Source organism: Amblyomma maculatum, unplaced genomic scaffold (genome assembly GCF_055883805.1).
Source record: "Amblyomma maculatum isolate TAMU_Amacu unplaced genomic scaffold, ASM5588380v1 scaffold_19, whole genome shotgun sequence".
Lineage (NCBI taxonomy): Eukaryota > Metazoa > Arthropoda > Arachnida > Ixodida > Ixodidae > Amblyomma > Amblyomma maculatum.
The window spans coordinates 4,314,958-4,456,917 of NW_028146744.1; the positions used below are offsets into that span (position 1 = coordinate 4,314,958).

Below are 141,960 nucleotides of genomic sequence, written 5' to 3' on the forward strand. Positions count from 1 at the left end.
CAGAAAATGTCCATAACACCAGCTCTTCGAATTGCGATCCTAGAAAAGCTGCAGTCAATGTGCTACGCAAGTACAAATGAACAGTACTCGCAACTGCTGCAGAGCATTCAAGATATGGAATGTCCTCTAGTGATGGCTTACATAATGAAAAACTGGCACCCAATCAGACACGAGTGGGTGTCAGGTATGCAAGGGTCACTAACCTTAGGTAACAGAACAAACAATAGGGTTGAATCTATCAACCAGAAAGTAATGCAAGTTATTTCAAGGTACGAAAGTCTGCCTCGGCTTTTCAGTGATCTGATGGCGCTGTTAACCAGCTTTCGTGTTGAAAGGGACCAGCGTGCTGTAGAGTCTTTGTTGAAAGCACCTGCAATTATGAATTTAACAGAAGACGAGAGCAAGTTTGCACAGCTTCTCACACCATATTGCTTTAAGAGGGTACGTGAACAGCTGAGGGCATCTGAGAACATGAACAATGTTTCCCCTTCAGTGACTGCAAGTACTGACCATTGCACATGCCCCACATATAGCGCTCTTGGAATGCCCTGTAAACATATATTCTACACACGAAGATTGGAAGGCCTACCAGCATTTTCAGTGTCTGGTATTGCTGAACGCTGGACAAAAGCGTACTATGCCAAGACCTCCAGAGTTGCAGCTTCGTCTGAAGATTCACCTGGGACTACAGCTGTCTTTGGCTTCAAAAGCAGTACAAGACCGCAAATTTTGTCCGAGGTTCAAAAATACAGGAAAAGCAGTGAAGCACTGCAGCAATTGGCATCACGCATTGCTGAGCAGCCAATGTCCAGGTTTGAAGCTCTGATGTCAGCTGTAAAGGAGTTCATTACTGCTGTGGAAAATGGGTCAGCAGTTGTTATTGTCGAATGCCCAGAGCAAGAAGATGCATCAAAATCAGTTCCCACTACATGTACCCAACGGGACACACCTGCTGCAGCTCCTTCGTTTGCTGGTAAGCCATTTGCATGCGTCCTCACCGCCTCATTAGGGGTTCCACATAGTTATACATCTGCGCGCTTTCCTCCAGATGGACAACAAGAGCAGCCATCCCAATACGGCATGCCTGTTGCAGGTCCTTCACCTGCAGGTAAGCCGTTTGCATGCATACTCTTCTTATTATGGGTTCCACACAGTTATACATGTGCCCATTTCCCTTCAGATGGACACCAACAGCAACCATCCCAGTACAACACGTCTGCTGCAGATCTATCACCTGCAGGTAAGCCGTTTGCACGCTTGGCAGTAGCGACGAGAGCGTTGGAAACGTCCTAATCTACTTCTGCATTCATCGCAGGGCACACCTGCGCAGCCGTACTAGGCGCCAACACTGTTTCATCTGGAAGCCGCCATCGTGAAAACGCGGATTACGCTGGTCACCACCCGGTTCAAGGAGGCGTCGTTGTCGGCTGCGTTGTGACCTGCTACGTTTGCTTCCACGTGACCTCAGCCACTATAAAAGGAACACCTTCATCGACGTTCGCGGCACTTGGCAGTAGCGACGAGAGCGTTGGAAACGTCCTAATCTACTTCTGCATTCATCGCAGGTTAGTGAAAACAACACATTGATCTTAAGCATTATTGTTGGCCCCTCGTCGCTGCTGCCAAGCGTTTTCATTTCAGTTCATTTTATTTGCTTTCAAGTGAAAGGGGTTTTAAGGGAAAGTGCTTTGTGAACTTGTGCTGTTCTCCGTCTGTTTGCTGAGGCCTATCGAGTGTTTTGCAGAGAGACATATTTTCAAAAATGACTGGGAAAGAGGCGGTAAAAGTGAAAGATGAGTTTAAAGCTGATATCGCAAAGCTACGAGAAGAAATTAAAGCTGAAATCAAAACATTTCGTGAATCGATGGAGCGAGAAATGCGTAATGAAATTAGAGAACTGAAGAGTGAAAAACAAGGCTTAATTAAAAGCATCGAGTTCGCACATGACTCTACCAGAGAGCTTGAGGAAAAGCTAAATGCAGAGATCGCTAAAAACAAGAACCTTGCTGAAGAAAATGAGACCCTTCAGTCATTGCACACGAGTCTGGAAGGTAAAATGCTTGACTTGGAGAAGCGACTTACTCTTTCTGAGCAATACTCGAGAAGAGCCAACCTAGAAATTCAAGGAGTCAACAAAAATGACAGCGAGTCTGTGTTTGACATAGTCTCAAAAATAGGAACTGCAATTAGTGAGCCTATTGAAGAACGGGATATTGAAGCCTGTCATAGAGTGCCGACACGTAAGGCAGACAAGTCGAATATTGTGGTTAAGTTCTGGTCTCAAGCCAAACGCGACAAGGTACTTCAGAAAGCCAAAAAAATGAGGCTGACAAACACTGATGTTGGGATAGAAACTTCGGACCCTATATACGTAAACGAACACCTCTGCCCAGCACAAAAGAAACTGCTTGCATACGCTGTTAAAAAAAAAGTATGAGTATCATTGGAAGTCTGTCTGGTCGCAAAATGGAGAAATTTTCATGAGGCAATCTGATGGCTCGGCGGTTATGCCGATAACCAGCGAGAAAGACCTTATCAAGATCTTCTCGTCGGAAAGCAGTCGTGCTGAGTTAGAAACAGGCGATATTCATAGCTCACCTAGCAATTGAAATGGGGCGTCTTTCTGCTTGGTAATCCGTAACAATTAAAAACAAAATGGCCTATCACGAACTTGCACTACCACAACAGGTGAAACTAAAGGACCGAAGGTGTGAAACTGCCCTGCACTTTAATGCCCGCTCAGTAGGAAACAAGGAAGAAGAAATCACGTTCTTGTTAAGACAGTTCACTTTTTAATTTACGGTTTTGATGCTCACTGAAACATGGTATCAATCTGGCTGCAAGATGTTGGAATTACCCGGTTACGAAACCTTCTTCCTTAACAGACCAAATAAACGAGGCGGCGGTGTCGCTATCTATACTCTCGCGTGCAAAAGATGCCACATTCTGCCTAATCTTAGTGAGGTTACAGAAGATTATGAAGTTTTAACACTGCAAAATCGAAACCAAGTGATCTCTGTTGTATATCGCCCCCCAAATGGCAACATGAAGGCTTTTACAGATTATTTTGACCAGATTCTAGAATATGCGTCACTGAACAAATGCTCGCTTTTGTGCAGTGGTGATTTTAATATCAATATGCTTGACCAGAATGCTACTGTACGTGATTTTAACATGAAACTTATGTCCTGCGGTTTTGTAAACTTAATAGAAACACCAACACGTGTCACGTGCACTAGTGCGACTGCACTTGGTTTATTAATTACGGATATTGAAACCAGTGTACTCTCTTGCGGTACAATTGCTTCTGATGTAAGTGATCACTGTCCGGTATTTGTCGTTTTTAGGAATGAGCCTGTTAAGCGAAACATTGTGAAACAGTCCATACGTGTGCAACGCATCAACGATAGCTCATTGGAAGCTTTTAAGCACGATATTATGAACTTTGACTGGTCTTGTGTGTTGCAGAAAACGAGCGTCAATGATGCGTACGACCTATTTTTTCACCATTTCCTTCGTTTTTATTCGAAGCACTTTCCGCTGGAAGTACACACCCCTCCCAAAAAGATAAGAAAACCATGGGTTACAAAAAAATTGTTCAAAATGATAAAGGACAAAAATCGTCGGTATCAAATGTTCCTTCGAACACGCACAGAAGATGCGCTGCTTTCTTTCAAAAAGTTAAGGAACCGATTGAACGCGGAGCTACGGAAAGCTAAAAATATCTATTATCAGCGGCTCTTTTCTAACGTCAGTTCAAGTAGACCTGATATTACCTGGAAAGCTTTAAATGATGTCCTTGGTCGCCGTGTAACTAACCATGCTACGAAAACGATGCTTGTCAGTGGAAACGAAGTAAGTGGAAGAGCACTCGCACAACACTTCAACAAACATTTTCTTAATAGTGTTACTTCATCTCAAGATCCGACAGGCACCCTTATCGCCGGTTATCATAGTCAGGTTAGCGAAACTATATTCTTCGAGCCAACTGATGCAAGTGAAGTTTACAACGTGTATATGGGAATTAGTAATAGCAAAGCCTTAGATATAAACGCCATGCAGATGACACCGTTGAAATATGTCATATCTATAATTTGTCCCCTGCTTTCTCATATCTATAATCTGGCACTTGAATCCGGGGTTTTTCCCAACGGAATGAAAACTGCAAAAGTGTCAGTAATTTATAAAGGGGGCGACCGAAACTTACCAGGAAACTATAGGCCGATTTCGGTGCTCCCCGTGTTTTCTAAGGGACTGGAAAAGGTTATCTCTTCAAGAATAACGAAGTTTTTTGATAAACATAAGGTAATATCTGAGTCGCAGTTTGGTTTCAGAACAGGCAAATCAACAGAAACAGCCTTATTAGCAATAAAAGAAATTATCTTGAACAATATTAATGAGAACTTGTATACGGTGGGCCTTTTCCTTGATTTTAGTAAGGCATTTGACTGCTTAAATCATGCGATCCTTGCTTATAAACTTCAAATGTACGGAATCCGTGGTAAACCACTCAGACTGCTTGAAGATTATCTCCAAAACAGAAGCCAGTCAGTATCTGTAGATAATGAACTTTCATCCCCTTTACCTATTAGCTGTGGTGTCCCGCAAGGGAGCGTACTTGGACCCCTTTTGTTTAATACCTATATAAATGACATTGTAACTATAGATCCTTCTATTCATTTTGTAATTTACGCCGATGATAGCACATTACTTCTTTCAGGCCATAATCTCAATGATGTAATAGCGAAAGGTATAACGACCTACTGGATAGATTATCTAGGTGGTCAGTGATGAATAAATTAAAGATAAATCCTACAAAATCGAAGGCTGTAATATTTCGCGCAAGAAATAAGCCGACAACACCAAACTGTGTACTGAAGTTTGAAAACCAACAAATAGAAATTGTAGAAGAACATAAATCCCTTGGTGTATATTTTTCATCTCATTTAAACTGGAATGCTCACGTTGAACATATCTGCAAAAAACTCTCTTCTGCCTGTGGGGCCCTCTCGCGATGTCGTGCAACTCTACCTATGAAGTGTAAACTACAAGTTTATTACGCATTATTTTTTTCTCACCTTAACTACTGTAGTTTAGTGTGGGCCACAATGACCAAGACAAACATAAATAAGCTTCTCGTATTGCAAAAGAAAATTGTTAGAATAATAGCTAATGTTGATTATGCGACCACCTCCAAATATGCATTCCAAGCTCATAGTATTATCCGTGTTGATCAATTGTATAATTATAGGTTACTACAAATCATGTATTTTTCGAAGGCATCCGTTGCCGAATATTATTCTTCCTTAGCATCTTTGGAGACGCATCGTGCTAACATGCACACAAGAAGTACTAATGCATGGAATGTACCACGTTTTCGCACTGATTATAAATTACAAATGCTGTCTTACAACCTGCTTCATGTTTTAAACACTTATCAAAGTACAATAGGATACACAAAAGCCGAGCTGCGGAAATATTTTGTTGAAATGTGATTTTATGCTTCTGTTTGTAGATTGCTGAATGTTTGCCCACTTTACATTTTTCCCTTAAAAACTGCGCATTTCAACTGTTTTTCTCTTTGTGCCATTTACTTTAAAGCTTATTGTGAATTTCCGTGTGTGTTTTGTTATTTGAATGTGACTACTGTATATATGACAGATTTGGAGATTTCCTTCACCACTCGTCTGCTGCTGCTTGTAAGGGTTTCCTGGACACTGTCAAGCTGCGAAGGCAGCTTTTATCTGGGAAACCCTCCAGTTGAACCTGGAAATAAACTTATTATTGTATTGTATTGTATTATCCTCATTTCCTCGTTAGAGGTTCCACACAGTTCGTGTGTCCCTTTTTCTCCAGGTGCGCTTGAAGCTGTTAATCTGCCCACCAGAATAAAACATCGTGGTCGACGAAAAGGGAGAGGCCAGACAGTTGTTGGCCTTCCAAAGAAGAGAAAATGTCTAAGACCGACACCATTTTTAATGAAGGCACCCCTTGAACGTGCCATGATGATGCTGCAGTGGTTTGTTGAAGTCGATGTAGCAGAAAAAGCTATCAATGGGGGACACAGGATTGGTGAAGCGGAAATTGAAGTCGCCCCTGAGAAAGTCCCTTCAGCAGTTCTGAATGACAGAGTTCAAATAGATGGAATCCGCAACTATTTCACTGATGATGGTTGGGCAGCACTTACTGCAACAGTTGCTCATAAGCGTAACCTTGGCTTATGGACATGTAGTGCGTGTCAGCAAAAGGTTGACGACAACGCCATTGGGTGTGACGCATGCTTGCATTGGCTTCACTTTAAATGTGCATCTGTCACATCTGCGCCAAGAAGTAAGGTGTGGTTTTGTCGAAATTGTTATACATGAATTTTTTGTCTCAAAATATGCAATGTTTCCTGTTGATATTTTGTCGAATGCTTAGTGTATAAACTGGGAAATGCCAGCTTTGTTCTCTTCATACATGCATGCACAGAGAATTGTATATTGAATTGTATACCCCTCGGCCCTCGTCTCATCTTTAAATAAATTGGTGTAAATGATTTTTTCTCCTTTCGACTCGGCATGACTTGAAGCCTTCATTTGCCAAGCATATGAAGTGTACCGTTGAAACATTCTATCAAGGTAAGATACAGATATGCATTAACATGAATTAAATATAAAAGGTTTTAATCTGCCGGCCGCTACCAAGTGTTAAAAATTTATGCAATTGAAACAAATAAATTTGTGCAGTGATGCATATATTGCTTCAATTGCGCAGCACCAAGTTTCTAACTGCCTTAATCTTTCACGAGAGGTGGACGCTGCACCTACCTCTACGCTATCGCCATTATGTTACCTAATACTGGAATATGCGACGGTACCTATGCATTTCTTACTAATGTCATGTAACGTCACGTGAGTGTATAGGAAAAAGTCCCAGGACGGTTAAGCCTGTGTAACGCGAGATTCAGCAATAGCTGTAAGGAATATATGTGTAAAATATATATCTAAAGCGTTCGGGATTTATACTCCTGTCACACGGGCACTTTCAATCCTCATTGAGTAAATGCTCATCGAACTCAATGCAAATCGGAGGTTGTCACACGGCCACTTTCAAGCGCAATTGAGTCCAATCGTGCTTGGCCCGATGCCGATTCCCCAAGCGCGCTTGAGGTTTCAAGTAGACTCGGAAAGCGGGCTTTAGCACTCTCGCTCTCACTGAGCTATAAAAATGAACACAAGTTACTGTAATAAAAACAAATTTTATCGTATCAATTGCTAAAAATGCATGCTAACAGATATTTAGGGCCCTGTGCTAACTTGTGCACAGTGCCCTATATAGTGCCGGGCCCCGTCACTGCAGCGGCCTTGTTAAAGTGACGAGCCCCGTCACTGTAGTCAGTACCTAAACGGACGGCAATTCAAGGAAACTGCCTGTTGACATCCCGCACTCATTTTGGAATGCTATGGCACCATTCGCATCAATAAGATCATTCACCGACGACAAAATCTCTTCCTGGGGTATCGTGTAGTACAAATCTTTTATCGAAGTGTCTAAAGGTACGTCCGACGTATCCATTCGATTCTCGTAAAGATACGGCGGACGTCGATATACAGGCTCATGGCTATATGCACGTCGAACGCGGCCACATTCCGCTTGCTACGCGTGAATGGATATCAGCTATCCGCGACTCTCGATGAGGTGTTACGAAGAGTGCATCCGTTCTAACTTAGATCACGGTCTTCACTCAGGATTGTGTACGGCAAGCATCGCTGTCACGCACATAGCTGCAGGCGATGCTACGTACTGCACCAGCTCCATCATCTGGCATCGAGATACGCACATTCACGAGCAGCTTTCGCTTCGCACTAAACTATCACCTCGATCTGCCCGTAATGCGAGCGAGCTATTCCTAGCATTTTGGCTGTCTTAGGTCCTGCATCGACCTCCGAAGATCTAGCGCCGGCACAACACACACACACTTCGCCGTGCGGAACATTCGGCAGTCCAAAGTATGTATGTGAAATGGCATTATGCTCGTTCCTCTTAGCAGACCGAGGAAAAAGGATGCTTCTAGCTAAATTATTCGTTTAAATTCTGCCTCACAGCCGTGGCAGAAGACATGCCAAATCTACTAGAGGCCTGCGCTGCTACTGCGGCGAGCTGCACATCGACTCGTCGAGGCGAAGACCTACTGCAGCGCACCGCAAGAGTGCACAACCGGAAAGCCGGAAGCGCGAATGATCCGAATTCCCTGTGAACAGCAATGTTCTTTGGTATTTAGGGGAAGACTAGACTAAAGTGCTTAGCCTGCATCTTTTTCTTGTCGTTGAATTTTGCGTACATGTAGTTTAAACCCCCGCATGCTCGAGGTTAGCCTGACCCGACTGAACGGCCGCGCAGCTTTGAAACGATCGGGATCGATATGCATGCATCGCCGGACTTAGGTACGCGGTAGAAAATGTGCACTGCACATTTCGTTGCCGAAGCTGACTCTTGGAATTTTGCAGAGTGCGCCATGCAAGTGATCGTTGCTACAACCACGCATCCATGTTCCTAAGGCTGGCCTACCCCGAGGCGCATTAATGTTCAACCGTGGGCGTATCAATGATCGAAGAGACGACAGATTTTCACAATATTGGGCGCGAAATCGATAGCTACCAGTGCTCAGTGTTAGAGAAATTCTGCCTTGATCATGCGCAATTCAGTGTTTCGGGTGTGGTCAGTAGCTATAAGTTTGAACAGTTCGCCTGTCAAGTCGGCGGCGCCAGCGATGGACCGGCGGAGCGATTTTACACGCTACACCGCTGTCTTGCTAGAAAGCCTACCTAGGCGGCGTTTGACATTCAGCTGCTTTTTGTGGGCCCCGTAATTGAAAGCAACGCCTTCAGAAATGCATTAAATGTTCAAAAATGTATTCTCTTCAACAGTTTCACTCAAGGCTGTCAAAGCAGGCGGACGTTGATAAAACAGTTGAGCACTCCAGTCTTTAAAAATCTGTAGAATCGCATTCAGTTTGTAAAAGTATCGGAATAGGTCACTTTCCGATCGCTGGGACATAGACCCTCATGACAGCGCTTTCACGTGAATAAGGACCACACCAGACCGAAAGCTTGTCTCATATAACATAGCTAACTAAGGTATACCTTACAGCATTGTGTTGATTTTTATGGTGCATAAGCGACTAATGCTGCCATGCACCAAGAACAAGGTTTAATGTATTTATTTTGTGTGTAATGACTAAAATGTTTTTTAGGATGTAGCTTGTTTAGGAACATTTTAGGAAACCAAAAATGCAGGAAATTTGCACGTCTCTCCTAGGATCATGCTGGGATGGAAAAGGATCTGTTGCAAAATTGTACAAAATGTTTCCTCTTATTTTCTCGACTCTGGCGCACGTGTAAGATACGGTTTATTGTTAGTTCATCTCCACATTCCTTGCATAATCGTTTGTCCTCTTTCGTAAGTATGAAGCTGTGTGTGAGGTGTGGTTATGTGTTTTGTGAAGATGACCTAAAATGGCCCCCATGTTGTGTTTTTGATTACTGCATGATTTCCATTCCTTAATGACAGGTTTGACAAGTATAGTTTGTAGTTTATTTCAATGTTTCAAAAATCCTGCCATTTCACTTTCACTTTTCTTTGTACAAGCTTCTTGGTATCTTCATGCAGCATATTCACCCTCTGTAATTTAGCATTGTGTCAAGGTAACCTGGTTATTTCTTTTCATCACCTTTTAATCCTTGGAAGTCATAGAAATAAATGAGATCCACAATCATGAGCTATCTAGGGTATGCATATGTCCATCGCTCAGTGGAATGGTGTCAGTACGCTGTTAGAACGGGTCTTGTGGTAACAACAACCATTGTCTGAGGTGGTCCTTTAATGGGCATTGAAATGCTATGTAACTACAGGTACTGATAAAACTCTTGATCATGTTATGTGATGATGCGATCCTTGCATGCATACGGGTATACATTTCAGAATCTGCAGTGCACCACTTGACCATTTGCCACCAGTTTGTGTGAAAATGTATTTTTCATGCATGTTAACCAGTATTTAACAGATGACCCCTGTGCACAAGCCAAAAGTGCCACGAGCCAAACCTCACGAGGCCGCACGACATGGCAGGAGCCATTGTGAACAATTTTGTTTACATCAGGCAAAGCGCAGTGCCAGCAAAAGCCTTGAGAACTGGCCAATGTGCTGTATTGTAGTTCATATTTTTTATGCTTCCACAAACTCTTCATAAGGACTGTTGAAAGCTTTGAACATGCACAAGACAACTGCAATTACATCGGCCACAGCGACAAAGAATAAAGTAAATACGAACCAGCTAGAATGTTAGACTGAGCGTTCACATGCAAATATGGGCGTAGAAATGCCATTTGAGAAGTAAGCATGCTAATAGTCAAAGGACAACTCGAACACACAGAAGAGAACTGAAGTTACAAAAACAAACAAGCAGTCATAATTGAGGCCTTCAACAACTACGCTGTAAAAGAGAAATTTTGCAGAGGGACAGTTCAGTTCAGTCGTGTCCGACTCTTCGTGACCCTATGGACCATGTCACGCCACGCTTTCCGGTCTCTCACTATCTTCCTAACATCACATAACTTCATCTGCAGTGCCTCGAGGATGCCATCTAACCATCGAGTTCACTGCCTACCCCTTCTCCCGCGACCCTCAACCTTTCCCAACATCAAATCTTTCTCCAGCGACTCCTCTCTTCTCATCAGATGACCAAAGTAGCTGAGCTTTAACTTTAGCTTCATGGATCACTGCCTTGTCGTGGCGGAGGGGCTTGCGAAACTCGATGAAGTCGTGAGCTCTGCTGTGTAGGGCCACCCAAGATATACAGGTCACGGCAGAGAGTTCTGACAAAATGTGATTCACTGGTGCAGGTAATGGCAACCCACTCTAGTATTTCCTGCCAAGAAAACCCCATGGCAGAGGGACAAGTGCATAATTAATCCTGCCGCACAAATTAAATAAGCATACCCCTCGATTAATTATAGAAATCGCTTGTGTACAAAAAGTGGGAAACACTGAAGTCATCTTGCTTTGAGCAACTAATTTCAGATATTATAAATCTTGTTTTGAAAGCTGGTATTGATCTAAAGAGCATAAAGCAAAAAAAAAAAAAACCTGACATGCCAACATTTTCATTTTCCGATCATTAAGGCTTCAAAGCTGCTACTCGGTTTGTAAAAATCAATGTTTTTATCAGCTCACCTACGAGAGATGATAATGCAAGATCTGAAAGCGTGCACTGACCCATCATAGGTCCTCTTCCTCACAGGACACAACCTCCTCCTCTCACAGGATACAATAGACACTCATATATTAGGAATAGTTGCAGGCTGGGAAGAGGCTCTAGAAAATCTCAATCTGGGGAACTCCAATGCTGCCCAACTGTTGGCCTCTTCGAGTCCAATTCTTTCCACTTTAATTTGAGGTGTCTCCTCAGCCAAGGCATTTCGATGAAATGTGTTATATCAGAAAGCTTGTCGTAGAAGGATGTAAGCTTCGGAATACATACTTTAAGGCTTGAGAGGTCCCTCAGTAGAATAAAGAAATCTCTTCACTTCAAGAGGACCAGATAAGTTCTGCGGCTTCTGAAATCGCTTTTGATTTAATGCAGAGCTCGGCATAAAATCTACCAGTGCACTCAAGCATCGCCCCTTTTATTTTCTTCCTGCAATGAAAACCCTGAACCTCAGACACATTCCCCTACCATACTCTTTTTGAACTTCTGGCGCCTGTCTACTGATATTCTGAGCTCATTTAATTTTATGAATTTCTGCTCAATAGCCTTGCACACTGCGGCCACACATCATCTTTGAGAAAGAGCTTTAAATCATCTATCTTTGCCACTACTTTGTCAAGGTATAGGTGCTTTGTCTGCAAATGAAATTGTGCAGCATTTACTACTTCAGGTACTGCATGCTATAGGTGCAAGCAACATAGAAAAGCAATAGCACAGACTACTGTAGCCTCCTTGCAAATAAAAAAGGTACCAATGAGCAGTGGTGCCTTGCTAACAGAATACATTTAGTCTCAAAGTGGTCTTCAGCAGCGGAGTGATAGTGGGGGTCGTCAGGTTCGATTTCATGATGGACTGACTTGTGTCTCTCATTTTAACAATAACCTTCTCTCACAGCAACAAAAGAGAAAAAGCATTCTCTTGAGGAAAAGAACTTAAGGCCCACAGTATTGCAGCATGTGAATTGCCTTGCATATACTTCTCTAACTGCACTCTTTGCATTACCACCCTCTCTCTCTCTCTCTCCCCCCCCCCCATTCCCAGCCACACTTTCCTGAGCACTCCTCACACCCCTATGGATACAGCAAGGTTTCTAACCCCTCCTTTATACCAGAAAAATGCCTTTTTATATTCTGAAAAGCAATCCCACAATGTCTGGACAGCCCGAAATTCAGCAAATACTCGTTTTACTCATCTTTACACCTTAGTAATGTATAAGAAAGGGTTTTTTTTTTTCTTGCTGTTGACATATTAGTTGCATAAAAGGTGGCATATGCCCAGAACATTTTGTTAAAAATTGGCTATAGTGCATGCTACCTTTCTCTTTCATAAGTATTTTGCAAACTGAAATGGTGGACCACATTAGCTTATCCTTCATTGCATTATGCCATCATCGTGCAATTAAAAAAGTGTCCACTTAGATATATTCACAAGTGCTGTTTGATAAATAATTGTCTTTAAACTCTGAGGTTGTGTGAAAGAGATACTAAATGGAAGGAGAAATATTGTAGCACATATATAACTTTATATGTGTTTGTAAGTGTAAGGTATATCCAAATAAGAATGTAAAGAATTTCTGGACTGCAAGCAATCAATGTAACAAATGACAAACATTTACTCAAGGCAATGAAAGTTATTAAAGCATTTCAATGTTTTTATGAACAAAAATAAATGTAGTGTTTGAATATAACAAACAAATTTGTGATGGCAGTCAGCAGTCTGTTTCAGGCTACAGGTCCACTTAAAAATCACAACTGACACATATGACGGATGCAAAACTTGTTGCCGTGAAAGAAATGCAGAAGACGTAAGACGCTGTTTATTACATATTAGACATGCGAAGGCATGACAAGCTGAAATGGTCCATGCATTGCATTAGAACAAGCACTAAGTCATTAAAAGATGCATGCATCACATGGATCTCAATTTGACAGCAAACATATGCTGACACTTACAAAATATACAATGCCATTACTCTTCATGTGATATACGCTGCAATATTTCCAAGTTTTCTAAAGGCTACGCACAGTTCTGTACTACTTAAAAAGTGCACATCTTATAATGCTCCTATAGTTACCCATATATAACATGACCTCCTTAGTAACAATGTACAACATTTCTTCTTGTTAGCCTGAAATCCTGAGGCTGAATGTTCTGAAATCCGGTTGTATTAATTGCGACTTTATGATATGCTCCATCAACTTTATTTGAGGTATGAAGGCATTATGCTCCAAGTGCAAGATGGGGATTTGCTTTATTAAACTTAATCTAAAACAAGCCCTGATCAATGTGAAATGACTTACATAGTTTTATAATAATCATAGCCCAAATGAGAATAGGATATTCATTAGGCACCTAATTGTTTTTAACAACAGGGTAACCAATACAGTGAGAGGTCATCCTTTAATACTATAGCTTATTTAGTTTTTTTTTTTCTAATCAACATATCACTCCCAGCATCAAAATTCTGACGTAAAAAAAATTGTAGAGTCGAATGACCTAGTACGCATCTCTATTCCCTTTGTCCTCAAAGCTTTTTTTTTTTTGCCCCCTACAGTCATCGACTAGCTAGCTATTGCAGCTAGGATGTGCTTATAATAGCGCCGGCGCCGCGGTGTTGCCGGCCGGCATCATATGCATTCGCCGGCGCATTAGTTTGGAGTGAGGAAATTAGGCCCTTTTTAGCCAATAAGAGCGGTCACCGAGCGCATTTCTGGTTAAAACAATTCATAATGAACTATTTCGCTTAGAAAAAGACCGAATTATATCGGGACGCGTGGCAACGGGACGGACGACCGTTGCCGACAGCCTGCGCGCCTGAAAGACGTCGCACCGAGAAAGCTATTTTGCAAGGAAACGTTTTGCAAATATACGAAATGTGCAGAAGAGCGGAATCACCGCAATCATGGTGTGCAGTTGTCAATGGAAAATTCACCCGGCCGGCCTACGAACAGGTCGCACTGCGTTGGCGAACCTCGATTGTTTTTGTAGCCGAAAGGTCTCACACAGATCTAGATATAGGAAAAGCAATTAAACTGTGATTTCCCCGGCAATTCGTGTGGTGTGACAAGCTGGTTCGGAAACCTCTTCGCGGCTCGAAGCGTGCCGTCGCTGCCGTTTCCACGGTGTCCGCACCGCATGCAAGCTAGGCCTCGTGCCTCTCCGCCGACGGCCATCGGCTGGGCAGCTGCCGTTTGCTTGCGGCGCGCCGCCGACACCACCGCGCCATGCTGCCAGGTTATGATAGCCGGGTCGCGCCCGGGCGCTCTGAAAAGCACGGGGAATCCAGGGACAGTCTAGGGAAAACACGTGCGCCCTACATCCGGACATGACATCATAAAATATCACGTGACCCATGACGTTAATTATGACGTCATATATGACGTTACAAATTTTGGGCCAATCAGCGTTTCCAGCCAAGCTACCCCTAAACGCTTGTGTCTCAAACCGCTCAACTTGCCCTGCTCCTATTGGTCGGCGGCCATATTGAAATTTTGCATCATCACTGATCTCACCGGTGACTGCGGTTACGTCATCAACAAGACTAAAGTGGTGACGTTGCCCATGCGCTGAATAATGACTGAAATTGTGAGCGAAACGAGGTAACCCCAAAGCCAGTCAACTGAGTAGAGCGAAAATGGCGGCTGTGTTCCTTGCGTTGTAATAGCATTGCGCTGGCTGTGTGACAGTTGTGTCGGTGCGATCCACGGCGTAGGAGGGAGGACGAAGACGCCTTTGACGTACCGGACTAGTTGTTCCGACTCTGTTCAACACGGAAACCAGCAGAAAGTGGAGTGACTGTGCGGCGTTTGCCGACGAACATCGATGAACGGGGGCTCACGCAGCACACGGACGAGTGCGCAGCCACTGCGGCGTTCGTCTAGCGGTACTCCTGCGCGCCGAAAGGTGAACGAAGGCCTGCTAAACGCCTGCTACTTTTTCTTGGGTAAGCTGTAAAAAACCCGCGTCGGTAATCGAACGATATTGATTATATGCATTAATATGTGCAATCGACCAGTTGCTGCAAGCTGGCTTCTCTGCAACTCTTGTTTTCTAACCAAAAGGACTCGTTCCCCCTCGCAATGTTAACAAACGAACAGAGGAAAGATCTCTTTTCTTTCCAGCTGTTGTCTTCGAGATTACCCAGCGACACCCGAAGAGAGTTCAATACCTGTATATACCTCAAAATACAGGACGAACGGACTAGGGATTGTAGTGCCTGGCCCCGTACGCTCCCTCCCTACGACACGTTCGCTACTCGAAAGTGTGAGTACGCTGCAAAAAGCGCCTGCTTCTTTTCGTTTCAGCAAGAATTAGAAGAGTGTTGCGTGATAACGAGACCTTTTGGTTGGATTACGAGCCTCACAGAGAAGCTGACTTGTATTTCGGCGAGTGATCGATTGTCTGAATTCGCTGAAGCTGCATGCATAAGATGGACTAGTTGTGCATATGAATGCTTGTTAAAGTACAAATTTAGTGTCATGGCTGCAGCAACCAAATATTCAATGTTGAAATCTCATTACTGCCTAGGAAACCGTAGCGCTTGTGTTGTGCAGGTAATCGTAACACATTTTTGTTTATATCACTGTGAAGCTACAAAGCTATCCTTACAATAATGCTTGCTTGGACAGCCCTGTGACACGTTGCCAACATTCCTGTGAATGTTTACCACCTCACTGTAGTCTAGTTGGTATGGATCTTTGATTGTATACTAGAACATGCAAAAGGCGGACTTAAGTGGATGTCATTGTTTGGTTATGCAGGAGACAGTGACTACCCACTGGAGTCATGGCTGCTTACACCAATGCCAAGTCATCCCAGACCCAACTTGCTGTCCCTTCTCTGCTATCACCTTGCAGCCTGGCACAGTTGGCTGTGGTCACTAGCTGTGTGGTAAACATGCTTAAACCGAAAAGCGTAGCGTTACAGCAAGGTAATAAATATCCATGACTCTTATTGGAATCAGAAAATGGCACCAAATATTTTTTACTGCCACATATACTCAGTAGAAGCACTTATTTCTTGGCCACTGTATTTCACTCGAGTGTTTTTATTGAGAAAGAGACATCATACATACCAGCACACTTAGCTTGATGTACAATGACCATACAACATTGGCATGTATATTGCAGAATAATTATTGGGCTCAAAGAAGCCGCTCCCTTTCAACATATTGAAGCTACCTATACAAATAGGTACTATATGCATGGTGCAGTGTGCAAAACGCTTACATATCAGAGGTAAAAATGCCAGCTGGATGGTATACTACTAGAGATCTTGCTCGCAGTGCTAAATGCTGTAACAGCTGTTAGGAGAATGGTGTACAAATACTAGGCTGCAGTGCCCACAATGATTGCTGAATGATTACAAAATTCTATTGAAAATAAAATAAGCATCACACATACATTGTTAAGGCAATGTGTGAGCAGATGTTATGTACACTAATAATAAGCGTGTAAAACTGCAAGGGGACTGCTGAGCAGCTTGAAGACAGTAGAGGCAGCTAAAACATGAGCATTCAAAACTATTTTACACCATAAACATGGTAGAACGAGAGAAATAAGATGGCTACTCAATACAAAACAGCACTAAACACAGGTTGAGGAGGAACCTTGGTTTGCTAGCCAAAATCGAAATGTGGGCTCGGCTTACAAACTGAGGCTCCCCTCAACCCTTGTTCAGCGCTCTTTCATACACCATAAGCATGTGATAAGCACCCCTTTACATAATTGTCACCTACTTTTGACCTTGGAATTTATTTTGCAAGTCGTTTTCAACAAATAATCAGAAAAGGCATCTTTTGTGCAAACTGGCCTTTCAAATGAAATGGTTTGTACATAATGCACACAACATGGAAAGGTAATAGAATGAGGAATGTGTGTAAAATGAACATCTTTTTGAAACACTACACAGACTTCATGACGGCACTTCAAAAGTAGCATAATTCTTCGCCTTCAAGGTAATCTGCACACCTCACTGGTGGGCCCCTTGTTTATAATAAGACTAGGGAAATTAAGCAGATTCACCAGCTTGCCTCCGGCATCGCGCACCAAGCTTTCGTCATGATTTAAACTGATTTATTTATAGGAAGGGAAAGGCGCGGTAACTGTCTCACTTGGTTTCTGTGGACACCGCAACCGCGCCGTAAGGGAAGGAAGGTGGGAGTCAAAGTGGAAAGAGAGAAAGAGGAGCCGTAGTGAAGGGCTACAGAGTAATTTCGACCACCTGGGGATCTTTAACGTGCGCTGACATCGCATAGCACACGGACGCCTCCTCGTTTCGCCTCCATCGAAACGCAGCCGCCGAGGTCGGGTTCAAACCCGGCCACTCCGGCACAGTAGTCGGACGTCTTACCACTGCACCAGCCCGGCGGGGCAAGCTTTCGTCATGTGTTTGCCTTTCCCGTCAAAAGGGGGGGGGGGGGGCATACCGTTCGACATGAACAGACACTGACAACGTTCCAACAATGTGCCACTAAAAAACACAGCCTGCTGCGTGAAATACAACATACTACACATCCCTGTCCAGACCTGGCTGAACAAGCTCGTCCTCTCCTCGGTCACTATATCAAATTTCTGAATAAAGTATTTTCTTTCTCTGAACGCACCAAAGGAAGCATTAACATCACAGTTTGTGTACCTTATAGAGACTAAACAATCAACATCAAAACATCAACGGAATATCGGGAACGGAGCCCGATGTGGCCGAAGTCAACTGGCTGCGAAGCACAGCAGTGACTGTCACCGTGGCTTGCATGAGGAGTCTGTGGTGGAGGGTCGTGTGTCGGATCTCGTTTCCCGCACTGCAATTGCTAACTCTTGCACAGTAGCTGCCACCTGCCTTACTGCAAGTGCGAACGTTCCTCTGTCGGCAAACACAGTACTGTAGCCTTCATGATCTTCTTGTATTTTCTTTTAAACAAACAGAACAGCAGACCACATACCTCCCACTCATCGCTCTTGCCATCGATAGTAAGCACTGTTTGACAACGCTGACACTCTTCAGTAAGCTGATGACTTAGTCGATTTTCATGCCCAACGCTTTCACCACGCTGATCAGTGCAGGTTCGTAGCCTTCATTGTTTTCAATCGGATTTTTCCAGCTGCTCACGACATCCGCACAGGACCTCGATTTCAGGCGACGCACGGAAAATAGCAACTAGCCGAGGAATCAGCTGTTTTCTGGCAAGCCGCCATGTGCACTCTTTGACACCGTCAGCGTGCCCTCGCGGAGACAAAAAGTTACTGAAGAGCAAATTTAATTGCGAAGCCTAAAACGTATCTCCTTATGCTTCATGTTAGTTGCAAATACAGTTCCTCAGCAGAATAAATATTTATTAATTTTATTTACTGCGTATTAACTGCGCCGTTTTATAAAAACTTAGGAGACGGTACCTCGTCGGCCTCGGCTAGCGTTGCGACAAATGTGTAGCAGTAGGCGCGACCGCGGAACGGGGACCTCAGGGGCGGAGTCATGCTACGAGTCGCTGGCAATTGGTCGATTCCGTAATCCGTCACGATTGACGTCTTAAGGTCACGTGAAAGCCGCGTCAATTTGACGTCACGCTCTACAACTTGAGAGCGAAATTGAAAGCGTTACCTCTCCTCGGTTACGTCACGCGATGCGAGTGACGTCACGGTGGTGACGTTTCCGGTTTGCGCCGCAGACGCCGATGGGCAAAACAGTCGCCTGAATGCATGCGCTCGCATAGAGATTCGCTGCGCGAGCAACAATAATCTTCATTGCGGGCATTGTGACCTTTGCCTCGACCCTGAATCATAATGCCTACGAGCTGCTGTGCAGTGGGATGCACCAACCGCGCCAAGAAAGGCTCTGGTATACGATTTTTTCGTTTTCCACGGGACGAAAATCTGAAAGTGTGTGTGCGCGCACTGCGTCGAGATAAATGGAAGCCCACAGACCGGATCTACGGAACTTGTCCATGCTGATTTGTTCTAGAGTTCAGCTAGTTTATCATTCACTGGACTTATTACACTATCTGGTGATTTACATAAAACTGTTTGACTGCAGGTCGTTTTGTACCCATAGAAGTGAGGGCTTTGAGAAGGCAAGCCGTACCTCATTATTTACCTTCTTCGTTAACATTTTTTCATGTTTCCCCAAAAAGGGTGCTCAAATCAACCTCTGTTAAGCTCATATATATGCAGCTCATCTCAATGGTAAGTAGCAACTAGTAAGGTATGTTCTCAGAGAGTTTAAGCTAAAACTAAGGTAATAAAGATCAAGTAGTAAGAGGGAATAAAAAAATTGTTACGTACACTTTCACGGAACTGGTTGTTCCACTCACAAAGCTGTGAACTAGTGGACCGAATGAGTCCAGATGAAACGAGCATTTTCACTTTGAAGAGTAAATAAGCTACATGCGTGGCTAAACTAAAAGATACATGTTTATTACTGTTAAATGTCAAGCATTACAAGAGCGCGCACACTTTGAAACTTGTAGATTACCATTCGAGCTACTGCAGCAACTAAAGTGCCAGAACCTCTAGAAAACGTTCAGCGTGCACAGGGACGGTAGAAGGTAATAAACATTTTCATTGTAGCAAATTGGTAGCATAGTACGACTTACAAGTGTAAAGGCTAGACTTGCAAGCGTAAAGGCTAGATAGGCAGGTTCTGAAGTGCGCAGGCGGCACATGGGTTGTGAGGCACGTCGCATAGCACGGATCCGAGGCATTTTGGCCTAGCTTGCACGACACAAGAGCACGCTTTCAACTTTGGCCCCATCGATAAGTTGCCGCCGCTGCAACCGCGGCCGGGATCGAACCAGCGACGTCGAAAACCTTATAACACGATCAAAAAATACGAGATCCTATGCGCTGCGTATCGCAGGCTGATTTCACGCGTGAAGGATATATTCTGGCGGGACGATTTGCGTGTACTGCACTTCTAATCTGCCGCATCCATTCATATTCCTGCCTATCAAAGTAACCTGTTAAAACGCTATTGCTCGACGTCACACCGAACACAGCTTACCCGGCCATGCATGTGCAATGGGCTGCCTGTACGGTTCCGTCCTCGTCTAAAAGCAAGCTTCCTATAGCTCGTCGGTGGTCCTCTGCGACGGCGCCAGTTTAGCTTTTAAAAAGCGGAACTTTAAGCGAGCGTCAGCAATGAAAACTTGTCGCACATGCCCTTCCGCTGCAAGAACGTAAGCCTTCAACGAGCGATATGACTTAAGCTATCCGTGGTGTAGCTAGGGCCGGGCGTCTGAACAAGATACACGCATATGTCACCAAAACGAACATTCGACCACAATTTGGGGTCATTTTTGCAGTCCTTCAAAACGAAGGGGTCGGGGTATTGGTCCCCGTCAACTACTAACTTTTCAACATACTGCCGGCGAGCGATTTCAGGCAATAACGTCGCGTAATCAGGCAGCTCCATCGGTTTGGAATACACAGGAACGCATTGGAGGCTAGTCGAGACAAGGAATGGGCCTTGGTCGAGACCACGGCGTAAGAAATAATCGAGACACAAGCGCGCGCCGCTGCATTCAGTACGGCCGCGGCCGAGAAAAACGACGGATTTTGCCCATCGCCGCTGCATCGAAGAGCGCTGCAGTCGCCGCACGTGCGTTCCGTGACGTCACGTTGTTTACTCGAGGGAGAGGTCTATTCCCCCCAGTACCTGCGACGACCGTCGGTAACTTTCGATGCGGGAACTGACGTCTGCTCGTTGCCTTTTGAAGACGTCACATCCGCAACATTCGTGCTCTTTTTCGCGTTAATAACTAATAACGGCGTTCGTAAAAATAAAAGCAACAAAATAACAGTTATATTAAAAAAGTTGATATTTTAAGTCGTGATCAACAACACTACAAAAAAGAAACGACATGAAATCAACACAAGTTACCATTAAAACAAAAGTTTATTAGAGTTCTAAAAAATTACTTCAGCTCAAAGCTTTATTAATAAATTAGAGCGAACAATAAAAGATGACAGGGTGCTTTTGCGGGTGCCGAAGGATACCGAAGCAACCGAAGGGCCCCTCGTTGCGTGCTGTCCGCACTGTCCGATTCAAACGGCTCGGCCGGCCGGCCTGGTTCATCCGTCCACCCATGTTTCCCGTGCGCTCATGTTATATGTCTATGTTCTGTGCATAGCAATTGCCCTCTCTTTTCTTGTCCGTTCATTCGACAAATCAAGGCGGGAGTGTTGCCGCGGTTGTTTTTCGTTTGTGTTTCATTTCAGCGGACACTGCAAAGTTAACGCTGCGTTCGCAATGATCACTCTAGATTTAATAAGCGCCACACTATGTGTTCCCGTTCTTGTGTACTCCTCCAAAAGAATTCGGTGAGATTGTTTTTCGTTTGTGTTTCATTTCAGCGGACACTGCAAAGTTAACGCTGCGTTCGCAATGATCACTCTAGATTTAATAGGCGCCACACTATGTGTTCCCGTTCTTGTGTACTCCTACAAAAGAATTCGGTGAGATTGTTTTTCGTTTGTGTTTCATTTCAGCGGACACTGCAAAGTTAACGCTGCGTTCGCAATGATCACTCTAGATTTAATAGGCGCCACACTATGTGTTCCCGTTCTTGTGTACTCCTACAAAAGAATTCGGTGAGATTAGCTTTTTGCTCAAACCTCGATACTTGCCTCGCCTTATTATTTTATTATTTATGCGAGTGTTGCGGGCTCCGGCACGCCGCGAACTCCGCGTTTGGTTTGACCCACCACGTGCGGTGCCCGCGCGTCTTCGCGCTTTCAGAACGGGAGCGCCCGGTCGCATCACCTCACCACCTGGTGCTGTAAGGCGCTTACGAAGACTTGAATGCTTGCAATTAAAGCAGGCGCATGTGAGATGCCACGAGGTTGTGATTTTCTTCTACATGGAGTTTCTTCTACAACGCTTCCGGAGAGCTAGTGTTCGGTGTCTGCTATAGACCCCCTGACAGTCACGTATCATTCCCCGATTCCCTACGCCATGAATTAACGATTATGAGGAATGAGTACCCCAAAGCACCCATACTTCTGTTTGGTGATTTCAATGGACCATTTGCGGAAAAGCTCCTGCGCATGCGCGACAAAGGAGCAACTAGCGCCCTCTGTAGGCAATTTGGTTTTGGTTGGAAAACATGACACGCCAGCGCTGCCTGGCCGTGCATTCTGGCGCTGTTGAGCGGTGGATGATTTGAGTTTCTTGTCTCTTGTGTGTTTCTTGTGTGTGCCCGTGGCTCAGGAAAACTTATGCATTTAAAAAAAAAAAGTCGGACGTGAAAAAAGGCCGTCTGGATACTTCATGACTGGTCCCCGAGCGCGAGTCGTCTGCTAACGAAGTAGTGTGCTCTGTGTCCTCTAACGCTGCTGCTTTGTGGAGGCGCTTTTTGTTCTCTCCGTGTTTTTTTCTTCATCTTTTTTTCGGTGCCATATTCTATTCTTATGAGTTTTGTTTCCTTCTAAAGCCGCACCATTTATGGAAAAGGGGCCATCTCTGCCTTGAGACAAGGTAGTGTAGAGCTTCCCTTTGACACATAAGAACTATCAACTTGCCGAGTACGCCCGTGCAAGAAGAAGCATCCTAGTGCCCTCACAGAAACACTCAACAGCAGCCGTGCTACATGCTGACAGGTTTCGCTGAGCCTTCAATAAGGAGTAAAGAAACGCAGCATTGTTCACTATTGCATGCAGTCGAAAGACAGCCATTTGACTGGAACGCCTTCTATCTAAGCTAAGCATGCGCCATGCAACAGCGACACTTGAACGTATATATAACGAGAACCACGACGACATACAAGGCGCGAAAGACGAAACCGTTGATGGGGTCGGTCAGACCCATTGGGCCCTTTCCGAAGTAGCTGGGCGTTCTTGCTGTATTCGGCACTTGCTGCCAAATCAACACATATCGGTTTTATAAGAGTTCTTCCATCGACAGATTCGGTGGGAAATTAATTTATATACTTGTATGAACATCCACCGTAAATCCAACAATACAATAGCAAGGTGCGCTATACCTGAACAGCGGGAGCACGGCAGAGTGCAGTCTACGCAGGAAGCGGTCTGTCAGTAAGCGAAGCTCTCGCGTATGAGCGCGAGCGTGGTTGAGATAATACGAGTCGTTTAACAATCAGTAAAGCCTGGACTACATCAGAAGCTGAAGGGACGAAGTCAGCAGGAACTCTTACCCTACATCAGAAAACCCAGACAAACATTTGCGCGTGTTACAAAATAGTGCATCCCATGTCACTGTAACACTCGTCTGCGCATTAGCGCTCATGCAATACATGTTCATTTTGTGTACCAGCATTCTGCACAAGAGAGATACACATGTTTCTAACCAAAATATCTCACACCGCAACGCAATCGCAGTGAATTCAAACGATGTGGCCCGAATCAACAGCGAACCATGGCATTGTCGCATAAACACTGCGGTCTTCATGGATGCTGCTCACTCTCATCAAAACTTATTAGTGGTATGAAGATTCAAGTTCCTGACATGGCCTTCCTCCTTTAAGCATCGGCCAGGATGCGCCTGCAGGCGAACAGTTGAGGACGAAAACTGCACGTATTGCTCATACGTGGCCATTATTCTGGCTGCAACCCGAAAAGTCGGCGCTCTACATCGTTCTCCTTCTATGCCATCCTCTTTCTTCAGCATATGCACGTTTTCAGCAAAAGAGCAACACTAAAACAGCTATTTAAACGCACGTGAAGCGCAGAACGCTGCCTTGCGCATGCCAGTTCGAGAAGCCCTTTCCAACCAAAAGTGCCGGCGAAGCTTCCCATTTTGGACGACAGGTGGCGCTCGCTTTTCCGCAAATGGTGCAAGCGAGATATCTTGAACATGATTGAACAGGATTGAACATGAACAGGTGCAAGCGAGATATCTTGGAACACATAAGGGGTGATAAGAGAGTGTTGGTTGGAGCCTTCCCAGGGAGAACAATGAGGGATGTACTAAAAGAGAGTAAAAATAGGCTGTTGAAGGATTCCGCAGAGCGTAGTATGGTAATAGTAGCCGCGAGTCTAAACGATGTCCTAAATGGTGACGCTGCAGGAGTGGTGGAAAGTTTAGCTAAGGGAGTTGACGAGATCAGGGAGATAGCACAGCAGACGCAGATAGTTGTATGCACAGCACCAGAGGTGCTAGGATTGAACGGAAAGATGGAAAAGGACGTGGTGACAGTTAATCAGGACATAAGAAAGTTAAGCCTGGAGAAGCGGTTCGAAGTGGTTGAGGTAAACAGGGAGGTACATAAAGCAGGTTTTGGTAGGGCTTTTCAGCGAGATGGCATTCATTTTAACAGAAGGGTCGGAGCAGAGATCGGCTGGCGCTTGCCAGGCAGGGCTGTACTTTTTTAGGGGGTCCGCGAGGACTCCGTGCACAGAGGTAGTTAGAAGTGAAGCAGAAGAAAGTGTAATAATGGAGGCTGAGCCCCCAAAAATGGCAAAGAGTAGGTCGAGAAAGAAAAGTACAAAAAAGAAATTTAACACTAGGATCAGCTACATAAACATGCAAGGAGGTAGAAAAAGAGCGAAATGGCTAGAGATAGAACAGCAGTTGAAGGATGACAAAATAGGTGTGTACGCTCTTTGCGAGACTCATCTCAGGGATCTAGAAGATCCGCCGTTTATAGAAGGATACGTCTGGGAAGGGTGCAACAGAACGAGAACGGAAAGAAAGGGTGGAGGCGTAGGTATGTTGATACACCAGGGAACAAATTGGCAAAGAATTAAATCATCTTGTAAAGAACATATCTGGGTTTCAGGAAACATTGCCGGCATAAGGACATGGCTAGGGGTAGTTTATTTAGGAACAGGACATCAATGCAGGCAAGAAAATAGGGATCTTGTTGAATGTCTCAGTGACGATATAAGCCAGTTTGGAAACGGGGCCAATATTGTTCTGCTGGGGGACATGAACGGCCACATCGACGATCTGGATGGATACACGGATTGTAACGGGAAGCTAATGCTAGATTTCTGCGAGCGACACGATCTAGTTATAGTAAATAGAGAAACAAAATGTGAAGGCCAAATCAGGTGGGAATTCCGCAACAGGCAGACGACCATTGACTATTGTCTAATGTCGCAGGAAATTTATAGCAAGGTCACAAAAATGGAAATAGACGAAGAAGGGGAGTGTAGTCTGGGAAGTGATCATAAACGTATTAGTCTGCAGATGGGGCCCTTGATGAAAAGAGAAATGGAACTTAGACAAAACGTAAACGCAAAAATAAACGACGATCAAATAGCGCAGATAGCAGCAGACATAGAGGAAGCAATAGAGAAAAGCCCCATGGAAGACTGGTATTATGAACAGGTAGAACTACTCATAAGGAGTAAAATTAAGGAGGTTAAAGCAGCAAACCGCTGGAATGGAAAGAGGAAGCCACGGAGCTGGTGGAATAAGGAAATCAGGGAAGCTATTGAACAACGACGGGCTGCTTCAAGGGAACACCGAATGGCAAAGAAAGCACAGGCTTCTCAGGAGGAAATCGACCAAAAATGGGAATCATATCGACAAAAGAAACGTCAAGTGCAGGCCCTCGTCCAAAGTAAAATAAGACAATCCACCGATCGCTGGATGGCTGACATACACGATGCCTCTAGAGGCGGAGCAAGAAAATTCTGGAACCATATAAGCTGGCTAGGGAAGAAGAATCAAAGAAAGCAAGATCGTATTCAAGATAACGAGGGAAATTGTTTAAAGGGGGACAACGCAGTGAACTACATTACATCAGTTATAGCCGAGTCATTTAAGAACGACGATAGGGTAATCTCCGCAAATCAGGAAGCAATACAAGGTTGCAGAATACAAAGCACCTTAGAACTGACCAATCTAAACTGGAAAAAGGCAGAAAAAAATATTCCTAAAAACACATCTACAGGAATAGATGGAATTCCGATCAAGCTGATTAATGAACTCGGTCCAAAAAGTAAGGAAACGTTGTTAAAAGCTTTGGAAACAGTCATAGCGAATAAGCAAATTCCGGACAGCTGGCGGCAGAGTAAAATGAATTTGATTTATAAAGGGAAAGGAGAAAGGATGCACATAAAATCCTACAGGCCGATTACCATAACATCTGTTATGTACAGGTTAGCCATGCAGGCGGTGAAATTAAAGGTGGAAGCATGGGTTGAAAGTAACAAGATACTCGAGAACTTCAGAACGGCTTTAGAAATGGTAGGCGCTTAGATGATTGCCTGTTTGTGCTTACCCAATGCAACGAAATATCTAGAGTGGAAAATAGACCTTTGTATTTTGGCCTTCCTGGACATAAACGGGGCGTACTACAACGTAAGCAGGGAACTCCTGTGGAACATATTAAAAGAAGAAGGTAGCGGTTATGAGATAATAGAGTTCCTACAGGAAATATGCCGGGATAAGAAAGTAGAAATTACGTGGGAAGGGATAAGAAGTACGGAGGATGTCAAAGTATGCAAAGGATTAAGACAAGGCTGTCCTCTATCACCGGTGCTGTTCATGCTTTACATGATAAACCTGGAACGGAGGATACAAGACAGTAACCTAGGTTTTAACCTGTCATATAGATTAGGTGGAAAGGCGGTAGAGCAGCGCCTCCCCGGTTTGATGTATGCAGACGATATTGTGCTGCTAGCTGAGAGTATGGAAGAATTGCAAACTCTAGTTAAGTATTGCGGAGACGAAGGGGACGCTCTAGGCTTCAGTTTCAGTGCAGTTAAGTCGGGTCTGATGATTTTCAACGGCTCAACTGATCAGGGTCTTAAAATTCAAGGCCTTGAAATACCTAGAGTAGCAGAATATAAATATTTGGAGGTATGGATAAACGAAGGATTAGCATACATTGGAAAGCATGAGCAATCACTTAAGGCCAAAGGGCGAAGGAATGCCGGGATAATGAAGCATAAGGCATTGTGGGGATACGATAGGTATGAGGTATTCAGAGGTATTTGGAAAGGAATTATGGGCCCCGGACTTACTTTCGGAAATGCGGTTTTGTGCCTAAAATCAGAGGTACAGTCGACATTAGAAACAAATCAGAGATCCGTTGGATGATTAGCACTAGGTGCCCACGGCAAAACTACAAATGAGGCGGTACAGGGAGATATGGGCTGGGCATCTTTCGAAGTACGGGAAGCTCAGAGTAAAATATTATATGAGGAACGCCTGAGGAAATTGGACAGTAACAGATGGGCAGCTAAGGTATTTAAATACCTGTACCTAAAAAGCGTTGACTCACAATGGAGAAAAAGAACTAGGAAACTAACTAGTAAGTACGTTAGTAACAAGGACGGAGAAATAAAGAGCATTAAGCAACAGGTGAAAAACACAGAAGGTAAAAATTGGATAAATTCGATGGAAAAAAAACAGAGTGTGGAATTATACCGAAAGTGGAAAATGCAGATCAGGAAGGAAGATTTCTTTGATAACTCAAGAGGCAGTGCCCTACTTTTTGAAGTTAGATCAGGGTGCCTTAGAACACGCAGCTACAAAAAGAAGTTTAACAATGGAGATGACGCATGTGCCTTATGTTAAAACTCCAGTGAAACAATTGACCATATTATACTCAAATGCAATGGTATCCATCCGGAAGTTGATGCAGGCGCAATCACTGTTCCTGAAGCTCTGGGGTTTAGAGATAACAGTGGCCGGGTGAATAAACCGGCGGTGGAAACTAGCAAAAAACGGCTGGAAGATTGGTGGCTTAAAAGCAGAGAAGTGACATAATGTTAGTAATGTAGGAGCAAAATTTAATAAATAGAATGATGGTTTAGTTAGCAATTCTAAATCAATAATTAAGATATATGGAGAAAAATGAGCATGATAGCTACTGCTATCAACCCGTTTCAAAGGGGACGCTCCTATATTCCATCCATCCATCCATGGTCTATTACCCACAAATTAACTGGTCATTGCTCTCAACACTAAGTTCGACGCCTGGAAACGAACAGAAACTTTTTCTAGAACTAACCCTTGACTTTAACTTTCAGCAAGTGATAAGTCCAACGAGAGGAGACAACATCCTAGATCCCTTGCTCGCAAGTCACCCGGACGACGTAAAATCCATTACTGTCCTTCCTGGATTAAGCGACCACAACCTTGTTCACATCTCTATGATGCTACCTTTAAAGAAGAAATCACCAACCAGCAAACTGATAAAAGACTACAAAAGGGCAGATTTTGATGCTATGAACAATGATCTTGAAAAATTTTTCAACAACTTTCGTTGCACTTATCTAAATCGCACACCTAACTCGAACTGGAATTTGTACAAAGACACCCTAATACATTTGGAAAGTAAGCACGTGCCAACACTACTTATTAAATCAGATACCAAGAATCAATGGTTTAACAAACGCCTCAAGTCTCTCCTTGGCAAAAAGAAGCGCCTGTATCGAACAGCAAAACTTCAAAATAGTCACTTAGCATGGGAAAAATATCGCTTGTGCGCCCAACAGTATACCACAGAACTGACAAGTACTAAAGATAAGTTTTACTCTCAAGATTTACTATCAATCCTTCATTCTAACCCCAACAAATTCTGGCGCATGCTATCTAATAAACCACAAGATCGCCATGTACAACTCCTAGATGCTGATGGAGAACCAATCAAAAGCGATGACTGTGCGACCGCGCTCAACAATTACTTTACGTCAGTTTTTTCCGCTGCTAACGTTACTGCTAATGAACACATTCCAGAAATCTCACTCTCAGAAATGCCTAAAATCGAAATTAACCCTGATGGTGTATCAAAGCTTATTGCCTCACTGAAAATATCTACATCTGCCGGCTGCGATAAAATTAACAGCAAGCTACTAAAAAATACCATTTCATTGTCTAGCCAGGTACTGCATCTAATTTTTACGCAATCCTTAGATACCGGGGTTGTCCCTGACGATTGGAAAAAAGCTCAAATTACACCCATATTTAAAGCGGATGACCGCACGTGCCCTAACAACTATCGTCCCATTTCCCTCACTAGTATACCGTCTAAACTACTCGAGCACATTACTTTTTCCAATCTTATGACCCACCTAGAATCAATGAACTTTTTCTATCCGAATCAACACGGCTTCCGGAAGCAGCTGTCATGTGAGACCCAGCTTGCCGAATTCACCCACGACATTCTACAATACTTAGATAACCTTGTCCAGATCGACGCTATCTTTCTCGACTTTTCAAAAGCATTTGATCGTGTTTCCCATAATCTTCTTCCTTTTAAGTTCTCATCGCTCGGCATTCCACAAACCTTGCTCTCCTGGCTAGAGCAGTTCCTTAAAGGACGTAAGCAGTTCACCTGTGTTAATAACTGTCGCTCAGCTTTTTCCGACGTAACATCCGGCGTACCTCAAGGTGCAGGCTTATCACCTCTTTTATTCCTCATCTACATCAATGACCTACCGATCAACATAAAATCAACGCTACGTTAATTCGCAGATGACTGCGTAATTTACAGCCCCATCCACGGCGCTAGCGCCATTGCCGCTCTTCAACAGGATCTAACCACTATCTCAGCGTGGTGTGACAAATGGCACATGCCTCTTAATCTAAATAAATGCCAATACATATCATGCTCTTACAAAAACACAGTTATTAATAGCACTTACAACATAAAATCGGTCGCCGTCACGAGAACATCATCTTATAAATACCTAGGAGTACACATCACATCATCGCTGTCATGGACAACACACATTCAGACCATCTGTTCCAAAGCATCACGCACACTTGGTTTTCTCCGGCGCAATCTAAAATCTGCATCACCTGAAGTAAAAAAGTTGGCATACATAACATTCGTACGTCCTAAATTGGAGTACGCGTCATCTGTCTGGCATCCATCACAATCGTATCTCATCTCAGACCTTGAAGCCATTCAAAATCGCGCCGCCCGTTTTATTACATCGCAGTACTCAAGAAATACCAGCGTAACATTACTAAAACGATCCCTCGGCCTTCAAACACTAGCAACTCGCCGTGTTATTTCCCGGCTATGCCTCTTTCACTCTTTCTTTTATCGCTCACCAAGACATTTGTTGCTGCAGCCACCCCCACGTACGTCATCCCGCCTAAACCGCAGTAATCCAATCGCACGCATTAAAACCCGCACCTCCGCAATGAGCAGTTCATTTTTTCCCGACGCCATAGTGCTCTGGAATGGCCTTCCCGACAACGTAATTACATGCTCCGATCACCGCCTTTTCCGTGAGAAACTGGCTAATCACTTCTCAAACATATTCATACAGCGACACCGAAGTGCCAACTGTTCCTTGTTATCTTTTTGTATGTTTATTTCTTGCTTTTAGTTTGTATATTTTACACTTTTTTGGTACCCCGTGTATTTTTCCCCCTTTCATTCTTTTGTGTTCTCTGCTACTAGCCTCCAACCTGTATGTACGCCCCCCCTTAGGTAATGCCTTCGGGCCTTTAAGGGACAAATAAATGAAATATGTAGTAGGCAGCGAGGAGAGTTTGTCCGCGTCTGTCGACTTGTGTCTGCAACTGTTGTCGATGGGAAAACAACTTTCATCGTAGCAGCACCCTCTCAATACTTAATGGTTCACTTGCAGCATCTGAAGCCGCGGTGTGCTATCAGCTACATTATATTTGATTGTTTACATCGATTACTAACAAGGTCACCGCGGTGTTCACTTCTGCGCTAGTCCACATCAGTTCACAGCTCTTTACGTGACCAAAGCTGCTGTTAATGCACTGCGATGAAATTGAAAATTGGTTTTGCGGAATGCTGTGGAGGAAAGAAAAGGGCGGACCAACCGTCTCCACGGCGGGCATCCGAACTCAGCCGTGAAAAAAAGTGGTGGGAGTGAAAGACTTGAGACAGGCGTCTTTACATTTCGCCGCCATCGAAACGAGGCGGGATTGAAAACGCGTTCTAGGGCTCAGCAGCCGCACGTGCTAACCACTGAGCCATCACGAAAGGCGGTGGAAAGGGAGACAAAACATTAATTTGCCGACCCTGGTCAGAAAAACTAAACGTTATTATTATTATTGACAACTGCGTTCGATGTGCAGTACTGTGATACTGTGCTCGTGGCTGTATGGCTTGAATATCTGTGTCTCCACTCACACACGGTTGTCTGTGGAACTCGGCAGCTAATGCCTTGTTTAACTGTGCACGCAGTTTGTGTGTTTATATCTGTTCTCGTGGAAATGACCTGGTAATAACTGTAGCAACACATTTTAATTAAGCCATCGTATACTGACTGCATTTTGCTAAATATTCCTTTCTTTTTTCTTTATTCTCAACTGTGCACATAGTTTGTGTGTTTATATCTGTTCTCGTGGAAATGTCCTGGTAATAACTGTAGCAACACATTTTAACTAAGCCATCATATACTGACTGCATTTTGCTAAATATTCCTTTATTTTTTTCTTTATTCTCTACACAGGCCGCTGTTTTCAGCCAAAGTGGAGTGTTGGTTCTGCGGAGCGCAGACAGTGGTCTCATATGGCAATATGAACTGCTGGGACTGCCCAAGCTGTGACCAGTACAATGGAATCAAGGCGGTATGATGAACTTGCTGACTGGCCACAGTCATTTTTGGTTGATCCTCGTTTACCCAAGCAATACATTTTCTGTGTACCACTACAGCTCGGGTGCTTCTGAGCACAGTGGCAGATGATGCAGCTGGCACAAATCTATTTCTTCATTATTTTAATGATTTTCAATAAAACCACTTGATGATTAAATGATGCCTTCTAGGCTGCAGCTTGCTATTGTGTGTTAAAGTTGTCTTTTGATTTCCTTTTACTTTCTCTTACTCTTAAAGCATTGCAGTTTACATTCTGAAGCTGCGCATTCACAGGGCTAAGGCAACTGCTACCCAAGGCCAACCCTTCAAAAGAGTAGGCAGATTCAGCACGTTCTTAAAAGCAGGGAGGCACGCTTTGCGGCGCGCGTGTCGCTGTAGAATTTTGCACAGACTATCTCCGGTACCTGATCGAAACACTGGGCTCTTTTTCTTAAAAGGGCCTTCCCTGGACAGTGGCCCTTTAAAAGCAGGGAGGCACGCATCAAGAAGAACAAGGGTTTGCGCATTCAGAGTCCAAATGACGCAACGATCACATCACAAAAATTATCACTTATCTGTCATAAACCGATTGGTTAGCCCTGCTATTGTTGGTTGATTCTGATCGATGGACCTGTTGACCAATAGGAGCGGGGACTGACTGATAGGTTTGCGACAGCTTTTATGATGTGATTGTGCATAATTCCACCCCTGTTTTCTAAACAAGTGTCAGTGACTCACACTCTATGAACTTGTTTCTCTGAGGCTGGGTCCTGAAAGCGACAATGCTTTTCCATCCTTGCCACAGGAATTAAACAATAAGCGAGTGTTAACTTATTAGCACACACCCAACTGTAGCCATGCGGCTTCCTGAAACTCCACAGAACAATTTTTCTGACTTTGGGCTTGAAAATGGGGCTGCCACTTGTCTGGGTCTCCGTTCTACTAGGTCAGGAGAGCTACTTCGTAAATGGCAAGAGTAGCCAAGTGAATATTATCCTATTTAATATGGTCTTCACCTTGCGGGGATGGCCTTATGCACATAATAAATAAATAGGCATGTGCTGGCATCAAAAGTTCTACTATACATAGTCGACCCTAGCACATGATTTTTGTGCAAAATTTGGATCTGGAAAAATAAACTGTAATGAAAAGAGAGAGTTTTGAAGATGTCATGATAACTATATATGCAGGCTACTGCATAATGACATCTACAGAAGTGCTACACTTTGTGGAAAATGTCTAAATTTTAGCAGTTAAAAATGTTTCTGAACTGAACCTCTTGTGTTTTTTTTTTCAGTGGAGGTACTAGAATAGGTCCACTTCATCGTTACAGTGCTGTCAGGAACTTTGCTCGACTAACTGAACACTGTGCAACAAGTTTAGTAACAGCATATAGTTGGAAATAAGCGCGTAGTTGATGTTCAGCATAACAATATTTGGAATCTCTTGTAGACTGATTTACTTCGGGACATTAAGACCTCATGAGTCATAAGCCTTCCAACATTAATTTGTAGTTGTAAAGTTTGTGATTTAGAAGCACTACGCTTGTTCAGCTGCCTGTATATTTTTCCTCGTGGAAAAAGAATGTGTGGAGCAATCATGCGCATTTTGTTTGTGCAGTATCATAAATGCATCAGTGATGAATGTCACAGCGGGATCTGATAATTTCGCTCAGCAGTGTGTTCTGTGCTGTCAACAGTCTGGGCAAATTACTTTGCAGCGATGTACTTTACTGAGCAATGCGGAGCTGTTGCTATATTTTTGTGTACCCTTTTGCGTACATGCATGTAGTTGTTGCTCCTTCTAATTTGGACGTCTCCAGTTGACTGCATTCTGCTGATCTAGTTTTGACTTTTGCTTCTTTCTTCAGGACGGCGACTACAACAAGCCGATTCCTGCACAGTTTGATGAGGCTCTCAACTTCACGACGACGACATGCTGTGAGCCAGACTCATCGCCTATAGCTCTTAAGCCCTAGTTTGACAGCCGCCTGTGTTCAGTCTGCAACTATCACCAACTCATCAAGGTCCGGCTTCTGGCAAACTTTACTCCTACAGAAGAGGTATGTGGTGCTGGGAATGTTCAGCGTTCTTTATTATTTTATTACGTTGAGTTTGGTTGCATTTGAATGAGGCAAGCCTTTTTTTATACTTTGTAGAGTATCAATAGATGCAGTCTACATCCCAACTCTTCAAAAAAAACTTTCGGAAGCTTTAGAAAGGCGTTTTGAGTAACATTACACAGTTTGTCACGTCCGCACTTTTAGTTAATTGTATGCAAACAAAGTTGTCGTACTTCAGCCTACTGGTGCCATCTGGTTTTTAAAACTGAAACAATTTTTGTTATAAAGAACCAACTTTTGTTTTTATGCCTGGGAAAGCCAAAATTATTGCCCGAAATAAAAAATAAAGGTAATTCAATGCTCGTGGATGTTGCTGTAGGTGAGATGAAGCCAAATGAGTGCCAGATGTGCTGTTTATGACCAATGAACATGCCAAAAAACCCAGTAACAACGACGAGTTGACTGTGAGTGAGACGGCCTCTTCGAAGCACTTGGACATGTTGAAAACATGATTTCAGCATATGCAATGGTCGTGAACGCTAAACTCTGGAAACAATGTATATAAGTCGAGCGTACGTTCAGGTTCGATTTGAAATAGCATTTTGCAAATGTGCACTTTAAAAAAGGTCATCCCATATGCTTTACGGGTACTTTATACTGGCGCTACATTCCACAGCCTCAAACCGTTGCCTCTGTAATCATGGTAGCTTTGGTACTGGTGCCAGGAACTACTGAGATAGAGTATAAGTAGCACCTTGACCCAGGGCTCTTCAGGTGCATAGTTGCCTTTCTTCGAGGTCATTTAGCACAATTTTTTTGTTGAATATATAACTAGAGACTGGACTTCTTGGTTTAAGCAAAAACACCCATAAAAGTATGTCGGTTTCAGTTTCTTTAAATTTGAGCTTAACCGAAAGAAGCCATTATTCTTGACATGTAAGGCATAGTTGGCTTGCTGTTGAGCACAAATTGCACTGGATCAAGGTTGAAAATTGACTAGTTTAATAGAGAAGTCAGGGACATGATGCCACTGTGTATTATTCGATAAGCAACCAGTTGTGCAATTTGAGATATTGCTTCGTTACCTCGGTAGACCGGGAAGCACCACCTCCCAGCCGCCTGCTATCTGAGCACTTTTTATTTCCTATCACCACCCGATTAGAGCAACTACTAGGTTAAGGATGATTAGTATCAGCTGATTTTAGAGCGCTGACATGGAACCATGCATGGGCATCATGAAAACTTCTGTTCTTATTACCACAGTGAATGAGTGGCAGTTCCATCACTTGCGTCACACCCTGTCACACCTATCACTGTGGCTCAGTGGTTAGAGCGCTCGCCTAATGAACTCAAGGATGCAGGATTAAAAAACCAAGGTGCCCGCTTACTGTGCAGTGTCAGTGCATGTTAAAGAACCCCATGTGGTCGAAATTTCTGGCGTCTTTCGTTTTGGTGCCTCGCGTTGTCTAAAGAGTTGCTTCAGGACGTTAAACCCTACAAACCAAGCCAAACCATCACTTCGGTCAACACTAAGGCTATGGAATATAAGAGGGTGCATTGTTCGGCAAGTCGGTCAGCCATGATAAATAAAAGGTTAGGGCACACATAGAGACAATGATGAGGAGGGAGCATAACATTGCCCCATGCTTTCATTTAATGCAGCGCAGGAACTCAAGAAACCAACACTAATATTTTAAACTACCATAGTTCATTAAAGTAAACTTCTACTTGCATTTTTATTCTGCCTACTTTCTTATTTATTGTGTTGCATTTTTCTCAATGATTAATTTCTTTCACAGGCACAGTTCAAAATGCTCTCATTTGGACATTAATTAGAAGTAAATAAATTGTTTGCGCTGACAAAAATGTTGAGACGCACTATAAGCAACCGTTGACCACAAAGATTGACATATAGATAATGAGAAAAGTAATTGACTCGTTGAAAATAATATTTGCAAAAAGAAGAAAGAAAGACTAAACATGTTCTGAAAAAGAACACTTAAAGATGGAGCCAGATTTTCCAAACAAAAACTGAAAAATCCTGCCCCTTGATATTACTCATTTGAACCAATCAATATAAATTATATATGCGCCAAAAGCATGCTGCCATGCTTAAAATTCAGCTTCCATAACTTACCATGTAAGCTGAAATACTGCTGCTGTATGCATTATGCTGTCCTTGAGTTTGGTGCAGATGCTGTATGTATATCATTGTATTTCTATTTTGACATGAAACATAAGTTGTTCATTCACTGTGGTGTTTGCATGTTTTTCTCAAGCTGTATATATTTTCACCACAGAGTTGGCACATACATTGACATATCTCAGTAGAAACTGTACAAGTTCATTTGACACTTTGACTTTCCCAAAAACCATCTGTTCTGTTAGATTCCTTCTTTATTTGCTTGCTTGCTTGCTGGCTCGGCTCAGCCTTCACAAACATTTTCGTAGTGCAGCTCAGTAGCAATGGTACCTCTTCACGAACAACCCCATTTCATTTTGAGGAAGCTTCAACGCATGGACGATCATCCTCGGAACGCTACGGTTCAGTGTACTTGAAGAGTGGAGGAAGCATGTGGATTCAAGAGAGAGAAATATGCGTGGTCGTTAGAACAGCGTGTGACGTGCTAAGCAGCGTCCGAAACAACACGGCTGACCTATGCACAGGCCCAATGTCAGTGGTGGGATGGCGTGAATTTAATCAAAACTATTTATGTGGCTATGCTGTATTTCGGCAGTGGAATACTTGTGATCATCATCATTCCTGCCGTAGCGTGCACGTCTGAGGTGTGTAGGTACCACTGTTTTATGCAATTCATGTCAGAGAACATCAGTTTGGCTAACCACTAGCTTCGCAGGTCATACCTGGATGCGACTCCTCATCTGAATTAACAGGCACAAGGCCTTCCATGTCCGAATTGACGAGCGTCTGACACCATATATTTACACGGACGTCAGCTGGGACTGCACTCCTATTTTGAAATTTCGAATTAATGGGGGTCAAATAATTTTAGTTTACTGTACCTTATGATAACATCACAATATTTCGTTGTTAGCTCAAGTTGTCCAGCCCAGTCTTTAATGCGACATCTGTCTTGATTAAAACAATGCAGAAAATGCCACTTGGTTGAAATTGACCTATAGCTCTGGTATTTTGTCCTGTGGCCTACAATTTTGTTTGGCATATGCACACCCACAGCACTTTACTTCATGGCATTTGATATTGCTTGAAACTGCACAAGCTAGACCATAATTAAAGCGCAGATGAGTGAACTTGGTGTAGAATATGAATTTTGGCTATAATGACGTTAAAGGTACAGTCAGCTGTCTGAGACAAGTAAACACATACAGTAAAACCTCATTGTTTCGAACTCATTGGGACTGCGCAAAATTTCAGGTCGAACACCGTGAAAAACAAAAGGGCGAGGCAAAAAATTTCATCACTAGAATGCGCTGCGCATCTGCACGTACCCTGCACTTCATCCCGCCTCTGCACCTTGTTTATAATTTCTCGAGGGGTGGCATTGTGGCGCGCTTGCAACTTCAAAAAAAAATGTGAATATGTTACGATGTTAGCAGAGATGAAAAGAGAAATGCCACTCCTTCCTACCTTCCACACTTGAGCGTGATCTGAGCGGCTTGCTGCAAATTTGCACGGTTGTGCAGTTTTTGATTTCACAGCACACACATGCCCCAAGATTATTATTGAAAGTTGCTCTTGCGCTGCTTATCACTTCTGAGGCAGCGACCACCAGCGTATAGAAGCCAGGCAAACAACGTGCAATTCGAACTTCTTTGCCAACTACACTTTGATGATTGGGCCCTTGTTCTGCCGGCATCGGGCATTGTCATAGGCACTTTTTATTGCCACTGGTTGAAAACACGAGGAGGATGAGGACACACTGCGCACCACTTCGTTGTATATTCTCATCCTACTCTTATGTGATTGGCCAGAACCAGTAGTGATGCCGTATTATGTTCAAATTTTGTAACTCTACTAGTAGACTGGCTACACTGCCTGGGGTTGACACATGCACTACATATTTCAGAACAACCGCAATGCAAAGGGTTATTTTCATTCAAAGAACCTTCAGGCACCTACATCTTTTTTTTTCTCTCTTCATTGCATTTTGTGTGGTGTAATTCTGCGTTCTCACCGTCTTTTAAAATGGTTTGCATGGGCAGCGTTCTAGTATGCTGACAGTGGCGCTGCCTTTGACAGTGCTGCTAATGGCAAACTATCTTTGCATTTATGTGTGGTAGGTGTCACCAGCCTTATGTTTTGGCAATTAATTGCGAAAGCAATACTACTACAACAGCCAAAGCGAGACCTTGGGTGGCCGCAGCTACGCCGTGAAGAGGCGTAGCTACGGTCTCCTCATAAAAAATCAGCCTGCCATGACATTTCAATTCACGTTACCCCTATGCTATGGGCAGGAGCTGCCAACTCGGGTCACTCTTTTCATATGAGAGGGTGATATCAGAATCAGCCTGCAAGAAGAGTTTGCATTCTCGTTACCCCTATGATACGCAGGCATTTCTGTACGGCTTGGTTGAAGCGTGACTTTATATGTGAGCTGGTAGCTTACGTTCTCGCGTCATACCAGGGATTAAGTGCCCACCAATAATGTAGCACCTTACACTGATGGGGCATGATAGGGGAATAACGTAGCAAGCAAAAGAAGCTTCCGTCGTTGCTCTTGCAATTCAACTAGGGTTTACCAGAGCTAAACCATAACTAACGTTCTCAGAAACTGTATTAGTTTTTAAACCTTTGTTCTCACCATCTGATGGATGCTGAGATCATGGAACTGTGGCCAAAGCCATTGTTGACCCTTAATGCCTACAAAGCACTAGTTTCATTATTCAAGGGCCTCATGCTTGTGTGTCAGAAGTTATCGTGCTCCTGACATCTCTGATTTCCTTTTACATCCCAAAATCCCATTCCCCTGGTACAGGGCAGCCATTTGGAACACCCTTCCCTCTTCCTCTTCCACACACTTTCAAGCAAACCTGCATGTCTCAATACCACGCTGATTATTGCCCCGGCGGCAGGCGGTCATTCTCATGTCTCTTTCAGTGTTCTGCGTTTATCAGCCCAGCTTTAGTTCGACAAGGACCTTTTGATTGTCGCAAAGAAAATACATGACTAACAAAATTCACATGACAGTTTATTTAAACATTGACACCTTTGCAAGGTGTGCTATCGCCTCTACAAGTATGGTAGTCAGTATACAAGCTTTTGATGTTGCTGGGCTACGGCTTAGCAGGAGAAGGAATTCAGATTACATGCTACTTGCTTGCTGTGTTGTGCAGAGCCAATTCGAGACTGAGGTGGAGCAGTATCGGGCGCATCTGGAAGAGGTGTATGCGCTGTCCCTGGCATGCGAGACTCAGGTGAAGCGAACACTGAACCTGCAAGACTCTCTGCTGCGGCCACAGCTGATGGGCCACACACTGCCAACCCGTTGGAGAGTGCTGGCACACTACTCCCTTGTAAGTTGATCTGATTAATTGCTACAGTGTTAGTAATGAATGCGTTGGAACTAGTTGCCCGCTCAGGAGATGGTGCTGGTTTCAGTATATGTCAAGCTGTGACATTACTTTCAATGGTTAGCTGGTGGCAAATTGGAGAGGGGATATCCTGCTCTCCACTTGTACGGCAGAGAAGAATGTGTACGTTGAGTACGTGTAAACCATGTACCGCTGTTGGCAGGTTGCACAGTGGAGAGAGGAAAATCTTCCTCTCCGCTTCTAGGGGAGAGGAGGTGAAACCAGAAGTTGCTGGCCACGGAAAGAACCGATGCAGTGGCTGTTGTGGACAGAGGAGGTCCTGACATGGGTGGAGGGATGTCACCCTGAGGGTGATTGCCATGCAGCAACTCATGGGTGATTACCGAGGAAGGTGGAGGGCCCCATCAGCCAATGCCAATCAGTTTTCATTGACAAATGCACTATACCAGCTATCTTGACTCTTCAAGCAATGAAAAGACTTAACCGCAACAAAATTTTTTTGTTCTGTGGAGGGAGTGTTTTTTTAGTAGGACATCAAGAGGGAGTACTAAAAATGAAACTTGGAATTCGTAATAGAAGCGATTATGTCAGGAATGGACTCTCAAAACGTTTTATTTTTTGTTTATTTTTACTACAAGCTACTACTTGCTCGCATGATGAAAACTGGTCTTTTTTTTAAGACGTTGGATGCAGTAGAGTATTTATGTAAAGTGGGCCTGCGCTTTTCAGTACTTGTTTGTGTGTGATTATGCTGTGCAGATTGGGTTTCTACATTGGGGGAGGGGACCACTTACGCATGTTGGTATTCATACGACTTCGCTACAAAACGGGAGATGTTGACAAAGGAGACTTGTTTATAAAATTGCTAACCTTGCCACAAACACTGCTCGAATACATGTCAGCACCTATGTTAGTGGTCTGTATCAAAGGTGTTGATAACAGCTTGTTCTTGGTCGGCAAAAGTTGATTGCTTGGATCTTTTTATGTTTGGCAGCAAAAAAAATGCATTTGTAACACTGAGGTAATTGAATTTCAAGGAAATTAGATTCATGCCACTCGAGTGATCATTGTTGAATGGCGATGGGGTTCAGCTTGTCGGTCACTGCAAAAAATTTATTGTCATTCTTACAGTTTGCTTGCGAAAAATTACCAGTAATGACGATAGTACTTGTATTTTGTTTTCCCCGTAAACTTAAAGGATGCTGTTTTCATTTGCAATGGTCTCTTTGTATTCAACACATGGTAAGCTGTCATCTGGCCAGATTCAGCCTGTCTTCACGGTGCAATTTTGTCTACTTAAATATAATAAGTGAGCAAATTTTCACAGTTAGTGTGCTGAGAAGTACGCTCATGGGATCACCCAAGCCGAGCACTGGAACTTTGCGTTGTAGAAGAATCGGGTTGTAGCCAGAATAATGGCCACGTATGAGCAATACGTGCAGTTTTCGTCCTCAACTGTTCGCCTGCAGCTGCATCCTGGCCGATGCTTCAAGGAGGAAGGCCATGTCAGGAACTTGAATCTTCATAACACTAATAAGTTTTGATGAGAGTGAGCAGCATCCATGAAGACCGCAGTGTTTATGCGACAATGCCATGGTTCGCTGTTGATTCGGGCCACATTGTTTGAATTCACTGCGATTGCGTTGCGGTGTGAGATATTTTGGTTAGAAACATGTGTATCTCTCTTGTGCAGAATGCTGGTACACAAAATGAACATGTATTGCATGAGCGCTAATGCGCAGACGAGTGTTACAGTGACATGGGATGCACTATTTTGTAACACGCGCAAATGTTTGTCTGGGTTTTCTGATGTAGGGTAAGAGTTCCTGCTGACTTCGTCCCTGCAGCTTCTGATGTAGTCCAGGCTTTACTGATTGTTAAACGACTCGTATTATCTCAACCACGCTCGCGCTCATACGCGAGAGCTTCGCTTACTGACAGACCGCTTCCTGCGTAGACAGCACTCTGCCGTGCTACCGCTGTTCAGGTATAGCGCACCTTGCTATTGTATTGTTGGATTTACGGTGGATGTTCATACAAGTATATAAATTCATTTCCCACCGAATCTGTCGATGGACGAACTCTTATAAAACCGATATGTGTTGATTTGGCAGCAAGTGCCAAATACAGCAAGAACGCCCAGCTACTTCGGAAAGGGCCCGATGGGTCCGACCGACCCCATCAACGGTTTCGTCTTTCGCGCCTTGTATGTCGTCGTGGTTCTCGTTATATATACATTCAAGTGTCGCTGTTGCATGGCGCATGCTTAGCTTAGATAGAAGGCGTTCCAGTCAAATGGCTGTCTTTCGACTGCATGCAACAGTGAACAATGCTGCGTTTCTTTACTCCTTATTGAAGGCTCAGCGAAACCTGTCAGCATGTAGCACGGCTGCTGTTGAGTGTTTCTGTGAGGGCACTAGGATGCTTCTTCTTGCACGGGCGTACTCTGCAAGTTGATAGTTCTGATGTGTCAAAGGGAAGCTCTACACTACCTTGTCTCAAGGCAGAGATGGCCCCTTTTCCATAAATGGTGCGGCTTTAGAAGGAAACAAAACTCATAAGAATAGAATATGGCACCGACAAAAAGATGAAAAAAAAAAACACGGGGAGAACAAAAGCGCCTCCACAAAGCAGCAGCGTTAGAGGACACAGAGCACACTACTTCGTTAGCAGACGACTCGCGCTCGGGGACCAGTCATGAAGTATCCAGACGGCCTTTTTTCACATGTCCGACTTTTTTTTTTAAATGCTAAGTTTTCCTGAGCCACGGGCACACACAAGAAACACACACGAGACAAGAAACTCAAATCATCCACCGCTCAACAGCGCCAGAATGCACGGCCAGGCAGCGCTGGCGTGTCATGTTTTCCAACCAAAACCAAATTGCCTACAAAGGGCGCTAGTTGCTCCTTTGTCGCGCATGCGCAGGAGCTTTTCCGCAAATGGTCCATTGAAATCACCAAAGAGAAATATGGGTGCTTTGGGGAACTCATTCCTCATAATCGTTAATTCATGGCGTAGGGAATCGGGGAATGATACGTGACTGTCACGGGGTCTATAGCAGACACCGAACACTAGCTCTCCGGAGGCGTTGTAGAAGAAAATCCATGTAGAAGAAAATCACAACCACAATCAAAATCACAACACCAATCAGACGTAGGTGTTTTGACGATTTCTGACTACAGTCTTCGCATATACTAATCTCGCAACGAAGCGCTGCTCTGGATGGAGACGCGTTGTCTGTATAGGCTAGCACAAGGCATGATGTGCAACTATCCTTAGAGAGCAGGCTAACATGGTATTCTTCGAAGGTAAGTACTTGTGTTTAAATACGTGAAAAGACAGCAAAGAAGAGCAGGGGAGCACAGGGGGCAAAAAAAATCATGAGCGCAATAAAATGGTGGCCTTGTTCAGAATGAACGCTGCAAAGCCAAAGCAGCCACAGCTGGTCAGGCTCTGGTCAGCTGCTGAACCTATGATGCTGATGGTGCTAGCGTGGCCGTTAATAGTGATGCTGACTATTAGGATACGGTTGCAGATTCCGCCATGCCAGCTGCAACCGTGCCAGTTCCACAAAAGCTATTCTTGCATTGGCAGAGGCAACTTTTGGAAGATACAGGGTGGTGGTAGTACAAATGGGAAGTCCAGAGAGAGAGAAAAAAAAATTGGAAGCCTCATGGGCAAATTGGGAGGGTTGGCAGGTGCAATATACTGTGCGATATTAGTGTACATCGAAGAATATCAAGTGATCGAAATTTCCAGAGCCCTCCACTAAAGCGTAAATTGTAGCCTAAGTCGCTTTGGGATGTTAAATCCTCTAAAACCTAAAACAATCATTTATACACGCAAATAATGATTTTTTATTATTTTGCAAAAATATTTGCTGTCCTATAAAGGGTTAATTGGAAAGAAACATGCAGACCAAACCAACTAAATGAAGTATTACAGATTGGCTATTGCTTATTCAACTCTTTTTGTCTTCGAGGACAGCTAGATCAATGCCAGTTTCCTTTTTCATTTTTGATGGCATGATCATCAAATTTACATCTTTGTTGTTAATCAGCATGGAGACCAATTAACTGGTGGTGTATTGCACAAGAATGGCTACATAGGAAAAATGCTGATGGTTCATCATGAATAAAATGGACAGAAACAAAGAACCAAATGCAGTGCCGACATTTCAGCGAAGTCCCTGCTTTGTTCCACTTTTACAGCCATCTTTCTATTAATAATATACGGGTAGAATTCCTTAATTTGAGGCATTACAAGTGTGCTGTCATAAGATATACTACTTTGAACACCTTTATTTAATCCTGATCTGCAGCTGTTAAGCATGCACTATGATTTCAGTGTATCTAATTAGAAATAGTAATCACACTCGCAGAAAGCAAGTTTAAGGGGACTAGCAACTGAGTGAAACGTGACACAAGATCATGATGCAAACGAGAAGATGAAAGGCAACAATTCCTTTGCATTGCCAGTGAAGTGTTTTGAGCTTGTGTCAGTAGATGGCACTACAGTGTTTTGCATTTATTGTTGTGAAGCAGTAACCACCGTTCACTTAACCCGTTGCCGGCAAAGTGTGCACTGCAATGCTGCAATGTTTTTGGCTGTTCGAAGTGCAACAAACACTGTGCTAAAGAAAAACTGTACTAATTACTGTCTGGCAGCCACTTCTACCAACGTGCAATGTTATTCCAGCCACAACACTGCGAATGCCCTTTGTAAAAACAGCAGCAGCAGCAGCAGCAGCAGCAGCAGCAGCAGCAGCAGCAGCAGCAGCAGCAGCAGCAGCAGCAGCAGCAGCAGCAGCAGCAGCAGCAGCAGCAGCAGCAGCAGCAGCAGCAGCCAACTCACTAGTGGTCCACGACCGTTCACTCTCTGGGGATATGTGCAGGTCGCTCATCCTGTCGGAAAGGTCTGTCAGACGTGCTGAGCGACGAGAGGACTTCGTCTGCCAGCTGTATGTGCTCCGCCTGTCTCAGAAGTCACTCTGGCCAATGTGCTGAGAACCCTCGTCCCAGCTGGGCAGGTATTCCGCTGAACTCAGGCTCACACCACTAGAGGCACAGGGGCTCGAAGATGACAGGCTGCCTGCACCCGAGCCAACCAGCTTCCTGGGGAAATCTGTATGCGTGTCACAATGACTGCTTCTGCAAGGCTTAGTACTGCGAGACACTTAAAAGAAAGTAGGAAGAGTGAATCCTGCTGGAAGCTAGGAGATCATAATCAAGAGCAAAAGTGACTTCCTGTTCCTGAATTCGTGATGGAAACTGAAAAAGGCAATGCACTCAAACCTCACTGCAATTAAATTCAATTTAAAGAAATCCTGGATGTAATGAATTATTTCAGTCTTCGCAACCTCATACTCACTGAACACCGTATAGTACTTTTAGCATCAAAGCGCAATGAAATTTCACTGCTGAAATGAATTGAACCATAGCCTAAATTGTAATACAAGTTCAAATTATTGAGCTGAGTGCATATATTTAAAGACGCATTGGAACGGGAAATGTGATGATAAAGATCCTAGTGGCCAGCGCGCAGCCTGCTTCCGCCATCTGTAATAATACAGGCAAGGCCGGAGAACGTGACTTCGAGTGAAACCACTACAAAGCTCTAGTGTTGGGGCAACCAGTCACCCACACCAGCCCGCACAGCTGATGTGGCTGCATCGATGGATGTATGTCGAACTCCCTGTGCTCAAAGCTAGTGTGCTATGTTTACCCAAAACCCCGTAAGAGGACAAGATGTCAGTTGCCATCGCCACACCCATGACCTTAGAGCTCACTATTGTGTCCTCAAAGCAAATAGCCTTGCCTCTCTACAATGAGCACAAGGAAACCAAAATGCACATTCTTGCACTTATGATAGAAAAGCGGCAAAGTGCACAGTAGGCTTGATTTTATTTTATTGCGTGCCAACTAAAAGACCCCTTCTCTCTCTCGCTAATATGAAAAAAGGGGCGGGAAAAAATATGTGCCCACAATGGGGCTGCGACAGCGGTGGACACGCCATCATATTAACAATATGCTTGGAGACCCACAGTTAATAGGGCAACAGTGAAGCAAAACCTAAATTCTGCAGGTGCATCATCATTACCTTAGAACAGAGGTGTTCAATGCAGTAGTGATGCTGATCCGGTTGATGAATTTACAGTGTGATCTCTATGAGTATGAGCAACACAGAATGCCATTGTCGATGGCAAAGAAATTGCAGAATAGCAGACCACTTTCACTATGCTTATAACCTCTTTAATTGCTATTGATCTGACCCGTCCTGTCTTAAATGTCCCACTACCTATGCAAATCTATCCCATTGCCTCTGCTACTGCCCAACTGCCTGGCTAGACTTGCTTGGTGCAGAAGAAAAACAGCATCGACTGGTCGCCCAAGTTGTCAACGTGTTCAACCTGTAATTTTTGGCTGAATGAAAGTCTCATTTTAGTACTACTATAGCCGCGCCACAGAAAAATTCTAAAATCTGGAAGTAGAACAATGCCGAGAGCTAACAAAAGTTTTGCAGACGCTTGCGGCATCCGCGATTGGCAATGACCACTTCGTGTGCACCGATCCTGGATGCCAAGTTGATACAGTGTGTCGGAAGATGGTGCCAGATGCTGAAGCGAAAGAGAGAGAGAGAAGAAAAGAAACTGGCAACAATGCTGGCAGCGGCCGACCGTGCGATAAGGCATAAGTGCATTTATGGAGCATTCTTAAGCTGAGTGGATTGTCACAATACCGGCAAATCGCAAAGCCCAAGTCTTGTGACGAAGCAGCAGATCTGAGACAAGTATTCGAAGTGGGTGCTCTCGTGAACAAGTAAAAATTAGCGCAGTTAACAATCTTGACAATTCTTTGAAAAGCGGGAGCACCGCTGTCTGGATAGGGGATCTAACCCAATGTATGCGTAGCAGTTTGATTCATGCACTGCGCGATCATGAAGTCACAGCTGCTATTGGATTTCATTACCATACCTAACGCACGATGCACCAATTTAGCAGCTGAATAGCGAGTCAAATGTCAATTTTTTGGTGCTAGTACCTGCATTCTACAACAACTACTGTTCGCATCCAAAGCAAATATGGATGTTTGCGGGTGATTTCTGATCATAAGTGGTTTAACGGTCAATTTTTTCAGTTTTCTCATTATCATGAGCTCACTGTAGCTCAGACAACATGACAGGCTACTGGCATATGCAGCAGCCCTTTTGTAGCAATAACTAATTTCTCTGAAACTCTCCACATAAAATGGTATGCATGAGAAGTAAAAAAAAAGGAAGTCACATTACTTGAAAAAAAATTCTTTCAACACATACAATCACACGTGACAAATAAATGTGAGCAAAATGTTGGTACATTGATTCACGGTGCTTTGCTATGCTAATGCAACAGCATTCTCTATGGCTTAGAGAAAGTAACTTGATTAATGGAACAAAGCCTTCTCTATTCCCAGCAGAAAAATAAGCAACAGAGCGCTCTGCTTACCTGAACGCACCGCCACGCAGCTGGATCTTGATGAGGAACAAAGTGTGAGCAACAGCTAAGACGAATGTGGCGGAAGCAAGGGCAAGCTGCGACCATGCCATGTAGAATGTGTTCAACCACCTTCCCTCTTCAAAATGGTGGGACGCCGCAAACTGCAGCCAAAGGAAGCATAGAACAAAAGCTCTAAGCCCAATCCTGCAAAGGAAAAAAAAAAGGAAAATAAGTGATGGCTACCAGTGAAGAGAGCAAATGTGGCTTCCTGTTGCTACATGCAAGTTTCTTCAACCAAAATAGGCAGAACACATTTTTAAAGAACATTTAAAAATACCACCATGCCTTCTAAAAAAATTTACAGGTAAGCATATTCAAATATCAGATAGTTCAGAGAATGCTGTCGTTAACTAGCAGATTGCCATTAGTGGTTGAGAGGTATGGAGCACAAGTCTTGTTTCAGCATTTTACAGGCGACTGCTCAGTGGTGCATGCAGAGCCTTAATTTGGTTTGGTTTGGTTTGGTTGGGTTTTTTGGCACATAGGCTACTATGGCCATCATGCGCCAAACACTAGGTTGCTAAGCTTCTTTATGAGTGAAAATGAAAAGTTTAGAAAATTACAGCTGATTTAGAATCCCTAACTCTTTAAGAAAACTAAAAACAGATGAAATTTCAACAAGCGGGTTGTTTCCTAATAGTAAACAGGGGAGGAATGGGATGCGTTCATTATAGAATGGAGTAAAATATTTTTTCCTTAACTGTTCAAGTTCTGTGCACGAGATCAAAATGTGGTTCACGGTGAGCTCACCTCCACATTCTTTGCATAATGGTTTTTGCTCTTTTCTCAGTAAGAAATTGTGTGTCAAGTGTGTATGTCCGATTCGAAGATGGCACAAAATCACCTCACTGAAGCGTTTGTTCTGTGTACATGATTTCCATTCTCCTACTATGGGTTTTACTGTGTGTAGTTTATTTTGCTCTTCGTTATTCCATTTTTTCTGCCATTTATCTATCAGGCTTCTTTTTACTAACTTAATACAATCCTTGTAGGGAATTGGTATTTTCTTTATTTTCTTAGTTCGAGCTTGTGCAGCACATGAGTCGGCTACTTCGTTACCATCTATCCCAACATGGCTAGGAACCCAGCAAAAGATCATGGTTTGGCCTTGCGTTGTTATTTTTTCTATGCCGTGAATGATGTTCCCTACTATAGGCTCAACTGCATTTTTGGAATGTAATGCCGTAAGCACACTTAAAGAATCGGTATAGATTATGCTCTTTTCACAGTTCTGTTGCATAATTTTATTTACAGCTACATAGACAGCGTAACATTCTGCAGTAAATATTGAGGCACTGTTAGGTAGCCTTACAACTTTTTCTCCGTTGCCTTGCACGACAGCACATCCAACATAATTTGCTGTTTTTGATCCATCTGTGAAAAATTCTGTGAAGTTCATATACTTCTCTCGTAGTGCTAGGTATTCCTGTAATATGTGTTCGTGTGCTGTTTGATTTTTTCGGAAGGCTGTCAGTGTGAGGTCACATGTAGAGGGAAGGCTGTACCAGGGCGGAAATGGATACTGTCTCTGGGCTACAGTTGGAAGTGCATCCAGTATTCCTAAATCTTGGCATATTTCTTCAAAGCGGAGTAGTAAAGGCCTGATAGCATGGGGTTTGTTTATGAACAGTGTTCTGGAAGGGCACTTTGTAACTAAGGGGAAACAGAGATGTTTTGGTAAAGATCTTATCCTGAGTATGTATTCACATGTAAGCATGCTCCTCCTGTCGGCAAGGGGTGGTTCATTTGTTTCTACATAGATGCTTTTAATGGGGGATGTTCTGTATGCACCACTAGAAAGACGTAAGCCGAGGTTATGTATTGGGTCTAATCGCTTTAGATATGATGACCTCGCGGAGCCATACACAATACAACCGTAATCTAAACTGGAGCGTACAAGAGAGCGGTAAATGTGTAAAAGGCATGTTCGATCGGATCCCCAGTGCTTCTTTGAGAGAACTTTGAGTATGTTGAGGGACTTAGAAGCTTTCTTCTTAAGGTTAGTTATGTGAGGCAGGAATGTTAGTTTTTTATTAAAAGTTATACTTAAAAATTTGTGTTTATTTTTTACTGGCAGTTCAGCTTCATTTAGGTATAAAGTTGGATCTGTCTGTAGGCCTCTCTTCAGTGAAAAAAGAACAGCTACTGTATTTTGAGGGGAGAATTTAAACCCATTCCTGTCTGCCCATGTAGCTAACTTATTCAATGTTATCTGTATTTGCCTCTCACAGGATGATATGTTGGATGATGTACAGGCAATTTGCAAATCATCAACGTAGAGTGAATACATAACAGACTCTGGGATTACTTTACTTATACTATTCATTTTTACAACAAACAATGTAGTACTTAAAATACATCCCTGTGGTACGCCATTCTCTTGGATAAATGTTTTTGACATAGTTGTGCCTAGGCGAACATTAAATGAGCGGTTAGAGAGGAAATCACGCAAGATGTTTAGCATTCTCCCACGGATGCCCAAGTCTGCAAGGTCACGCAATATTCCAAACCTCCATGTTGTGTCGTATGCCTTTTCAAGATCGAAGAAGACCGCTAGACAGTGCTGTCTGGGTATAAATGCTTCTCTGACGGTATTTTCCAGACGGACAAGATGGTCAGTTGTACAACATGCCTTCTTAAAACCACACTGATGAATATCGAGAAGCTCTTGGGATTCTAGGATAAACATTAATCTAATATTAAGAATACTCTCAAATGATTTTGCCAGACAGCTAGTTAATGATATTGGCCTATAACTGCTGGCCGAAGTTGGTGGTTTGCCATGCTTCAAAAATGGTACAACAAAGCTTTTTTCTACGCCTCCGGTATCTGTCCTACTACCCATATCTTGTTGAAAAACTTTAGAAGGGCTTCTACAGATGGCTCAGAGAGGTGGGACAACATTTCATAATGTATCTCGTCGGGGCCTGGGGCAGTATTTTTGCCAGTAGATAGAACTCTATGAATTTCTTGTATTGTGATTAAACTGTTAATCAGTTCATTGCTGCCACCGCTAGTTGGGAGTTTCTGTTTTTCAGCTGTGATTTTATATCTTAAGAATGATTCTGTGTAGTGGTTAGAGCTAGACACTCTGCAGAAATGCTCACCGAGTATATCTGCCTGCTCCTGCAAGCTAGTTTGCACACCTGGAGGGGTTAGGAGAGGGACTGTGTAGGGGGAGTAGGTACCATCTAGTTTGCGAACTTGTTCCCATACCTTTTTGGATGTGATGGAACTGTTTATAGATGAAACATAGTTTTTCCAAGATGTTTTCTCTGCGCTGCGACGAATATATCTTGCTTTTGCTCTTGCTTTCTTAAAGCTCATTAGGTTCTCGTGCGTTGGGTACCTGCGAAAGACACCCCAGGCTTTATTTTGTTGTTTTTTTGCTTCCTTACATTCCCGTGTGTACCACAGTTTATGATTTGGTTGTATTTTGCCCGAGGACTGGGGGATAGCAAGGTGAGCAGCAGCAAGGATACGGGTCGTGAAAAGCTCATTTAATTCATCTACACTGAGGCTGTCTGAAAAAATGTTTTCTAAATTGGCTTCTGATTTGAACAATGACCAGTCGGCTAGGTGGAGCTTCCAGCGACGTGGTTTAGAAGGGATGATTGATGGAGAAGATAAAAGCTCAATAACAACAGGTAGATGATCACTTCCATACGGGTTGTCTATCACGTCCCATTTAAAATAATTAAAAATCGATGGCGAGCAGAGGGATAGATCTAAACAGCTCATTTTTCCAGACCTTGGTGAGCAGTATGTTTGCTTTCCGGTGTTCAGCAAACATATGTTGTTACATAATATAAAATCTTCTAATATGCGGCCTCTAGTATCTGTTAATTCACTGCCCCAAAAAGATGAATGGGCATTAAAATCACCAACTACCAGATAAGGCTCTGGCAGCTGGTCTAAAAGCTCCTCTAAGTCATGGAGGTTTACTGGTGAATGAGGTTGAAGATATAAGCAGCATATCGTTATCGTTTTAAAAAGCAAAGTGGTAACAGCTACAGCTTCGTATTTAGTTTTGAGCTTGATTTGTCTGGTTGCAACACCACTCTGGATAACAATAGCGACACCTCCTGATAATCTACCAGACTGCTCCCGGTCACACCGAAAGACTTTATAATTTTTTAGAATGTTTTTATATTCAGGTCCTAGGTTTGTTTCTTGTAAACAGATGACGAATGGAGAGAACGTGTTTAAGAGATCTTTTACATCACTATAGTTGTTAATTAGACCTCGACAGTTCCAGTGAATGAGGAACGCCATATTGGGTGGATTTTGTTTAGAGTTAAAAATTTAGGTTTCGGGTCTCTCAGGGCCCGTTATTCGGGGTTTGTCCCTTTTTTTCTTTTCAAGGGAGTTGTGCCGGCGCAGAAGCGGCGGCGAACTAAGACTAGTGTCCATCGCTTCCTCGGAGGCGCTGGACGTCCGCTGGTCAGCTGCGGGTGCTTGTGTTTCAGGCTTCTTCTGAAGGGAAGCCTTTTGGGCTGGCGGTTGTGAGACCGGTAGGCCCTGTTTTGCAGATGGCAAGGAAGCTTTCGCTGTCCCTGCCTGGGGCGGGGGTGGTCCTGTCTGAGGCATTGCCTGGACAGGAGCCAGATTCAAGCGTGGCGTGTCGCCCCCACGCGCCACCTTGGAGTAGTCTGCCTTCGCTGTTAAAACGAATGGGTTTTTCTTTTTCAGTTTTTCGCGCGCTTCTTTGAAGCTGATGTTTTCTATTGTTTTTATGGCTATGATTTCCTTTTCATTTTTCCAAGTTTGGCATGATCTGGAGTAGGCAGGGTGCTCCCCATCGCAGTTGGCGCAACGTGGCACAGCTGCACAGTTTTCAGAGGTGTGGTCATTTCCAGCACATCTTGCACATTTTGGACGGCCACGGCAGCTCTGTGAGCCATGACCGAAGCGTTGACAATTGAAACAGCGTCTGGGGTTGGGGATATAATGTCGCACAGTCACTTTGATATATCCTACTTCAATAGATTCGGGGAGTGTGGAGGTGGCAAAAGTTAGGACGAGGTGCTTAGTGGGTATTTCTTTGCCATCTTTTCTTATTTTTATTCTGTGGACATTGGTTACATGCTGTTCTTTAAGCCCCTCAAGCATTTCTTCTTCTGTGAGGTTCAAGAAATCGCTCTCAGATATCACGCCACGGACAGTATTCAATGATGTGTGCATAGACACTACAATTGGGATGTCCCCAAACGACTCAAGCTTTGGAATGTTGTCATATTGAGTTTTGTCTTTGACTTCAAGCAGGAGGTCCCCACTGCCCAGCTTGGATACTTTGTATCCTGGACCCAGGGCTTGTGTGAGAGACTTGGACACGATGAAGGGAGACACCATGCGGGCTGGCTTTTCTGGTTTTTCACTGTGGATAACGTGGAACTTGGGGAATATTTCTAGTTTTTCATTAAAGAATTGAGAGGTTACTTCGGTCCGCCTTTTCTTTGTTTGGCGATCATTTTGTCTTGAAGAAGCCATAAAGTAAGTATGCTGTTCGGTCACAGTGCCAGCCACCCACCATCGAGCCCAACAAGGGGACGGGGCAGGAGTTAAATAAATAAGTCCTACCCTCGCCAGCTGTACACAGTAACTATAACCTAATATGGGTAACCCAGGGTAGTTACACCACACACGGTTAACCCTAGCCGCCCGGAAGAAGGAAGAATCCAAGAAGAGAGAAGAAGACAGGAGAGCTGTAGGATAGAAGATAGGAAAGTGAAAGGTGGAGGGGAGGATAGGAAAAGGCGACTGCCGATTTCCCCCGGGTGGGTCAGCCCGGAGGTGCCGTCTATGGGAAACGTGGGCCAAAGTGGTGTGTTGCCTCCGCCGAGGGGCCTTAAAGGTCCAAACACTCGGCATCGGCTCAACCACCAGGATCCCCTTTTCCCCAGACACGACGATGCCACGCACGGCTAAGCGTGGGTGCTCGGGGTCCGTGGTGTCGCACAAAACACACAAACACCTGCTTTAACAGGTGCCCCCTCCGGGGAGAGCCTTAATTTGCAGTCACCGGTTTCCTCACGTGTTATAGTATTGAGCTCGGAAAACATGCCAAATCTTCGAGCATAATATGTTACCCTCTCCTCTTTGCAGAGGCATCTGTACTCCCTGGCACCTGGCTTGGCAAGCCACATATCCTCCGCACTTTGTGGCCTAGTCCAAAATAACAACCTCTCTTTGTGACGGCGCTATACTCCTGAACACGTGGGCGTCCACTCATTGGTTGCCAACTTGCGATTGTACTGACGCTCCAAGGCAATGACACCCACGACGTCAGCACACAAGAACACAGCCGCAAAGTATGCTCCATCCCAACACAGGCTACTAACTACTACTACTACTACTACTACTACTACTATTCATAACAACCGTGAGTGACTGCTCCTTTATCGCCACTGCAATTGATGACGCATACTTCATGCTACAGCATGTGTCACGTGATAATCTTTGGGCATCATACGAACACTACCTAGCACTTGTGAGCAACTGGCTTCCGTTGGTGCTGCCTCTATAGTGTACTCTGCCATCGCAGCTGATGCACTGATACACGAGGCATTCTGTGATAGCCACCTCTACTGCCATAGCAATTGGCATGAGCTCTATTCTCTCAATGAGCATATGCATTCTGCCAGGCTTTCTCTCTCTCTCTCAACTCGTTTTTCTCTTTTCCACATGTGATGCTACATGCTGTGACACCGATCATGTCATTGTAATTTCTATATATTTGACTCTTTAAATAAGCTATTAAAGCTTTCGCAATAAAACAAACGGCAGGAGCGCTAACACTACAGATTGTTTTTTTGTCTGAATCATACATAAGCAGCATCCATATACTACACAGTTTGTACCAAGGTCATAGTGGCTGCTATGTGCATGGCCAGAAGGGTGGTGAAAACATGAGCATCTTTCTGACCTGCTCATTGCCATCTGCTCCGACATACAGTGAAGAAGCTAGGCCCTGGACTCAGATAAGGTGCCCTAATGTTTCATGCAAATCATCTAAATATGAGGCACAGTAAAATCGCGATAAATCGAAAATCCAAACCATTCCAACTGCCAGCGCAACCTTGCACAATGCACGACACAAGTGTATGGTATCAGCAGCACACTAATTTGAACGCTACGGGTCTCGCACAGGTTATTCAAACGACTTTTCAGAAGGAGGCCAGGTCTGGGTATGACCAATGAGGAGAGACTGGAAATACAGTCAAACCTGGATATATTGAGCACGAAAAGGATCATGAAATAGTCTGATATGTCCATGATTAGAAAGAAAAAACATTAAAGTGGGTAAGCTTATTATTCATAACCTAGAAGCACGAATACACAGCTTTAAGGCCAGCGATGCATCTCTTGTAGCACCACCTACCAGCATGCAAGCAGTGCCCCGCTCGCCAAACACTGCGACCACGCCCCCCCACTTGTTCTCACAGTTTCTAACCCTTTGTAGGTCCGGTTCTGTGCTTCTAGTATACTGAAACTACACTCCTCACATTTTGCAGGGTTGTTCTGTATGCCTGTAGAATGTATGATTCGTCAATAAAGTTTTAACGGACTGTGGTTACCGCTTCAGTCAAGGAATTCACAGCCCTGTGGCACCATGAGTGAGAGGCGCTAGAGACACATCATAGGCAATGTGAAAGCAGGAATGATTTATATTAAAGGACACTCGAGAGAGCACAAATACAGAACAAGAACCCCTGAAAAAAAGAAAAGAAAAAAAGAACACCATCAACTTAAAAATGTTAGTGATAATTTTCCTGAGATGTGGTCACGTAGGGTACTACGCTGATAATTACACCGTTTCCCCGCAAGAAGTCACTTCAGCTGGTTTTATGCAATTTTTAGTGCCACACTAAAATTATAAATCTTCATTTTTGGATACTGTAGTGCTCGATCTGTACAGTACTAAATGAGGCAAGATCTTTTTATTTCCACCACAATTTCATGAAACATTTTGCTCAGTGCTATGTCCCATTAAAGTAAAAAGAAAAAAGAAAAGCCCGGAAGAAAGTTAAAAGTGCTGAAGATTACCGTCGACGTCCTGCAAGCAGCACAGAGCAGGCAGATAACACTAAGCCGGCTGGCCGCAGGAGATGCGTGGGTGGCATGCTCACTACCACGTTGGCTAAGCCCAACTTTGTGCCGTAATGGGCAAGCACGAAGTCATTCTTCAAAAAGGCCATGATCAACATGACCGAGGTACAAAGGCTCAACACTGATGCCGTCGTTGACAGTAAGAGCCGCAGGCGTTGCTTCCAAGGCTGCGACAAAAAAAGACGCAGGTTAGCCTATCGAGTGTGCTGCACAGTTAACAAGGCATCAAAACTGGATGCAAAGACGAACAAGACTGGAGTAATGAGACGAGTCAGCAGTGCTGCAGTGACAGGTGATCTAGAAAATTAGAAGAGGCTTAACCTGGTTACACCAGTGGCAGTGTTCTGGGAAGTACTGGTTTGGATCATGGCTAATTAAGGTAAAGGTAAAGGTCAAGTTAAGGTTAAAGTTTGATAGGTGATCTAGAAAATTAGAAGAGGCTTAAACTGGTTACGCCAGTAGCAGTGTTCTGAGAAGTACTGGTTTGGATCATGGCTAATTAAGGTAAAGATTAAATTAAAGGTCAAGTCAAGGTCACAGCTCGGGTCATAGTAAGCCATTGGCTGAGCATATACCAGACTTTAATTACTTGCTCGAGACCACATAGTTGTGACGTCACAAAACAGTTCAGCCAATCAGGTGGATGGCACACAATATCCGATGGCATTCAATTCTAATTTTGCGGTTCCATATGAAAGGAGCTGCCTGAGGTGGCAGCCTATTCCAACTCGATCATGTCATCTGGTCTCGTGACATCACACAACCCGCTGACTAACCTGCGCCCCACTTTCTCACCTGCCAGATGCATGCCTGCGATATATTGACGGTGTGAGCTTCAGACGGGGAATGCTAGGATCCCGGTGGTGGACGTCATGAAACAGCTTAGCTATGAGAGTGATGGCACGCAAAATTCCAGTGCTCGGCTTGGGTGATCCCATGAGCGTCCTTCTCAGCACACCAACTGTGAAAATTTGCTCACTTATTATATTTAAGTAGACAAAATTGCACCGTGAAGACAGGCTGAATCTGGCCAGATGACAGCTTACCATGTGTTGAATACAAAGAGACCATTGCCAATGAAAACAGCATCCTTTGAGTTTACGGGGAAAACAAAATACAAGTACTATCGCCATTCCCGGTAATTTTTCACAAGCAAACTGTAAGAATGACAATAAATTTTTTGCAGTTGCCGACAAGCTGAACCCCATCGCCATTCAACAATGATCACTCGAGTGGCATGAATCTAATTTCCTTGAAATTCAATTACCTCAGTGTTACAAATGCATTTTTTTTTGCTGCCAAACATAAAAAGATACAAGCAATCAACTTTTGCCGACCAAGAACAAGCTGTTATCAACACCATTAATACAGACCACTAACATACGTGGTGACATGTATTCGAGCAGTGTTTGTGGCAAGGTTAGCAATTTTATAAACAAGTCTCCTTTGTCAACATCTCCCGTTTTGTAGCGAAGTCGTATGAATACCAACATGCGTAAGTGGTCCCCTCCCCCAATGTAGAAACCCAATCTGCGCAGCATAATCACACACAAACAAGTACTGAAAAGCGCAGGCCCACTTTACATAAATACTCTACTGCATCCAACGTCTTAAAAAAAAAGACCAGTTTTCATCATGCGAGCAAGTAGTAACCTGTAGTAATAATAAATAAAAAATAAAACTTTTTGAGAGTCCATTCCTGACATAATCACTTCTATTACGAATTCCATGTTTCATTTTTAGTACTCCCTCTTGATGTCCTAATAAAAAAACACTCCCTCCACAGAACAAAAAATTTTTGTTGCGGTTACGTCTTCTCATTGCTTGAAGAGTCAAGATAGCTGGTATAGCGCATTTGTCAATGAAAACTGATTGGCATTGGCTGATGGGGCCTCCACCTTCCTCGGTAACCACTCATGAGTTGCTGCATGGCAATCACCCTCAGGGTGACATCCCTCCACCCATGTCAGGACCTCCTCTGTCCACAACAGCCACTGCATCGGTTCTTTCCGTGGCCGCCAACTTCTGGTTTCACCTCCTCTCCCCTAGAAGCGGAGAGGAAGATTTTCCTCTCTCCACTGTGCAACCTGCCAACAGCGGTACATGGTTTACACGTACTCAACGTACACATTCTTCTCTGCCGTACAAGTGGAGAGCAGGATATCCCTTCTCCAATTTGCCATCAGCTAACCATTGAAACTAATGTCACAGCTTGACATATACTGAAACCAGCACCTTCTCCTGAGCGGGAAACTAGTTTCAACGCATTCATTACTAACACTGTAGCAATTAATCGGATCAACTTACAAGGGAGTAGTGTGCCAGCACTCTCGAACGGGTTCGCAGTGTGTGGCCCATCAGCTGTGGCCGCAGCAGAGAGTCTTGCAGGTTCTGTGTTCGCTTCACCTGAGTCTCGCATGCCAGGCACAGCGCATACACCTCTTCCAGATGCGCCCGATACTGCTCTACCTCAGTCTCGAATTGGCTCTGCACAACACAGCAAGCAAGTAGCATGCAATCTGAATTCCTTCTCCTGCTAAGCTGTAGCCCAGCAACATCAAAAGCTTGTATACTAACTACCATACTTGTAGAGGCGATAGCACACCTTGCAAAGGTGTCAATGTTTAAATAAACCGTCATGTGAATTTTGTTAATCATGTATTTTCTTTGCGACAATCAAAAGCTCCTTGTCGAACTAAAGCTGGGCTGATAAACGCAGAACACTGAAAGAGACATGAGAATGACCGCCTGCTGCCGGGGCAATAATCAGCGTGGTATTGAGACATGCAGGTTTGCTTGAAAGTGTGTGAAAGAGGAAGAGGGAAGGGTGTTCCAAATGGCTGCCCTGTACCAGCGGAATGGGATTTTGGGATGTAAAAGGAAATCAGAGAAGATGTCAGGAGCAGGATACCTTCTGACACACAAGCATGAGGCCCTCGAATAATGAAACTGGTGCTTTGTAGGGCTTAAGGGTCAACAATGGCTTTGGCCACAGTTCCATGATCTCAACATCCATCAGATGGTGAGAACAAAGGTTTAAAGAACTAATACAGTTTCTGAAAAAGTTAGTTATGGTTTAGTTCTGGTAAACCCTAGTTGAATTGCAAGAGCAACGACGGAAGCTTCTTTTGCTTGCTAAGTTATTCCCCTATCATGCCCCATCAGTGTAAAGTGCTACATTATTGGGGGGCACTTAGTCCCTGGTATGACGCGAGAACGTAAGCTACCAGCCCACATATAAAGTCACGCTTCAACCAAGCCGTACAGAAATGCCTGCGTATCATAGGGGTAACGAGAATGCAAACTGTTCTTGCAGGCTGATTCTGATATCACCCTCTCATATGAAAAGAGTGACCCGAGTTGGCAGTTCCTGCCCATAGCATAGGGGTAACGTGAATTGAAATGTCATGGCAGGCTGATTTTTTATGAGGAGACCGTAGCTACGCCTCTTCACGGCGTAGCTGCGGCCACCCAAGGTCTCGCTTTGGCTGTTGTAGTAGTATTGCTTTCGCAATTAATTGCCAAAACATAAGGCTGGTGACACCTACCACACATAAATGCAAAGATAGTTTGCCATTAGCAGCAATGTCAAAGGCAGCGCCACTGTCAGCATACTAGAACGCTGCCCTTGCAAACCATTTTAGAAGATGGTGAGAACGCAGAATTACACCACGCAAAATGCAATGAAGAGAGAGAAAAAAAGATGTAGGTGCCTGAAGGTTCTTTGAATGAAAATAACCCTTTGCATTGCGGTTGTTCTTAAATATGTAGTGCATGTGTCAACCCCAGGCAGTGTAGCCAGTCTACTAGTAGAGTTACAAAATTTGAACATAATACGGCATCACTACTGGTTCTGGCCAATCACATAAGAGGAGGATGAGAATATACAACGAAGTGGTGCGCCGTGTGTCCTCATCCTCCTCGTGTTTTCAACCAGTGGCAAGTAATAAGTGCCCATGACAATGCCCGATGCCGGCAGAACAAGGGCCCAATCATCAAAGTGTAGTTGGCAACGAAGTTCGAATTGCACTTTGTTTGCCTGGCTTCTATACGCTGGTGGTCGCTGCCTCAGAAGTGATAAGCAGCGCAAGAGCAACTTTCAATAATAATCTTGGGGCATGTGTGTGCTGTGAAATCAAAAACTGCACGACCGTGCAAATTTGCAGCAAGCCGCGCAGATCACGCTCAAGTGTGGAAGGCAGGAAGGAGTGGCATTTCCCTTTTCATCTCTGCTAACATCGTAACATATTCACATTTTTGTTTTTTGAAGTTGCAAGAGCGCCACAATGCCACCCCTCGAGAAATTATAAACAAGGTGCAGAGGCGGGATGAAGTGCAAGGTACGTGCAGATGCACAGCGCATTCTAGTGATGAAATTTTTTGCCTCGCCCTTTTGTTTTTCACGGTGTTCGACCTGAAATTTTGCGCAGTCCCAATGAGTTCGAAACAATGAGGTTTTACTGTATGTGTTTACTTGTCTCAGACAGCTGACTGTACCTTTAACGTCATTATAGCCAAAATTCATATTCTACACCAAGTTCACTCATCTGCGCTTTAATTATGGTCTAGCTTGTGCAGTTTCAAGCAATATCAGATGCCATGAAGTAAAGTGCTGTGGGTGTGCATATGCCAAACAAAATTGTAGGCCACAGGACACAATACCAGAGCTATAGGTCAATTTCAACCAAGTGGCATTTTCTGCATTGTTTTAATCAAGACAGATGTCGCATTAAAGACTGGGCTGGAGAACTTGAGCTAACAACGAAATATTGTGATGTTATCATAAGGTACAGTAAACTAAAATTATTTGACCCCCATTAATTCGAAATTTCAAAATAGGAGTGCAGTCCCAGCTGACGTCCGTTTAAATCTATGCTGTCAGATGCTCGTCAATTCGGACATGGAAGGCCTTGTGCCTGTTAATTCAGATGAGGAGTCGCATCCAGGTATGACCTGCGAAGCTAATGGTTAGCCAAACTGATGTTCTCTGACATGAATTGCATAAAAGAGTGGTACCTACACACCTCAGACGTGCACGCTACGGCAGGAATGATGATGATCAGAAGTATTCCACTGCCGAAATACAGCATAGCCACATAAATAGTTTTGCTTAAATTCACGCCATCCCACCACTGACATTGGGCCTGTGCATAGGTCAGCCGTGTCGTTTCAGACGCTGCTTAGCACGTCATACGCTGTTCTAACGACCACGCATATTTCTCTCTCTTGAATCCATATGCTTCCTCCACTCCAAGTACACTGAACCGTAGCGTTCTGAGGATGATCGTCCATGCGTTGAAGCTTCCTCAAAATGAAATGGGGTTGTTCGTGAAGAGGTACCATTGCTACTGAGCTGCACTACGAAAATGTTTGTGAAGGCTGAGCCGAGCCAGCAAGCAAGCAAGCAAATAAAGAAGGAATCTAGCAGAACAGATGGTTTTTGGGAAAGTCAAAGTGTCAAATGAACTCGTACAGTTTCTACTGAGATATGTCAATGTATGTGCCAACTCTGTGGTGAAAATATATACAGCTTGAGAAAAACATGCAAACACCACAGTGAATGAACAACTTATGTTTCATGTCAAAATAGAAATACAATGATATACATACAGCATCTGCACCAAACTCAAGGACAGCATAATGTATACAGCAGCAGTATTTCAGCTTACATGGTAAGTTATGGAAGCTGAATTTTAAGCATGGCAGCATGCTTTTGCCACATATATAATTTATATTGATTGGTTCAAATGACTAATATCAAGGGGCAGGATTTTTCAGTTTTTGTTTTAAAATTTGGCTCCATCTTTAAGTGTTCTTTTTCAGAACATGTTTAGTCTTTCTTTCTTCTTTTTGCAAATATTATTTTCAACGAGTCAATTACTTTTCTCATTATCTATATATCACTCTTTGTGGTCAACGGTTGCTTATAGTGCGTCTCAACATTTTTGTCAGCGCAAACAATTTATTTACTTCTAATTAATGTCCAAATGAGAGCATTTTGAACTGTGCCTGTGAAAGAAATTAGTCATTGAGAAAAATGCAACACAATAAATAAGAAAGTAGGCAGAATAAAAATGCAAGTAGAAGTTTACTTCAATGAACTATAGTAGTTTAAAATATTAGTGTTGGTTTCTTGAGTTCCTGCGCTGCATCAAATGAAAGCATGGGGCACTGTTATGTTCCCTCCTCATCACTGCCTCTATGTGTGCCCTAACCTTTTATTTATCATGGCTGACCGACTTGCCGAACAATGCACCCTCTTAAATTCCATAGCCTTAGTGTTGACCGAAGTGATGGTTTGGCTTGGTTTGTAGGGTTTAACGTCCTGAAGCAACTCTTTAGCCAACGCAAGCCACCAAAACGAAAGACGCCAGAAATTTCGACCACATGGGGTTCTTTAACATGCACTGGCACTGCACAGTAAGCGGGCACCTTGGTTTTTTAATCCTGCATCCTTGAGTTCATTAGGCGAGCGCTCTAACCACTGAGCCACAGTGATAGGTGTGACAGGGTGTGACACAATTGTGATGGAACTGCCACTCATTCACTGTGGTAATTAGAACAGAAGTTTTCATGATGCCCATGCATGGTTCCATGTCAGCGCTCTAAAATCAGCTGATACTAAACATCCTTAGCCGAGTAGTTGCTCTAATCGGGTGGTGATAGGAAATAAAAAGTGCTCAGATAGCAGGCGGCTGGGAGGTGGTGCTTCCCGGTCTACAGAGGTAACGAAGCAATATCTCAAATTGCACAACTGGTTGCTTATCTAATAATACACAGTGGTATCATGTCCCTGACTTCTCTATTAAACTAGTCAATTTTCAACCTTGACCCAGTGCAATTTGTGCTCAACAGCCAGCCAACTATGCCTTACATGTCAAGAATAATGGCTTCTTTCGGTTAAGCTCAAATTTAAAGAAACTGAAACAGACATATTTTTATGGGTGTTTTTGCTTAAACCAAGAAGTCCAGTCTCTAGTTATATATTCAACAAAAAAATAGTGCTAAATAACCTCGAAGAAAGGCAACTATGTACCTGAAGAGCCCTGGGTCAAGGTGCTACTTATACTCTATCTCAGTAGTTCCTGGCACCAGTACCAAAGCTACCATGATTGCAGAGGCAACGGTTTGAGGCTGTGGAATGTAGCGCCAGTATAAAGTGCCCGTAAAGCATATGGGATGACCTTTTTTAAAGTGCACATTTGCAAAATGCTATTTCAAATCGAACCTGAACGTACGCTCGACTTATATACATTGTTTCCAAAGTTTAGCGTTCACGACCATTGCATATGCTGAAATCATTTTTTCAACATGTCCAAGTGCTTCGAAGAGGCCGTCTCACTCACAGTCAACTCGTCGTTGTTACTGGGTTTTTTGGCATGTTGATTGGTCATAAACAGCACATCAGGCACTCATTTGGCTTCATCTCACCTACAGCAACATCCACGAGCATTGAATTACCTTTATTTTTGGGAGTGGCTATATTGCCGGCAGCCGGCAAAACAGCTCGGGAAATAAGACTGCCGGCAGTGTTCTTTCATTGGCAGGCTACAGTCACGTGATGCCGACCATTCCGTGAACACGGTCAGTTGGTCAGTCCTCGCGGGTGGCAGTGTTCATCCGTAACGTGCTTATTTTGGACTTTACTGCCGCGTTGACCATTCTTTTCCAGTGGCCAGCTGACCATCTAACTATGGCGGCTGATGATAACGAGTCTCTGTCAATGGCTGCGCTGGACAGCATCGCCGATGCGGGAGACACCCACGTGAGTTTCAACGTTGGCGACACGTTTGCAAGCTTTTCGGAGCTTGAGGAGAAGATTTCACGGTACAGCAGCCAAAATTACATCCAGCTGCGGAAAAGGGATGCACGCACCATCGAGGCGGCCAAAAAGCGAGTCGGCAAGATTGTGGGAAGCATGCCCGACGCGCTCGAATACCAGTCGGTGAAGTTTTGTTGCATCCACGGTGGAAAGAAGTTTGCAACCAAGGCGTCAGAACGAAGCTCCTCGTAAGTGAATGATTATGCTGTGCAGATCTTTTACATTGTTGAAATAAGATGCGTGCGCTTCCTTCAATTCTTCCTTAGGCACATATTTCATAGCAGTGTGCTCCTTAGAATGGTTGCGGTTCGCTGTATTTAATTGACGCAGGTCGACAGCTATAATACATGTGTTTTTATGTATTATAATATCTCGACCCTGTAACATTTGGTACAAGAATTGAACTAAATCCGTTTTCTGTCGCATAATCCGTAACCGGTAATGTTGCCGAGTTTTCTAGTTGAAATGGCAGCGGCGCGTACCCACGTTAATGTGCGCCCACGTGGTCTCTTGATATGGCTTCTTTAGCTTGGAACACACCCCTTGTAGGAGGTAACACCGACTGCCAAGCTCTGGGGGGGTGGTGTGGTTGGTGCTTTCGACTCGAATGCGACTATCCGCCCGCCGTGGATGCCGGCAGCGCATGGCACTCGGTCTGCTTGGTGTTTCATAATACGTTATATGAATATGCTTGAAATACACTCTTTGAGCCTATTATGCTTGCTATCGAGTCATGGCGCGTATTCGTGTAGCTTATTATGAAACTTCCATCACAAAGAGGTGCGCACTAACGGAATCCGCAACGGACGTCAGTCGCGTTGCAATCGAAAGCTTGCCTGCTATAATATGACTAATTACAGAATTGCGACACTTGTGTAGCTTTCTACGGATAGTATTTTAACAGGGGGCAACCTCTTGCATGTTATTTTGCAGCGTTTTGGTGAAAAAAAAAAATGTTTTGTGCAGGACTTTCAAGAAAGACTGCCCATTCCACATCTACTTGGTTGCGAGCAAGGATGGTGCGCACTTAGAGATCAGGAGCCTCGTCCTGGCGCACAACCATGCCTTGTCAGAGGCACTCTTAAGACATTTGCCCCAACAGCGAAAGCTAGCACCTGAGCTTGAAGAAAAGGCAAAGGAAATGCTCCAACTCAATGCGAACAAGAAGTTTGTGAGAGAGCGTCTTGAAGAAGAGAGCAACAAGGTGGTGACACTAAAGGACCTTTCAAACCTAGCTGCAAAATGCAACAGTCAAGCTCCCGAAACAACCTCCAAGCCACAGCCACAATGTTGCAAAATGAATACCATGCCTCTGTTCGTCTCCTGACTGAGGATAGAGATGAACTGAGGGCAATTTATTTTCAGGATGAAGGCATGAAGAAGTCTTTTGAAACCTACCCTGAGATCATATTCATTGATGCCACATACAAATTACTGGAGACCAGGATGGCCTGCTTTCTAGTGATTATTGAAGATGGGAATGGTTAAAGTGAGGTTGTGGCTGTTGGCCTTTTTGCCACAGAAGATGGTGACACACTTGAATGGTTTTTCAAGGCATTCAAAGAGCTCAACAAGAACTGGGAAAATATCAGGGTAACTATGTCAGATAAGGACCTTAAAGAGTGGCAGGTTGTTACGAAAGCATTTCCCCAATCTTTACTGCACATATGTGCCTTCCATACTCTTCAGACCTTTAGAAGGGAGGTAAGCACACAAAAACTTAAAATTTAAGGGCCGGTTCAGGAGACAGCCCTCGATCTACTTCAGCGCATGGTCTACGCTGAGAGTGAAGAGGAATATGCCCGCTTGTATCAGACACATATATTGTCTTCGCCCCACCTGTAACTGACTACTTCAACTCAAATTGGCATCCCATTCATGAGGAATGGATCATGGGCATCAAGTGGTCATGCGGAAATTTTATGAACGCAGCAAACAATCGTGCAGAGACGATTAATGCAAAGATTAAGAGCATTGTTGACCGGTATAGCTCGCTTGAAAATTTTGTGCGCAGATTTTTCACATTTGTGCACACAACACGAAAAGAGGTGATGCACAAAGCAGCCACGATGCTCCAAAAAAGGCATGTGACTTCAAGTACCGATGAAGCTCACATGCTTTACTGTGAGCTTCTGACCCCATATGCATTCAGGCATGTGGAGCGGCAACTGCACCTCTCATCTAGAGTGTGTGTGAATTCAAATGATGGGGAGATGGCAGAGGTGGTCATCAATGGTGCGGCAAACTCTGCTTCTGCAAATGACTCCTCCTGTGGGTTCAGAAATGCAATGTTGCTTCCATGCTGCCACATTCTTGCAGTAAGGCATCACTTTGGACTGAATAAGTTTGATGGAAGCCTTTGCAGTGATAGGCGGTCGGCAAAACTGTATGTGTAAACTGTAACAGTGCTGTTGGACTGTGAGCAGAATGAAACAGCACCATTGCGTGTTGAAAAACAGAAAGATGCAAGAGTTCTTTCAAGTCACCAAAAATTTAGAAAAGCAGCTGTGATAACAGGAAAGCTTGCGAGCATTGTAGCTGAAGGTTCGATGCCAAAATTTTCAGAGCGAATGGAACTGCTGCAAGATCTGCTTTGCCATTGGATGAATGACCAGGAGGTGCACTTGCAAAGAAAAGGCAAGTGTTCAGAAGCAGCAGGCAGAAAGAACACAAGAAGTGCCTTTGAAGACATCTGTGCAGATAATGATAGTTCTGCAGAGAATGTTCAACCTTCCCTGAAAAGGACAACTGATCAGAAAATGCCCTCTGATGACCTGCTAGTCTCTGATGCAAGCACCTATGACACTGTACCAGTGGGAAATCAGGTGATTTCCACAACTGCCGAAAATTCTACTGCACATGACCTTAATCACAATGACAATCTGGAACACGAAGCTGATTTCAACATGAGAAATGAAAACCTTCCAACAACAAACGAGGCTACTGATGTATCAAGTGATGCGCTAAGTCAAATCAAAGTTGCGCCAGCAATGCGGAAGTGTGGGCGGCCAAAGGGACAAACACTGACCGTAGTTGGGCTGATTAAGAAACGGAAACATGTTGCTGGTGAACGCATGCCCTTTAAGCTCTTGTCAGCAAGATAAAAAAGAAAAATAATTCTGACATGGTTAGTTGGCGAATGTGCTGCAAAAGCTGCAATGCAAGGCAAGGAACTGGGAGAAGCCGACGTTGAGCAACGGCCAGAGTTAGTGCACTGTGGTGTTTTAGACGAAAATGTAGACATAAATGCTGTTAGAGCTCATTTTTCAGATGATGCCTGGCTAGCCGTGACTGATATGTTACAATGTAAACAAAGGCTGCAGCAATGGGAATGTGAAGCATGCAAGACCAATCTTGATATTCACGACTCCATCATGTGTGACTGGTGCTTGTCATGGTACCATTTGCCTTGCGTGCGCCTTAAGAAGCAGCCAAAAGCAAAGGTCTGGCAATGCTCCAGTTGCGAATAGCGCTATTTTCGTTTTTTTTTTTGCGTGCAAAATAAAGAGTAAAAAAATGTATTTGTGCCTTGTCTCTGCAGTAAAAATGAAGGATGTCGCACTTCCTCACACTAGGAAGCCTTTTTTTTTTCCCCTCACAGCCTTCTGGACACATTTAAAGCTATTTCATTTCTGCAAACATATGCAGACACAACAAAGCTACAAGATTGTGGTTTATAGGGTTTAACCTCACGGTTTTTAAGAGCTCGGTTATAGGGCATCAGCTGAACCTCTGCGGCAGAGAAAACCAACAATTGTACATGATGGCCTCAAAACACAGTCCGCTTCCAAAATGCGAGGAATTTTATTTGGCAACCAATGGGGGCTAACTGCCGTAAGAAACTTTCCTTCCACCATGGCTTGTCCCGACTGGTAAGCCTAGCAGTGGATGCCCAGCGAACCTGCCGGCATACTTTCCCGATAGCAATTCTGCCGGCTGCCGGCATTTTCAAGGCGTTGAGTACGATACCGGCTGCCGGCATCTTTACCCCATAATCAGTACTGCCGGCTGCCGACAAAATAGGTCTCAAAAGAATATGCCGGCACTATAGTCACGTGGTCGTAGCCAACCAATGGGGGCTAACTGCCGGCAATTTTTCGGGCGGGCTATTCTGCCGGCTGCCGGCATAATAGGGGCTTCCTTTATTTTTTATTTCAGGCAATAATTTTGGCTTTCCCAAGCCTAAAAACAAAAGTTGGTTCTTTATAACAAAAATTGTTTGTTTTGAAAACCAGATGGCACCAGTAGGCAGAAGTACGACAACTTTGTTTGCATGCAATTAACTAAAAGTGCGGACGTGACAAACTGTGTAATGTTACTCTAAACGCCTTTCTAAAGCTTCCGAAGGTTTTTTTTGAAGAGTTGGGACGTAGACTGCATCTATTTATACTCTACAAAGTATAAAAAAGGCTTGCCTCATTCAAATGCAACCAAACTCAACGTAATAAAATAATAAAGAACGCTGAACATTCCCAGCATCACATACCTCTTCTGTAGGAGTAAAGTTTGCCAGAAGCCGGACCTTGATGAGTTGGTGATAGTTGCAGACTGAACACAGGCGGCTGTCAAACTTGGGCTTAAGAGCTATAGGCGATGAGTCTGGCTCACAGCATGTCGTCGTCGTGAAGTTGAGAGCCTCATCAAACTGTGCAGGAATCGGCTTGTTGTAGTCGCCGTCCTCAAGAAAGAAGTAAAAGTCAAAACTGGACCAGCAGAATGCAGTCAACTGGAGACGTACAAATTAGAAGGAGCAACAACTACATGCATGTACGCAAAGGGTACATCCTCGTGCAAAAGGCGGATTTCGCACTCAAGTTGTAGAGCGCGACGTCAAATTGACGCGGCTTTCACGTGATTACGGAATCGACCAATTGCCAGCGACTCGTAGCATGACTACGCCCCTGAGGTCCCCGTATAGTGCCTAGAATATACTGACTAGTGCTAGTGTGTCGAGCGCGCCGGCTGGGATGGCTCGGATAGCAATGAAAGCCGCCGGCGGCCGCATAGCGGCGCTGTGGTGCGAGAGGGTGCGAGCCGGTTTCTCGCGCACATTGCGCCGCGCTGCTGAGAGTTGGAAAGGGAGCTGCGCGTTGCTTTGGCTCACGTTTAATACTTTGTTTTAGAGCTCTTTCAGGAGCTTAGGATTGATATAACGTTTTAACATGCTAATGTTAATATCGAATTGCTTTGTGCAGATTGCTCGAACTTGAAAGCTCAATCGGTACGTGAGCCACACGCTAACCCGGTAAACGCACATGAGAGCTTTCGCGTTTGGAGGAATTCAAACTCAAAGAATACAAGTCACGAAACACAGATTCGGTTTAATAGAACGAAGGCAGCATGTTTAATCAAAAGTGACATCTGCTTGTAGCTTACGGGGGTCTCGGTTCTGGCAGTCTTGAAGCCATAGGTAGCGTAAGAGGGTTCTAACACAGCTTTCGCCCTCGCTCTTGATCACGTTCTACGTGACGCTGGCGGTAACAAAGGACGTTCCACGTCCGCCGCTATGATTGAGGGTGGCGCTGGTGAACACTCTCAAGGTTCGTATACAGACAACATAAATACCCAAGCAAGTAGCAGGGGGGACAGCGGCCGATCTAGCTCAGTTGGAAGAGCACCGGACGCGATATTCGGAGGTCGTGGGTTCGGTTCCCACCATCGGCACGTTGTTTTTTCTTCTACTTTGTGTTTAATTATCTTTCCCCTAAACAGATTACATTACTAATTTCTGTGATTATCCAAGTAAACATTAAGAAAAGAAACAAAAGCACCATCCCCAACGCTTTCCTTGGCCTCGCCGACTGTTGGCTTCTTTCCTTCATGTATTATAACGAGCACCCTCATTTCCCCTTAATTGATCTGCTTAATGCGAGTGGAAGGCAATGCTGGCATGTTCTTCTCACTTGTCCAGATATCCTAAAAAGTCTTCCAAGAAACGCATGTCTGGGCTACCCGGCTTAAGTGCACGCTTGGTTATCCTGGAGGTCATTACTCGATCGTATCAGGCGATTGATTAGCTTGACGAAGTCTTCTGTTGGTTGCACCCGAGTGTATATAGTCTCCACATGCCGCCGGTGCAAAAAAAGTCCTTTATTAACCTCATCTACAAAAAGTTGGAATGCAAGGTCAACCTTCATCTTTTCAAAGTTATTCGGTCTTCAGCATAAGCTAGGCTGTCATCCACGAAAGGTATCCACATCCATGTAACCGGAATGAGAATTTCCCCAAACGGTGGTTCCTCCGTGGTGGTTCGGTGTCTGCAGTGTAGCCTGGCTGCAACTCTGTTCACCCACAATGCCCGCTTCACTGGAGCCGGAGGAGTCGTTGCAGTCTTGAAAGCCAGCTTCGAGAAAACAGGAGCCCTCGTTGATTTCCGAGCCCGAATCGCCGGGTCCAGTCCCTGCGCCCCGCTTATGGCGTTTACGAGCTGGTTGCTGCTCGCATATATGTTTCTTTCCTTCCTTTTTGGTGCCGTCTTGGGCACAAGGTGTGGAGGGTATAATGTTAACGTTTTGAAAATAACAATGTTAAAATAACCATCTTCTACATGCTTCTGTTTCGCACCCCAGTTATGTAACCCCCCTCACATAATACTCCAATCGGAGCCCGTGAGGTATTTAAATAAAAAAAATAAACAAAAAAACAGCAGAACACAAACCAGGAACCTTTACTAACAGCAGCTAATTAAGGTACATCGCGGCCTGCGATTGCACAAGATTTTGGCGAAGTCACCATTTTTTGAATGAAGAAGCTGACGAAGTTTTTTTTTTTTTTTTTCTCAGATACACAATATGCACGAGACGCTGCCGGTTAATCGCGATGAAGCTGGTTGGTAATGCCGCGCTTACGGTGAAACATGCGCCTAATATATAACTGCATCCATATGACATATGTGTAGCGCAAAAGGACAATCGAGGGACACAGAAAAGGTACACAACACATGTGCTGTCTGTAGCGCCTTGTTACATTTGGGGCGCGAGTGCCGGGGTAGCGTACCGCTGCCAGCTGTCATTACGTGCGGCGCGCGGCCCCTCGGTAGCGTTGGCCTGGCGGCTCCGTGGACGGCGGACGGCATCAATGGTGCCAGCAAAGACGAGGCGTCTTTTAACGAAACAACCTTTACTGTAACATCAGGAAGAAACGGGCAGTGAAGCTGACCCGGAGAGATTACAGACACTCTCACACAGCTGGTGTCTAGCGTCGTGCCAACGGCGCGTCAAAGTAGTCTCTGTCCCAGCGGAGTCGGCCGCTGCTTTTTATAGGTTTTCCCGTTCACATGGTAAGGGTAAACCCACACAGGAAAGGGAGAGCCAAACATGTTGGTTCACGACGAATGACTCAATCGCAGATGGTCCGACCTCATCTCCTCCACCTCCTGCAGACTGGAGAGGGCGACGCACTTTCCCTCGAGCTCCAGGCTTGGCCAGCTTTTGCACACACACGCACGCACACACATTTGGCGCGTGGCAGGAACACGTCGAAACTTGTCCGCGGGAGGAAGCGTTGCGCGGCCGATGAACGGCGCCGAAATGGCCGATCCGCTCGCGGTTCTGCCTGTTGCTATGCGGTGGCCGCGTCAGCTTTCCCACTTTTCGATGGAGAAACGTAACAGCCTGTGTACACTCTTTGCGCTACACACTGCCATGGAGTACCGTTACCGACTCGCCCAGGTTTGCATCCTTGTGAATATAACTGCATGCTCTAAAAATGTTTCTCGCCAACAAAAGCAGTTGCCGTTTACCTTCCGTCATTTCTATCGATGCTTCGTTCCCATTGTACAGAATGCGTACTTACGTAGCATCAGATAGCGCAGTAATACGTACGCTCCTTGTTCTAGCGGTAGCCCCGTTTGCCAAAAAAGCACCGCTTTCTCTTTGGCATTTTTCTCTGCAGTCTAGTGAGAGGCACTGGGGAAACAACAATCGGGAACCGCGCTTCACCACTGGCGACACAATAAAAAAAGAAGGGATACAGGCGAGCACAGAACGCGCGCACAAAACGAGAAAAAAAAACACCGATGCAATCGTCGCCGAGCAGGTAGAAGTGCGGAACGACTCGCATGAGCAAACACCTACACCGTAAATAAACTACTGCACCTTCGTGAAAGCAAAAGACGCGCAGAAGCAGGTTTAACACGCACGCACAACACCAACAGATTGCCGTATTCTGAAGAGAGAAAACTGCGTCGTCTGCTCAGGTGGCACCCTCCTGACAAGCAGCGCCCTCTGCCGCTAACGATTGGCTTTCATTGCAAATAGCGCCATCCTCGCCGACAGGGAAGCGCGGGCGCTCGTCACACTAGCCAGTATATTCTAGGCACTATAGTCCCCGTTCCGCGGTCATGCCTACTGCTACAGATTTGTCGCAACGCTACCCGAGGCCGACGAGGGACCGTCTCCTAAGTTTTTATGAAACGGCGCAGTTAATACGCAGTAAATTAAATTAATAAATATTGTCACGGACAAGAGGGCTAGATGTGACTAAGACGACGGGACGAAGCTCAACAAGCAGGCAAAGTTCCGCGCACAGCACGCGAAACCACTTCGGCGTCCTCTTCTTCTAGGTGTCACCTAAAAACATCTGGGACACCAGGTGGCATTACTCCCCCTCCTAAAAAAACGAAAGCACAGACTGGGCGCGAGCGATGGGCGATGCAAGTCAGTACAGAAAACGAATATAAAACAGAGGCGGTGCCCTACACAACTAAACGAGTACATAGTACACCGCACATTACTGCGTGAAATACGGTTTCATGCGGACAACGTGCACCACCTCGGAGCGTGGTTGTCGACGCGAGGTCTGCACTGTACCCGCTGGAAGGACTTCGTATGTCACTTCTGTGACACGGCGCAGAACCTTGTAAGGTCCAAAGTATCGCGACATCAGTTTTTCAGACAAGCCGGGCCGGCGCACCGGTGTCCACACCCAAACTTGCTCTCCTGGTTGGTATGTGACGTGTCGATGACGGAGGTTGTAGCGACGCGTATCCTTTCCCTGCTGTTGCTGAATGTGGATGCGGGCAAGTTGACGTGCTTCCTCGGCGCGCTGAGCAAACTGCTCAGCGTCTGGGATGAGAGGGTTATCCGTGCAGCACGGAAGCATGGCATCTAACATCGTCTGAACGTCGCGTCCATAGAGCAGGCGAAATGGCGTAAAACGCGTAGTCTCTTGGATGGCAGTGTTGTAGGCATACGTGACGTACGGGAGAATCTCGTCCCAGGTCTTGTGCTGGGAGTCTATGTACATTGCAATCATGTCGGCGATCGTTTTATTGAGTCTCTCCGTGAGGCCATTCGTCTGTGGGTGATAAGCAGTGGTTTTGCGATGGCTCGTGTGACTCAGCTCAAATACGTCGTGCATAAGTTGTGCCGTAAACGCCGTGCCTCGATCGGTGATTACTTGGGACGGTGCGCCATGGCGCAACACGATCTGCTGCATAAAAAACTGGGCGATCTCAGATGACGTGCCACGCTTTACCGCCTTGGTTTGCGCATACCGTGTGAGATAGTCGGTCGCAACTATAATCCATTTGTTACCGACCGATGTCAGCGGAAATGGGCCCAGAAGGTCGATGCCGATTTGGTCAAACGGTGTTCGGGGAGGCGCAATAGGTTGGAGCAAACCCGCTGGCTTGAGAGGTGGCGCCTTTCGACGTTGGCACTCACGACAGCCTCTGACGTAGCGATGAACGGCGTCAGCGAGTTTAGGCCAATAATAGGCTTGACGAACTCGGGCGAGTGTGCGTGTAAAGCCCAAGTGGCCGGAGGTGGGCTCATCATGGCAGGCAAAAAGGATATCGGCACGGAGGTCGGCTGGCACTACGAGGTGGAACGCTCGGTCAACAGTGCTGGAGTTCTGTTTGTATAGAACGCCATTCCGGACACAGAAAGCAGACAGGTTTCGAGCAAATTGCCGAGGGATATCAGCAGCGCGACCCTGCAGGTGGTCAATGACAAGTCGAAGGTCCGGGTCAGCTCGCTGTCGGGTCATTATGTCTGAAGCGCTCACCAGTCCAAGAAAACCGCTCTCATCGTCCGTGCTCTCATCGACTAAACCGACGGGTGCGCGCGACAGCGCGTCAGCATCTTCGTGCTTCTGGCCAGATTTATACACAATGGTGTACTCAAATTCTTGGAGGCGAAGACTCCATCGTGCTAGGCGCCCCGATGGGTCGCGGAGGTTAGCCAGCCAGCACAAGGAATGATGATCGGTGACAACTTTAAACGGGCGGCCGTAGAGGTAAGGCCTAAATTTCATGGTTGCCCACACAACCGCAAGGCATTCCTTTTCTGTAGTGGAGTAGTTTGTCTCGGCGCGGGAGAGCGTGCGGCTGGCATACGCTATTACCTTTTCGACGCCAGCTTGGTGTTGAACGAGTACAGCGCCAAGGCCGATATTGCTGGCGTCGGTGTGGACTTCGGTGTCAGCGTCTTCATGAAAGTGCGCAAGAACAGGGCTTGTTTGCAGTCGGCTGCGCAGCTCCGAAAAAGCCTCTTGTTGCTCGGCGCCCCACACGAACTGTGTATCATCGCGCATGAGGCGAGTCAGGGGGGCGGTAACTTTGGAAAAATCGGCGATGAAGCGGCGGTAGTACGTGCAGAGACCCAGGAAGCGTTTCAAACTTCTCTTGTTTGCAGGACCGGGAAATCTGGCGACAGCAGCAGTCTTGTCGGGGCCTGGCCTAACGCCTGCGGCACTCACAAGGTGACCAAGAAACTTCAACTCTTTGTAGCCAAAGTGGCACTTCTCGGGCTTGAGCGTCAAGTCAGCTGACCGGAGGGCATCTAATACTGCGCGCAGGCGTTCGAGGTGTTCTTCAAAGGTTTCAGAGAATACGACAACGTCGTCGAGATAGACTAAGCAGATTTGCCATTTGAGGCCGGCGAGGAGGGTGTCCATCATGCGCTGAAAAGTTGCCGGCGCTGAACATAGGCCAAAAGGCAGCACTTTGAACTCGTACAGTCCATCTGGGGTGACAAAAGCTGTTTTTTCGCGGTCCCGCTCATCAACCTCAATCTGCCAGTACCCACTCTTCAAGTCAATGGAGGAGAAGTACTGGGCGCGACGAAGCTTGTCGAGCGAATCGTCGATACGGGGCAGCGGGTAGACGTCTTTTTTAGTGATGGCATTCAGCTTTCGATAATCGACACAGAAGCGAAGGGTCCCATCTTTTTTCTTTACCAGCACGACAGGGGATGACCACGGGCTGTTGGATGGTTGTATGACACCATCACAAAGCATCTCCTGAACTTGTGTCTGAATCGCTTCACGTTCCGTCGTTGAGATACGGTACGGCTGCTGGCGGATAGGGCGGGCGTCGTCAGGCGTAATGATGCGGTGCTTCACGAGAGGCGTTTGCCGTACTTTCGATGAGGACACAAAGCAAGGGCTGAACTCTAGTAGGAGGGCACGTAGCTCACGATTCTGTGTGTCCGAGAGATCCGGACTAATATTAAGACGGTCAAGTGGGGGCTGCACAGTGCTAACAGCCCCAAACGTAAAACATTCAGAAACATCCGCTAAGGAGTCAGCAAACGCGATGGCAGTAGCACGAAAAAGATTCCGGGGTTCGTTGGTGAAGTTAGTCACCAGGAGATCAGACCGGCCGTCGCGGAGATGGATGAGGCTGCGCGCTGTACAGATGCCGTGGGTGAGCAAAAGTGACTGGTTGCCTTCCGCGACCGCATGCCCGTCCCGCAGTTCGTCGCAAGTAACAGTCACAAAAACACTGGCGCGCGGCGGAATCGAAACGCTCTCGGCGGAAATTCGAAGGGCGGCGCGGCTTTGGCGATTCTTGACGTCAGTATCAGCAGCTTTCTCGGTTGAAAATGTCACTGTGCGCTTTCGGATATCGATAATAGCTCCATACTCCCGGAGAAAATCAACCCCAAGGATAACGTCACGGGAGCAGTCAGGTATAACGAGGCAGCTTACAATAAACGTGGAGCTGCGAATTTGAACTCGTGCCGTGCACAGGCCACTAGGAGTTACGACATGTCCGCCAGCGGTGCGAATCTGCGTGCCCGACCATGGTGTCATGACTTTTTTTAGAAGCGCTGCTAGCTTCCCGCTTATAATCGAAAAATCCGCGCCAGTGTCCACAATGCGCTAACCTTATGGCCGTCGAGAAGCACGGGTATGTCCAGCGAGAGTCGATTTTCATGCGTAGGAACTGTCGTCGGTGCCGTAAAATCCAGATCGCTCACAGGTCTCTTTTTCAGGGGGTCTTCGTCACGTCGATTGCAAGCGGCCTCGCCCTCGGAGGTCGCTGTCTTTAGTTTTCCCGGTGGGGACTTGGCGAGCGTCGCTGCGCCGTCCAGGATGGCCCGCGCTGCGGCGATGGTCGTCGTGGGGACGTGGATCGTGACTGCCGCTGAGAAGTTGGCGCCATGCGCTGCTGCGCTAAGTAGTCTTCAATCTCCCGGGGTCTTTGGCCTATTGGAGGGCGACGCATGTCGATAGGAAATCCGTGAAGTCCAAGGTGTCGATAGGGGCACTGGCGATAGAGATGACCTGGCTCCCCGCAATGGAAGCACAGGCGCTGGCGATTTGGGGCGCGCCACAGGTCCGCCTTCCGCTGGGGTGGTCGTCGGTTGTCGACGAACGGCTCAGTGTGTGCGGAATACAGTGAGCCTTGATCGGGTGGCGGTAATGGCGCCGAAGCAGTGGCAGGGCGTCGCGCCATATCTGCATAAGTTGGACGCAGGTACTCCGTGGGGAAAGGTTGTGGATCAGCGGACGCTACCGAGGGCTTCAACGCTTGAAGCTCTTCGCGGACAATGCTAGCTACAGAGCCGACCGTCGGCTGTGGAGCACCGAAGAGCTTCTGGATCTCTTCGCGTACAACTGAACGGATGATGTCGCGTAGGCTCGGGGTAGCCCCGAAGGCCGAAAACGGCGCCACAACCGAAGCGGCGACCACCGGCCTGTCGTAAGTGGTAGACCGCTGCTGGAGCATCCTCTCTATTGTGACAGCTTCCGAAAGAAACTCGGCAACCGTCCTTGGTGGATTACGCACGAGGCCAGCGAACAGTTGCTCTTTAATACCGTGCATAAGGTGGCGCACCTTTTTGTCTTCGGTCATGGCCGGGTCAGAACGTCGGAAGAGCCGGGTCATGTCCTCCACATACATGGTCACAGTCTCATTTGGCATCTGTATACGAGACTGTAGAGCCCTTTCTGCGCGTTCTCGCCGATCCGCGCTGGTATAGGTCTCACGAATTCGTCGGCAGAACTCACGCCATGATGTTAGGGCGTCTTCTCGGTTCTCGTACCAAGTACGAGCGCCATCTTCCAGGCTGAAGAAGACATTTCGAAGCTTGGCGGCGTCGTCCCACTGATTAAACGAGGCGACCCGTTCAAATTGGATAAGCCAGTCTTCGACGTCTTCGCTCTGACTGCCGTGGAAGGGCTGAGGCAGTCGTGGATTTTGCAGGGTGTAGTAAGTTGGAGCTCCTTGCATAGCCGGTCGAGAGGCGCCTGCGGTGTTAAACTCCAACAGCCCGTGCTCAGGTGGTAGGCCTAGGTTCCTCCGGCTAGCGCGGTGAACAGGAGTGTCGATTGACACAGGACCTGAATCCTGGGTATGCGGAGGAGTTCGGGACATATACTGGGATCGATACCCTGCGCCGACACCAAAATATGTCACGGACAAGAGGGCTAGATGTGACTAAGACGACGGGACGAAGCTCAACCAGCAGGCAAAGTTCCGCGCACAGCACGCGAAACCACTTCGGCGTCCTCTTCTTCCAGGTGTTACCTAAAAACATCTGGGACACCAGGTGGCAATATTTATTCTGCTGAGGAACTGTATTCACAACTAACTAACATGAAGCATAAGGAGATACGTTTTAGGCTTCGCAATTAAATTTGCTCTTCAGTAACTTTTTGTCTCCGCGAGGGCACGCTGACGGTGTCAAAGAGTGCACATGGCTGCTTGCCAGAAAACAGCTGATTTCTCGGCTAGTTGCTATTTTCCGTGCGTCACCTGAAACCGAGGTCCTGTGCGGATGTCGTGAGCAGCTGGAAAAATCCGATTGAAAACAATGAAGGCTACGAACCTGCAATGATCAGCGTGGTGAAAGCGTTGGGCATGAAAATCGACTAAGCCATCAGCTTACTGAAGAGTGTCAGCGTTGTCAAACAGTGCTTACTATCGATGGCAAGAGCAACGAGTGGGAGGTATGTGGTCTGCTGTTCTGTTTGTTTAAAAGAGAATACAAGAAGATCATGAAGGCTACATTCCTGTGTTTGCCGACAGAGGAACGTTTGTACTTGCAGTAAGGCAGGTGGCAGCTACTATGCAAGAGTTAGCAATTGCAGTGCGGGAAACGAGATCCGACACACGACCCTCCACCACGGACTCCTCATGCAAGCCACGGTGACAGTCACTCCTGTGCTTCGCAGCCAGTTGTCTTCGGCCACATCGGGCTCCGTTCCCGATATTCCGTTGATGTTTTGATGTTGATTGTTTAGTCTCTATAAGGTACAGAAACTGTGATGTTAATGCTTCCTTTGGTGTGTTCAGAGAAAGAAAATACTTTATTCAGAAATTTGATATACTGAACGAGGAGAGGACGAGCTTGTTCAGCCAGGTCTGGACAGGGATGTGCAGTATGTTGTATTTCGCGCAGCAGGCTGTGTTTGTTAGTGGCACATTGTTGAAACGTCAGTGTCTGTTCATGTTGAACGGTATGCCCCCCATCCCCCCCCCCCCCCTTTTTCGACGGGAAAGGCAAACACATCACGCAAGCTTGGTGCGCGATGCCGGAGGCGAGCTGGTGAATCTGCTTAATTTCCCTAGTCTTATAAACAAGGGGCCCACCAGTGAGGTGTGCAGATTACCTCGAAGGCGAAGAATGTGTGCTAGTTTTGAAGTGTCATCATGGAGTCTGTGCAGTGTTTCAAGAAGATTTTCATTTTACACACATTCCTCATTCTATTACCTTTCCATGTTGTGTGCATTATGTACAAACCATTTCAATTGAAAAGCCAGTTTGCACAAAATATGCTTTTTCTGATTATTTGGCGAAAACAACTTGGAAAATAAATTCCAAGGTCAAAAGTAGGTGACAATTATGTAAAGAGGTGCTTATCACATGTTTATGGTGTATGAAAGAGCGCTGAACAAGAATTGAGGGGAGCCTCAGTTTGCAAGCCGAGCCCACATTTCGATTTTGGCTAGCAAACCAAGGTTCCTCCTCAACCCTTGTTTAGTGCTGTTTTGTATTGAGTAGCCATCTTATTTCCCTCGTTCTACCATGTTTATGGTGTAAAATATTTTTGAACGCTCATGTTTTGGCTGCCTCTACTGCCTTAAAGCTGCTCAGCAGTCCCCTTGCAGTTTTACACGTTTTATTAGTGTACATAACATCTGCTCACACATTGCCTTAACAATGTATGTGTGATGCTTATTTTATTTTCACTAGAATTTTGTAATCATTCAGCAATCATTGTGGGCACTGCAGCCTAGTATTTGTACACCATTCTCCTAACAGCTGTTACAGCATTTAGCACTGCGAGCAAGATCTCTAGTAGTATACCATCCAGCTGGCATTTATACCTCTGATATGTAAGCGTTTTACACACTGCACCATGCATACAGTACCTATTTGTATAGGTAGCTTCAATATGTTGAAAGGGAGCGGCTTCTTTGAGCCCAATAATTATTCTGCAATATACATGCCAAAGTTGTATGGTCATTGTACATCAAGGTAAGTGTGCTGGTATGTATGATGTCTCTTTCTCAATAAAAACACTCGAGTGAAATACAGCGGCCAAGAAATAAGTGCTTCTACTGAGTATATGTGGCAGTAAAAAATCTTTGGTGCCATTTTCTGACTCCAATAAGCATCATGGATATTTATTACCTTGCTGTAACGCTACGCTTTTCGGTTTAAGCATGTTTACCACACAGCTAGTGACCACAGCCAACTGTGCCAGGCTGCAAGGTGATAGCAGAGAAGGGACAGCAAGTTGGGTCTGGGATGACTTGGCATTGGTGTAAGCAGCCATGACTCCAGTTGGTAGTCACTGTCTCCTGCATAACCAAACAATGACATCCACTTAAGTCCGCCTTTTGCATGTTCTAGTATACAATCAAAGATCCATACCAACTAGCCCACAGTGAGGTGGTAAACATTCACAGGAATGTTGGCAACGTGTCACAGGGCTGTCCAAGCAAGCATCATTGTAAGGATAGCCTTGTAGCTTCACAGTGATATAAACAAAAATGTGTTAAGATTACCTGCACAACACAATTAAGCGCTACGGTTTCTTAGGCAGTAAAGAGATTTCAAACATTGAATATTTGGTTCCTGGTGCCATAACACTAAATTTTACATTAACAAGCATTCATATGCATAACTAGTCCGTCTTATGCATGCAGCTTCAGCTAATTCAGACAATCGATCACTCGCCGAAATACAAGTCAGCTTCTCTGTAAGGCTCGTAATCCAACCAAAAGGTCTCGTTATCACACAACACTCTTCTAGTTCTTGCTGAAATGAAAAGAAGCAGGCGCATTTTGCAGCGTACTCACACCTTCGAGTAGCGAACGCGTCGTAGGGAGGGAGCGTAACGAATGGGGGCAAGGCACTACAATCCCCTTCGTCCTGTATTTTGAGGTATATACAGGTATTGAACTTTCGTCAGGTGTCGCTGGGTAATCTCGAAGACAACAGCTGGAAAGAAACGAGATCTTTCCTCTGTTCGTTTTTTAACATTGCGAGGGGGAACGAGTCCTTTTGGTTAGAAAACAAGACTTGCAGAGAAGCCAACTTACAGCAAGTGGTCGATTGCACATATTAATGCATATAATCAATATCGTTCGATAACCGACGCGGGTTTTTTACAGCTTACCCAAGAAAAAGTCGCAGGCGTTTAGCAGGCCTTCGTTCACCTTTCGGCGTGCAGGAGTACCGCTAGACGAACGCGTTGTTTGGAGTCCTTGGTCCCACGGGGCAACGAGGGTCAAAAGTGCGTATGTTAGCGTCGCAGATCTGTAATAAAATAGGCACAATACAAGTTTACAATGACGTTTCGAAGTCGTAGCGAAACACACACAGTCAAAACCAACATTTACTCACTACTGTGATGTTCACAACGTAGAACCCCTTGCCTAGCGACTTCTTTCCATATCGCACCGCGGCGCCTTGACGACAATCAGCGTTCCGCCCGATGGCTTCCGCTAACAGCGCACGCACCTGCTGATCAATGCCTATGCGATGCAAACGATGTTACGTTCCCGACGCAAGCTGGTAGCCCCCGATAGCAAAAAAACGCGGTGCGCATGCAGCCGCAGTGGCTGCGCACTCGTCCGTGAGCTGCGTGAGCCCCCGTTCATCGATGTTCTTCGGCAATCGCCGCACAGTCACTCCACTTTCTGCTGGTTTCCGAGTTGAACACAGTCGGAACAACTAGACCGGTACGTCAAACGTGTCTTCGTCCTCCCTTCTACGCCGTGGATCGCACCGACACAACTGTCACACAGCCAGCGCAACGCAATAGCAACGCAAAGAACACAGCCGCCATTTTCGCTCTACTCAGTTGACTGGGGCCGAATTACGGACTCCGCTAACAAGTTTGTGAGCGTGACGTCAAAATTACGAAGCTGTGACGCAGCCTTGAGACGTCAATCGTGACGAGTATGCGAAATCGTCCAATTACCAGCGACTTTTAGCATGGCTCCGCCCTAGTAGTCCCGAATCCTCGGCAAACGTTGATGCCACAGTGTGGCACAAAACTGAGCAGGGACCGTCTCCTAACTTTTTCTAACACGACGCAACTAATACGCAATAAATAAAACAAACAAAGGTTTATTTTGGCAAGATACTATTTTTAGTATTGATTAACATTGAGCTCAAGTTGAAGCGTTCTTAGTTTTGTAGTTATACTTGCTATTAGGTAACTTTTGTTGCCGCGAGGGTGCGCGGGCGGCGTCATGGCGTGCACATGGCGGCCTGCAAGCAAACAGCTGATTAGCTGATTCCCCAAGAAGGTGCTGCTTTTTTTAGCGTCGTCGGTAATCGAAGTGCCGTGCAAGTGCCGTGAGCATGCTGAAAATCTAATAGAATGCAGTCGAAGTTCAGGGCCTGCAGCGATAAAATTTCATGGAGCGCTTGACACGGAAATGGACAAAGACAACTTGCGAAGGTGCTTTCGGTCGGCGCCTACTAGTATCGATGAGAAAAGTGCTGAAAGTGCAACGTGCAGGCTCCGTGGTTCTATTTGTTTCTCTTTAGGAAATACAAAACGACTGTGAAGCATGTAGTGTAGGCCAAAATGAAGCTCTGTCCTTGCATGATCATCTGTTTGTATGTAGCTGGATAGTTTAGGAAAGAACATGATCATGGGAATGCTTCCTAACCTGCAGTGACTGAACCCGAACCATTTATTCCCTGCAGTGCCACCGTGACAGGGCTTTCGATGTAGCTTTCATTGTAGTGTGCTCTGTATTTTTTTCTTCGTTCTCATGACTGAGTTGCCTTGTTTTTGAGCGATACCTTCTGCCCACACACCATTTGCTTGATGCATATGTGATGTTTTTTCTGCGTACGCTACAATCACTGTGAGCACTAAAACTCGCAATATTATGCATTCAATTTGTCAGCTTTACACTTTTTAGCATTAAGCAAATGCTTTCTATGCGTCCTAACAGTATATGCAGGCCTGTAGTCCTGGAAGGTTCACTAATGGAGACTACCTTATGCAAACATTGTACATAGCACTACTTGTGTCATGTTTCTGCACTGTTAACTGCCATACTTTGTTTACTGCTTCTGAAATGTGCCAAACCTATGACAACTACTATGCAAGCCTGTAATCATTAAGCAACTAATCTTTTGTGTTTTGCCTCTGGGTCGCAGTTTTATGCACAATACTTTCATTTCTTGCTTCTGAAGTATATCAGACCTGCGATAAGTACTGTGCCAGCTTACAGGCTCTAAAAATTATTCTTGTGTGTCCTCTCTGTGTAGCACAATTGTGCAGCACGTCAAATAACTGCCGATGCTATTGCAGGAAGTTGGTTTCGCTGCTGCATATTCAAGCGTGTGAAATGCTGCAGGAAAATAAAGCCGCACAGTGGATACAGGTGCTTCTAAAAAAACTTCTGTGAGGACTTCCCATTCTGATAGGCATCACAATTGCTGCCTTGTTGTGAAACACTTTAATTATGTACTCAAACACATGCACACCCTACTGAAAAAACTGTAAGGGGCAATAACCTCACATTTTCTCACACGATCTCACTCAATTCACATAAGAAATCACGTACAAGTCGCATATATTTGCATAAGTTCTCATAGTTTCTTGTACATTATCATAAATTATGTACGATATTTTATGATAATGATGTGCACCGTATGAGACTTTATGCGATTAAATGAGATTTTATGACGTTATTGCCCCGTAGAACTTTTGGTTTTTCAGTAGGGCACACACACAAAAACCAACATACACGGTTGTAAGCAACAGTGAAGGGGGGTGTACGAACACAAATTTGACTTGACAGATGAGGTGTTTTAACGCATGGTTCGAGAAGATGCATCTTTATCACAACAGGTTTCTGGCACAGACATGAAACGAGAAGACGCTGCACTTGGCTGCCTGTGATGAGTTGGTTAGCTTCGTGTGGTATATCACGGCCGATTGCTGTGCTGTGATTGACGCCAAAGCGGTTGCCGCACCATAGGCAGCTGTGCCAGCCTCTGGTGGTAGGTTCTGTGGAACAGGCTCACAACATGATTCTGTATGGTTTTTCACTAGAGGTATGCATGGCAATAGTGATCCCACTTCCAAGTAGCCAGTGCACAGATGTGACCCTTTCTTGTCCAAGCCAGCAGCACCCTCCTCGTCTGCAGGCAGGCAGGAAGACATCCAACGAAGTTATGCAACAAGGCACATGCTACACGCTCTGGCTGGTAGAGGAACGTCTAGTATTTTTGCAAGCACTGAAGCGGGTCTTCAGCACGTCGATGCAGTTATCCACCATTAACCTTGTGGAGGTGTATACCTTGTTCTATAACCGTTATGGAGAGTCCGGACCGGGATTCCATGGCACTGGCAGCCATGTCTCCAACAGGTGCCCCTCTCACCAGCATAACCGAAAATGGCACGCTATTAAGCACATTCTTCGTCACGTCGTTGTCGACCTCAACAGCCTCATAAACTAACAGCCTTACTGGCACAATGGAAGAGTCGCATCAAGTAGCTCATTGCCAGGTTTTGCTGACGATGACATTCATGGGCGTGCAGACAATGAGTGATTGAACGTTTCAGCAACAATGCTGTATGGACAGCCTTGCACTTCATATCGGTATAAATGATGTCCCATTCCTACTCAATACAGGCATCAAACAAACACATCCCCATCTTCGTTTCTTACGTAGGCATTTCAACAATGTACTAGTGTCTTATGTTTCAGCTTTTATAAAAGCCCAAGAACTGTAATACATGTGAGGCATGTGGAGCCTACCGTTAACTTATCTTGCAAACAGCAGCGCGGCTCAGTGTCGTGAATTCGACGACTCGCAGCAGGCCGGCCTCGACCTGTGTCATGCATGTGTGCAGCCGAGAGTGTCGCCAGAAGAAAGCATCATGCCAAGATCCCACGTAGGGAGGTTCATGGCCAAAATCATGTTGGCATCTCATATCTGAAACAGGGACATCACAAGGCTACTCGTAGACGACCGATGTGCCGTCGACAAACCCGACGACGCCGGGTATGCTGCCGTGACGAAGGAAGCCTTTCTTCTCCGCCGCCCTAGCTGCACGCCGCCTCAAACGCTTTCGAACTGTCGGCTGCGCGAAGCCGATGTTCGCCTCGTTGCCAGTAGCGGCTTAGAAGCCACTAGCAGTTCGGAAAAAGCGCAAAGCACACATTATCTGCAGCCGCACACAGAGCGCACTCGGCCGCACACACCTATCTCAGTTCATCGCGTCGCACAGTCACTGTACTATATCCTTCTCGAGTAGCAACAAGCGTCGAAACATCTCACCGAGCACGTCAAACAGTCTTCGTACACCGTCCTTCGCCGATAATCGCGTCGGGGCGCCGCCGCTACCGCCTCACGAGAACGCCGGCCGCCGAAGATCGCCGCCATTTTCTCTTTGTGAGCGCTCACAAACAAGTTGTGAGCGGCTCGCGTCGCTCACAACTCCCGCTCACAATTGGCCCGTAGCCAACGTCATCACTTCAAGTGTGTTCATGACGTAAACAGCAGACGTCGATGATGTAAAGGACGGCCACTCCCGCCGTGTTGCCGCTGTCCAATAGGAAGGTTGTGAGTGTGAGTGTGATTGTGAGTGTGAGCCGTCTGTAATACGGCCCCTGTTTTTGGGGTTACCTCGTTTCGCTCACAATTTCAGTCAATATTCAGCTCATGGGCAACGTCACCACACTTTAGTCTTGTTGATGATGTAAGCGCAGTCACCGGTGAGATCAGTGATGACGCAAAATTTCAGTATGGCCGCCGACCAATAGGAGCAGGGCAAGTTGAGCGGTTTGAGACTGGGAGGGAATTCTGTAACAAGCGTTTAGGGGTAGCTCGGCTGGAAACGCTAATTGGCCCAAAATTTGTGACGTCATATATGAGGTCACAAACAACGTCATGAATTACGTGATATTTATGATGTCATGTCCGGATGTAGGGCGCACGTGTTTTCCCTAGACTGTCCCTGGATTCCCCATGCTTTTCAGAGCGCCCGGGCGCGACCCGGCGGCGCGCCGCAAGCAAACGGCAGCTGCCCAGCCGATGGCCGTCGGCGGAGAGGCACGAGGCCTAGCTTGCATGCAGTGCGGACACCGTGGAAACGGCAGCGACGTCAAATAACATATCCACGCTTCGAGCCGCGAAGAGGTTTCCGAACCAGCTTGTCACACCACACGAATTGCAGGGGAAATCACAGTTTAATTGCTTTTCCTTTATCTAGATCTGTGTGAGACCGTTCGGCGACAAAAACAATCGAGGTTCGCCAACGCAGTGTGACCTGTTCGTAGGCCGGCCGGGCGAATTTTCCAGTGACAACTGCACACCATGTTTGCGGTGATTCCGCTCTTCTGCACATTTCGTATATATTTGCAAAAAGTTTCCTTGCAAAATAGCTTTCTCGGTGCGACGTCTTTCAGGCGCGCAGGCTGTCGGCAACGGTCGTCCGTCCCGTTGCCACGCGTCCCGATATAATTCGGTCTTTTTCTAAGCGAAATAGTTCATTATGAATTGTTTTTACCAGAAATGCGCTCGGTGACCGCTCTTATTGGCTAAAAAGGGCCTAATTTCCTCTCTCCAAACTAATGCGCCGGCGAATGCATATGATGCCGGCCGGCAACACCGCGGCGCCGGCGCTATTATAAGCACATCCTAGCTGCAGTAGCTAGCTAGTCCATGACTGTAGGGGGCAAAAAAAAAAAAAGCTTCGAGGACAAAGGGAATAGAGATACGTACTAGGTCATTCGACTCTACAAATTTTTTAGGTCAGAATTGTGATGCTGGGAGTGATATGTTGATTAGGAAAAAAAAAAAAACTAAATAAGCTGTAGTATTAAAGGATGACCTCTCACTGTTTTGGTTACCCTGTTGTTAAAAACAATTAGGTGCCTAATGAATATCCTATTCTCATTTGGGCTATGATAATTATAAAACTATGTATGTCATTTCACATTGATCAGGGCTTGTTTTAGATTAAGTTTAATAAAGCAAATCCCCATCTTGCACTTGGAGCATATGTGTACTTTTTAAGTAGTACAGAACTGTGCGTAGCCTTTAGAAAACATGAAAATATTCCAGTGTATACCGCATGAAGAATAATGGCATTGTATGTTTTGTAACTGTCAGCATATGTTTGCTGTCAAATTGAGATCCATGTGATGCATGCATCTTTTAATGACTTAGTGCTTGTTCTAATGCAACACATGAACCATTTCAGCTTGTCATGCCTTCGCATGTCTAATATGTAATAAACAGCGTCTTACGTCTTCTGCATTTCTTTCACGGCAACAAGTTTTGCATCCGTCATACGTGTCAATTGTGATTTTTAACTGGACCTGTAGCCTGAAACAGACTACTGACTGCCATCACAAATTTGTTTGTTATATATTCAAACACTGCATTTATTTTTGTTCATAAAAACATTGAAATGCTTTAATAACTTTCATTGCCTTGAGTAAATGTTTGTCATTCGTTACATTGATTGCTTGCAGTCCAGAAATTCTTTACATTCTTATTTAGCTATACCTTACACTTACAAAGTTATATATGTGCTACACTATTTTTCCTTCCATTTAGTACCTCTTTCACACAACCGCAGAGTTTAAAAACAATTATTTATCAAACAGCACGTGTGAATATATCTAAGTCGACACTTTTTTAATTGCACAATGATGGCATGATGCAATGAAGAATAAGTTAATGTGGTCCACCACTTCAGTTTGCAAAAGACTTATGAAAGAGAAAGGTAGCATGCACTATAGCCAATTTTTAACAAAATTTTCTGGGCATATGCCACCTTTTATGCAACTAATATGTCAACAGCAAGAAAAAAAAACCTTTCTTATACATAACTAAGGTGTAAAGATGAGTAAAACGAGTATTTGCTGAATTTCGGGCTGTCCAGACATTGTGGGATTGCTTTTCAGAATATAAAAAGGCATTTTTCTAGCATAAAGGAGGGGTTAGAAACCTTGCTGTATCCATAGGGGTGTGAGGACTGCACTGGGTGCAGTGCTCAGGAAAGTGTGGCTGGGAATGGAGGGGGAGGGAGAGAGGGTGGTAATGCAAAGAGTGCAGTTAGAGAAGTATATGCAAGGCAATTCACATGCTGCAATACTGTGGGCCTTAAGTTCTTTTCCTCAAGAGAATGCTTTCTCTCATTTGTTGCTGTAAGAGAAGGTTATTGTTAAAATGAGAGATACAAGTCAGTCCATCATGAAATCAAACCTGGCGACCCCCGCTATCACTCCGCTGCTGAAGACCACTTTGAGACTAACTGTATTCTGTTAGCAAGGCATCACTGCTCATTGGTACCTTTTTATTTGCATGGAGGCTACAGTAGTCTGTGCCAATGCTTTTCTATGTTGCTTGCACCTATAGCGTGCAGTACCTGAAGTAGTAAATGCTGCACAATTTCATTTACAGACAAAGCACCTATACCTTTACAAAGTGGTGGCAAAGATGGATGATTTAAAGCTCTTTCTCAAAAATGATGTGTGGCCACAGTGTGCAAGGCTATTGAGCAGAAATTCATAAAATCAAATGAGCTCAGAATATCAGTAGACAGGCCCCAGAACTTCAAAAAGAGTATGGTAGGGGAATGTGTCTGAGGTTCAGGGTTTTCATTGCAGGAAGAAAATAAAAGGGGTGATGCTTGACTGCACTGGTAGATTTTATGCCGAGCTCTGCATTAAATCAAAAGCGATTTTAGAAGCCGCAGAACATATCTGGTCCTCTTGAAGTGAAGAGATTTCTTTATTCTACTGAGGGACCTCTCAAGCCTTAAAGTATGTATTCTGAAGCTTACATCCTTCTACGACAAGCTGTCTGATAGAACACATTTCATCGAAATGCCTTGGCTGAGGAGACACCTCAACTTAAAGTGGCAAGCATTGGACTCGAAGAGGCCAACAGTTGGGCATCATTGGAGTTCCCCAGATTGAGATTTTCTAGAGTCTCTCCCCAGCCTGCAACTATTCCTAATATATGAGTGTCTGTTGTATCCTGTGAGAGGAGGAGGTCGTGTCCTGTGAGGAAGAGGACCTATGATGGGTCAGTGCACGCTTTCAGATCTTGCATTATCATCTCTCGTAGGTGAGCTGGCAAAAAACATTGATTTTGACAAACCGAGTAGCAGCTTTGAAGCCTTAAAGACCGGAAAATGAAAATGTTGGCATGTCGGATTTTTTTTTTCTTTTTGTGCTTTATGCTCTTTAGATCAATACCAGCTTTCAAAACAAGATTTCTAATATCTGAAATTAGTTGCTCAAAGCAAGATGACTTCAGTGTTTCCCACTTTTTGTACACAAGCGCTTTCTATAATTGATCGAGGGGTATGCTTATTTCATTTGTGCGGCAGGATTAATTATGCACTTGTCCCTCTGCAAAATTTGATTTTACAGCGTAGTTGTTGAAGGCCTCAATTATGACTGCTTATTTGTTTTTGTAACTTCAGTTCTCTTCTGTGTGTTCGAGTTGTCCTTTCACTATTAGCATGCTTACTTCTCAAATGGCATTTCTATGCCCATATTTGCATGTGAACGCTCAGTCTAACATTCTAGCTGGTTCGTATTTACTTTATTCTTTGTCACTGTGGCCGATGTAATTGCAGTTGTCTTGTGCATGCTCAAAGCTTTCAACAGTCCTTATGAAGAGTTTGTGGAAGCATAAAAAAATATGAACTGCAATACAGCACATTGGCCAGTTCCCAAGGCTTTTGCTGGCACTGTGCTATGCCTGATGTAAACGAAATTGTTCACAATGGCACCGTGTTATAATTCTGGTTGCATCTGCCAGTTTGCCACTTTTTAGTTACTGTGCGTGTTACCAAGTATTTCTACATGCTGAAAGTTTGCAATTCTTGTGGTTTTTATATGCCCTTTTATTTGAGTGGTCCCAATCTAGAAATTCATCTGTCAAAAACCTCTACTTAGTTCTTCACAAATGCACCTTTCTTAAGAAAAGAAAAAATATGACATATGCCCCTCGTAATATAGCTTATTATCAGTTGTGGGGTATGCTTGTTACGTTAGGAAATTAATGAAAAAAAAAAGCCTCGGCTTGCACCATGTTGTGCGATACGAAAAACGAACTTCCCCAATCGAAGAAAGCCTTGACGACAAAGTAGTGTATGGTATTGCGTTCACGTGTGTTCATGAAGAAGGGGGGGGGGGGGTGATTGCCCCACGTTATTGCACTGGATGTCGCAGACCTACACCATTGGGGGTTAGAAATGGAGTGCTTTCATGGGATACAGAGGAACGAATACAACCGGTCATGAAGACTGCAAACATGTGCCTTATCTGCACTTGTGCCCTTGTTTTTGTGTTCTTGCTGAGTCGTAAACCATCAACATGTAGCAAGGCTCGCATGCAACGGGTACCTTATACGCATGAACGTTGATCCCAGTTGAATTCCAGTTGGGGATCCATTGTTATCCAACTGGTATGAACTGGAAGTTTGTTCCTTAAACCATTTACATCAGTTAGGATTTTTGCCTGGGTTGCTTCAAAGTAATGTAGAAATGTTGTCAGTGTTGTTCAAGTTACTGCCTATGGCAACACAGTTTTACAAAAAACAATGGTTGTGAGCCACCTCATGCATTTATTTTTTCGTTTTGAAAATGTTTCAAGTTACAATAATTGCCATGTCACTTTGCATAAAAGAAGCTATAGCTTTTTACAGGAATGGTTTTAGAGTGTGCTAAAGAAAGAAAGTGTAAAGAAAGATGGAATAGTGACATGTGGCCTCTTTTATGCATGATGTTTGTGTGCCGCACATGAAGTGAAAAGATACCTCTGTTGGTTAACGGCTTTGCACTCAGTGGATTAGTCATGCAGTGTTGCATGACAGACCACCGAAGGTCCAATACATCCTACAAAAGACTAAAAATGAGAAAACATGACGATGAAGCTGAAGGCCCATGATCTGCCAGGAAACAATGGGGTGGCTCTGAGAAGGACTTGTATATTGGCAGTAGTAAGGATGGCAGTCCTCTGCTTTATGGCTCTTCACTTCGCAGTGACAACACTGGTGTATACTGCACTAACACCTACTGTAGTTTTGACCATGCTGTCAGTTATTCTGAGAGCTGCGGCGGTGAGCGTCAGCCAGTGCTCTAAGTTTCAAGTGTTCATTTGTAAAAGATGTGTTCTAGATCCTGCTAAAGAGTCTTGTATTATCCAATTGAGTTTCCAGAATTTACACTTTCTCTAGAAGCCCTCATTCCATTTAGGCATCTTTTCATTATTTCCAATTAAAATTTTCAGTTCTAATTGAATTTCCATAATCAAATGTCTTCCAGTTTTCAGATGACCTCCCAGCTGGAATAAGTACTTAGTCCCAACTGCATAGTTTTAAATCTCTGTAAAGAAGCAATTTATTTTTATTATGGGCTGCTAAGTTATGGTCATCTTACGGGTTAGAATTGATATTCCCAATGAACATCCAAACTGAATGGACAATTGTTATGCATGGTGAAACTGGAATTCAAACTACATTTCAATGATACATTGTGTGTGTGCTGGCTAAGATGTTAAAGGAAGCTGGTGCATTTCGCTCCCTAGTAAAAATACACCCAAACATATTAGATTTCAATAGGCTTTGCAGTTAAAAATTTTGCAACTAATTTCAAAGTCCAATCTGGAGTCAATGATTTCAATTTGAGCATAATAGATAGTCTCGAGAGCTAAATTAAATGTTTCAGAGAGCAACTCATGCACTTAGGTCCTGGACCCATTTACAAAGGAGCAGCAGACGTTAGCTGCAGAGTAGGATAAAAAAATTTACACATTATTTAAAAAAAAGTGCAAGAATTAGAGACCCTATGTCTAGAAGATCTATTAATGCGAAAGTATTACTTCGCTATGTTTATTTATTTATTTATTGTAAGTACCTACAGCGCCCATGAGGCATTATTGTAGGGGGGATACAACTACATACAATAACACATGCAAAGAAGATATAAGGAAACTGGTTAGCAAGGTAACACAACACACTGATAGAACACTAAATGAATTCTCAAGTAGTATAAGTGATAACATAAAATACATTCAACACAGCGCTGGCAAACGCACAGATTTCACAGATTTCTGTCCGCAGAACGTGTCTGCAAAATCATGTCCGCAGCAGTTGTGAGTAATTGAGAAGTGGTGGAGTGGAGGTTAATGAGTGGTGTCAATCAATGGAGGGTGATGTAATGTTGCAGCAGCATCCGTTCTTTTGCATTGCTCCAATGCAGATTCTGCAGTGCTCTTTAACTTTGCAACATTTCTGATTTTACAACCCTAAAAAGTGTATTCATAGCTGTTTTCACAATTTCAGAAATACCATGTTTAAGTTCATTCAGTGAGACCATTAGATTGTGTTTTATTGATTGCAGGTTGCACCAAGTGTGAAAGTGCGGGAGAAACCAGTGGTTGGAGTTTTGAGTTAAAAACGGAGTGGCTCTAAATTGCAGCAGTGCCATCGAGCAAAGAAAGCTTTTATTGTCCTGCCAAGAACAATAGGAAACATGCAACAAGTGGCATTCATAGTTAAAGATAAATATACTGTATTCTGCACGGAGGTGTCATGTTGTAAACCGGCAGTCAATATCGGTTATGTAAGAAACACACATTTAATTTACTGAGAATTATCATTTTATTGATATTTGCTCTTGTGGTGCTTGCCCACATAAAACTGCAATACCTTATCTGTGGGGACTTGCATAATTAAAGGCAAGGACAGTACAACATCAAGGTAAAGCTCACTCATTGAAGAGATCTTTTTTTTATTTGCAGTGTTGTTTATATGAATTTCCTATCTCAAATGAAAAAAATTCACACTAAGACTTATGCGAGTTTCTACAAGGTCAATATTTTTATTATAGATCGGTAGCCATCTCTTACATCATTTTCTTATTTCAGACTCAAAACAAAATAGTTTTCTGTGTTTATTTCTTCATGAAATTGGACCAGGCAAACGATTTTTCAAGTAAATAATTTCAATGTAAAACAGTCTCATTGAGATCAAAGCCAGTAATAAACACACTATTATCAGCATACATGATGAGCTGGACACTGTTGTCAATATGAATTATGTCATTTATGTACAAATTCAGCAAAAGTGTGCCTAATACTCTTCATTGAGGTACTAAACAAAATATATAAAGGATGATTTGTTTTTGTTACTGGTCATCTGATTCCTTGAATGGGACTTGATTCAATTATTTCCAATACCTTTGCGAGTGCTGGTAATTAAAAAAAAATATCTCTACGAACGTGTGCTCTATGCTCTATCAGATTTCATAGAGTTCCCCGATAGAATATTGAGCTTTTATATTAGCATTGCATGACATTTTAATTAGATGTGAAGCATGTTTGTGTTCACAAATGCATGCCATTTACATAATTTCGACTCCCTTAATTGTACGAAATGTTGGCACAGAGCTGAACTGTTGCCATTGAATTGGACTCCAAATTGTTGACTGGGGGCCAATATCCAAGTTGGAAATGGTCATTTCCGACTTTGATTTGGCCTCAACTGTTTTGTTAAACTTGGAACAAAGCCATACTGCCGCGGTGCAATCCATCGCTACGTACGTGGTTCGGCTAGAGCAGCTCTTTAGACACAGAGACCAATGACAATTTTTATTTAAGAAACAGCCAACAAAAGTGAACTGAAAACATGGCAACCGCTCACCCCATACATGGTTACTATACAAAGGCACACTGCACTTGAACCTTGTCTAGGACGCCTAGCGCGTAGGATGATTTCGTAAAAAAAAAAAAAAAAGCACGGCGTTGTACATGGCATCGAATCCAGGTGCGTACACTTCTGCCTTTTCCCGTGCTCTCGAGTTAAGTGATCCTTGGATGGCGACTATAACCTTCGAAATGTTATGCATTTATAACAAAAATACACAGCGGCACAAAGCCGCGGTGTATATTGTAGCCTATCGCGAGGCCTATAGTTTGTCGTCACTGCAGCACTGGAGAGAACGACGCTGGCCACGTGCTAGCTGCAGCAGCTGTGGAATTCACGAGGTAAGTGAGAATTAAGCAGTACAGTACTTTATGAAGCAATATTCAAGACGATTATGCAGTTGTTATATAAAATGTCGATACTTCCATTAACATCGCTGAACAAAGCCGCATCCCACTGAGAATACTCTAGCTGTTAACCCTGTTGTATGGGCTTAGCGTTCGTCGCGGCAGCAGAGTGACGCTTGCCACGTGTTCTGCAGCTGCTGCACGAAGATTGGGAAGAATGCGTGAGGGAAGCAGATAATAAGCACTGTAGCACTTTATTAAATCAAATTTGACACGATTATGCATGCGTGTATTTACGTATAGCCTGGTAAAGAGGCCTTGCGCGCAAGTTATTTTGGTGGCCGCGGCGATTAATACGAAGCCACGTGCAACGTAGAGAGGGAAGAGTACGGGATTTCAGGTCTGCGGTCTGCCAGGAAACATTGGGGCGGCCCTGAAAAGGGCCGTTTGGATGCGCAGCGACGTGACGGCATGGCGAACACTCGTCCGTGGCCCTGCACTCATCCGTGGCCCTTTGCCGTGCACCGTCAACAGTGGTGCACTACGTCGTACACAGTGCCTGGTTATATGCTGCCCTGGATGCTGTAGCGATGCTTCCACTGTAGACATTTACGAGGGTTGCCGCGATGATCTTAGAGAGCTGATCGATGCCGCGATCCCCGACATGGGCTGCTGCGTACAAAGAAAATCCTCGGCCTCTTCGCAGCATACAGGAAACGGTTCTGTAAATAGAGTAGAAAAAAGTTGCATTATGAACATAGCGATTTGATGAATGCGCAACATATTACAAAACTTTCGACAAAGAAATCTGCGTTCTTGTACCTCAACCAGGGTTGAGAATGCGCACGGCAGACGTGCGCCTCAGCATAGCAGTTAGGCAGCGGTTAGTTGCCGACGGCGGATGTTTTCGTGGAGGTCTCCATAGCCGTGGCCGATTTTTTTATTTTTTTTGAACACGAGGAGCGTCCATGCCACGAGCTGCTGCTGCACGAGGTCTTGGAAGCACGTGGGGCGAGACGAGCGACACAGCACTTATAAATAAGCAAAATGCGAGGCAATTTTGCGGAATTTATACTTACCTTGACGGTGCTTGCGATCTCCCGCAGGTCGTCGCCATTATCAACGTCATTCCGCCCAGCGTAAAGCACGGATCGGCGTGCCGAAAGCGCATTCACTTAAACGCACAGGCCCGCCATCGTCGAGCACCTCGGTGACCGAACGCGCCGGTGCCATGCAGCAGCGAGATCCACGAACCGAATGCCGGAATCGCGCGCGTTGCCAGAGCGGGGGGAATCTCTTTCTCTATGCGGGGGGCACCTAGCGATTCCCTAGAGCGTCTAGGGACGCAAAAATCCCTAGAGCGTCTAGGGACGCAAAAAAACAAGCAAACCCAGTTTTTGACTACGTCACGTCCGGTTAAGCATCGAGCCCGACTCAAAAAACGTCACGCCAGGCCGCGGCGTGTCCACCAATCAGCGTTTCCAGCCGTGCTCTCCTAAACGCTTCTATTCTTTAACGCTCTCAATACAAAACCAGTCTCAAAAGAAGTGTTTAGGGGTAGCTCGGCTGGAAACGCTGATTGGTGGACACGCCGCGGCCTGGCGTAACGTTTTTTGCGTCGGGCTTGATGCTTAACTGGACGTGACGTATCAAAAATTGGGTTTGCTTGTTTTTTTTTCGTCCCTAGACGCCCTAGGGAATCGCTAGGTGCCCCCCGCTCTGGCAACGCGCGCGATTCCGGCATTCGGTTCGTGGATCTCGCTGCTGAATGGCACCGGCGCGTTCGGTCACCGAGGTGCTCGACGATGGCGGGCCTGGGCGTTTACGTGAATGCGCTTTCAGCATGCTGTACGTTGGGCGGAATGACGTTGATAATGGCGACGACCTGCGGGAGATCGCAAGCACCGTCAAGGTAAGTATAAATTGCGCAAAATTGTCTCGCATTTTGCTTATTTATAAGTGCTGTGTCGCTTGTCTCTCCCCACGTGCTTGCAGGACCTCGTGCAGCAGCAGCTCGTGGCATGGACGCTCCTCGAGCTCAAAAAAAAAAAAAATCGGCCACGGCTATGGAGACCTCCACGAAAACATCCGCCGTCGGCAACTAACCGCTGCCTGACTGCTATGTTGAGGCGCACGTCTGCCGTGCGCATTCTCAACCCTGATTGAGGTACAAGAACACAGATTTCTTTGTCGAAGGTTTTGTAATATGTTGCGCATTCATCAAATCACTATGTTCATAATGCAACTTTTTTCTACTCTTTTACAGCACCGTTTCCTGTATGGTGCGAAGAGGCCGAGGATTTTCTTTGTACGCAGCAGCCCATGTCAGGGATCGCGGCATCGATCAGCTCTCCAAGATCATCGCCGCAACCTTCGTAAATGTCTACAGTAGAAGCATCGCTACAGCATCCAGGGCAGCATATAACTAGGCACTGTGTACGACGTAGTGCACCACTGTTGACGGTGCACGGCAAAGGGCCGACGAGTGCAGGGCGTTGTGTTCGCCACGCCGTCACGTCGCTGCGCATCCAAACTGCCCTTTTCAGGGCCGCCCCAATGTTTCCTGGCAGACCGCAGACCTGCACCTCCCGTACTCCTCTTCCCTCTCTACGTGGCTTCGTATCAATCGCCGCGGCCACCAAAATAACTTGCGCGCTAGGCCTCTTTACCAGACTATACGTACATACAGGCATGCATAATCGTGTCAAATTTGATTAAATAAAGTGCTACAGTGCTTATTATCTGCTTCCCTCACACATTCTTCCGAGTCTTCGTGCAGCAGCTGCAGAACACGTGGCAAGCGTCACTCTGCTGCCGCGACGAACGCTAACTAAGCCCATACAACAGGCTTAACAGCTAGAGTATTCTGCGGCTCTGTTCAGCGATGTTAATGGAAGTATCGACATTTTATATAACAACTGCATAATCGTCTTGAATATTGCTTCATAAAGTACTGTACTGCTTAATTCTCACTTACCTCGTGCATTCCACAGCTGCTGCAGCTAGCACGTGGCCAGCGTCGTTCTCTCCAGTGCTGCAGTGACGACAAACTATAGGCCTCGCGATAGGCTACAATATACACCGCGGCTTTGTGCCGCTGTGTATTTTTTTATAAATGCATCACATTTCGAAGGTTATAGTCGCCATCCAAGGATCACTTAACTCGAGAGCACGGGAAAAGGCAGAAGTGTACGCACCTGGATTCGATGCCATGTACGTCTTTTTTTTTTTTTACGAAAGCATCCTACGCGCTACGCGTCCTAGACAAGGTTCAAGTGCAGTGTGCCTTTGTATAGTAACCATGTATGGGGTGAGCGGTTGTCATGTTTTCAGTTCACTTTTGTTGGCTGTTTCTTAAAAAAAATTGTCATTGGTCTCTGTGTCTGTCACTGTGTCTAAAGAGCTGCTCTAGCCGAACCACGTACGTAGCGATGGATTGCACCGCGGCAGTATGGCTTTGTTCCAAGTTTAACAAAACAGTTGAGGCCAAATCAAAATCGGAAATGACCATTTCAAAACTTGGATATTGGCCCCCAATCAACAATTTGGAGTCCAATTCAACGGCAACACTTCAGCTCTGTGCAACATTTCGTACAATTAAGGGAGTCGAAATTATGGAAATGACATGCATTTGTGAACATCAAACATGCTTCACATCCAATTAACATGTCATGCAATGCTAATATAAAAGCTCAATATTCTATCGGGGAACTCTATGAAATCTGCTAGAGCATGGAGCACACGTTCGTAGAGATATTTTTTTTAATTAGCACTCGCAAAAAGGTATTGGAAATAATTGAATCAAGTCCCATTCAAAGAATCAGATGAACCGTAACAAAAACAAATCATCCATTATATGTTTTGTTTAGTACCTCAATGAAGAGTGTTAGGCGCACTTTTGCTGAATTTGTACATAAATGACATAATTTATATTGACAACAGTGTTCAGCTCATCATATATGCTGATAATAGTGTGTTTATTACTGGCTTTGATCTTAATGAGACTGTTTTACATTGAAATTATTTACTTGAAAAATCGTTTGCCTGGTCCAATTTCATGAAGAAATAAACACAGAAAAACTATTTTATTTTGAGTCTGAAATAAGAAAATGATGTAAGAGATGGCTACCGATCTATAATAAAAATATTGACCTTGTAGAAACTCGCATAAGTCTTAGTGTGAATTTTTTTCATTTGAGATAGGAAATTCATATAAACAACACTGCAAATAAAAAAAAGGTTTCTTCAATGAGTGAGCTTTACCTTGATGTGGTACTGTCCTTGCCTTTAATTATGCAAGTCCCTACAGATACGGTATTGCAGTTTTATGTGGGCTAGCACCACAAGAGCAAATATCAATAAAACGATAATTCTCAGTAAATTAAATGTGTGTTTCTTACATAACCGATATTGACTGCCGCTTTACGACATGACACCTCCGTGAAGAATACAGTATAATTATCTTTAACTATGAATGCCACTTGTTGCATGTTTCCTATTTTTCTTGGCAGGACAATAAAAGCTTTCTTTGCTCGGTGGCACTGCTGCAATTTAGAGCCACTCCATTTTTAACTAAAAACTCCAACCTCTGGTTTCTCCCGCACTTTCACACTTGGTGCAACCTGCAATCAATAAAGCACAGTCTAATGGTCTCACTGAATGAACTTAAACAGGCATTCCTGAAATTGTGAAAACAGCTATGAATACACTTTTTAGGGTTGTAAAATCAGAAATGTTGCAAAGTTAAAGAGCACTGCAGAGTCTGCATTAGAGCAATGCAAAAGAACGGATGCTGCTGCAACATTACATCACCCTCCATTGATTGACACCACTCATTAACCTCCACCACTTCTCAATTACTCACAACTGCTACGGACATGATTTTGCAGACACGTTCTGCGGATGCGGTGTGCGGACGGGGTCTGCGGACAGAAATCTGTGCATTTGCCAGCGCTGTGTTAATGTATTTTATGTTATCACATATACTACTTGAGAATTCATTTAGTGTCCTATCATGGTGTTGTGTTACCTTGCTAACAAGTTTCCTTATATCTTCTTTGAATGTGTTATTGTATGTAGTTGTATCCCCCTTACTGTAATGCCTCATGGGCACTGTAGGTTCTTACAATAAATAAATAAATAAATAAATAAATAAATAAATAAATAAATAAATAAATAAATAAACATAGCGAAGTAATACTTTTGTATTAATAGGTCTTCTAGACATAGGGTCTCTAATTCTTGCACTTTTTTTTAAATAATGTGTAAATATTTTTATCCTACTCTGCAGCTAACGTCTGCTGCTCCTTTGTAAATGGGTCCAGGACCTAAGTGCATGAGTTGCTCTCTGAAACATTTAATTTAGCTCTCGAGACTATCTAATATGCTTGAATTGAAATCATTGACTCCCGATTGGACTTTGAAATTAGTTGCAAAATTTTTAACTACAAAGCCTATTGAAATCTAATATGTTTGGGTGTATTTTTAATAGGGAGCGAAATGCACCAGCTTCCTTTAACATCTTAGCCAGTGCACATACAATGCATCATTGAAATGTAGTTTGAATTCCAGTTTCACCATGCATAACAATTGTCCATTCAGTTTGGATGTTTATTAGGAATATCAATTCTAATCCGTAAGATGACCATAACTTAGCAGCCCCTAATAAAAATAAATTAATTCTTACAGAGAGTTAAAACTATGCAGTTGGGACTGAGTACTTATTCCAGCTGGGAGGTCATCTGGAAACTGGAAGACATTTGATTATGGAAATTCAATTAGGACTGAAAATTCTGATTGGAAAGAATGAAAAGATGCCTTAATGGAATGAGGGCTTCTAGAGAAAGTGAAAATTCTGGAAACTCAATTGGATAATACAAGACTCTTTAGCAGGATCTAGAACACATCTTTTACAAATGAACACTTGAAACTTAGAGCACTGACTGATGCTCACCGCCGCAGCTCTCAGAATAACTGACAGCATGGTCAAAACTACAGTAGGTGTTAGTGCAGTATACACCAGTGTTGTCACTGCGAAGTGAAGAGCCACAAAGCAGAAGACTGCCATCCTTACTACTGCCAATATAAAAGTCCTTCTCAGAGCCACCCCATTGTTTCCTGGCAGTTCATGGGCCTTCAACTTCATCGTCATGTTTTCTCATTTTTAGTCTTTTGTAGGATGTATTGGGCCTTCGGTGGTCTGTCATGCAACACTGCATGACTAATCCACTGAGTGCAAAGCTGTTAACCAACAGAGATATCTTTTCACTTCATGTGCGGCACACAAACATCATGCATAAAAGAGGCCACATATGTCACTATTCCATCTTTCTTTACACTTCCTTTCTTTAGCACACTCTAAAACCATTCCTGTAAAAAGCTAGAGCTTGTTTTACGCAAAGTGACATGGCATGATCAAATCAGTTGACATTGTCGACCATAAACCGTGACTGCTCATTGGAGGGTCAAATTCTAAAGTTAAAGCTCAGCTACTTTGGTCATCTGATGAGAAGAGAGGAGTCGCTGGAGAAAGATTTGATGTTGGGAAAGGTTGAGGGTCGCCGGAGAAGGGGTAGGCAGCGAACGCGATGGTTAGATGGCATCCTCGAGGCACTGCAGATGAAGTTATGTGATGTTAGGAAGATAGTGAGAGACCGGAAAACGTGGCGTGACATGGTCCATAGGGTCACGAAGAGTCGGACACGACTGAACTGAACTGACTGACATGGCAATTATTGTAGCTTGAAACATTTTCAAAATGAAAAAATAAATGCATGAGGCGGCTCACAACCATTGTTTTTTTGTAAAATTGTGTTGCTTCATAGGCAGTAACTTGAACAACACTGACAACATTTCTACATTACTTTGAAACAACCCAGGCAATAATCCTAACTGATGTAAATAGTTTAAGGAACAAACTTCCAGTTCATACCTGTTGGATAACAATGGATCCCCAACTGGAATTCAACTGGGATCAACGTTCTTGCGTATAAGGTACCCGTTTCATGCGAGCCTTGCTGCCTGTTGATGGTTTACAACTCAGAAAGAACACAAAAACGAGGGCACAAATGCAGATAAGGCGCATGTTTGCAGTCTCCATGACCGGTTGTATTCGTTCCTCTCTATCCCATGAGAGCACTCCATTTCTAACCCCCAATGGGTAGGTCTGCGACATCCGGTGCAATAATGTGGGACGTAACCCCCGCTTTTCTTCATGAACACACCTGAGCGCAATACCATCAACTACTTTGTCGTCAAGGCTTTCTTCGATTGGGGAAGTTCGTTTTTCGTATCGCACAACATGGTGCAAGCCGAGGCATTTTTTTTTTTCATTTATTTCTTAACGTAACAAGCATACCCCACGACTGATAATAAGCTATATTACGAGGGGCATATGTCATATTTTTCTTTTCTTATGAAAGGTGCATTTGTGAAGAACTAAGTAGAGGTTTTTGACAGATGAATTTCTTGATTGGGACCACTCAAAGAAAAGGGCACACAAAAACCACAAGAATTGCAAACTTTGAGCATGTAGAAATACTTGGTAACACGCACAGTAACTAAAAAGTGGCAAACTGGCAGATATGCGACCAGGATTATAACACGGTGCCATTGTGAACAATTTTGTTTAGATCAGGCATAGCGCAGTGCCAGCAAAAGCCTTGAGAACTGGCCAATGTGCTGTATCGTAGTTCATATTTTTTATGCTTCCACAAACTCTTCATAAGGACTGTTGAAAGCTTTGAACATGACCAAGACAACTGCAATTACATCGGCCACAGCGACAAAGAATAAAGTAAATACGAACCAGCTAGAATGTTAGACTGAGCGTTCACATGCAAATATGGGCGTAGAAATGCCATTTGAGAAGTAAGCATGCTAATAGTCAAAGGACAACTCGAACACACAGAAGAGAACTGAAGTTACAAAAACAAACAAGCAGTCATAATTGAGGCCTTCAACAACTACGCTGTAAAAGACAAATTTTGCAGAGGGACAGTTCAGTTCAGTCGTGTCCGACTCTTCGTGACCCTATGGACCATGTCACGCCACGCTTTCCGGTCTCTCACTATCTTCCTAACATCACATAACTTCATCTGCAGTGCCTCGAGGATGCCATCTAACCATCGCGTTCACTGCCTACCCCTTCTCCGGCGACCCTCAACCTTTCCCAACATCAAATCTTTCTCCAGCGACTCCTCTCTTCTCATCAGATGACCAAAGTAGCTGAGCTTTAACTTTAGCTTCATGGATCACTGCCTTGTCGTGGCGGAGGGGCTTGCGAAACTCGATGAAGTCGTGAGCTCTGCTGTGTAGGGCCACCCAAGATAGACAGGTCACGGCAGAGAGTTCTGACAAAATGTGATTCACTGGAGCAGGTAATGGCAACCCACTCCAGTATTTCCTGCCAAGAAAACCCCATGGCAGAGGGACAAGTGCATAATTAATCCTGCCGCACAAATTAAATAAGCATACCCCTCGATTAATTATAGAAATCGCTTGTGTACAAAAAGTGGGAAACACTGAGGTCATCTTGCTTTGAGGAACTAATTTCAGATATTATAAATCTTGTTTTGAAAGCTGGTATTGATCTAAAGAGCATGAAGCAAAAAAAAAAAAAACCTGACATGCCAACATTTTCATTTTCCGATCTTTAAGGCTTCAGAGCTGCTACTCGGTTTGTAAAAATCAATGTTTTTTACCAGCTCACCTACGAGAGATGATAATGCAAGATCTGAAAGCGTGCACTGACCCATCATAGGTCCTCTTCCTCACAGGACACAACCTCCTCCTCTCACAGGATACAATAGACACTCATATATTAGGAATAGTTGCAGGCTGGGAAGAGGCTCTAGAAAATCTCAATCTGGGGAACTCCAATGCTGCCCAACTGATGGCCTCTTCGAGTCCAATTCTTGCCACTTTAATTTGAGGTGCCTCCTCAGCCAAGGCATTTCGATGAAATGTGTTATATCAGACAGCTTGTCGTAGAAGGATGTAAGCTTCGGAATACATACTTTAAGGCTTGTTAGGTCCCTCAGTAGAATAAAGAAATCTCTTCACTTCAAGAGGACCAGATATGTTCTGCGGCTTCTAAAATCGCTTTTGATTTAATGCAGAGCTCGGCATAAAATCTACCAGTGCACTCAAGCATCGCCCCTTTTATTTTCTTCCTGCAATGAAAACCCTGAACCTCAGACACATTCCCCTACCATACTCTTTTTGAACTTCTGGCGCCTGTCTACTGATATTCTGAGCTCATTTCATTTTATGAATTTCTGCTCAATAGCCTTGCACACTGCGGCCGCACATCATCTTTGAGAAAGAGCTTTAAATCATCCATCTTTGCCACTACTTTGTCAAGGTATAGGTGCTTTGTCTGCAAATGAAATTGTGCAGCATTTACTACTTCAGGTACTGCATGCTATAGGTGCAAGCAACATAGAAAAGCAATAGCACAGACTACTGTAGCCTCCTTGCAAATAAAAAAGGTACCAATGAGCAGTGATGCCTTGCTAACAGAATACATTTAGTCTCAAAGTGGTCTTCAGCAGCGGAGTGATAGTGGGGGTCGTCAGATTCGATTTCATGATGGACTGACTTGTATCTCTCATTTTAACAATAACCTTCTCTTACAGCAACAAAAGAGAAAAAGCATTCTCTTGAGGAAAAGAACTTAAGGCCCACAGTATTGCAGCATGTGAATTGCCGTGCATATATTTCTCTAACTGCACTCTTTGCATTACCACCCTCTCTCCCTCCCCCCCATTCCCAGCCACACTTTCCTGAGCACTGCACCCAGTGCAGTCCTCACACCCCTATGGATACAGCAAGGTTTCTAACCCCTCCTTTATGCTAGAAAAATGCCTTTTTATATTCTGAAAAGCAATCCCACAATGTCTGGACAGCCCGAAATTCAGCAAATACTCGTTTTACTCATCTTTACACCTTAGTTATGTATAAGAAAGGTTTTTTTTTCTTGCTGTTGACATATTAGTTGCATAAAAGGTGGCATATGCCCAGAAAATTTTGTTAAAAATTGGCTATAGTGCATGCTACCTTTCTCTTTCATAAGTCTTTTGCAAACTGAAGTGGTGGACCACATTAACTTATTCTTCATTGCATCATGCCATCATTGTGCAATTAAAAAAGTGTCGACTTAGATATATTCACACGTGCTGTTTGATAAATAATTGTTTTTAAACTCTGCGGTTGTGTGAAAGAGGTACTAAATGGAAGGAAAAATAGTGTAGCACATATATAACTTTGTAAGTATAAGGTATAGCTAAATAAGAATGTAAAGAATTTCTGGACTGCAAGCAATCAATGTAACGAATGACAAACATTTACTCAAGGCAATGAAAGTTATTAAAGCATTTCAATGTTTTTATGAACAAAAATAAATGCAGTGTTTGAATATATAACAAACAAATTTGTGATGGCAGTCAGTAGTCTGTTTCAGGCTAAAGGTCCACTTAAAAATCACAACTGACACATGACGGATGCAAAACTTGTTGCCGTGAAAGAAATGCAGAAGACGTAAGACGCTGTTTATTACATATTAGACATGCGAAGGCATGACAAGCTGAAATGGTCCATGCATTGCATTAGAACAAGCACTAAGTCATCAAAAGATGCATGCATCACATGGATCTCAATTTGACAGCAAACATATGCTGACACTTACAAAATATACAATGCCATTACTCTTCATGTGATACACGCTGCAATATTTTCATGTTTTCTAAAGGCTACGCACAGTTCTGTACTACTTAAAAAGTGCACATCTTATAATGCTCCTATAGTTACCCATATATAACATGACCTCCTTAGTAACAATGTACAACATTTCTTCTTGTTAGCCTGAAATCCTGAGGCTGAATGTTCTGAAATCCGGTTGTATTAATTGCGACTTTATGATATGCTCCATCAACTTTATTTGAGGTATGAAGGCATTAGGCTCCAAGTGCAAGATGGGGATTTGCTTTATTAAACTTAATCTAAAACAAGCCCTGAACAATGTGAAAAGACTTACATAGTTTTATAATAATCATAGCCCAAATGAGAATAGGATATTCATTAGGCACCTAATTGGTTTTAACAACAGGGTAACCAAAACAGTGAGAGGTCATCCTTTAATACTATAGCTTATTTAGTTTTTGTTTTTTTTTCTAATCAACATATCACTCCCAGCATCACAATTCTGACCTAAAAAAATTGTAGAGTCGAATGACCTAGTACGCATCTCTATTCCCTTTGTCCTCAAAGCTTTTTTTTTCTGCCCCCTACAGTCATCGACTAGCTAGCTATTGCAGCTAGGATGTGCTTATAATAGCGCCGGCGCCGCGGTGTTGCCGGCCGGCATCATATGCATTCGCCGGCGCATTAGTTTGGAGTGAGGAAATTAGGCCCTTTTTAGCCAATAAGAGCGGTCACCGAGCGCATTTCTGGTTAAAACAATTCATAATGAACTATTTCACTTAGAAAAAGACCGAATTATATCGGGACGCGTGGCAACGGGACGGACGACCGTTGCCGGCAGCCTGCGCGCCTGAAAGACGTCGCACCGAGAAAGCTATTTTGCAAGGAAACGTTTTGCAAATATACGAAATGTGCAGAAGAGCGGAATCACCGCAATCATGGTGTGCAGTTGTCAATGGAAAATTCGCGCGGCCGGCCTACGAACAGGTCGCACTGCGTTGGCGAACCTCGATTGTTTTTGTAGCCGAAAGGTCACACACTGATCTAAATATAGGAAAAGCAATTAAACTGTGATTTCCCCGGCAATTCGTGTGGTGTGACAAGCTGGTTCGGAAACCTCTTCGCGGCTCGAAGCGTGCCGTCGCTGCCGTTTCCACGGTGTCCGCACCGCATGCAAGCTAGGCCTTGTGCCTCTCCGCCGACGGCCATCGGCTGGGCAGCTGCCGTTTGCTTGCGGCGCGCCGCCGACACCACCGCGCCATGCTGCCGGGTTATGATAGCCGGGTCGCGCCCGGGCGCTCTGAAAATCACGGGGAATCCAGGGACAGTCTAGGGAAAACAAGTGCGCCCTACATCCGGACATGACATCATAAAATATCGCGTGACCCATGACGTTAATTATGACGTCATATATGACGTTACAAATTTTGGGCCAATCAGCGTTTCCAGCCAAGCTACCCCTAAACGCTTGTGTCTCAAACCGCTCAACTTGCCCTGCTCCCATTGGTCGGCGGCCATATTGAAATTTTGCATCATCACTGATCTCACCGGTGACTGCGGTTACGTCATCAACAAGACTAAAGTGGTGACGTTGCCCATGCGCTGAATAATGACTGAAATTGTGAGCGAAACGAGGTAACCCCAAAGCCAGTCAACTGAGTAGAGCGAAAATGGCGGCTGTGTTCCTTGCGTTGTAATAGCGTTGCGCTGGCTGTGTGACAGTTGTGTCGGTGCGATCCACGGCGTAGGAGGGAGGACGAAGACGCCTTTGACGTACCGGACTACTTGTTCCGACTCTGTTCAACTCGGAAACCAGCAGAAAGTGGAGTGAGTGTGCGGCGATTGCCGACGAACATCGATGAACGGGGGATCACGCAGCACAGCACACGGACGAGTGCGCAGCCACTGCGGCTGCATGCGCACCGCGTTTTTTTGCTATCGGGGGCTACCAGCTTGCGTCGGGAACGTAACATCGTTTGCATCGCATAGGCATTGATCAGCAGGTGCGTGCGCTGTTAGCGGAAGCCATCGGGCGGAACGCTGATTGTCGTCAAGGCGCCGCGGTGCGATATGGAAAGAAGTCGCTAGGCAAGGGGTTCTACGTTGTGAACATCACAGTAGTGAGTAAATGTTGGTTTTGACTGTGTGTGTTTCGCTACGACTTCGAAACGTCATTGTAAACTTGTATTGTGCCTATTTTATTACAGATCTGCGACGCTAACATATGCACTTTTGACCCTCGTTGCCCCGTGGGACCAAGGACTCCAAACAACGCGTTCGTCTAGCGGTACTCCTGCACGCCGAAAGGTGATCGAAGGCCTGCTAAACGCCTGCGACTTTTTCTTGGGTAAGCTGTAAAAAACCCGCGTCGGTTATCGAACGATATTGATTATATGCATTAATATGTGCAATCGACCACTTGCTGCAAGCTGGCTTCTCTGCAATTCTTGTTTTCTAACCAAAAGGACTCGTTCCCCCTCGCAATGTTAAGAAACGAACAGAGGAAAGATCTCTTTTCTTTCCAGCTGTTGTCTTCGAGATTACCCAGCGACACCTGAAGAAAGTTCAATACCTGTATATACCTCAAAATACAAGACGAACGGACTAGGGATTGTAGTGCCTTGCCCCCATTCGTTGCGCTCCCTCCCTACGACACGTTCGCTACTCGAAAGTGTGAGTACGCTGCAAAAAGCGCCTGCTGCTTTTCGTTTCAGCAAGAATTAGAAGAGTGTTGCGTGATAACGAGACCTTTTGGTTGAATTACGAGCCTCACAGAGAAGCTGACTTGTATTTCGGCGAGTGATCGATTGTCTGAATTCGCTGAAGCTGCATGCGTAAGACGGACTAGTTGTGCATATGAATGCTTGTTAAAGTACAAATTTAGTGTTATGGCAGCAGCAACCAAATATTCAATGTTGAAATCTCATTACTGCCTAGGAAACCGTAGCGCTTGTGTTGTGCAGGTAATCGTCACATTTTTGTTTATATCACTGTGAAGCTACAAAGCTATCCTTACAATGATGCTTGCTTGGACAGCCCTGTGACACGTTGCCAACATTCCTGTGAATGATTACCACCTCACTGTAGGCTAGTTGGTATGGATCTTTGATTGTATACTAGAACATGCAAAAGGCGGACTTAAGTGGATGTCATTGTTTGGTTATGCAGGAGACAGTGACTACCCACTGGAGTCATGGCTGCTTACACCAATGCCAAGTCATCCCAGACCCAACTTGCTGTCCCTTCTCTGCTATCACCTTGCAGCCTGGCACAGTTGGCTGTGGTCACTAGCTGTGTGGTAAACATGCTTAAACCGAAAAGCGTAGCGTTACAGCAAGGTAATAAATATCCATGACTCTTATTGGAATCAGAAAATGGCACCAAATATTTTTTACTGCCACATATACTCAGTAGAAGCACTTATTTCTTGGCCACTGTATTTCACTCGAGTGTTTTTATTGAGAAAGAGACATCATACATACCAGCACACTTAGCTTGATGTACAATGACCATAAAACATTGGCATGTATATTGCAGAATAATTATTGGGCTCAAAGAAGCCGCTGCCTTTCAACATATTGAAGCTACCTATACAAATAGGTACTATATGCATGGTGCAGTGTGCAAAACGCTTACATATCAGAGGTAAAAATGCCAGCTGGATGGTATACTACTAGAGATCTTGCTCGCAGTGCTAAATGCTGTAACAGCTGTTGGGAGATTGGTGTACAAATACTAGGCTGCAGTGCCCACAATGATTGCTGAATGATGACAAAATTCTATTGAAAATAAAATAAGCATCACACATACATTGTTAAGGCAATGTGTGAGCAGATGTTATGTACACTAATAATAAGCGTGTAAAACTGCAAGGGGACTGCTGAGCAGCTTGAAGACAGTAGAGGCAGCTAAAACATGAGCATTCAAAACTATTTTACACCATAAACATGGTAGCATAAACAAAACAGCACTAAACAAAGGTTGAGGAGGAACCTTGGTTTGCTAGCCAAAATCGAAATGTGGGCTCGGCTTACAAACTGAGGCTCCCCTCAACCCTTGTTCAGCGCTCTTTGATACACCATAAACATGTGATAAGCACCCCTTTACATAATTGTCACCTACTTTTCACCTTGGAATTTATTTTCCAAGTCGTTTTCAACAAATAATCAGAAAAGGCATCTTTTGTGCAAACTGGCCTTTCAATTGAAATGGTTTGTACATAATGCACACAACATGGAAAGGTAATAGAATGAGGAATGTGTGTAAAATGAACATCTTTTTGAAACACTACACAGACTCCATGATGGCACTTCAAGAGTAGCATAATTCTTCGCCTTCAAGGTAATCTGCACACCTCACTGGTGGGCCCCTTGTTTTTAATAAGACTAGGGAAATTAAGCAGATTCACCAGCTTGCCTCCGGCATCGCGCACCAAGCTTTCGTCATGATTTAAACTGATTTATTTATAGAAAGGGAAAGGCGCGGTAACTGTCTCACTTGGTTTCTGTGGACACCGCAACCGCGCCGTAAGGGAAGGAAGGTGGGAGTCAAAGTGGAAAGAGAGAAAGAGGAGCCGTAGTGGAGGGCTACGGAGTAATTTCGACCACCTGGGGATCTTTAACGTGCGCTGACATCACACAGCACACGGACGCCTCCTCGTTTCGCCTCCATCGAAACGCAGCCGCCAAGGTCGGGTTCGAACCCGGGCACTCCGGCACAGTAGTCGGGCGTCTTACCACTGCACCACCCCGGCGGGGCAAGCTTTCGTCATGTGTTTGCCTTTCCCGTCAAAAGGGGGGGGGGGCATACCGTTCGACATGAACAGACACTGACAACGTTCCAACAATGTGCCACTAAAAAACACAGCCTGCTGCGTGAAATACAACATACTACACATCCCTGTCCAGACCTGGCTGAACAAGCTCGTCCTCTCCTCGGTCACTATATCAAATTTCTGAATAAAGTATTTTCTTTCTCTGAACGCACCAAAGGAAGCATTATCATCACAGTTTGTGTACCTTATAGAGACTAAACAATCAACATCAAAACATTAACGGAATATCGGGAACGGAGCCCGATGTGGCCGAAGTCAACTGGCTGCGAAGCACAGGAGTGACTGTCACCGTGGCTTGCATGAGGAGTCCGTGGTGGAGGGTCGTGTGTCGGATCTCGTTTCCCGCACTGCAATTGCTAACTCTTGCACTGTAGCTGCCACCTGCCTTACTGCAAGTGCAAACGTTCCTCTGTCGACAAACACAGTAATGTAGCCTTCATGATCTTCTTGTATTTTCTTTTAAACAAACAGAACAGCAGACCACATACCTTCCAATCGTCGCTCTTGCCATCGATAGTAAGCACTGTTTGACAACGCTGACACTCTTCAGTAAGCTGATGACTTAGTCGATTTTCATGCCCAACGCTTTCACCACGCTGATCACTGCAGGTTCGTAGCCTTCATTGTTTTCAATCGGATTTTTCCAGCTGCTCACGACATCCGCACAGGACATCGATTTCAGGCGACGCACGGAAAATAGCAACTAGCCGAGGAATCAGCTGTTTTCTCGCAAGCCGCCATATGCACTCTTTGACACCGTCAGCGTGCCCTCGCGGAGACAAAAAGTTACTGAAGAGCAAATTTAATTGCGAAGCCTAAAACGTATCTCCTTATGCTTCGTGTTAGTTGTAAATACAGTTCCTCAGCAGAATAAATATTTATTAATTTTATTTACTGCGTATTAACTGCGCCGTTTTATAAAAACTTAGGAGACGGTCTCTTGTCGGCCTCGGCTAGCGTTGCGACAAAGTGTAGCAGTAGGCGCGACCGCGGAACGGGGACCTCAGGGGCGGAGGCATGCTACGAGTCGCTGGCAATTGGTCGATTCCGTTATCCGTCACGATTGACGTCTTAAGGTCACGTGAAAGCCGCGTCAATTTGACGTCACGCTCTACAAGTTGAGAGCGAAATTGAGAGCGTTACCTCTCCTCGGTTACGTCACGCGATGCGAGTGACGTCACGGTGGTGACGTTTCCGGTTTGCGCCGCAGACGCCGATGGGCAAAACAGTCGCCTGAATGCATGCGCTCGCATAGAGATTCGCTGCGCGAGCAACAATAATCTTCATTGCGGGCATTGTGACCTTTGCCTCGACCCTGAATCATAATGCCTACGAGCTGCTGTGCAGTGGGATGCACCAACCGCGCCAAGAAAGGCTCTGGTATACGCTTTTTTCGTTTTTCACGGGACGAAAATCTGAAAGTGTGTGTGCACGCACTGCGTCGAGATAAATGGAAGCCCACAGACCGGATCTGCGGAACTTGTCCATGCTGATTTGTTCTAGAGTTCAGCTAGTTTATCATATACTTATTACACTATCTGGTGATTTACATAAAATTGTTTGACTGCAGGTCGTTTTGTACCCATAGAAGTGAGGGCTTTGAGAAGGCAAGCCGTACCTCATTATTTACCTTCTTCGTTAACATTTTTTCATGTTTCCCTAAAAAGGGTTCTCAACTCAACCTCTGTTAAGCTCATATATATGCAGCTCATCTCAATGGTAAGTAGCAACTAGTAAGGTATGTTGTCAGAGATTTTAAGCTAAAACTAAGGTAATAAAGATCAAGTAGTCAGAGGGAATAAAAAAATTGTCACGTACACTTTCACGGAACTGGTTGTTCCACTTACAAAGCTGTGAACTAGTGGACCGAATGAGTCCAGATGAAACGAGCATTTTCACTTTGAAGAGTAAATAAGCTACATGCGTGGCTAAACTAAAAGATAAATGTTTATTACTGTTAAATGTCAAGCATTACAAGATCGCGCACACTTTGAAACTTGTAGATTACCATTCGAGCTATTGCAGCAACTAAAGTGCCAGAACCTCTAGAAAACGTTCAGCGTGCACAGGGATGGTAGAAGGTAATAAACATTTTCATTGTAGCAAACTGGTAGCATAGTACGACTTACAAGTGCTTACTTGCAAGCGTAAAGGCTAGATAGGCAGGTTCTGAAGTGCTCAGGCGGCACATGGGTTGTGAGGCACGTCGCATAGCACGGATCCGGGGCATTTTGGCCTAGCCTGCACGACACAAGAGCACGCTTTCAACTTTGGTCCCATCGATAAGTTGCCGCCGCTGCAACCGCGGCCGGGATCGAACCAGCGACGTCGAAAACCTTATAACACGATCAAAAAATACGAGATCCTATGCGCTGCGTATCGGAGGCTGATTTCACGCGTGAAGGATATATTCTGGCGGGACGATTTGCGTGTACTGCACTTCCAATCTGCCGCATCCATTCATATTCCTGCCAATCAAAGTACGAAGTGTCTAAAGGTACGTCCGACGTATCCATTCGATTCTCGTAAAGATACGGCGGACGTCGATATACAGGCTCATGGCTATACACACGTCGAACGCGGCCACATTCCGCTTGCTACGCGTGAATGAATCTTATCCTCTATGATATCAGCTAGCCGCGACTCTCGATGAGGTGCTACGATGAGTGCATCCGTTCTAACATAGATCACGGTCTTCACTTAGGGTTGTGTACGGCAAGCATCGCTGTCACGCACATAGCTGCAGGCGATGCTACGTACTGCACCCACTCCACCAGCTGGCATCGAGATACGCACATTAACGAGCAGCTTTCGCTTCGCACTAAACTATTACCTCGATCTGCCCGTAATGTAAGCGAGCTACTCCTAGCATTCACGCTGTCTTAGGTCCTGCATCGACCTCCGAAGATCTAGCGCCGGCACAACACACACACACCTCGCCGTGCAGAACATTCGGCAGTCCAAAGTGTGTATGTGAAATGGCATTATGCGCGTTCCTCACATGCAGACCGAGAAAACAGGATGTTTCTAGCTAAATTCTTCGTTTAAATTCTACCTCAGAGCCGTGGCAGAAGACATGCCGAATTTACTAGAGGCCTGCGCTGCTACTGCGGCGAGCTGCACATCGACTCGTCGAGGCGAAGACCTACTGCACCGCACCGCAAGAGTGCACAACCGGAAAGCCGGAAGCGCGAATGATCCGAATTCCCTGTGAACAGCAATGTTCTTTGGTATTTAGGGGAAGACTAGACTAAAGTGCTTAGCCTGCATCTTTTTCTTGTCGTTGAATTTTGCGTACATGTAGTTTAAACCCCCGCATGCTCGAGGTTAGCATGACCCGACTGAACGGCCGCGCAGCTTTGAAACGATCGGGATCGATATGCATGCATCGCCGGACTTGGGTACGCGGTAGAAAATGTGCGCTGCACATTTCGTTGCAGAAGCTGACTCTTGGAATTTTGCAGAGTGCGCCATGCAAGTGGTCGTTGCTACAACCACACATCCATGTTCCAACGGCTGGCCTACCCCGAGGCGCATAAATGTTCAACCGTGGACGTATCAATGATCGAAGAGAGGACAGATTTTCACAATATTGGGCGCGAAATCGATAGCTACCAGTGCTCAGTGTTAGAGAAATTCTGCCTTGATCATGCGCAATTCAGTGTTTCAGGTGTGGTCAGTAGCTGTAAGTTTGAACAGTTCGCCTGTCAAGTCAGCGGCGCCAGCGATGGACCGGCGGAGCGACTTTCCACGCTACACCGCTGTCTTGCTAGCAAGCCTACCTAGGCGGCGTTTGACATTCAGCTGCATTTTGTGGGCCCCGTAATTGAAAGCAACGCCTTCAGAAACGCGTTAAATGTTCAAAAATGTATTCTCTTCAACAGTTTCACTCCAGGCTGTCAAAGCAGGCGGACGTTGATAAAACAGTTGAGCACTCCAGTCTTTAGAAATCTGTAGAATCGCCTTCAGTTTGTAAAAGTATTGGAATAGGTCACTTTCCGATCGCTGGGACATAGACCCTCATGACAGCGCTTTCACGTGAATAAGGACCACACCAGACCGAAAGCTTGTCTCATATAACATAGCTAACTAAGGTATACCTTACAGCATTGTGTTGATTTTTATGGTGCATAAGCGACTAATGCTGCCATGCACCAAGAACAAGGTTTAATGTATTTATTTTGTGTGTAATGACTAAAATGTTCTTTAGGATGTAGCTTGTTTAGGAACATTTTAAGAAAAGTGCAGGAAATTTGCACGTCTCTCCTAGGATTACAGTTGAGAAGAGCGTGTTGTCGGGCTAGTTGGTTCTGCATAGTATATAAGAGAAATGCTCAACAACTTAAACCGGACACTTATTCTCTTATTTATTTCCTAGGATCATGCTGGGATGGAAAGGGATCTGTTGCAGAATTGTACAAAATGTTTCCTCTTATTTTCTCGACTCTGGCGCACGTGTAAAATATGGTTTATTGTTAGTTCATCTCCACATTCCTTGCATATTGGTTTGTCCTCTTTCGTAAGTATGAAGCTGTGTGTGAGGTGTGGTTATGTGTTTTGTGAAGATGACCTAAAATGGCCCCCATGTTGTGTTTTTGATTACTGCATGATTTCCATTCCTTAATGACAGGTTTGACAAGTATAGCTTGTAGTTTATTTCAATGTTTCAAAAATCCTGCCATTTCACTTTCACTTTTCTTTGTACAAGCTTCTTGGTATCTTCATGCAGCATATTCACCCTCTGTAATTTAGCATTGTGTCAAGGTAACCTGGTTATTTCTTTTCATCACCTTTTAATCCTTGGAAGTCATAGAAATAAATGAGATCCACAATCATGAGCTATCTAGGGTATGCATATGTCCATCGCTCAGTGGAATGGTGTCAGTACGCTGTTAGAACAGGTCTTGTGGTAACAACAACCATTGTCTGAGGTGGTCCTTTAATGGGCATTGAAATGCTATGTAACTACAGGTACTGATAGAACTCTTGATCATGTTATGTGATGATGCGATCCTTGCATGCATATAGGCATACATTTCAGAATCTGCAGTGCACCACTTGACCATTTGCCACCAGTTGGTGTGAAAATGTATTTTTCATGCATGTTAACCAGTATTTAATAGATGACCCCTGTGCACAAGCCAAAAGTGCCACGAGCCAAATGTCACGAGGCCACACGACAGGGCAGGAGGTGTTAAGTCAAGCTTACAAAGTTATATTTGAAATATGTTCTGGGACGTTTCAGCTCCAATTAAGAAAGGTTGAGGCTTACAGAGGTCTATGCCAGGTTGTCTATCACCTAACAGGGCAGCCTACGACCGTATGCTAATGAGTATATCTGAGATAACAGAGACATGAATCAAGGAATTAGTAATTATGTTTGTAGCAAAGGGCATGTAAATTAACGGGAATCCACAGTGGGATCTGCAGACAAGAACCATTAACGCTGGCACACCATACCCTTACAGGTGGAGATTAGGAGTCTCCCTAATTTTTTTTCTGCTCAAAGCTTGTCATTTCCTTCGTTCTTCCAGATGAGGAAGATGTGAAAATGATAGCATCGAAAATTCCAGAGACCATCGTTAACAAGGATGCTGATCCCAACAGCGTAAAAAGGAATTTCAGAAAAGATGGGTGACTAGTAATGCTGGCAACAGTTGAAGCTAAGTGGAAAGGCATGAAATTGAAATGCAACATATGCAGAGATATGTTGCGAGACGACCAGTCTGTGGTGTGCGACATCTGTCTCCGTTAGTTTCATCAAGTGATTGGCCAAAGCAGATGGGGCTTGTGGTTTTGTGATAAGTGCAGTGTAGTAGCATAGATGCAACCTTGCCCATTAATAATTGGAGTGGAGTAAGTGCATTGTTTTTTTCTAAGATGTTCATGGGTTCCATGCAAACATTATGAGAATTTTTTTCCTAGAGAATGTTTGCTGAAATGTGAATATAGTGTGCAATAAAACTAGTGTTTTCATGCTATTTACTTTTCCTTGTATACATTAGTTCTGTGAAGAAAACCACAGGCTAGAAGGAAATGTAATGGCATGCATTTTGATACTTGGCCCCATTGTGCTGGCTCAGTAGTTAGTGCTTGGCTGCTGAACCCAAAGATGCAGATTTGGTTCCAGCCAGAGCAGGAGCATTTCAATAGGGGCGAAACAATAGGCCGTCATGCACCGTGCGGTGTCAGTGCATGTAAAAGAACCCCAGGTGGTCGAAATTATACCGGAGTCCTCAACTATCGTGTTCCTCATAGCCGTAGTTATTTTGGGATGCTAAACCAGATATATATCACATCATACTCTGAGTAAGATGCTATTCATGGTCAGTTAATCATGCACTAAACGATCAATTTTTTTCTGCATGGTACAGCAGCTGTTGTACAATTCTACTTTAGCCTTCATGAAGAATATCACACTGGCTCCACGTGGCCTTCTGTTGACCCTTGATATGCGTCACAATCACACACCCGAGTATGTATTTGTCTAAGGGCACCTATGCATGCAAGGAGAGGACCGTTACTTTCCATTTGTCCGAACTGATATGCACGATCCGCATCATTTCTGTAATTCAACTGCCGGCTATTTGAACTGTCCAGCATTGATGCAAGTTTCAAAGAACTGCAATTAGCAAATTAATCCAAGCAGGAAACCATGCCAAGAACTGCTTTGGTTTCATCTTTAACAACTGTTTGAGAACTAAAATTAGCCAAATGTTGCAAAACATAGATGAGAGGTTACAAAATCTAAAAAACAATGCAGCCTACCTGTGGCATGTAGGGTTTCACATCCTAAAGTGACATATGTAGCTATGAAAAATACCGTAGTGGAGAGCCCCAGACTAATTTGACTGGCCGGGCTTTGTACTTTGCGTTGACATCTTGCAGGAAACAGAAGCATTTGCATTTCACCTGCACCAAAGTGCGACTGCCATCACTGGCATTAAACATCACGACCTTGGGGCAAGTAGCCGAACGTGCCACTAAGATGTCGCAGCGTCTACGTACATGCTATACACGTCAACCTTTCTAGCATTAAAGCTGTCACATGCATGGCAGATATTCATGTTCAGCTTTGGACCGACAAGTTTAAAAGTGTACTATTTGTGTTTTTCTAGCATGAAAAACAAAGAAAACTAAGGAAAAACGAAAAAAAATGAACATATGTTGAAAAAGCACTAGTCATTAACACATAAAGCATATTCGTTCCTTTATTAATAATAAAGTGGCCTTCAACAATAGTACAAAGCTTGAACATTTAGGAAGGTGCTGTGCCAGGCAGCTATTTTACAGAAACCTGAACCATTTCACCTGTAGTAATGCGCATCCAGGCGGTGTGGGCTGGGCACTTATTTTTCGGTCCACTAGCTCCAACATGCGAAAACTGCATCATGTGCATTCCCATTTTCCGAGTTTTGAGCTCTGTAGTGCAGGCTAATAAATTGTCGATGACTTATTTTCGTCTGATTGTTGCACAGCGCGTGTAAATAAATTACCACTGCACCTAATAAACACTGACATGCACGTGCAACATCGCCGATCATAAATGGACACAATGATGTCCGTCCGGACATCGGCGTACTCATCACAGCACTCTTCGTAGTCTCACAAAGCACTCTAGTAGGACGTAATCCGTACATCACAGCATCTCACGGTAAGCACAAACCACACCTCCAACAAACACGAATGACGCGATGCTTGGGCTAGAGACACGCCGGCGGCACCCAGCTTTTTCAGCGACTACGTAGAACTTGCAGCACCAAACCTCAATGCGAGCAGAAAGCGATGCGTTACGTGACGCATCTCATCACAGATGGAAGTAATCACAGATGGAAGTGACGAAACTTTGAAGAATCAAAACTACATAACTACATAACAACCGCCGTAGACATTAATGCACATGATAACGAGGACCAAATGAGCGGGCGTGCGGGCCGCGGGCTGGCCGTCAACACCGCGATTACATGCGCTTGCGACCCTGCCGCGGTCCAACTCACGTAAACCTATCATCATGCCATCACGTAGTATATCACCCATTCTAGGCACTATTCTTGCCACTGTACTATTCTTCGTAATTTCACATTTCACGCATGCAGTAGTACATACTTCCTGCACCTCGCACGTACACCTCATACCAACTTCGATTTGGCTACATATGGCTACCATGTTGTTGTTACAACCACATCTGGGGATCTCGGATCCGTCCGGCTTTCCCGACGGATCCCAAGGCCCATATCGGAGAAAAATGCGTTGGGTCCGTCGGAAGAACCCTACCGATCGGGTCCGTCCGCCGTACCTCTGAAAAATATTTCCCGGATCCGTCCGTCGTATCCCGAAGAAAAACGCAACGGGTCCGTCGGACGTACCTTTAAGACCATTGATCGGGTCCGTCGGACGTACCTTTAGCCACAGCCATCAAAGTAACCTGTTAAAACGCTATTGCTCGACGTCACACCGAACACAGCTTACCCGGCCATGCATGTGCAATGGGCTGCCTGTACGGTTCCGTCCTCGTCCAAAAGCAAGCTTCCTATAGCTCGTCGGTGGTCCTCTGCGACGGCGCCAGTTTAGCTTTTAAAAAGCGGAACTTTAAGCGAGCGTCGGCAATGAAAACTTGGCGCACATGCCCTTCCGCTGCAAGAACGTAAGCCTTCAACGAGCGATATGACTTAAGCTATCCGTGGCGTAGCTAGGGACGGGCGTCTGAACAAGATACACGCATATGTCACCAAAACGAACATTCGGCCACAATTTGGGGTCATTTTTCCAGTCCTTCAAAACGAAGGGGTCGGGGTATTGGTCCCCGTCAACTACTAACTTTTCAACATACTGCCGGCGAGCGATTTCAGGAAATAACGTCGCGTACGCAGGCAGCTCCATCGGTTTGGAATACACAGGAACGCATTGGAGGCTAGTCGAGACAAGGAATGGGCCTTGGTCGAGACCACGGCGTAAGAAATAATCGAGACACAAGCGCGCGCCGCTGCATTCAGTACGGCCGCGGCCGAGAAAAACGACGGATTTTGCCCATCGCCGCTGCATCGAAGAGCGCAGCAGTCGCCGCACGTGCGTTCCGTGACGTCACGTTGTTTACTCGAGGGAGAGGTCTATTCCCCCCAGTACCTGCGACGACCGTCGGTAACTTTCGATGCGGGAACTGACGTCTGCTCGTTGCCTTTTGAAGACGTCACATCCGCAACATTCGTGCTCTTTTTCGCGTTAATAACTAATAACGGCGTCCGTAAAAATAAAAGCAACAAAATAACAGTTATATTAAAAAAGTTGATATCTTAAGTCGTGATCAACAACACTACAAAAAAGAAACGACATGAAATCAACACAAGTTACCATTAAAACAAAGTTTATTAGAGATCTAAAAAATTACTTCAGCTCAAAGCTTTATTAATAAATTAGAGCGAACAATAAAAGATGACAGGGTGCTTTTGCGGGTGCCGAAGGATACCGAAGCAACCGAAGGGCCCCTCGTTGCGTGCTGTCCGCACTGTCCGATTCAAACGGCTCGGCCGATCGGCCTGGTTCATCCGTCCACCCATGTTTCCCGTGCGCTCATGTTATATGTCTATGTTCTGTGCATAGAAATTGCCCTCTCGTTTCTTGTCCGTTCATTCGACAAATCAAGGCGGGAGTGTTGCCGCGGTTGTTTTTCGTTTGTGTTTCATTTCAGCGGACACTGCAAAGTTAACGCTGCGTTCGCAATGATCACTCTAGATTTAATAGGCGCCACACTATGTGTTCCCGTTCTTGTGTACTCCTACAAAAGAATTCGATGAGATTGTTTTTCGTTTGTGTTTCATTTCAGCGGACACTGCAAAGTTAACGCTGCGTTCGCAATGATCACTCTAGTTTTAATAGGCGCCACACTATGTGTTCCCGTTGTTGTGTACTCCTACAAAAGAATTCGGTGAGATTAGCTTTTTGCTCAAACCTCGATACTTGCCTCCCCTTATTATTTTATTATTTATGCGAGTGTTGCGGGCTCCGGCACGCCGCGAACGCCGCGTTTGGTTTGACCCACCACGTGCGGTGCCCGCGCGTCTTCACGCTTTCAGAACGGGAGCGCCCGGTCGCATCACCTCACCACCTGGTGCTGTAAGGCGCTTACGAAGACTTGAATGCTTGCAATTAAAGCAGGCGCATGTGAGATGCCGCGAGGTTGTGATTTTCTTCTACATGGATTTTCTGCTACAACGCCTCCGGAGAGCTAGTGTTCGGTGTCTGCTATAGACCCCCTGACAGTCACGTATCATTCCCCGATTCCCTACGCCATGAATTAACGATTATGAGGAATGAGTACCCCAAAGCACCCATATTTCTGTTTGGTGATTTCAATGGACCATTTGCGGAAAAGCTCCTGCGCATGCGCGACAAAGGAGCAACTAGCGCCCTCTGTAGGCAATTTGGTTTTGGTTGGAATACATGACACGCCAGCGCTGCCTGGCCGTGCATTCTGGCGCTGTTGAGCGGTGGATGATTTGAGTTTCTTGTCTCTTGTGTGTTTCTTGTGTGTGCCCGTGGCTCAGGAAAACTTATGCATTTAAAAAAAAAAGTCGGACGTGAAAAAAGGCCGTCTGGATACTTCATGACTGGTCCCCGAGCGCGAGTCGTCTGCTAACGAAGTAGTGTGCTCTGTGTCCTCTAACGCTGCTGCTTTGTGGAGGCGCTTTTGTTCTTCCCGTGTTTTTTTTTTTTCATCTTTTTGTCGGTGCCATATTCTATTCTTATGAGTTTTGTTTCCTTCTAAAGTCGCACCATTTACGGAAAAGGGGCCATCTCTGCCTTGAGACAAAGTAGTGTAGAGCTTCCCTTTGACACATAAGAACTATCAACTTGCAGAGTACGCCCGTGCAAGAAGAAGCATCCTAGTGCCCTCACAGAAACAATCAACAGCAGCCGTGCTACATGATGACAGGTTTCGCTGAGCCTTCAATAAGGAGTAAAGAAACGCAGCATTGTTCACTATTGCATGCAGTCGAAAGACAGCCATTTGACTGGAACGCCTTCTATCTAAGCTAAGCATGCGCCATGCAACAGCGACACTTGAACGTATATATAACGAGAACCACGACGACATACAAGGCGCGAAAGACGAAACCGTTGATGGGGTCGGTCGGACCCATCGGGTCCTTTCCGAAGTAGCTGGGCGTTCTCTCTGTATTTGGCACTTGCTGCCAAATCAACACATATCGGTTTTATAAGAGTTCTTCCATCGACAGATTCGGTGGGAAATGAATTTATATACTTCATGAACATCCACCGTAAATCCAACAATACAATAGCAAGGTGCGCTATACCTGAACAGCGGGAGCACGGCAGAGTGCAGTCTACGCAGGAAGTGGTCTGTCAGTAAGCGAAGCTCTCGCGTATGAGCGCGAGCGTGGTTGAGATAATACGAGTCGTTTAACAATCAGTAAAGCCTGGACTACATCAGAAGCTGCAGGGACGAAGTCAGCAGGAACTCTTACCCTACATCAGAAAACCCAGACAAACATTTGCGCGTGTTACAAAATAGTGCATCCCATGTCACTGTAACACTCGTCTGCACATTAGCGCTCATGCAATACATGTTCATTTTGTGTACCAGCATTCTGCACAAGAGAGATACACATGTTTCTAACCAAAATATCTCACACCGCAACGCAATCGCAGTGAATTCAAATGATGTGGCCCGAATCAACAGCGAACCGTGGCATTGTCGCATAAACACTGCGGTCTTCATGTTTGCTGCTCACTCTCATCAAAACTTATTAGTGGCATGAAGATTCAAGTTCCTGACATGGCCTTCCTCCTTTAAGCATCGGCCAGGATGCGCCTGCAGGCGAACAGTTGAGGACGAAAACTGCACGTATTGCTCATACGTGGCCATTATTCTGGCTACAACCCGAAAAGTCGGCGCTCTACATCGTTCTCCTTCTATGCCATCCTCTTTCTTCAGCATATGCACGTTTTCAGCAAAATAGCAACACTAAAACAACGATTTAAACGCACGTGAAGCGCCGAACGCTGCCTTGCGCATGCCAGTTCGAGAAGCCCTTTCCAACCAAAAGTGCCGGCGAAGCTTCCCATTTTGGATGACAGGTGGCGCTCGGTTTTCCGCAAATGGTCTATTACCCACAAATTAACTGGTCATTGCTCTCAACACTAAGTTCGACACCTGCAAACGAACAGAAACTTTTTCTAGAACTAACCCTTGACTTTAACTTTCAGCAAGTGATAACAAGTCCAACGAGAGGAGACAACATCCTAGATCTCTTGCTCGCAAGTCACCCGGACGACGTAAAATCCATTACTGTCCTTCCTGGATTAAGCGACCATAACCTTGTTCACATCTCTATGACGCTACCTTTAAAGAAGAAATCACCAACCAGCAAACTGATAAAAGACTACAAAAGGGCAGATTTTGACGCTATGAACAATGATCTTGAAAAATTTTTCAACAACTTTCGTTGCACTTATCTAAATCGCACACCTAACTCAAACTGGAATTTGTACAAAGACACCCTACTACATTTGGAAAGTAAGCACGTTCCAACACTACTTATTAAATCAGATACCAAGAATCAATGGTTTAACAAACGCCTCAAGTCTCTCTTTGGCAAAAAGAAGCGCCTGTATCGAACAGCAAAACTTCAAAATAGTCACTTAGCATGGGAAAAATATCGCTTGTGCACCCAACAGTATACCACAGAACTGACAAGTACTAAAGATAAGTTTTACTCTCAAGATATACTATCAATCCTTCACTCTAACCCCAACAAATTCTGGCGCATGCTATCTAATAAACCACAAGATCGCCATGTACAACTCCTAGATGCTGATCGAGAACCAATCAAAAGCGATGACTGTGCGACCGCGCTCAACAATTACTTTACGTCACTTTTCCGCTGCTAACGTTACTGCTAATGAACACATTCCAGAAATCTCACTCTCAGAAATGCCTAAAATCGAAACTAACCCTGATGGTGTATCAAAGCTTATTGCCTCACTGAAAATATCTACATCTGCCGGCTGCGATAAAATTAACAGCAAGCTACTAAAAAATACCATTTCATTGTCTAGCCAGGTACTGCATCTAATTTTTACGCAATCCTTAGATACCGGGGTTGTCCCTGACGATTGGAAAAAAGCTCAAATTACACCCATATTTAAAGCGGATGACCGCACGTGCCCTAACAACCATCGTCCCATTTCCCTCACTAGTATACCGTCTAAACTACTTGAGCACATTATTTTTTCCAATCTTATGACCCACCTAGAATCAATGAACTTTTTCTATCCGAATCAACACGGCTTCCGGAAGCAGCTGTCATGTGAGACCCAGCTTGCCGAATTCACCCACGACATTCTACAATACTTAGATAACCTTGTCCAGATCGACGCTATCTTTCTCGACTTTTCAAAAGCATTTGATCGTGTTTCCCATAATCTTCTTCTTTTTAAGTTCTCATCGCTCGGCATTCCACAAACCTTGCTCTCCTGGCTAGAGCAGTTCCTTAAAGGACGTAAGCAGTTCACCTGTGTTAACAACTGTCGCTCAGCTTTTTCCGACGTAACATCCGGCGTACCTCAAGGTGCAGGCTTATCACCTCTTTTATTCCTCATCTACATCAATGACCTACCGATCAACATAAAATCAACGCTACGTTCATTTGCAGATGACTGCGTAATTTACAGCCCCATCCACGGCGCTAGCGCCATTGCCGCTCTTCAACAGGATCTAACCACTATCTCAGCGTGGTGTGACAAATGGCACATGCCTCTTAATCTAAATAAATGCCAATACATATCATTCTCTCGCAAAAACACAGTTATTGATAGCACTTACAACATAAAATCGGTCGCCGTCACGAGAACATCATCTTATAAATACCTAGGAGTACACATCACATCGTCGCTGTCATGGACAACACACATTCAGACCATCTGTTCCAAAGCATCACGCACACTTGGTTTTCTCCGGCGCAATCTAAAATCTGCATCACCTGAAGTAAAACAGTTGGCATACATAACATTCGTACGTCCTAAATTGGAGTACGCGTCATCTGTCTGGCATCCATCACAATCGTATCTCATCTCAGACCTTGAAGCCATTCAAAATCGCGCCGCCCGTTTTATTACATCGCAGTACTCAAGAAATACCAGCGTAACATTACTAAAACGATCCCTCGGCCTTCAAACACTAGCAACTCGCCGTGTTATTTCCCGGCTATGCCTCTTTCACTCTTTCTTTTATCGCTCACCAAGACATTTGTTGCTGCAGCCACCCCCACGTACGTCATCCCGCCTAAACCGCAGCAATCCAATCGCACGCATTAAAACCCGCACCTCCGCAATGAGCAGTTCATTTTTTCCCGACGCCATAGTGCTTTGGAATGGCCTTCCCGACAACGTAATTGCATGCTCCGATCACCGCCTTTTCCGTGAGAAACTGGCTAATCACTTCTCAAACATATTCATACGGCGACACCGAAGTGCCAACTGTTCCTTGTTTTCTTTTTGTATGTTTATTTCTTGCTTTTAGTTTGTATATTTTACACTTTTTTGGTACCCCGTGTATTTTTCCCCCTTTCTTTCTTTTGTGTTCTCTGCTACTAGCCTCCAACCTGTATGTACGCCCCCCCTTAGGTAATGCCTTCGGGCCTTTAAGGGACAAATAAATGAAATATGTAGTAGGCAGCGAGGAGAGTTTGTCCGCATCTGTCGACTTGTGTCTGCAACTGTTGTCGATGGGAAAACAACTTTCATCGTAGCAGCACCCTCTCAATACTTAATGGTTCACTTGCAGCATCTGAAGCCGCGGTGTGCTATCAGCTACATTATATTTGATTGTTTACATCGATTACTAACAAGGTCACCGCGGTGTTCACTTCTGCGCTAGTCCACATCAGTTCACAGCTCTTTACGTGACCAAAGCTGCTGTTAATGCACTGCGATGAAATTGAAAATTGGTTTTGCGGAATGCTGTGGAGGAAAGAAAAAGGTGGACCAACCGTCTCCACGACGGGCATCCGAACTCAGCCGTGAAAAAAAGTGGTGGAAGTGAAAGACTTGAGACAGGCGTCTTTACATTTCGCCGCCATCGAAACGCGGCGGGATTGAAAACGCGTTCTAGGGCTCAGCAGCCGCACGTGCTAACCACTGAGCCATCACGAAAGGCGGTGGAAAGGGAGACAAAACATTAATTTGCCGACCCTGGTCAGAAAAACTAAACGTTATTATTATTATTGACAACTGCGTTCGATGTGCAGTACTGTCATACTGTGTTCGTGGCTGTATGGCTTGAATATCTGTGTCTCCACTCACACACGGTTGTCTGTGGAACTCGGCAGCTAATGCCTTGTTAACTGTGCACGCAGTTTGTGTGTTTATATCTGTTCCCGAGGAAATGTCATGGTAATAACTAGCAACAAATTTTAATTAAGCCATCGTATACTGACTGCATTTTGCTAAATATTCCTTTCTTTTTTCTTTATTCTCAACTGTGCACATAGTTTGTGTGTTTATATCTGTTCTCGTGGAAATGTCCTGGTAATAACTGTAGCAACACATTTTAACTAAGCCATCATATACTGACTGCATTTTGCTAAATATTCCTTTATTTTTTTCTTTATTCTCTCCACAGGCCGCTGTTTTCAGCCAAAGTGGAGTGTTGGTTCTGCGGAGCGCAGACAGTGGTCTCATATGGCAATATTAACTGCTGGGACTGCCCAAGCTGTGACCAGTACAATGGATTCAAGGCGGTATGATGAACTTGCTGACTGGCCACAGTCATTTTTGGTAGATGCTCGTTTACCCAAGCAATACATTTTCTGTGTACCACTACAGCTCGGGTGCTTCTGAGCACAGTGGCAGATGATGCAGCTGGCACAAATCTATTTCTTCATTATTTTAATGATTTTCAATAAAACCACTTGATGATTAAATGATGCCTTCTAGGCTGCAGCTTGCTATTGTGTGTTAAAGTTGTCTTTTGATTTCCTTTTACTTTCTCTTACTCTTAAAGCATTGCAGTTTACATTCTGAAGCTGCGCATTCACAGGGCTAAGGAAACTGCTACCCAAGGCCAACCCTTCAAAAGACTAGGCAGATTCAGCACGTTCTTAAAGGCCCACTGTCCACCCTCCGGTCGAAAATATTTTCTTCCCCGGTGACTGTGAGACTTCGCCCCTGGAACGCAAGGCCGCAAAATGTTTTTGAAAAGAGTAACTAATAACGCAGTTACAGCCACCGCAATCACCCGATTCTATCCTGCCTCTCTCCTTACGTTCCCTCGCAAAGGTTTTTCACTCTCCTGCCCGAGGTCGTCTAGCCTCCGCAATACAAATTCCCCTTCCTCCTCCGCGTTTGGCGGGAGTTGGGGCGTGGCTCTCCGCGAGCGCGAAAAAAAAAAAAAACGGTCGAGGGAGCGCGCGCCGCTGGATTCAGTCTGGCCGTGGCGAGGGAAAAGCGCGCTGCGAGCGGTAGACACCCATCCTTCTCCCGTCAGTCAGCGAGACGGACCAATGGACGTCGTTCCCGATACGTACGTCAATATCGGGCCAGCGCAGAAAGCGGTGACGCTGGCTTCTCAAAGGAGAGCATGAGGGAGCTTTGAATTGTATTTTCGATGCTTTGCGGCGCGCGTGTCGCTGTAGAATTTTGCACAGACTATCTCCGGTACCTGATAGAAACACTGGGCTCTTTTTCTTAAAAGGGCCTTCCCTGGACAGTGGCCCTTTAAAAGCAGGGAGGCACGCATCAAGAAGAACAAGGGTTTGCGCATTCAGAGTCCAAATGACGCAACGATCACATCACAAAAATTATCACTTATCTGTCATAATACGATTGGTTAGCCCTGCTATTGTTGGTTGATTCTGATCGATGGACCTGTTGACCAATAGGAGCGGGGACTGACTGATAGGTTTGCGACAGCTTTTATGATGTGATTGTGCATAATTCCACCCCTGTTTTCTAAACAAGTGTCAGTGACTCACACTCTATGAACTTGTTTCTCTGAGGCTGGGTCCTGAAAGCGACAATGCTTTTCCATCCTTGCCACAGGAATTAAACAATAAGCGAGTGTTAACTTATTAGCACACACCCAACTGTAGCCATGCGGCTTCCTGAAACTCCACAGAACAATTTTTCTGACTTTGGGCTTGAAAATGGGGCTGCCACTTGTCTGGGTCTCCGTTCTACTAGGTCAGGAGAGCTACTTCGTAAATGGCAAGATTAGCCAAGTGAATATTATCCTATTTAATATGGTCTTCACCTTGCGGGGATTGTCTTATGCACATATTAAATAAATAGGCATGTGCTGGCATCAAAAGTTCTACTATACATAGTCGACCCTAGCACATGATTTTTGTGCAAAATTTGGATCTGGATAAATAAACTGTAATGAAAAGAGGGAGTTTTGAAGATGTCATGATAACTATATATGCAGGCTACTGCATAATGACATCTACAGAAGTGCTACACTTTGTGGAAAATGTCTAAATTTTAGCAGTTAAAAATGTTTCTGAACTGAACCTCTTGTGTTTTTTTTTCAGTGGAGGTACTAGAATAGGTCCACTTCATCGTTACAGTGCTGTCAGGAACTTTGCTCGACTAACTGAACACTGTGCAACAAGTTTAGTAACAGCATATAGTTGGAAATAAGCGCGTAGTTGATGTTCAGCATAACAATATTTGGAATCTCTTGTAGACTGAGTTACTTCGGGACATTAAGACCTCATGAGTCATAAGCCTTCCAACATTAATTTGTAGTTGTAAAGTTTGTGATTTAGAAGCACTACGCTTCTTCAGCTGCCTGTATATTTTTCCTCGTGGAAAAAGAATGTGTGGAGCAATCATGCGCATTTTGTTTGTGCAGTATCATAAATGCATCAGTGATGAATGTCACAGCGGCATCTGATAATTTCGCTCAGCAGTGTGTTCTGTGCTGTCAACAGTCTGGGCAAATTACTTTGCAGCGATGTACTTTACTGAGCAATGCGGAGCTGTTGCTATATTTTTGTGTACCCTTTGCGTACATGCATGTAGTTGTTGCTCCTTCTAATTTGGACGTCTCCAGTTGACTGCATTCTGCTGGTCTAGTTTTGACTTTTGCTTCTTTCTTCAGGACGGCGACTACAAAAAGCCGATTCCTGCACAGTTTGATGAGGCTCTCAGCTTCACGACGACGACATGCTGTGAGCCAGACTCATCGCCTATAGCTCTTAAGCCCAAGTTTGACAGCCGCCTGTGTTCAGTCTGCAACTATCACCAACTCATCAAGGTCCGGCTTCTGGCAAACTTTACTCCTACAGAAGAGGTATGTGGCGCTGGGAATGTTCAGCGTTCTTTATTATTTTATTGCGTTGAGTTTGGTTGCCTTTGAATGAGGCAAGCCTTTTTTTATACTTTGTAGAGTATAAATAGATGCAGTCTACATGCCAACTCTTCAAAAAAAACTTTCGGAAGCTTTAGAAAGGCGTTTTGAGTAACATTACACAGTTTGTCACGTCCGCACTTTTAGTTAATTGTATGCAAACAAAGTTGTCGTACTTCAGCCTACTGGTGCCATCTGGTTTTCAAAACTGAAACAATTTTTGTTATAAAGAACCAACTTTTGTTTTTATGCCTGGGAAAGCCAAAATTATTGCCCGAAATAAAAAATAAAGGTAATTCAATGCTCGTGGATGTTGCTGTAGGTGAGATGAAGCCAAATGAGTGCCTGATGTGCTGTTTATGACCAATGAACATGCCAAAAAACCCAGTAACAACGACGAGTTGACTGTGAGTGAGACGGCCTCTTCGAAGCACTTGGACATGTTGAAAACATGATTTCAGCATATGCAATGGTCGTGAACGCTAAACTCTGGAAACAATGTATATAAGTCGAGCGTACGTTCAGGTTCGATTTGAAATAGCATTTTGCAAATGTGCACTTTAAAAAAGGTCATCCCATATGCTTTACGGGCACTTTATACTGGCGCTACATTCCACAGCCTCAAACCGTTGCCTCTGCAATCATGGTAGCTTTGGTACCGGCGCAAGGAACTACTGAGATAGAGTATAAGTAGCACCTTGACCCAGGGCTCTTCAGGTGCATAGTTGCCTTTCTTCGAGGTCATTTAGCACTATTTTTTTGTTGAATATATAACTAGAGACTGGACTTCTTGGTTTAAGCAAAAACACCCATAAAAGTATGTCGGTTTCAGTTTCTTTAAATTTGAGCTTAACCGAAAGAAGCCATTATTCTTGACATGTAAGGCATAGTTGGCTGGCTGTTGAGCACAAATTGCACTGGGTCAAGGTTGAAAATTGACTAGTTTAATAGAGAAGTCAGGGACATGATGCCACTGTGTATTATTAGATAAGCAACCAGTTGTGCAATTTGAGATATTGCTTCGTAACCTCGGTAGACCGGGAAGCACCACCTCCCAGCCGCCTGCTATCTGAGCACTTTTTATTTCCTATCACCACCCGATTAGAGCAACTACTCGGTTAAGGATGTTTAGTATCAGCTGATTTTAGAGCGCTGACATGGAACCATGCATGGGCATCATGAAAACTTCTGTTCTAATTACCACAGTGAATGAGTGGCAGTTCCATCACTTGTGTCACACCCTGTCACACCTATCACTGTGGCTCAGTGGTTAGAGCGCTCGCCTAATGAACTCAAGGATGCAGGAATAAAAAACCAAGGTGCCCGCTTACTGTGCAGTGTCAGTGCATGTTAAAGAACCCCATGTGGTCGAAATTTCTGGCGTCCTTCGTTTTGGTGCCTCGCGTTGTCTAAAGAGTTCCTTCAGGACGTTAAATCCTACAAACCAAGCCAAACCATCACTTCGGTCAACACTAAGGCTATGGAATTTAAGAGGGTGCATTGTTCGGCAAGTCGGTCAGCCATGATAAATAAAAGGTTAGGGCACACATAGAGACAATGATGAGGAGGGAGCATAACATTGCCCCATGCTTTCATTTGATGCAGCGCAGGAACTCAAGAAACCAACACTAATATTTTAAACTACTATAGTTCATTGAAGTAAACTTCTACTTGCATTTTTATTCTGCGTGCTTTCTTATTTATTGTGTTGCATTTTTCTCAATGACTAATTTCTTTCACAGGCACAGTTCAAAATGCTCTCATTTGGACATTAATTAGAAGTAAATAAATTGTTTGTGCTGACAAAAATGTTGAGACGCACTATAAGCAACCGTTGACCACAAAGATTGACATATAGATAATGTGAAAAGTAAATGACTCGTTGAAAATAAAATTTGCAAAAAGAAGAAAGAAAGACTAAACATGTTCTGAAAAAGAACACTTAAAGATAGAGCCAAATTTTCCAAACAAAAACTGAAAAATCCTGCCCCTTGATATTAGTCATTTGAACCAATCAATATAAATTATATATGCGGCAAAAGCATGCTGCCATGCTTAAGATTCAGCTTCCATAACTTACCATGTAAGCTGAAACACTGCTGCTGTATGCATTATGCTGTCCTTGAGTTTGGGGCAGATGCTGTATGTATATCATTGTATTTCTATTTTGACATGAAACATAAGTTGTTCATTCACTGTGGTGTTTGCATGTTTTTCTCAAGCTGTATATATTTTCACCACAGAGTTGGCACGTACATTGACATATCTCAGTAGAAACTGTACGAGTTCATTTGACACTTTGACTTTCCCAAAAACCATCTGTTCTGCTAGATTCCTTCTTTATTTGCTTGCTTGCTTGCTGGCTCGGCTCAGCCTTCACAAACATTTTCGTAGTGCAGCTCAGTAGCAATGGTACCTCTTCACGAACAACCCCATTTTTTTTTGAGGAAGCTTCAACGCATGGACGATCATCCTCAGAATGCGACGGTTCAGTGTACTTGAAGAGTGGAGGAAGCATATGGATTCAAGAGAGAGAAATATGCGTGGTCGTTAGAACAGCGTGTGACGTGCTAAGCAGCGTCCGAAACGACATGGCTGACCTATGCACAGGCCCAATGTCAGTGGTGGGATGTCGTGAATTTAATCAAAACTATTTATGTGGCTATGCTGTATTTCGGCAGTGGAATACTTCTGATCATCATCATTCCTGCCGTAGCGTGCACGTCTGAGGTGTGTAGGTACCACTGTTTTATGCAATTCATGTCAGAGAACATCAGTTTGGCTAACCACTAGCTTCGCAGGTCATACCTGGATGCGACTCCTCATCTGAATTAACAGGCACAAGGCCTTCCATGTCCGAATTGACGAGCGTCTGACACCATAGATTAACACGGACGTCAGCTGGGACTGCACTCCTATTTTGAAATTTCGAATTAATGGGGGTCAAATAATTTTAGTTTACTGTACCTTATGATAACATCACAATATTTCGTTGTTAGCTCAAGTTCTCCAGCCCAGTCTTTAATGCGACATCTGTCTTGATTAAAACAATGCAGAAAATGCCACTTGGTTGAAATTGACCTATAGCTCTGGTATTGTGTCCTGTGGCCTACAATTTTGTTTGGCATATGCACACCCACAGCACTTTACTTCATGGCATCTGATATTGCTTGAAACTGCACAAGCTAGACCATAATTAAAGCGCAGATGAGTGAACTTGGTGTAGAATATGAATTTTGGCTATAATGACGTTAAAGGTACAGTCAGCTGTCTGAGACAAGTAAACACATACAGTAAAACCTCATTGTTTCGAACTCATTGGGACTGCGCAAAATTTCAGGTCGAACACCGTGAAAAACAAAAGGGCGAGGCAAAACATTTCATCACTAGAATGCGCTGTGCATCTGCACGTACCTTGCACTTCATCCCGCCTCTGCACCTTGTTTATAATTTCTCGAGGGGTGGCATTGTGGCGCTCTTGCAACTTCAAAAAACAAAAATGTGAATATGTTACGATGTTAGCAGAGATGAAAAGGGAAATGCCACTCCTTCCTGCCTTCCACACTTGAGCGTGATCTGCGCGGCTTGCTGCAAATTTGCACGGTCGTGCAGTTTTTGATTTCACAGCACACACATGCCCTAAGATTATTATTGAAAGTTGCTCTTGCGCTGCTTATCACTTCTGAGGCAGCGACCACCAGCGTATAGAAGCCAGGCAAACAAAGTGCAATTCGAACTTCGTTGCCAACTACACTTTGATGATTGGGCCCTTGTTCTGCCGGCATCGGGCATTGTCATGGGCACTTATTACTTGCCACTGGTTGAAAACACGAGGAGGATGAGGACACACGGCGCACCACTTCGTTGTATATTCTCATCCTCCTCTTATGTGATTGGCCAGAACCAGTAGTGATGCCGTATTATGTTCAAATTTTGTAACTCTACTAGTAGACTGGCTACACTGCCTGGGGTTGACACATGCACTACATATTTAAGAACAACCGCAATGCAAAGGGTTATTTTCATTCAAAGAACCTTCAGGCACCTACATCTTTTTTTCTCTCTCTTCATTGCATTTTGCGTGGTGTAATTCTGCGTTCTCACCATCTTCTAAAATGGTTTGCATGGGCAGCGTTCTAGTATGCTGACAGTGGCGCTGCCTTTGACAGTGCTGCTAATGGCAAACTATCTTTGCATTTATGTGTGGTAGGTGTCACCAGCCTTATGTTTGGCAATTAATTGCGAAAGCAATACTACTACAACAGCCAAAGCGAGACCTTGGGTGGCCGCAGCTACGCCGTGAAGAGGCGTAGCTACGGTCTCCTCATAAAAAATCAGCCTGCCATGACATTTCAATTCATGTTACCCCTATGCTATGGGCAGGAGCTGCCAACTCGGGTCACTCTTTTCATATGAGAGGGTGATATCAGAATCAGCCTGCAAGAACAGTTTGCATTCTCGTTACCCCTATGATACGCAGGCATTTCTGTACGGCTTGGTTGAAGCGTGACTTTATATGTGGGCTGGTAGCTTACGTTCTCGCGTCATACCAGGGATTAAGTGCCCCCCAATAATGTAGCACCTTACACTGATGGGGCATGATAGGGGAATAACGCAGCAAGCAAAAGAAGCTTCCGTCGTTGCTCTTGCAATTCAACTAGGGTTTACCAGAGCTAAACCATAACTAACATTTTCAGAAACTGTATTAGTTCTTTAAACCTTTGTTCTCACCATCTGATGGATGTTGAGATCATGGAACTGTGGCCAAAGCCATTGTTGACCCTTAATGCCTACAAAGCACTAGTTTCATTATTCGAGGGCCTCATGCTTGTGTGTCAGAAGTTATCGTGCTCCTGACCTCTTCTCTGATTTCCTTTTACATCCCAAAATCCCATTCCCCTGGTACAGGGCAGCCATTTGGAACACCCTTCCCTTTTCCTCTTCCACACACTTTCAAGCAAACCTGCATGTCTCAATACCACGCTGATTATTGCCCCGGCGGCAGGCGGTCATTCTCATGTCTCTTTCAGTGTTCTGCGTTTATCAGCCCAGCTTTAGTTCGACAAGGAGCTTTTGATTGTCGCAAAGAAAATACATGACTAACAAAATTCACATGACAGTTTATTTAAACATTGACACCTTTGCAAGGTGTGCTATCGCCTCTACAAGTATGGTAGTTAGTATACAAGCTTTTGATGTTGCTGGGCTATGGCTTAGCAGCAGAAGGAATTCAGATTGCATGCTACTTGCTTGCTGTGCTGTGCAGAGCCAATTCGAGACTGAGGTGGAGCAGTATCGGGCGCATCTGAAAGAGGTGTATGCGCTGTCCCTGGCATTCGAGACTCAGGTGAAGCGAACACTGAACCTGCAAGACTGTCTGCTGCGGCCACAGCTGATGGGCCACACACTGCCAACCCGTTGGAGAGTGCTGGCACACTACTCCCTTGTAAGTTGATCTGATTAATTGCTACAGTGTTAGTAATGAATGCGTTGGAACTAGTTGCCCGCTCAGGAGATGGTGCTGGTTTCAATATATGTCAAGCTGTGACATTACTTTCAATGGTTAGCTGGTGGCAAATTGGAGAGGGGATATCCTGCTCTCCACTTGTACGGCAGAGAAGAATGTGTACGTTGAGTACGTGTAAACCATGTACCGCTGTTGGCAGGTTGCACAGTGGAGAGAGGAAAATCTTCCTCTCCGCTTCTAGGGGAGAGGAGGTGAAACCAGAAGTTGGTGGCCACGGAAAGAACCGAAGCAGTGGCTGTTGTGGACAGAGGAGGTCCTGACATGGGTGGAGGGATGTCACCCTGAGGGTGATTGCCATGCAGCAACTCATGGGTGGTTACCGAGGAAGGTGGAGGGCCCCATCAGCCAATGCCAATCACTTTTCATTGACAAATGCACAATACCAGCTATCTTGACTCTTCAAGCAATGAGAAGACTTAACCGCAACAAAAATTTTTTGTTCTGTGGAGGGAGTGTTTTTTTAGTAGGACATCAAGAGGGAGTACTAAAAATGAAACATGGAATTCGTAATAGAAGCGATTATGTCAGGAATGGACTCTCAAAACGTTTTATTTTTTGTTTATTTTTACTACAAGCTACTACTTGCTCGCATGATGAAAACTGGTCTTTTTTTTTAAGACGTTGGATGCAGTAGAGTATTTATGTAAAGTGGGCCTGCGCTTTTCAGTACTTGTTTGTGTGTGATTATGCTGTGCAGATTGGGTTTCTACATTGGGGGAGGGGACCACTTACGCATGTTGGTATTCATACGACTTCGCTACAAAAAGGGAGATGTTGACAAAGGAGACTTGTTTATAAAATTGCTAACCTTGCCACAAACACTGCTCGAATACATGTCAGCACCTATGTTAGTGGTCTGTATCAAAGGTGTTGATAACAGCTTGTTCTTGGTCGGCAAAAGTTGATTGCTTGGATCTTTTTATGTTTGGCAGCAAAAAAAAATGCATTTGTAACACTGAGGTAATTGAATTTCAAGGAAATTAGATTCATGCCACTCGAGTGATCATTGTTGAATGGCGATGGGGTTCAGCTTATCGGCAACTGCAAAAAATTTATTGTCATTCTTGCAGTTTGCTTGCGAAAAATTACCGGTAATGACGATAGTACTTGTATTTTGTTTTCCCCGTAAACTTAAAGGATGCTGTTTTCATTGGCAATGGTCTCTTTGTATTCAACACATGGTAGGCTGTCATCTGGCCAGATTCAGCCTGTCTTCACGGTGCAATTTTGTCTACTTAAATATAATAAGTGAGCAAATTTTCACAGTTAGTGTGCTGAGAAGTACGCTCATGGGATCACCCAAGCCGAGCACTGGATCTTTGCGTTGTAGAAGAATCGGGTTGTAGCCAGAATAATGGCCACGTATGAGCAATACGTGCAGTTTTCGTCCTCAGCTGTTCGCCTGCAGGTGCATCCTGGCCGATGCTTCAAGGAGGAAGGCCATGTCAGGAACTTGAATCTTCATAAAACTAATAAGTTTTGATGAGAGTGAGCAGCATCCATGAAGACCGCAGTGTTTATTCGACAATGCCATGGTTCGCTGTTGATTCGGGCCACATTGTTTGAATTCACTGCGATTGCGTTGCGGTGTGAGATATTTTGGTTAGAAACATGTGTATCTCTCTTGTGCAGAATGCTGGTACACAAAATGAACATGTATTGCATGAGCGCTAATGCGCAGACGAGTGTTACAGTTACATGGGATGCACTATTTTGTAACACGCGCAAATGTTTGTCTGGGTTTTCTGATGTAGGGTAAGAGTTCCTGCTGACTTCGTCCCTGCAGCTTCTGATGTAGTCCAGGCTTTACTGATTGTTAAACGATTCGTATTATCTCAACCACGCTCGGGCTCATACGCGAGAGCTTCGCTTACTGACAGACCGCTTCCTGCGTAGACTGCACTCTGCCGTGCTCCCGCTGTTCAGGTATAGCGCACCTTGCTATTGTATTGTTGGATTTACGGTGGATGTTCATACAAGTATATAAATTCATTTCCCACCGAATCTGTCGATGGAAGAACTCTTATAAAACCGATATGTGTTGATTTGGCAGCAAGTGCCAAATACAGCAAGAACGCCCAGCTACTTCGGAAAGGGCCCGATGGGTTCGACCGACCCCATCAACGGTTTCGTCTTTCGCGCCTTGTATGTCGTCGTGGTTCTCGTTATATATACATTCAAGTGTCGCTGTTGCATGGCGCATGCTTAGCTTAGATAGAAGGCGTTCCAGTCAAATGGCTGTCTTTCGACTGCATGCAATAGTGAACAATGCTGCGTTTCTTTACTCCTTATTGAAGGCTCAGCGAAACCTGTCAGCATGTAGCACGGCTGCTGTTGATTGTTTCTGTGAGGGCACTAGGATGCTTCTTCTTGCACGGGCGTACTCTGCAAGTTGATAGTTCTTATGTGTCAAAGGGAAGCTCTACACTACCTTTTCTCAAGGCAGAGATGGCCCCTTTTCCATAAATGGTGAGGCTTTAGAAGGAAACAAAACTCATAAGAATGGAATATGGCACCGACAAAAAGATGAAAAAAAAAACACGGGGAGAACAAAAGCGCCTCCACAAAGCAGCAGCGTTAGAGGACACAGAGCACACTACTTCGTTAGCAGACGACTCGCGCTCGGGGACCAGTCATGAAGTATCCAGACGGCCTTTTTTCACATGTCTGACTTTTTTTTTTTAAATGCTAAGTTTTCCTGAGCCACGGGCACACACAAGAAACACACAAGAGACAAGAAACTCAAATCATCCACCGCTCAACAGCGCCAGAATGCACGGCCAGGCAGCGCTGGCGTGTCATGTTTTCCAACCAAAACCAAATTGCCTACAGAGGGCGCTAGTTGCTCCTTTGTCGCGCATGCGCAGGAGCTTTTCCGCAAATGGTCCATTGAAATCACCAAAGAGAATTATGAGTGCTTTGGGGTACTCATTCCTCATAATCGTTAATTCATGGCGTAGGGAATCGGGGAATGATACGTGACTGTCAGGGGGTCTATAGCAGACACCGAACACTAGCTCTCCGGAGGCGTTGTAGAAGAAAATCCATGTAGAAGAAAATCACAACCTCGTGGCATCTCACATGCGCCTGCTTTAATTGCAAGCATTCAAGTCTTCGTAAGCGCCTTACAGCACCAGGTGGTGAGGTGATGAGACCGGGCGCTCCCGTTCTGAAAGCGCGAAGACGCGCGGGCACCGCACGTGGTGGGTCAAACCAAACGCGGAGTTCGCGGCGTGCCGGAGCCCGCAACACTCGCATAAATAATAAAATAATAAGGCGAGGCAAGTATCGAGGTTTGAGCAAAAAGCTAATCTCGCCGAATTCTTTTGTAGGAGTACACAAGAACGGGAACACATAGTGTGGCGCCTATTAAAACTAGAGTGATCATTGCGAACGCAGCGTTAACTTTGCAGTGACCGCTCAAATGAAACACAAACGAAAAACAATCTCACCTAATTCTTTTGTAGGAGTACACAAGAACGGGAACACATAGTGTGGCGCCTATTAAATGTAGAGTGATCATTGCGAACGCAGCGTTAACTTTGCAGTGTCCGCTGAAATGAAACACAAACGAAAAACAACCGCGGCAACACTCCCGCCTTGATTTGTCGAATGAACGGACAAGAAAAGAGAGGGCAATTGCTATGCACAGAACATAGACATATAACATGAGGGCACGGGAAACATGGGTGGACGGATGAACCAGGCCGGTCGGCCGAGCCGTTTGAATCGGACAGTGCGGACAGCACGCAACGAGGGGCCCTTCGGTTGCTTCGGTATCCTTCGGCACCCGCAAAAGCACCCTGTCATCTTTTATTGTTCACTCTAATTTATTAATAAAGCTTTGAGCTGAAGTAATTTTTTAGAACTCTAATAAACTTTGTTTTAATGGTAACTTGTGTTGATTTCATGTCGTTTCTTTTTTGTAGTGTTGTTGATCACGACTTAAAATATCAACTTTTTTAATATAACTGTTATTTTGTTGCTTTTATTTTTACGAACGCCGTTATTAGTTATTAACGCGAAAAAGAGCACGAATGTTGCGGATGTGACGTCTTCAAAAGGCAACGAGCAGACGTCAGTTCCCGCATCGAAAGTTACCGACGGTCGTCGCAGGTACTGGGGGGAATAGACCTCTCCCTCGAGTAAACAACGTGACGTCACGGAACGCACGTGCGGCGACTGCAGCGCTCTTCGATGCAGCGGCGATGGGCAAAATCCGTCGTTTTTCTCGGCCGCGGCCGTACTGAATGCAGCGGCGCGCGCTTGTGTCTCGATTATTTCTTACGCCGTGGTCTCGACCAAGGCCCATTCCTTGTCTCGACTAGCCTCCAATGCGTTCCTGTGTATTCCAAACCGATGGAGCTGCCTGAGTACGCGACGTTATTGCCTGAAATCGCTCGCCGGCAGTATGTTGAAAAGTTAGTAGTTGACGGGGACCAATACCCCGACCCCTTCGTTTTGAAGGACTGGAAAAATGACCCCAAATTGTGGTGGAATGTTCGTTTTGGTGACATATGCGTGTATCTTGTTCAGACGCCCGGCCCTAGCTACGCCACGGATAGCTTAAGTCATATCGCTCGTTGAAGGCTTACGTTCTTGCAGCGGAAGGGCATGTGCGCCAAGTTTTCATTGCTGACGCTCGCTTAAAGTTCCGCTTTTTAAAAGCTAAACTGGCGCCGTCGCAGAGGACCACCGACGAGCTATAGGAAGCTTGCTTTTAGACGAGGACGGAACCGTACAGGCAGCCCATTGCACATGCATGGCCGGGTAAGCTGTGTTCGGTGTGACGTCGAGCAATAGCGTTTTAACAGGTTACTTTGATAGGCAGGAATATGAATGGATGCGGCAGATTAGAAGTGCAGTACACGCAAATCGTCCCGCCAGAATATATCCTTCACGCGTGAAATCAGCCTGCGATACGCAGCGCATAGGATCTCGTATTTTTTGATCGTGTTATAAGGTTTTCGACGTCGCTGGTTCGATCCCGGCCGCGGTTGCAGCGGCGGCAACTTATCGATGGGGCCAAAGTTGAAAGCGTGCTCTTGGTTCGTGCAAGCTAGGCCAAAATGCCTCGGATCCGTGCTATGCGACGTGCCTCACAACCCATGTGCCGCCTGCGCACTTCAGAACCTGCCTATCTAGCCTTTACGCTTGCAAGTCTAGCCTTTACACTTGTAAGTCGTACTATGCTACCAGTTTGCTACAATGAAAATGTTTATTACCTTCTACCGTCCCTGTGCACGCTGAACGTTTTCTAGAGGTTCTGGCACTTTAGTTGCTGCAGTAGCTCGAATGGTAATCTACAAGTTTCAAAGTGTGCGCGCTCTTGTAATGCTTGACATTTAACAGCAATAAACGTGTATCTTTTAGTTTAGCCACGCATGTAGCTTATTTACTCTTCAAAGTGAAAATGCTCGTTTCATCTGGACTCATTCGGTCCACTAGTTCACAGCTTTGTGAGTGGAACAACCAGTTCTGTGAAAGTGTACGTAACAATTTTTTTATTCCCTCTTACTACTTGATCTTTATTACCTTAGTTTTAGCTTAAACTCTCTGACAACATACCTTACTAGTTGCTACTTACCATTGAGATGAGCTGCATATATATGAGCTTAACAGAGGTTGAGTTGAGCACCCTTTTTGGGGAAACATGAAAAAATGTTAACGAAGAAGGTAAATAATGAGGTACGGCTTGCCTTCTCAAAGCCCTCACTTCTATGGGTACAAAACGACCTGCAGTCAAACAGTTTTATGTAAATCACCAGATAGTGTAATGAGTCCAGTGAATGATAAACTAGCTGAACTCTAGAACAAATCAGCATGGACAAGTTCCGCAGATCCGGTCTGTGGGCTTCCATTTATATCGACGCAGTGCGTGCACACACACTTTCAGATTTTCGTCCCGTGGAAAACGAAAAAAGCGTATACCAGAGCCTTTCTTGGCCGGTTGGTGCATCCCACTGCACAGCAGCTCGTAGGCATTATGATTCAGGGTCGAGGCAAAGGTCCCAATGCCCGCAATGAAGATTATTGTTGCTCGCGCAGCGAATCTCTATGCGAGCGCATGCATTCAGGCGACTGTTTTGCCCATCGGCGTCTGCGGCGCAAACCGGAAACGTCACCACCGTGACGTCACTCGCATCGCGTGACGTACCCGAGGAGAGGTAACGCTCTCAATAGACCTCTCCCTGTTTGCAAACAATGTGACGTCAGAGGGCGTGGTGGGCGTGGCCTGGTGGGCAAAACATATCTTTCCCGGTCAGGCCTACAGCGGTGTGGGCGCTATGGAGCTGTCGGATTATGTGCGCTCACTGCCGGAAAATGCTCGCCAACGCTACTTAGAGAAATTACAGGTGCGTGGCACACAGTATCCGGACCCCTACGCATTAGGGAACTGGAAGAACGATCCAAAGTGCTGGCCAAACGTGCGCTTCGGAGACGTTTATGTATACCTTGTTAACCCTCCCGGCCCGTACAGTGTGGATGCGTTGAAGTCGTACAAGTCTCTCAAAGCCTACGGCCTTGCGATGGAAGGACATGTTCGCACGGTTCTCATTTCTGACCTGGACACCGAGTGCTGCTTCGTAAAGGCCATGGTGACACCGTCCCAAAGGACCACCGCCGAGCCCTACGAGGCATGGGCGCTTGTGGACCAAAACTGCAGCGTTCGCACGGCGCACTGCACCTGCATGGCGGGGTGAGTTCATATTTACATATCAAGTGCAGCAATGAGCAGCTGTTGTTACCGAAGCGGGCTCGTTCATTTTTTTTTCTCTTTAGTTCGTGTCCCACTTCTGCGATGAATGCGTCCGTGCGTCCAGGACCAAGAGAAAGCATCGCTTTGAGACGCGTTGTGTCCTCTTCTCTCCAATGTCGACGCGCTTCTTTCTTGTGTTCTAGAATTTGCACTAGTACACACTGTTGTCAGATAAGGCCAGATGTTGGCGCAGTAGAATGGGTTACCGATACGGGCAACGTTTGTCGCAGAAGCGAAGCATACTGCGATTCCGTTCTGGAGCGTTAGTGCACTTGAGCAAAGGTGTTGCTTGAGTGCATTTTCACGGTGTTGCGTGACGTAGGCCACCTCGTTGAATGCGATTGTTTGACCATAGGGCTGGAGGGTACTTCGAGGAATCAGTGTCGTCCTAGCACGTGAACGCGCAGAATTACGAATAATGTAACCACGCGTAACGAAATGTCCAAACCCGCCCTGTCTGTAGTGAAAAAAAAAAAAAAAAAAACGAGTCTTCAATGTTCGTCGCATAAAGTTCCTGTTGTTTGTTCTTATGTACTAGTAAGTGCCTCTGTAGCGCGAGTATCTAACAAATGCTGTTGTGCCATTTATATAAACTTGTAGCACTTGCCATCGCTGTAAAACTGTACTGGCGAGCGGAGTAGTCGCTTTCTGTACTTAACATTTAAGATGCATATCAAATATTAACAAGTTCTACTTGGCTTTTGAGTGATTTTGCTACCATTCCTTTTTGCAGGCTTGGTGAAGTGTGCTGTCACGTGGCTGCCCTCCTTTTCAAAGTTGAGCTGCTTGTGTCTTCAGGACATGCAAGGTCATCTACGTCCCAGCTTTGTGCCTGGAACAACAAGTTCCGAGAAAGTGTAATGCATTTTCTTCTGTGCTTCTTAGTCTCGTGAAATTGTACATAATTACTTTGTATGAACAGGTGTTAGTAGGAGCATAAGCAGCAGCTTAGTGAATGAATGCTAGAATGATTCCTTTCTTAGCACACAGATAGGTCATTGAAGAAAGGTAGGAAACGATCCTCATCCTCATTAATGTCAGCTGACTGAAAGTGCCTTACTGGGTATGTATCACAATAACACTATGCAAGTAATGTATTTTGCTCTATCCTAAAGGTTCAGCCTACCCGCCTGAAGGACCTGGTCATCGTCAAACACAAGCCCGGAAGGCCATCAAAGGGCGTCAAAAGACTGCGGTCGGTTGTTCACCAGACAAAAGCCAAGTACCCTGCGTCGCTGGATTCACTGCATGCCATTATTCCTGATGCTGCAATATTTACGGCATTTGCCAAGTATGTCGTCCCTGATGAAGACACAGACACTGCTGATGAGTGCCAGGGAAGTGCTGACCTTCCGGAAAGCTTGTATGCACTATTTGACCCGCACTGGGAAGAGCTTGATGATGATGAGAAAGCCAAAAGAATTGATTTTTTATTGAACAGAAGGATAAGTGAGCTAGAAGTTGTCGAGATTGAAGCACAGACCAGGCAGCAGAGAAACTGTATTCAGTGGTTTGAGCAGAGATGTGGCAGAATTACTGGGTCAGTCATCGCAAAAGTGCTGAAATGCAAGAGTGCTACGAGTGCAGCACGCCTCGCGGTAAATATTGCACAGTCTCCACTGGTTCAGTATCAGTCGCGCCAGAGGAAGCCGCAAGCAATCAGATACGGCATAGACCATGAACATATTGCAAGGCAGCAATATATTGATTGCCAAGTGCAGCACCATCAGGGCTTTAAATGTAAAGATGCAGGGCTCTGCATCTTTCCACAATGGCAGTATGTTGCGGCCAGCCCAGATGGGTTCATTGAGTGCAGTTGTTGTGGGCGTGGGGTGCTGGAGATAAAATGCCCCTACAAGTGTAGGGACACAGTAATAAGTGATATCAGGGACAAAGCCTTTTACCTTGATGAGAACCTGAACCTCAAGGAGAACCATGAGTACATGTTTCAAGTGCAGACAGAGTTGGCATGTGCCAATGTTGACTATTGTGATTTTGTTTGCTGGGCAAAGGCAGGCTTTCTGATTGTCCGTATTCAAAGGGACCACGATTTTTTTGATAAGCACATGCCAGCTTTGCAGGCATTTTGTAGGAGTGCAGTGCTTCCACAGCTACTGTCAAGAAAGAGCAACCTCGAGCATTAAGCAGAAGTGACCAAAGGGGAAATCGCCTATGAAGAATGAAAAAAAAAAAAAGGGGACACACAAGCTCTACTTTTAAGGGTATGATGCGATGTTGTTATTGCCTGCCATCTGCGGCTTCTCTTGCGGATCCTCGTTCGATTATATGCAATTTGCTACTAACTTAATCTCTGATCCTTTAATTTTTGTGTTTATGTCGCATATTCATTAATATAGTTGCAAGCTGCCGAGTAATTTGAAAAAGGCCACTCTACGTAGATATCTATAAAGCCCCACTTTAATAAAGCCCTATGAACGTGCCTATGTGACCCAAGAGTAGCATGTCTTACTCATAACCCCAGGGTCCTCGAAGGTTTGATTTCCAATTTCCATCTTTCCCACCCATCTGAAAGCAGAAGTCCCAGTTGGCAGCTCCCGTCATGTAATATAGTCTCATGACCTCGTATAAAACCTGCCGGCCAGTCAGTATGCGGCCATGTCACCTGCCAAATACCATCTGCCATAGCCATGCCTGTGATCTTTTGCTGAAATGCCCGCAGTAGAGATTTTCTGCAAAATGGGGCCTTTCGTTCGGTGCTTCCTCGGGTGTTTACTTCTTAAATGGCTTGCTCGAAAGCTTTATCATCGCTGCTCTGTAGGGGGCGCACGTGAAGCTAAAAATACGCGTTGTGGCATAAACTGATGCGCCAGATGATGGTGTGTGTACTGATATGACAGTACAGCGAACATTCAGGAAGTAACATATTCAGATATACCTCCACAAAATCCGAAAAGTCTATCGCTGCAAGTCATGGCACTTGTACTTGCCAGAATGGGCTGTGGCAGCAATACCTGTATTTGTTATCTGTGTTTTCTACGTTACAAGAGCATTGTTTGCAGTAAGAGTGGTATTTTTGAAATTAGGAGCTGGTATTCTGTCGACAAAAGCAGACTTCGTTTTTCTCTTCAGTGTCCAATTAATGGTTCGCATTTGCGGGCTGCTCTTGTTGATCTTGGTTCGCCTCCTTTAACACCTTCGCATTAAATAAGTGACGCAACACAGTGCATTTGACGAACCACATTTTATTTCAATGACATGTCATATATTGCTGCTGTGTACAGAAACAGAAATAAACAGA

General features: G+C 44.7%; 1 protein-coding gene and 2 pseudogenes across 2 annotated transcripts; 2 read left to right on the forward strand and 1 right to left on the reverse strand.

The window, feature by feature from the left end:
* Window positions 1–40,365: 40,365 nt before the first annotated feature.
* LOC146171588 (uncharacterized) lies at window positions 40,366–68,906 on the reverse strand (annotated as a pseudogene).
* Window positions 64,662–66,102, forward strand: LOC146171589 (uncharacterized; annotated as a pseudogene).
* A 26,430-nt stretch (window positions 68,907–95,336) lies between the features above and the next one.
* Window positions 95,337–106,583, forward strand: LOC146171590 (uncharacterized). 2 transcript variants are annotated; one of them, XM_084586375.1, is made up of 3 exons: window positions 95,337–95,722; window positions 105,418–105,557; window positions 106,379–106,583. In XM_084586375.1, exons 1-3 carry the CDS (start codon window positions 95,625–95,627, stop codon window positions 106,510–106,512), a joined length of 372 nt encoding a protein of 123 aa, XP_084442501.1. In that variant the 5' UTR covers window positions 95,337–95,624; the 3' UTR covers window positions 106,513–106,583. The 2 variants fall into 2 exon arrangements, 1 of the variants encoding a protein (XP_084442501.1); XR_014702792.1 differs by lacking the exon at window positions 95,337–95,722 and adding an exon at window positions 105,036–105,330.
* Window positions 106,584–141,960: the final 35,377 nt, after the last annotated feature.

Excerpts from the sequence above, each read along its gene's own strand:
- LOC146171590 (XM_084586375.1), top strand. The coding sequence starts at position 95,625 with ATGCATCACATTTCGAAGGTTATAGTCGCCATCCAAGGATCACTTAAC. Across the intron at positions 95,723-105,417 it reads GCACCTGGATTCGATGCCAT|ATCTGCGACGCTAACATATG; the intron begins GTACGTCTTTTT and ends ATTTTATTACAG. Across the intron at positions 105,558-106,378 it reads CGCCTGCGACTTTTTCTTGG|GAGACAGTGACTACCCACTG; the intron begins GTAAGCTGTAAA and ends TTGGTTATGCAG.